This window comes from Eublepharis macularius, chromosome 4, assembly GCF_028583425.1.
Source record: "Eublepharis macularius isolate TG4126 chromosome 4, MPM_Emac_v1.0, whole genome shotgun sequence".
In the NCBI taxonomy this organism is placed as follows: domain Eukaryota; kingdom Metazoa; phylum Chordata; class Lepidosauria; order Squamata; family Eublepharidae; genus Eublepharis; species Eublepharis macularius.
In genome coordinates, this window is record NC_072793.1 from 88780044 (window position 1) to 88924222 (window position 144179).

At 40.1% G+C, this 144179-nt stretch overlaps 1 protein-coding gene across 2 annotated transcripts; it reads right to left on the reverse strand.

Moving 5' to 3' along the window:
* Positions 1-4566: 4566 nt before the first annotated feature.
* Positions 4567-100976, reverse strand: CLINT1 (clathrin interactor 1). 2 transcript variants are annotated; one of them, XM_054978352.1, is made up of 12 exons: positions 100767-100976; positions 52157-52261; positions 51450-51546; positions 49807-49915; positions 48810-48974; positions 44441-44618; positions 35483-35729; positions 28267-28339; positions 23315-23380; positions 8423-8703; positions 7395-7599; positions 4567-6309 (listed from the first exon to the last, which is right to left on the reverse strand). In XM_054978352.1, exons 1-12 carry the CDS (start codon positions 100805-100807, stop codon positions 5951-5953), a joined length of 1926 nt encoding a protein of 641 aa, XP_054834327.1. In that variant the 5' UTR covers positions 100808-100976; the 3' UTR covers positions 4567-5950. The 2 variants fall into 2 exon arrangements, with proteins under 2 accessions (XP_054834327.1, XP_054834328.1); XM_054978353.1 differs by lacking the exon at positions 23315-23380.
* Positions 100977-144179: the final 43203 nt, after the last annotated feature.

Sequence of the window (144179 nt, forward strand, 5' to 3'; positions counted from 1 at the left end):
AAGGTGATGCTCAAAATTTTACAGCAAAGACTCTGACCATATATGAAATGAGAAATGCCAGATGTTCAAGCTGGATTCAGAAAAGGAGGAGGCACTAGAGATTACATTGCAAATTTATGATGGCTAATGGAACATACCAGGGAATTTCAGAAGAACATCAGGCTGTGTTTTATAGATTATAGCCAAGCTTTTGACTGTTTGGATCATGAATAGCTATGGATAGTGTTAAAAGAAATAGGGATGCCACAACATCTGATTGTTTTGGCAAGGTGTCAGACAAGGATGCATATTATTTCCCTACTTGTTCAACCTCTATGCAAAGCATATTATAAGGAAAGCTAGGTTAGATTTAGAAGAAGGTGGAATGAAAATTGGTGGAAGGAACATTAACAATTTGAGATATGTAAATGATAACACGTTACTGGCAGAAAATAGTGAAGACCTGAAACGACTACTGATTAAGGTTAAAGGAGAAAGTGCCAAAGCAGGATTACAGCTGAACATCAAGAAGACAAAAGTAATGACTACTGAGGAATTACACAATTTTAAAGTTAACAATGAGGAAATTGAAATTGTTCAAGATTTTCTATTCCTTGGCTCAATCATCATTCCAAAGGGAGACTGTAACGAAGAAATCAGAAAAGAAACTTGGAAGAGAAACTATGAAAGAACTGTTAGGGAGTTTTTAATAAAGACCCCTACAATTTTAGTTTTGTGAGCAAGAAACTTTGCCTAGCATGTGAAAGTTATGGATAACACCTAAACAGCACATTCTGTGTTCCTTGTTGTGATTGTTGCTATACTGTGGGTTGGTATGACACTACACAACTTTGAAAATACATAACTATAAGCAATTTTTATCTAAATTAAGAGTTCCACATTCAGCCTTGGATACTTTATATTGCAGATTGTTTATGTTCCGGCCTTACCACAAGGAGTCAGAAAGTATTCTTATTTGCATTAAGTATTTTGATTGTATCTTGCCATTCAAAGTAAGGGTGCCATCATTCTTTGTAAGATGAAGTATAAGTGAACTGTGTGTAATAACCTTTTAGATCTTCTGATTCATTTTGTTCTGCAAACAATTTAGCATTGAAGTATTTAGGCATAAGGATAAGGTAGCTCAGTACACATCAGGCCCTAGGGAACCTCATGTGTCTGAGTTTTGTCTAAGAATAAAACTCTTATTTCTCTGTATCACTGTGGCTGATGTCTTGGATTATATTTGTGTAAGTGGTAGAAGGAAATTTATAATTGGCATCAGAGTACTATTAAAGAACTTTCCCTAACAGGAACCGGAAAATATTCTTAAATATAAAGATCTCTTTCTGGGGACCAAGCTCAAAATAATCCAAATGATAGTATTCTCCATTATTATGTATAGATGTGAAAGATGGACAACGAAGAAAGCTGACAAGAAAAAAAATCAATGCATTTGAAATGTGGTGCTGGAGGAAAGTTTTGCAGATACCATGGATGGCCAAAAAGAAAATCAAGCCTGAATTCTCCCTAGAAGCTAAAATAACAAAAAACTGAGGCTATTGTACTTTGGTCACATCAGGAGAAGACAAAATTCTCTTGAAATGTCAATAATGCTAGGAAAAGTGGAAGCCATGTCCTCCAGTTTACAAGATCTGAGCAAGTCTGTTAACAATAGGATGTTTTGGAGGTCTTTCATTCATAGAGTCATCATAGGTCGGAGGAAATTTGACAGCACATAACACACACAGTTCCAGCAAAGGAGGAAAACAGTGGAAACAAGTTAAAAGAAACAACACAGCCAATATCATATTTCATCCTTGTGTGGTGCAATCTCAGCTCCTGGTTATGTTTCCTTGATCCAAGATCAGTTGAACAATCACTATTCTTGATACCAGCATCTATAAATCTAGTCAACATCATCATTTGGGGCTGACTATAGCCCTTTACCAAACTTTTTGAAGCTGTTCTCCAGAAGATAATGTGACAAGTTACTATCTGTCCTGAGACTTGGAAGCCTATTTCAATTAGTTCGAGTTAGGTAACTTGCTAAAATGGTTTTATTTCATACATCACACTTGTTTCGAATTCACTGCTTTCAGTCTTGAGTAGACATTGGCATGAACGTGAAAAAATCCCGAACAGGCTGTTCGTGGTTTGTTGCCGTCAACGAACAACGAACATTGACAAACATGAACCGGTCACGAACATGTTCGTTGTTCGTGGGGGCCAGCCCCCCTCCCCTCCAACCCACTTACCTGGCCCTTTAAAGATCCCTTTAAACTATCAGGTGGCAGGCGGCAGGGTTCCCCCCTGCTGCCTGCCAGCTGATAGTTTAAAGGGCCCTCTCCTGCCAATTGCAAGCGGCAGGGCCCTTTAAACATCTCCAGCCCCCACCCCCACCCCCCTGCCCCACTCCAGTGCTTCCGGGCTTCTTCTACCCAGTGCAAGTGGGGCAGGGAGATTCTCCCCGTCCCTCTTGCACCGGGCAGAGGCTGCTCGATGCTCCTTGCACCGGGTAGAGCCAGCGCTGCCAGGCTACTTCTGCCTGGTGCCAACGGGGTGGTGAGATCCTCCCCATCCCGTTCGCACTCGACAGAGCTGGCGCCATGGGGCTGCTTCTACCCCATGAGAGTATGGGGCCTCACCCAGCAGAGCCAGCGCTGCGGGGCTGCTTCTACCCCGTGCGAGCAGGGTGGGGAGGTTCTCCCCATCCTTCTGACTCCAGGCAGAAGCAGCCTGGTGGTGCCAGCTCTCCCGGTGCTGAAAGGGACAGGAAGAATCTCCCCCCTCCCACCGGGAGAGCAAGCGCACCGGGCTCCTTCTGCCCTGTGTAAGAGGGACGAGGAGAATCTCATTTCTCTGACACGGGGCAGAAGCCCGGCAGTGCCGGCTCTCCCAGTGCTTAGAGGGACGGAGAGATTCTCTCCCGTCCCACCAGGAGAGTGAGTGTGCAGGGCTACCTCTGACATGGGGCAGAAGCCCAGCAGTGCCGGCTCTCCCAGTGCTGAAAGGGACGAGAAGAATCTCCCCCCTCCCACCGGGAGAGCAAGCGCGCTGGGCTGCTTCAGCCCCGTGTCAGAGGGATGAGGAGAATCTCCTCGTCCCTCTGTCACAGGGCAGAAGCCCAGCGCGCTGGTTCTCCTGGTACTTAGAGGGACAGAGAGATTCTCCCTGTCACACCAGGACAGCGAGCGCTCAGGGCTGCTTCAGCCACATGTGACACCAGGCAGAAGAAGCCCGGCGGCGCCAGCTCTCCCAGTGCGAGATGGGAAGATTCTCCTCACCCCTCTGGCACCAGGAGAGCCGGCACCACTGGGCTGCTGTGACCTGGTGCAAGAGAGGTGGGGAAATTCTCCCCATCCCTCTCGCACCAGGAGAGGGGCAGCCGGCACTCAGCTGCTTGTCGGGAAAGCCCCTGATGAGCACCTGATTCAGGGGTTTAAATGCCCCTTTCCGTGCAGCTGAGCAGCTGCACGGAAACGGGCATTTAAACTCCGAAGCTTCTTTGATTCGGGGTTTCCAGGGCAACAGCAGGAGTCCAGACAATCCCTGCCTGAGTTGCCATGGGAATTGATTGCAGGTGCCAGACTATCTGGCTTGACGAACAGCAATGAACAGCAATGAATGAGGCTTGCAAGGACCACCTGTTCGTTTAGAATGGGGCCTCACGAACAGCTTGTTCGCTAACAGACGAACAGGCTGTTCATGGGTTTTTTGCATTCGTAATGCTGTTCGTGCCCATGTCTAGTCCTGAGCCCTCTGGAAAGTACCAGGATTTTGAAGTAGAGAGATTAGCAGAAGAGCTGACAGGTCTCTCAGCATAGAAAGTTTCTTAATTCATTTTCTTTACTACTTGGCTCCAAATTTTGCTCTATAGAAACACATTCTAGCTTTTTACTGTACATACAAAATACATTTTTGGATTTGGCAGCACTAGTGTCACTGTAATAGAATGAGAATTTTTAAAAGCAGGTTTGACAGCTTCTATGCTGGCCCCTGAAAAACAGTTTGCTCTCATCTCCTGTGATTATATACATTCCTCTTTTTTGCATCTCAAAATCTGTCAGAAGCCAAAATTATGAAGACAATTCCTACAAAAGTTCAAGGGTTTCAAAATTGGAGGCTGAAGAGAAGGTGATCTGTCCTGCTCAGCCAGCAAAGCTTGTCTTGATTACTTTGATGTAACAACTCTTGAAAGCTCCTATTCTTTGAAACTAATTTAAACACATTGAATTGTTGAAAGATTAAAAACCGCAGTCAGCTAATTACACTCACTCTCATCTCTTATTCAGCAAATGAATCACTTTTCATTACCACTTAGCTGAAGTACATGAATTTCTGCCTAATTAGAAATGTTGTAGATGGAGCATTAGCAAGGCTGGAGTGGGTCAAGATATCTTGGCTGCTTCATTTTTAATTCCTAACAGTAGAGTCAGATAGAAAAGGCGGGAGATAAAAAGTCATTAAACAATTTTAAATTATTTATAAAAATTACTTTGCCCAAAATATAATTATTCCCCCCTCCACCAACCACTCTCATAAACGTCAAATGGAATGAAAAGAGAGGGAGCCCCAACATTGTTTTTAATGAACACTTTAATGTTATGTATAACAGAATATTATGAATACAATGGAAATAAAGTTTCATCAATTTAATAATAATAAAAAATCCAAGTAAGAAAGGGGAGGCAATAAAGTTTCATACCTAGAGTATAGTACTTATTCTCAATAGCAGCTCTGGCTTGTGAATATAAACCGAACCTCTGCATTCCAGACTAAAATCATGATTTGTGTGTGAACCTAAATGCAGAATTATAGCAGGAAAAGAAAAAAAAAGCTTTTAATTCATTCATTTCCTTTGTTTTCATTAAATCCATAAACTCTGACTGCTACAGGTTTCCTTTAATAATATATATATTTATATATTTATATATTTAATTCCTCTCTATTGGATTCCGCAATTGCTAAGGCCATATTTACATAAGAGAAATAAACCAAGCGTATAAATCTAAAATCCAATCGACAAGTGGTTTAGGGATGTTCATTATCTTAAAAGATGCAGTTAATGTCTTTCTTTTTTTAGTAAAGTTCCAAGGAAAAAAGTAACTATTTTTGCCTTTTGACTTTCAATGGTGTTAACAGTGGCCCCAAGAGTGACTGAAGTATGCCAGTTATCAATGAAGTAGGACTGCAGAAAAGAAACACCCCAAACAAATTCCAACCATGTTTTTTTTTTCTCTAGAGTTCTCTGAAAAGAAACCATATAGTACCTCTGGATGAAACTTCTATCAGTTCTGCACTGGATATGACAAGAGAAAGAGGCAGGAAACTCTCCACAAACCCTACCCATCCACAAATTGCTTAAAGAAGTCTATAATAAAAATTTGGATAGTATATCAGTGTGCTGGAAGAGTAGCAAAAGTATATATACATTCCAGGTCCCTTTGAATTAGCCTTAACCACATATGTAAGCCATTTTTGGACAAAAATATATATTCTTATAAAAAATTGATCAGCATATTTTGAATTCAAATTTGACTCAGTGGTAGGAAAGGAATGGCTCCAATTATGATAAACAGATTCCAAGAGGGGAAAAAACAAATCAAGTATAAAATTAGATTCACACATATTTATCCAGCCTCTGAATTCCAGACTTTCCACAAGTTTCAAAGTTAAAACTGGTTCTGCCATCTAGAAAGGCTTTTAATTGTCTTGTCACAAAGCAAGGCTTAGTCATTACAATATCAGCTATTTGACTCCTTTCATTAGAAGAACTTTTAATCTCACCAAAACTTGAACAATAGTACTTTTGGAATTTATAAAACAACTTTTGGGTTCTTTATGTGGGTTCCTTGAAAGGAAGTGATAAAAGCAAAAGGAAAAAAATGATCAGCATTTCCCACCCTTACCACAGCTTTTTTTTGTGCAGCTAAAATCCTTCATTCAATCTGACTGATTGGTTTACAATTTATTTGCTAAAATTGGCAAAGTTTGCAAAGGCATCTTGCTTAGGTTGCACAGTTCCAGGAGTCATGGCAGACGCCATAGTTATATTAGGAACACCCATTGTGCCTGCCAAGCCCATTCCAGAAGCAGGCATAGTCATGTTCACATTCATTCCCATCACTCCCTGGTTCATCATAGGTGTGCCTCCCATGGAAGCCATGCCCATTGTGCCAGTCATCGCAGTGGGCATTCCCATTCCCACAGGAACAGGTCCTCCCATCAATGGGGTTGCTGGAGGTCGAACAGGCATCATGCTGGGTGGTGAGCTGAGACTCAAGGCTGCAAAACTTTGACTCATCACATTCATAGGTTGTTGCATATCTACACAAAAACAAAGTGTAAATTAAAAGGCTGAACTGTTGAGCTATTTCTGCTACTGAAATTTTAAAAAATCAAGTATTTCTTAGTCTTTCCTCCAGATTCAAAGTTTTGAAGGAGTATTCAAAATAAAGCATAATTTTAAGTTTCTGAAGGAAAACCTCTTGCTTTTGCATCCTAACTAGCATTTGCACAAAATGGGCTATCAAACATGAAGAAGGCCACCGTATGTGGCTGGTGGTGGATCACGTGTGTTGCACGTGTTTCATAGTCTTTCTGGTATTAAAAACACAAGAAGCACCCATAAGGATACAATTACTCAAACAACACATTACAGATCAGGTGATGTAAGCTTACAAAATTCAAAAGTTGCTGCAGAATCATTGCAAAAAACATTGTTGTACCTGATCATTGAGCATTAGACTATCAGGCACATGCTGTGGTTTGGTAACCATTTCCTGACCAATATCTGGGCAGTCAAGTCAGCTTCACATTTCCTGTGAAGGATTTATTTTCCCCAACTGGAATGTTTCCTCAGTGCTTCTTACATATTGCCTACCCAACCCCCTATGAAAAATGATATTTCTGTAATCAGATTTGTGCAAGCTAAAAAATAAAAGTGAATGCTTGTACAGTTTTCTCAGATACTCTGGCCATAGAAGAGAGAGGTGCACAGAGAAAAAAAGAATAGCAAGGAGGTAGAGTAGAAAGGAGTAAACAAGGCAAGAATCACGTTCTGAAAAATAGAAGTGAAGAAAAGGAAGAAAAACAGTTGAAAGGCAAGGCAGCGCACAGATGAAGCTGCTCTCCCTGTCGAGGCAGAAATGAAACTGAAAGAAAGGGTGACTCCCACTAGGAAGACAGGAAGTAGAAAACTTGTTCCTGCCTCCCTGAATGGAGGGTGGGAATCACCCATCAAGATGTCCTCCATCTCAGAGGGAGAAAGTATTATTCTTTTATTCTATATTTAGAAGAATCAATAATGACTACAAAGATAGAGTACAAAAAAACACATCAGCAAACAAACTCTTTTAAAAAGGGCATTAGCCGAATGTAAATCAACAATAATGTTTACCCAAATTACTTACTTTGTTGTTGAATCATCGTATTCAATGATGGTTGCTGGGGCTTAGAAGGCTGCATACCAGGAACTAAATTGTCCAAACTGATATTTACACTAGGGTCCGACCAGGTGGATGGCAGAGTTTTACTTGCATTTTTCTGGACCATCTCTGTGCCCAGATTATAAAGTGGGTTAGGCTTCTGTATCATTGGGTTAACACTTTGCAAAGGCTAGAAGCATAATAACAAAAAATTAAGATGTATGCTATTCATTGCTAGCCATATTTTAGAGTAGTAATTTCTGAGAGTTCATTCAGTCTCCATAAAGAGAAGCAGATGGACAGTTATGCTTGCCTAAAAGAACTTAAGAGGCAAGGAAGCTGAAGTTCACGCTCATAAAATTCTCAAGATCACCTGTGAGTACTTCGTTGGTTGTTGTAACTGTGCCAATGGTAGTAATTCCCCAAAGTCTGAAGTGTACCAACTCTGCTGCCTCCCCCCACTTCCCAAAACGGACTACTCCAACTCTAATGTATCTTAGAACATTGTCTGTTATGTTTACCAATCAAAAAAGACTGTTTAATAGTCCATTATTTTCCAGCTGGGCAAAATCTCCTATGATACAGAACATCCAAAATTATTACTTTCCCTACAATGTACCACAAGTTTGAAGTTTACAATATATTCTATGGCCTCTTGGATAACTTAAGGATTTTTCTTTTTTTATTTAAAACATGTGTATGCTGCCTTTCAATCCAAATAGGGTAGAGCAACATTTTAAATGTTTTAAATCAACATTTAAAACAGTATAAAAATAATTCAATGGGTCAGTAATGACTCGGTGCTTGCACAGGGGACTATCTTTACCTATCTTTTTTTAAGCACACATGCATACACAAACATAACTAAATCCCATATAAAGAGTGGCAATAGAAGCAAAAAGACAAGAATGCACTCGAGAGCTACAAATGACAAGTTGCTTTAACTAGAAGTTTGTCAAAACCATTCAGGTACTTTTCATAATGTTTTGTTGAGAGACTGAAGAATATCATACCTGTGACCTTGACATGGGTAGATTGAGGCTGACAGTATTAGAACCCGTCATCGAGAAATTCATGCTTTGGGAGGAGGTCATGGTGGCTTGGGAGGAACCCATCAAATCAAAGAGGTCAGTAGAATTTGAAGCAGCTGGAGGCTGGCCAAGACTTGGCTGAGCAGGGCCACCAAACAGCTCAACAGCTGGCTGAGCAGGGCCACTGAAGAGCTCTCCAGTGGAAGAGGCTTGGTTGAAGGCACTCCAGTCACCAAACTCTCCATTCCCACTTGCAACTGTACCTGGGGAGGGAAAAGAAAAGGTAAGAGACTTCAGGAAGGGCACAGAACAAATGCCACACTCCATGAAGTGAATCAAATGAGAGCTGATTTGTGCCCATCCAGATTAACATCTGCAGGTAAAATCTCCATCTGGACATCAGTCTCCCTCGTGAATATTCCAACCGTTTTAACAGGTTAGCAAGGAAATAAGAAATGCCCACCCCAGCTCCAGAAAAATATGGTTAGATAATTCATCATCTATGGACTCTGCACGGAGGGAGAGATAGAGAGACAGATCTCTTAAGAGCAAACCTGCAACCTCTAAGTAAATCTCCAATAAAAACTGCTGTCGGTCGTGAACATAGAAGGCATCAAAGGCATAGCAGGAGTTCAGTCCTAAACTGCTAGCATCCAAAACCTGGAGGCTTAAGCAAAGCTGCTAACATCAACTCGTGGATTTTTTGAATCAATCACTGTGAACAAGGTTGGTCTCACAGCCATTAGAAGTCATAAAAATAGCAATTTGTTCAAACCCATCTGATTACATATAAATTACTCGCTGTACAACGAGTTATTAAACCAGTATTGCTAAGTAGGATACCAATAAAATCATGGGTTTTCAAATTCAGCTGCCTCAGGGTGTTTATCTCGCCTCTGTTGTGCTTGTTAACAGCATTATGTAGCATTTATCTACGGGTGCTTTGATAATATGGTAGGTAGTAGGTTTAATTGTATATGGCCAAAGGCCGTCACAATACAAAATTAAAACCAGTAAAAACAGAAATCTAGCTTACAAGCATAAAATACAGTTATTAAAATAATAAAAACAAAATACAACCAAAATGGGACCCCAATAAACACCAGATAGTTATGAGAAAAGTTAGGTCTCTGAGGAAACAATCTTGGCCCGAATCTTTTTTGCAGCTAAGGCAAACAGGGATACTCTGCTAGTGACAAATGAATCAGTATCAGATAACAAAAAAACTAATTTGTCAATATCAGAGGTAAAGTTACGCCCCACTAACAAGTTAGCAAGAAATTGAGCTCTAACCTCAGCATACATGGGACAAAATAAGGTGTAATGTAGAAGATCCTCAGGAACTGAGGCACCGCATATGCAGAGACGGAGAGCCATTGGGGTTTGATGGTATCTTCCTGTAAGTAAAGCTGTCGGCATTGTTTGAAAGCGCAGGGAGGTAAATGATTTTCTGAGATTTTAGGATGTGATATTCACTAAATAAAGAGCTTTAACATGATCTCTTTTGATCAGTTTAAACCAGGGGGAAGATCTAGACTGGGAAATTGTAAGACTGTCCAAAAGAGCATCACATCTGTAGACCCAATTTCATAAGTTGGGGCCACTTTGATAATGTGCATTCAAAGTTCACACAGGCTCTCAAATCTTCCTATAGCAAACATTTACTTTTCTTTTATACTAGAAGGGAGTCTTTAGTTCCCAATTTTAAAATATTTTACTTGAAGAATAAACTTAAGAGATGGATTTATAAGTTGTAAAGGTGAAGAAGGACTATGTTCTATTTTTAAGATACTGTAGCCTTGAGCACATTCGCTAGCCACTGAGTATTTCAGCTGTGAAATACTCATGTAATAAAAAGCACGTTGAATTGTTAAGATGATTTTACTACCACGGCCTGAAACAGACAAATCGGTGTATTTTGCTTGCTGCTCACATACAAATCCTGGAAGGAAGGTTCCAAATGCATGAAAGAAGTTTTCAGAAGTACACAAGATGCCATTCATGCTCTTCAAGTAGGAAAGAAATCACTTGTATATGGACAAAAGAAATACTTCAGGATTTTTAATCAGTGATTACATGAGCATTTGATGAGTTTTCCTACCCAAGTGCAAAATGACAGACTTGGGAGATGTAAGGTCAGAGAGAGGAGACCCTACTGTCTTCAGAATAATCTTGTCTATACAGCTGTCCAGAAATTAACTATCTACAACATGCCTGTTAGTTTACTTCCCTAATCTTAAAATGCTGCAATAATTTTCACCTCATGTCAATATTTCTTAATACTACCTGTGCAACTTGAGCATAAAAATCTTATTAATTTTACCTTCATGAAATTTAAGTAAGAAAGAGAAGGAAAAGAATATTAACAAATATATATGCTCTACCACCTGCTTAAATGCAAATAGACTGACATTCCTTAGCTTGGGGCTGTAATGAAACATTTTTGCTTTGATTTGCCCTACGAAAGGGACATTATTGGGAGTATTTCAATTAGTACTGCCTATTAAAAATTTAAGCACACTTTAAGTATTCCTGATGGATAAATAAATGCTGAATGTGCCAATTCTCCAGTTACTGGATGCTCACAACCAAACAGACATATAAAGGAAGTGGGGAGAACGGAGAGCAATTGGTTGACATTCTTTTGGGAACTTTACCAAAGATGATTAATCAACTAAGAGTTCTAGAGGGGTTTTATTGTTCAAGAATGATTAATCATTGTTGGCTCCTTGCATAATGGTGATCAGTATAGATTAATCATATTAATACTGATAAAGGAATATCTCATGTTAGACTGCATTATTTGCATAATAGGTTTCCAAAACTCCAAACCTTCATTTTCAGTACAATCAAGACAGAACAGCACAGCTTCATGACTGGATCCTGTTTCCAAGACAAGACATGTCTTTTAAAATGTCCTTTCTTCTAGACTAACTGCTTTGCAATAGAACAAATTTTCAGCCGCATTTCCAGAAATTAATCAATTAACTTCAACAGGAAAAAAAATCATTAGAGCTCTTTTTGGATGGGATTGTTTAGATACCACAGGTTTGGAACCTAAGTAAAACAAGTAGAGTTATGCTATATAAAATCCACCTCCCCCTTCTCATTGAAGCCTGCTGTGCCACTGAAGTTATGCTTCAAAAGAACAGTGTGTTGAGAGAGAATCAAGAGTCTGCAGCAGTAAGAGGGAAAGCAGCAAAAATCTCCCTCCCCTCCTCTGCAGGTAGAAAAGCCACTCTATCATAGGAGCCTGTTGCTGTGCCAATGGAATGGCATCTCAGGATCCAAGTCTGAATGATTATTATAAGTACTGCTGTAAGGAAAAAAATAGCGACATTTCAAGACAAACACAACAATTCAGGGCTAATCACAGCATTTACACAATCTCCTTCATTACAGCTGAAAGGTCTTAATATAAAGTCCCTACAGTCCCACTAGGAGCTTAAATCAATACAAACAAATTAGCAACACCACCCTTCTCTTCCTAGCTGGACATCTTGCCTAAAGCATCTATTAGTTAAGCATTGTACAAAAAATGCTATTAATTTCAGCCTTCTTCCAAGCTGCACCAGGTCTTGCAATGCTGAGAGCTGTGGCAATCTTGGAGGGTGCTGGCAATAGTGACACTTGGGTGGGGGAGGGCTGGTGCAGGAAGGGAAGATCCTATTCCCCCTTACCATAGCTTGCCCTCTACAAAAGACCCTACTCTGTCTCTTCCTCTCTTTTTCAAAGTTCCAACCCTCTTCCTGCCCCCCCAGATTCCTCCGTTATTTGATTTCCCACTACAAATAGTTCCCTATTCATTACCCCCAACACCCTTCTGTTTAGTTTCCTCCTCAACCTTCCTTCTCCCTCACCCTATCACAGTTTTCTCTTCCCCCCAACCCTATGTATTTTGTTGTTGTTTGTTTTTTGCATACCAGTCTTGCTGCCCCAGGCTAGTGCTGCCCCAGGCTAGCGGAGCCAGCCTCACCGCCCCAGGTCAGTGCTGTGGGCTGGGCAGGCTAGCACTGGCCAGCAGCACCAGGACCCTGGGACGCATCACTCCCATCAGCCTCATGGCCTGGGCTGGCTTGGAGCCGCACTGCTGCCAGCTGGGCCTCTACTGGATTGCCGTAGTGGTGCCTGGGCAAAGTGGCAGCCAATGACTGAGACAGGTCTTGCTTCTCCTGTGGCAGCAGCATGCCCGTCTCGACCCAGCCATCTTTTATACTGGCTTAGTTGTTAGAGTGCTTGGCGGCTGCTCGGTTCCTAAAGCCAATCCAGCAGCTTTTTAGAGTACCGTGCAGTGCAGAGGGCAGGTAACTCTGGGGGGAAGGATTTTAAATTCCTTTTATATATTTTTTTTGTTTTTAGATTTTTATGCAATCTTGAGGGGTACCAAAGATTTATTAGGACAGTGCAATTCTATGCAGCTGTACTCCAGTTTAAGCCAAATAATTTCAGACTGGAGTAACTCTGTATAGGATTACACATTTAAATGTTTATCAGTCCCAAAACTTCTCTTCCAATAAAACAGAGGTAGGACACTCAGGGCTGTTTCCACATGGATGTTTTGCTCCACATGGGCTTCCTTTTCACAGCGCTGTTTTCAGGAGCATGTCCCCAACATTATTCTTTGTTCACCCCATTTCCATGTTTTCTCTTGCTTTGCTGTAGTATTTCCCAAACCTGGTTAGGGACAATCCCCCACCCCTTCTTATTTTACACATGTAATTCATGCCCAGCAGAAAATTCAGTGAGAAAAGCATGCTAAAAATACAATGTTTCAACTCATAATTTAGTGAGACAAGCAATATACAAGTGATTGCATCAATTACTACCTCTAAGTATTTCATAGTTAACTTTAATCCTCACCAGGTGAACCAAGGTGACAATCTTTTTGGAAAGATTGCCGAAGTACATTTGGGTTCTTTGTGAATGTGAAAGTGACTGTTGCAGGTCTCACCCAACATTAGCACCATTTTTCTTATCTCAGCCCCTGCAGCCCCCAGCCCCCTCAAAAGCCTTTTCAAGCTTTTTCAAAGATCAGTAATAGATTGCTACAAGGACTTGCAGGGGCACCTTACTTTCCTCTATTATCTCCCTCCCCAATTTCCTCTTTCCCTTCTCTTGGCAGTTCCCATATCACTGACTTCCCCCACTTTCTTTTCTCCTTCCCACCCATTCATGAACCTACCTTTTATCTGCCCCCTATCTTCAGTTATATTTTTATTTATTTATACCTCACTTTTCACCCCAATGGGGATCCAAAGCAGCTTTCATCATTATCTTCTCTCCATTTTATCCTCACAATAACCCTTTGAGGTAGGTTACACGGAGAATGTTAATTGGTCCAAAGTTACCAACTGAGATTCCAAGAAAGAGCAGGTATTCAAACCCGGTTCTCCTAGTTCCTAGTCCGACACTCTTAACCTCTATACCTCTATGAGTTGCTAGATAACGGCCTCTGGCCTGAGTGAGTCATACAAGTAATGTGGTAAAGAGTTACCTGGTTGCTGTTTCCAGGCCTGGCACCAACAATTCCTTCCTCCGTGTGTGTGTGGGGGGGGGGGCGGTGGAGTGCGGCCCCCCCGCTAGTGAGCAGGTTTGGCCTGAAAGGCCAAAACAGCCTTGGAAAGGGCCCTACCCCGTGCCTTTTACTGACAAAAATTAAAAGGCTAGCAAGCAATACTGTTTTTGTTGCCTAGCAACTCCCACAATAACCAGTTAGAACTGCTAACTTCTTTCTGCAGCACCACCTGTTGAATGTTTTCTATGTTGCTTCATAGATCCTTCAACCAAGGTTTCTTGGATGTGGGCATGATGGCTATAAACTCAGTAGGGTAGCCATGCCATTCAATCTCTATGCAGAGAGCTGGACGCAGTCTGGATCAGGATGTAGGAGAGAAAAGGAACTGGTGGGAATGCATATAGCTGTCCCCAAAACGATCTAGTTATGTACTTGTTCTGTATTTCTGCTCCCTTGGTCCTATACCTAGAAAGGAATCTGGGTACCTTGTAATTGGTTGGAGAGGCAAAGAAGTCTGAGGATTGGGGTGCCCAGCAGTCCGGTCACTGCCTGAAACACTCTTGGGTTTAGGGTCCACTTGCTGGGGTTGATGTCTTGGCAGCTAAGCCAGTCCACTTTTAGGTAGCAGATCCCTTAGCTTACAGGAAGACCATGTGGGTCTGCCCAGCGAACAAGGAGAATAGCTTCCTTCTGCAGAGAGTGGGATCAGGTACCTCCTTGCTGAGTGACATGGGCCTTGGCTGTCACTTTGTTTGTGAGGGTTAGCAGGTGAGAGCACTCTATCTGGGCTGAAAGGCCAGGAGTGCCATTCAGATGGCTCTGAGAGCCGACCAGTTTATGCTCTGCCTGATTTTGGAGCAGTTCCACTTGCCCTGAACCTTTGACGTTGGCAGTGAGCTCCCCAGCCCTGTAGGCTGGCATCTGTGGCTATCTTTTGCCAGGGAGGATGAAGAGAGGGAGGCTTTTTTTTGTGCAGTTGTCCCTTTTTAACACCACAGGAAGGAAGTACAGACACTCTTTTGGAGGAGGATTTGTGTGGATGCAGTGCAGGATGCTGTCCTGGAGAGGGAAAAGCAGCTACTGTAGTGGGTGCGAGGGCAGCCTGGGACTCTTCTGCACCAAGGACATAACTCCTCACTTTCCCTGAAGTCAAGCCAAAAGGCATGGAATTGGCTTGTATGTGGCCGTTCATACCTCTCACATTTGGTTGGTGTGGAGCTGGGTTTTTTTAGTCTGCACTGTGCCAAAATGAGTCGAGATCATAAGTGCTTGTTGTTGTCACCAATGCTGTCATTTGTGGCATCACAGTGCTTGCCCTTTCTTTTTTATTTTGGTGCACGTGCTGAATCAATGCATTACTGGAGCGCTGGATCAACTTATTTCCTGGATTTCAGCCTCTCCACCCCTCCCTTGGTTAATCCTGATTTGCTGATTCAACTGTGCCCCATCCATCAGTGTAACACAGCATTTTTAATGCCTCACGTTTGCCTGGGGTTAATGTCTTAACAACATTTTCCTTTTAAGGAACTCCATATATGATTAGCTGTGAGAATTGCCTACTGGCCAGCCAAACAGTGGAAACAATAGAGGAAAGGGGGGCGGGATTTGAGCATGCGCTTGAATCATTCACACAAATAAGGAAATGTTCTTTCCTAGAAACAAATAGAAATAATATTTTTAAAGGAATTTTATTTATTTGTTTGTTATTTATAGCCAGCCTTTCTTGAAGTGATCATTTCATCAGAGCAGCGATGCATTGCTAGCAAAGCTCCATTCCTGCCCCTTTCTCTATTGCTCCCAAGCATCTGTTTCTCCACAATATTATTATTATTTTATTTCTGATACCCAGATATCTAGCCCCCTATACAATATTCCCACCTGTGGCAAAGCAAAAAGAATAGAAAGGGAACTTCCCCCTGCATGCTTTCAAACCAGTGATTCATCAATCCTGTGCTGGACTAAAAAAAAAAAAAAAATTAAAAAGAGGAAAGAGGGGTGGATGGAAAGGGCAGAGGGAGTAGCTGGACAGAGGAAAGTAACACAATCACAGTGCAGTGGGCTGGCAGGTGGCCAGGGGGAGGGGGGGAGTAGGTGGAACACCAAAAATGGAATAAAGAGCAGGGTGGATAAAAATCAATGATTATTTTAAAAAAATCAGATTTTTTTAATTTAAATTGGATTTTTTTATTTAAATCGGATTTTTTTAATTTAAATCGGATTTTTTAAAATAAAATGCTTTTTGAGGAAAATATATTACCATCCAAAGGTTATTCCATCATGAAATAAAGATTAGTTTTTAATTATGTAGAATAAGGCTATATATGTTTAAATTTTTTGGTAAATAAATTCCATTAATCCATTCACAAAGTCATGCTCTTCCAGAGGTTTTTGTAAGATTATTGGGCAGTTTCTCTGCCTACAAGATATTATCACAGATGCTTGGTTTTGCAGTTCTCAAAACTGAATTTGTGTCAGCTCAGCAGAGATCACATGCCTCTTCTTCACAGCAAAAATGTTATAACATGAACAGAGTTGAGAAAAAGACCTTAATCCTATTGTTCTACAAACCTATGAAGACAGAATCAACCCCTTCAGTGCTAAGTTTCAAGAAGTTCAGTGAATAGAAACAATATTTTTCTGATTGTTTGGAGTGGAATAGATCTGCACAAGAAGAAACTAAGTGTGAGGAGGGAGGGGCAAGCAGTACAAAATGAAAGTGAAACTTTTTGAGCACAATACTGCACAAGTCTTTGGATCTTTTGTGTGTATGACCTGAGGTTTATCACATTCTTTCCTTGGAGGAAAAAACCTATAATGGCAGCAGGCCGTAAAAGAGACCCAGTTTGGGAATACTTTAATGAAGTTCCTTTACCTATCGGTAAGGCAGGCATCTACTTGCATATTAAAGTTATACCAGCAAGAATTAGTCTTTATGTAGAAAACTATGATTTAAATCAAGCCTTACTGACTAGTGATTTAAATCGTGATTTAAATCAGTTTGATTTAAATCAAATCCACCCTGATAAAGAGTATGCATGGAGAAACAGCTGACTTCAAAGTGGATTTTTAAAAAACGTTGTGGTAAAAGCACACCCAGGAAGTGGTCTATGTTGATGCAGGAAATCAGGAGTCCTAGCAATTGTGCTACAGTCATTAAATTGGCCAAATTGGCTTGTGTGAGGGGAAAGAGAGCCTGCTGGATAGCCTCTCCTCTGGGAGGGAGATCCTGCAGATGCTTTTTTCTATCTGTGTGCCCAAATGGATGATAGATTATAATGGGTTTAGCGAGCTCTTTACATGCTTCATGTCTCCTACATTGTGTGAACATCCTTGGTCCCTCTGTCCTTGGATGGAGATGTGATCAGGAAATCATCCAGGTAGGAGTGTATTCCTTTCGTCCTAAGGTGGGCAACTAAGGTAATTGCAGAAAAAAATATCAACTAACAGACGCTGGTTCCTCCAGTAATTTGAGTTATTTGAGCTATCAGCTGCTGCAAAGTAAGGACAAAACTCGGTGGGCCTTCCTTAATGACACTGCATCTCAATACACCATCCCAGATGAATTACTTCAACCTTCGAGAAGCAATGTCGACTTAAGGGAATGGATTTATAAAGAAGATACTCTAACTGATCAATTTCTGATCAGTAAAACAAAATTTGCTCCATGGTATAAAACCATCAAAAAAGACCACACTAGAGCACGTTACTTGTCTGATATTACAGTTTATAAGCTATGGGTAGCATTTACGTCATTACGCTTCCAGTCTGTGCCAACTGAGAAGCTACTTGGGCAATTCTAAAAAAAAATCCATTGATCAGTGTATATGTATCTGTGGAGCTTCAATCGAGGACTTACCACACTATGTTTTAAACTGTCCCTTATACCAGGAACCAAGGGGAAAATTTCTCACCAATATTTTATCTGGTCTTTAGCTTCTGCCTGATTTTGATAAATTAAATTTTATACTCTCAGACACATATCCTTTTATTTCCAATAGGATGGTACTCTACGCCCTGGCTGCTAGGAAAATAAGGGAAAATGTGGCAACTAGGAAAGTAAACAACTGGTACAGATTGATACAGATTGTTGCCTTTTAACCTGCTAGTAACCATTTGATCTTAAAGTTGTTTATATTTTATATTTTAGGTAAAATGTATTTTACTGTAATTATATTTATATCCATGTAACTAAGATACTCATCAATATAGTAAGAAGACCAAAGGGGAGGACAACAGGCCAAATGGGAGTATCTAGTATTGGAAATGTGGACTGCAAGGCCAACCCTGCTTAGCTTCTAAGATCTGATTAAATCAAGCTCACCTGGGCTATTCAGGTCAGGTCAAGGTCATATGTTCCCAATATCTGCCCCCAACTAGCAGTCTAGCCAAAGCATTCTGCCCTAGTTGCAGGCAGCTTCCAAAACATCTTCAAGTGTAGCCCCAAGTAGATCATATTGCAACAGTCCTATTGAGAACCAAGGCATGGATCACTGGGGTTAGATGTGACTGAACCAGGAACAGATGCAGTTGATGCAGCAAATACACTGGGGAAATGCACTGATTGCTTTGCAATAGGCAAAGTAAAGGAACTTCCTGGAAAGTGGGTAGATGGGCGCATGTAGGTATGCCTTCTTGAGATCCGCTGACACTAAAAAGTCCCCCTGGTTGAAGAGCCTCTACCATGGAGTGCAAGGACCATGCAAAAATACCTCATGGACCCTTTTGCTGAGAAGTTTTCAGTCAAGAATGGCTCTCCATTCTCTCTTTTGTGGGCATGACAAACAAGATAAAGTATGTTTCAGAAAATCTGAAGTTCTAGAACAGGCTCTATCACTTGAATTTCAAAGAGGTGCTTTTCGGCTGGCACTAAGAGTGTATGTTTTTGGTTGTACTTGGATCTGGGGGAAGGAAGAAATCTGTCCTGTGGGGTGCATGTAAATTATATTGTGTAGCCATAGTTGATGGTATCATGCACCCACCTGTCTTGAGAGGATGCTCTCCAGGCTTGAGCAAAGGCTTGAGGCATCTGCTTATGATGGCGTTATTGAAGGAACTGTCTCTTCCCTTCCCTACTAGCCTGTTTCGGTTGGGAACCCTCAGCTGGCTTAATCTTTGTTCCAGGAACACTTAGAGTATCTGGAACTTCTGGTGTCATGTTGTTTGTAGGAATAATAATAGTAACATTTGATTTATATACTGCCCTTCAGAACAACTTAACACCCACTCAGAGCAGTTTACAAAGTGTGTTATTATTATCCTCACAACAATCACCCTGTGAGGTGGGTGGGGCTGAGAGAGCTCCGAGAAGCTGTGACTGACCCAAGGTCACCCAGCTGGTTTCAAGTGGAGAAGTGGGGAATCAAACCTGGTTCTCCAGATCAGAGTCCTGTCACTCTTAACCACTACACCAAACTGGCTCCAGTTTCACAGGAACTGTGAAAGGAGTTGTAATGATTTCAAGTAAATGTGTGCATGTATCTTTAAATGCTTGGTGTGAGATAGGTGAAGAGTGGGGGTAAGAGGGATATGATTGGTTGATGACTGAGTGTGGGTGGAGTGAATGCAGTTTAGACTGAGAGTGGAGAGCAAAAGTTTCAGTCAGAAGAAAGCAGGCAAGCTGTGTGCTGCCTGAGTATGTTGAAGTGTTTATGAGAGATATGTAACTTGTATGGAACCTGAACTGAGCATGTTTGTGAAAGGACACTCAGTCAGGGAAAGAGAGGCCAGCTGTGTGCTGCCTGAACAGGTTTAATATTTCTGTAAGAGAAATATTGAGGTAGAGGAAAGCAGGCAAGCTGTGTGCAGCCTGAGTAACTTTAAGCACGTCTGTGAGAGAAATATTGAGTCAGCGAAAGAGGCTAACTGTGTGTGAAGCCTTAGAAGAGATCTGTGTGAATGAGTTTAAATGAAGTAACTTTAAGAACCGAGAACTACTTTTATGAAACCAATACGCTTCTTGACAAAATAAAAGTTTATTTTGTTTTGTTATATCCCAGAGTAGCTGTCATTGCTTTATCCCATTCCAACCTCAGGGCCACATAGAACCACGAAGGAGCCTGATGCTTAGGCACGTTACAAAAGGGAAAACTTAAATAAAATATCTTGGAATAGAAAATTCCTGGCGGCAGCAAACTACCCAGAGGGTGTTAAAGGAAAGATAAAAGGCAAAATCTACCCAAGAGAAAGTAAAGGGTCATAAACAGGCGTGGTAGGAGGTCTGGGTAGGCCTGTTGGATTTATTTTCCTCTCTTTTGGAAGATAAGGGCATAACCTTTTTAGTCCAGACTAATACATTATCCAGGGCTCCATCCTCAAGTGATTTTCTCCTTGGAAAGGAAAGGAGGCAAGATCACTTTTGGACAAGTGATACATTTCTCAGTGTTTTCACCATAGATTACACTGAATCACAATGTTGGCTGTAAGGAATCTTCCAGAGAATTGCATGACATCCAAACTGGCATTGGCCATGAAGGCTGAGGTTCTCTTGATCTTCAGCAGCACTTGTGTGATGGTTAGTGCCTGGTTATATAATGTGACTGCATGGCTTTGGCTACCACTGATTTTATTTGTGGTACAGGCCTGATATGATGGGGGAAGGTGAAGGAGGGACAGCTGAGGAGACCTCTGAGGTAAACTTCTCTCTGAACTGAATGATGTTCAATTACCCATGCACTGTGGCCTCTCCTTTCCTTCTGTTTAAAGATTTAGTATGGAATGGCTAGCAAGAACAAATGTACAACCAACTGCTCCACTCCTCAGAGGTTATGATTTCCCCCCACTGGGATTTAAATGGTTGAACCTGAGCCTAAATTAACAACACAGATGCTGACGGGAGAAATTAATGCTCTTCCTCCAAAAAGGACTCCTGAGCTAGTAGGCGAGAGAAATCCTGGTGGAGGCTGGTGCTATACTTGAGGCGTCCTTGGCCAACCACTCCCCTTCCTCTATCAGACTGCAGAGTTTCAGTGATGAGAAAATATGAATGATCAGAGGGGACACTGTGGAGCTGCATGCAGGCCACAGAGGAAGGCAGCTCCTAGAATCTCTGCTCCTGGAAGTAGGCCAGGGTCTGTAGAATAGAAGTCAGCTTCATCAGAGGAATGCTTGTGATGAGCCCTACAGCTCTTCTTGAATCCTTTTGAGTAGGGATGGGAGGGAGGCAAATATGATAAGGGAGAACAGTCTCTATTTCTCCACTATTGTTTTCCCCTCCTGCTTTTTCAAAGCCCCTCTTGCACATACTTAATAATCTTGGTAGTGATCTAGGAGCAAATAGCAGGGTATAGGGACACCCTGTTGAAAATTCCTAGAGGGGAGGAAAAAGGGGAGCCAGATCCCTAGAAGAAGGAGATACTAAGTTCCTTTGCTGATTACTCACTGCATGAGAAGCCCTGTTGCCGCCAATAATTATGAGCTCTGAAGCCTTGGAAGTACTTCAGCCCGCTTGAGTCATGCTGGAGGGGATTGACACACTGGAATCAGAAGTAGCTCCCCTATGCTCCAACAGAGTCTTCTCTGCAATCACTATAGTAGAGGCAGTAGCAGCTTGAAAGGCTCCCACCCCAGCAGAAGCCTCAGTACTTTTTGGCACTTTTTGGCTATAAAGCTCTCCCAGCTTTGATGGGGTTATCCTTGGGGAGAGCACTGAAGGGGCACAGGAGTGGGCAGCTGCCACACCCAATGACTCCGAGTGTTTTGACATCTGATCATTCTCCTTGCTACACCTGGCCCTTTCTCTTTGTTTTTTTTAAAGACCTGGAAGCATTGCATACCCTGACTGCAGAGCAAGTATAACCCATTCAGGATACTTTCCTCCACTGAGAGAGAACATTATGTTATAGTGATGTAGTTATTATTGATTTTCGGAAAACCATAAAAAGCCCTCCAGTGGCACTAGGAGAACTGGCAGCCCCCAAGGAGGGCACTTAGGCAAGGAAAGTGCAGGGAAACTTCCATGTTGATCCCTGTGCATTCACAGTAGGAACAGGAACTGTACAGAGCAATGACTTACATCTCACACTGGTATCAATGGAAGCTAACTGGACCAACCCAATCCCTTTAGGATTAGGCTATGAAGGAATTCTACAATCAGAGTAGAATTTATTTATGTCCTATCTGTTCTATCAAAATGTATGTATAAAAACTTGTGCTCAGCTTTGTTTAAGAACTTTTTAAAAAACCCAACAATACATGCAAAGGTTAATAGTGGGTAACGTTTTTTGTAACTGCTTGCTAAATGTTGAGATGAATTAAAATGCACAAGATACATTCAAAACTTATTGAAACTTTTTTACTTGTCTAGGAAACAGGCCATTACAGAAAAAAAAATCGACTCCTAACTTCAACCAAGGAGTTGGGAACTGAGTAGTAATTTGTTTGAGAATTTATTCATCTTATATAGCAGTCAGAAAGCTGTTGTCTGGTAGCAGTTTTGACCTACCTAACAAAAGAGAACACTCAGGCATATAAGGGGGGGGAAATTGACTTGACTTAGTATATTAAATGTCATGCCAGGGCAAGCATGTCAGGGCAAGCATAGATTATGCTATCAAAAGAAATCAATGATTCCTCCTTGGAGATAAAAAGATTAAGACACATAACTTGTGTTCATGAAAATGATGGTTATGTGAAACACACGTACTATATAAACCCAGTTAGAGAAAGACTTTTCTAGGAATGAAATTATTTGATCCAGAGTAACATCAGGCCTCCAAGGGAAATAATCTCTAACATTTGTTTAACATTTCCAAATGGGCTAAGCGATACATAAAAATCCAGGACACGTAAGAATGGAAAGCAGCTAGATTAAAATTTATTAACTTGTTCATCCAAGTCTCTCTGCATACCTAACAGAATGGAAGTTATTTGATAGGAGAAGCAAAACAGTGGGCATGAATTAAGCAAAGGATAGTTGAGCCTGGATTTCACAACTTGCATATATGCTTTTATCCAAAATGACCACCCCTTTGCTATACAAAAAATACATTTTTCTCAGTGATGTACACAAATGTTTCTAAATAGGTTTTTTGCCATATACGACGTTGACTACAAAAAGTTTTTGTGAATTGTTGCTGTTATACTAATAGTTCACTGTTCTACAGTACGGAAGGCTAGATTAAAGAACAAATAAAGTATCTTATCCTAAATAACTACCTGGTAGTTAACTTGGTATCTAAACCCATAGCTGTTGTATCAAACCCCCAAAATAGCTCAACAGCTTATCTGGCATACCAACATGACAATCTGGCATTTAAAAAGTGTTCTGAGGAAAAGATCAATCACAATAAGAAAGATCAAAATGCCAAACAGCTTTTTATACCATCCTCTCAAAAGGAGTTTTGCCACTAATAGCCTTGTACCTTGTGATGGAGGACAACTTCCAGAGCTAAAGTCAGCAAACCCTCCAAAGGGGTCAGCGGATCCACCTAAAACCAGAAGCAATTAAAAGGCTGTTACTGGAACCGAAAGAACTACTTCGATACAGTTGACAGAAACAGTTTAGATAAGCTTGTAAACTACTCAACGTAGTATAACAACATTTTACATTTAAAATCTCTTGCATGTCAAGTGTCAGAATACCCAAAATATACGGTTTTGGTAAAGGGTATGACCCATGAAGCACTTCTGTGTGATTTCTGTTCTTTGCACAGCTTAGTGGATTGCATATTAAGCTATCATCTAGCTTAGAACTAATTGTATGTGTAACTAGCAACCAACTTGTACATGTGCCCTGAAAATTTCTCAGCATCTGTGTTGATGCAAAAGAAGCTACATTTCTGTGTTATTGTGCTGTCTGACAAAAGCCTGTGGAAATCCTGCAAACGGAGATACTTGTGCTGTTCTTTGACCAGTTTTTGCAGCGAGTTTTTTACATGTTAATACAGCACTGAAAAATTATCATGAAAATTAATAGTTAAGCCATATGGATGATATACTCTAAGGTATCCAATTATCTCAGCAGATGTATGAGAAAGAAAATGAGTATCTGATATGGAAGCGCAGGCGAGAGTACACGAAGTAAGGGGAACACTAAGCACCATCAAATCTAAAATTTCTGAGCCTGAGCCTGCTTTCTTAGTCGTTTCCTCCTTTTTAAAGAGGAATGTAGATGAACTGTTCCATCCAACGTATCACTTGCACACCAGTGCAAACAAGTGGTTTATGTACCCATTTCAGTAATAATTTATAAAGACGATGAAGCTTCATAGAACATAAAACTGCTATATGGCCAATGGAGGCTTGGCAAAAATACCACAGAGTAAAGATCAGACCAATTCCAAAAAGAACTAGCTTTAACATACAAAAGAGGTTTATACTGGAGGAATCCTTTCAACACCATGTACAATGAAAAATTTAAAAGGTCGTCTTATATATAACTCTTGCGCGACTTTAAGCATAAATGATGTGCCAATGATTTCAGATTCATAATTTCAAACTATAAAGCCTGTACTAGTGTTCAATTTTTATAAGTCTGCTTTCTTTCTAAAGCAGAACACAAAAGTCCCAATGTGCATTCGTATGCTACCAATAAATTATTTACATCAAAATACAGAATTTTAACTATCCTTCATTACAGCCTATTTTATAAATCACGACAGAAATGCCTGATATAATCCATTTTGGTCATAATTCTGATGAAAGAAATTTATCAGATTAAACTGAGTGCTGTTTCACACATGACATTCTTTCTTATAAAAGAGACCATTTCCATGTAGGAAGAACAGTAGGAACACTTTATTTAAAGTCTGTGAGTGTGTCTTATCTTTTATCAGGAAACCAAATGGCTCCTAGACCACAGTGTTCACAGAAAACATTTGTGCTGATTTAACACAACACAGTGTGTGCATTTCTTCTCACACAGAGAAATAGATTTTCCTACATGGAGAGAAATGTCTTGTGTGAAGCAGTTTCTCTTTAGTCTGGTTGTCTTCTAGCTGCAATGTACTGGTAAGTCATTCTTCTCCTGAAAGAATGAAAAAGAGTTTGCTTAGTTACCACAGTTTGTCCTTAAAAGATTTCACCTCCAAGTAGTCACATCCTTCCAAGGAGTAGCAGCAGCTCAATTATTCTGCTTTTAGTGTTTGCGTACATTATATGGGTTACATCACAGCTGCTTAGCCTGCAGTGCTTAGAAACTAGCCAGGTGGGACTGTAACATCTGTGTTGCACTCAAACACCACCAGGGACAGTTTCCAACATCTGGTGCCATTTCAGAATTGTCTTATCACTGCAAGACATTGTGCCCCATCTGCTGCTCTCAACTGGGTTAATTAAACTAGAACCATCTCCTTTTTTAATAAATGGCTAGTAGTAATAAAAGAAAGTTCCCTTCAACTACATGCATACTTTAATACCATTTTATTTCAGTCAATATTCAGAAAGCATGCTTAGATTTCAGATGCTGACATCAGCATCTACCTTCAGGATGCACTTAATAAGAAAACTGTAAAGATCTCTCACTTATTCTGTAAGGTGAATGCTTCTGTAAACCATGCATTAGAGACAGATTGGGCACTTACTAGAATTGATTTTAAATCATTATGGGAGTTGTGTTGAAGATTTATGAAAAAGCTCAGCTACACTTCATTTATCCAAATAACTTCAGGGCATTCAATACATTTTGCTAATCAGAAGATAAACGTTATTTTGTATGGCACACATAAGCATGCACACCTAATAACCAATTTAAGAGTACATTCTGAACGCATATCTGTGAACTGCATAGAGTAAGCACCACCTGCTTAACTCAAGTTTATGACACAGCTGTTTGATCAGCATAGCTGTACCTATATGGGGCATACCTACAGCTAAACAAAAGCAAATCTACAAAGCCGTGGAATTTTGAATGTGACACTACTAAAGTAGTGCCAACATAGCTACCGTCAGCCTAAAGTCATGCACTGGTGTGGGTCCACAGCTACCTTTCACAAACCTGTTGAGTGGCAGAGATCCTGAAGAGGACAGCAACACCTAAGTTTCGGTAGCTATCTTTGAGAACAGATTTTCACCTTACAGGTAAAGTAGTAGGACCAGCATACGGCATTGCTAAAGGCAGACAGTCACAGAACTTTTTACACATGTTGTCACAACTATGTGTCTTTGGGAATGTCAGAGAGCTGGTATACTGAAGTCAATAAAACTAATTCAACTTTTCAACAGTGTACACAGTGGTTAGTCAGCCTTAATTCTTAGATATACCTCTCCTGCATATCCATGGGATTAAAAAAAGGAATTCCTTTGGTTACATGCATTTTAAAAGGAAGCCTACATTTTTCTCCTGATCTCAACACTGTACCTCTTCTTCTCCCTATTACAGTTCAAGTATCTAATAACCATAGCAATCACATTAGTTGGAATAAATGTCCTATTGAATAATTATACTGGGCACTTTGAATATTGTCTAAATGGTGATCACCATTCTAATCTCCCCTCCTCAATTCTATAGTTTGCTTAAATCTATTCATCTGGTACTTTATTAAAAGAATACCATTTCTAAAAGAAAAAAAAGATGCTTCCTGTTTTCGTATAATAGATATGGACTAGCTGCTAGACAACTGCTTCCAAAGATTCTTGAGAACATGATATCCCTGCCAATATATTTCGCAAGGGAGATCAAATTCTGGTTTTGAATTTTTCACTGTTTTATGCATGTCACAAATAGTGTGTTTGCACAGCCTGTGCACTAAGTAGCAGGATGGTCAGTAAAAGCACCTGCTTATGAAGGACAGTGCTAATCTCCACAACATCAACTGGCCTCAAAGACTCCCAAGTGAGAACTGTCGTTATAAATCAACTCATTCCATCTGCCTCCTTAGGGCAGCAGAGACATTATTTGTGATGGCCAGCTGGTAGCATGTCTCATCTCTAGGAGATCTCCTAAAGGCTGATGTTAAAAAGAAGGGGTAACATTAATTTCCATTGTAGCAGGGAAAGAAAATTATGGACACCATTCAAACAGCAAATCCAGAAAAGGTTTCACAACAGCGAGAAAGGATCTTACATCTAAGGCCAGCCATCATGTTCTATTCTTGAAGCATTACACAAAATTCTTATTTTCCTTAACATAGCTCTAAAAGACCATTTATTCAACCTAATAGGAAAAGAAACTCCCTTAGTAAATGAACTGATTAGAGGATGGGATATAGTTTCTACATTGGATCCAAAGAGACCAGTGCACTAAATGAAAGTGATTCCATTCACTGTGTGTGTGTGATGGCAGTGGTAGTGGGGTTGCCAGATTTTCTTTGCAACTGCAGTTCTTTGAATCGCACCTTGGAGGGTCCCCCAATTTTTTTTGAGAGGAGGGGCATGCCAGCCCTGTGATATGAAATCTCTGGATTTTCAATCTCTATGTTTAACCAGCCGCATCCAATTCAAGTATGAGATAATTTGAGAGCAGGTGGTTCTCACTGGTAGATGACTAGAATCAGATCTAAATTTTACAAACGTATTTTTAAAATGTATTAGAGTCTATCTCACTCCTTCACCATAAGAGGCTTTTAAAAAATACTATGGTTTGAATCTAGCAATGTGCAAAAGGCCAAAAATTGGTTGCACAAGATCAAGCCTAATATTCTTCCCTTTCCTCCACCTGCCCCCCCCCCACCCGTTTCCAGTATTAGTCCCCTGATGCTTATCCATGGCTTCAGAACAGTAGCTGCTAGATGGGGCGCTTTCTAGCACCTTCTTTCCGGGGCTAAAGGTTATTTTGAGAGCGAAGAAGAATGAGCCAGGAAGATAATGAAGGGCTGGCACAAGAAGAAAACAGGTAATATTATCCAATTCCATTTCCTCATTGCTATGCTCCATGCTGCATGGCGTAAGGCTGCCCCAGTCCCAGCACCAGCCTGGGTTTATTTTTTTCAAAATTGGACACAGGTCCAGAAAAGAGGAAAGGGTGACATTCATAGTTCATAAGATCTATAAAACAGATTATAAGCATTGAGTTCATTTTCACCATATACATTAGATGTGACTTGTACATGGAAGTCATCCATTTCTAACACTGCCTCTCTCTTAACACGTAATATGAGAAGTGTTGAAACCTGACTGGATTACACCCTTTTAGAATTAATTATGAATAAGAATGCATTCTAGTCACTGCATTTCCTGACAGAGTGACTTAGCTGTGAATCTTTCTAAGGTGTTATAATTATTAATCTATATAAAGTGGTAATTTGCCTGTGATTCTATGAACATATCCACAGCTCAGTATTTAAATGACTCATATAATTTTCCTTAGCTTTATAACATTTTGATCTTTCAATCTGCTTGTGGCTAAAGCAGTTTCTCAGACTGAAATGTCATTTACCTGTTGAGACTGATTGATCGGCACCATCAAACAAAAGATCAACCAGGTCACTGGATGATTTGCTGCCAGGAACCTACAGACAAGCACAAGTGAGAGGGTTAAGAAATATAGTTATGAACGTTAAAGCATCTTAGAGCCCCCCAAAATTTTTTAAAAAAATTGAAAATCTATCTATGCAGGCAGTTTGGGGTGAGTGAAAATTTGAATTAGAACAGAGACAAATATGTCTATGAATCTACCTGGCATATATAAGACTTCAGCTATTCAGTATAGTTATAGCCTATGTGGAAATCAATTTACACTATCAATGTTAAAAATGAAAGAGGAAACATTTTCAAGAATATTTTTGTTTAAATTTATTTAATTAATATTGATTTAATTAATATTGATTTAATCAATATACTATAATATGTTTCTAACATGGAGGGCACTGCACTTTTAAATAATGTATTAAATTTTAATACCCAAAACATAGTGCTACCTATGACAGTATTTCTGCCCAAATAATACACTTTCTTTTGCTTTCTACAGAATTGTTTTCTACCTTCAACTTTTCATACCTCTGGCAAAAATTGTTATACATATTTATGATAGCATAGTGTGCAGCAGTTTGCAACTCTTTCTCAAGTACTGGGTATACTTACAATTTTTCTTATAGAAAATAAAGGCATTTTTACTTTAAAATTTGATAGTTAGACAAAATAGTGTAATTTTATATAAGGACATTATAAATGATGCATTTAATATTGTTATATTAGTAAAAGGTTTCCCTCAGAGTTGTTTTTCCCTCAGAAAGAAAATACCCTCTTTTCCCTTTAGTTTCAAAATTTCCAGAAATTTTACATTTCTTCCTAGAGGTTATATGAATGTGGAACATTCAACTTTAAATACACATATTTAAATAACTGAAAATAATTTTAATTGAAATAATTTTAATTCTGTACATACCACTTCTATTCTGCACTGATTATTTCTGAGGGCTGCCGAAAAGACTAATTTCTTTAAGGGGCCGTGGAACTTCATTTTTTTTTTTTTTAATTTTTATTGGGTTAGAATCCGTTATTTTTAACATTACATTCGATTTTCCCCAAATTTTTCATTTCTAACCCCCTCCCTTTCCCCCCCTTTTGTTGACTTCCAACAGCTTTCCCACCCTTTGTCCCTTTTCCCTTACTTCTATTAAATTCCTCTATCTAAAACAAATATACATTCTCCATTATACTAAGCAGTACATCCTTAACTACTTTTCTTGTTATATACCCAAACTGTAAGTCTTTGTTTCCATCTTGGATAAACAATTTATCCCATTTCCAGTTTTAAATATTTCTATATATCATAAACCTATATATCATAAACCATAAAAATCTTACATTTAAATCAAACAATTTGACTTATTCTCTATATATTACTCATTATATCTTTTTATGGTAATTCTATATAACTCATCACATAGTCAATCAATTTGACTCTTCTGTACATTCAGTTTGGTGCATTATACAAATCTTATCAAAGAAAGAAAATATTGTTGGTTACTCAATACTTATATTTAAACCTTATCATTAATTATTTTCTATCAATATTCTATCTATTAACCTATATATATCTATATATATATCAATCTATTAATCTAACTGCTTATAAATTCACATTTATCTCTTCCCCCCCCCGGTAAAGTCACCCCCCTCTACATTTTATTATACTTCAGTAGTTCTCAAACTGCCACAGTTTTCCTCCCACCTCCCATTTCTTCTCCAGATATTGTTTCAGCTTCTCCCAATCTGTGTTAAACTGCCCTGAGTCCAGATTTCTCAGTTTTCTTGTCATCTTGTCCATTTCTGCCATGTACAGCAATTTGTAAATCCAATCTTCAATAGTTGGCACTTCTTGTACTTTCCATTTTTGCGCATACAAAAGTCTAGCTGCTGCTGTCATATAAAATATCAACGTCCTATGATGGGCTGGAATTCCCTCCATTCCCAAGTTTAGTAGCAGGAGTTCTGGGTTCTTATTTATTTGAAATTGTAAAATTTCACTCATTTCTCTTATTATTTCCCCCCAGTACTGCCTGGCTACATCACACGACCACCACATGTGATAGAGGGAGCCCTCATGCTTCCTACATTTCCAGCATTTATTAGAAGTATTCAAGTTCCCTAGCGCAATCTTCTTTGGTGTCATGTACCAACGATAGATCATTTTGTAAATATTCTCTTTAATATTTGTACATGTCGTTGTCTTCATTGTAGTCTTCCACAAGTATTCCCATGCCTCCATTGTTATCTCTTTATTAAAATTTATAGCCCATTTCACCATTTGTGTTTTAACTGTCTCATCCTCAGTATACCATTTCAACAGTACTTGGTATACCTTGGATATTCTTTTCTTGTCCTCTTTAAAAAGGGTCTGCTCTAGTTCCGAATTCTCTATTCGTATACCTCCCTTTACAGAGTCCGAGTTATACAAATCTCTGATCTGTCTATACTGGAACCAATCGTAGTTCGGTGATAGTTCCTCTTGCGTCTTTATTCTAAGTTTAGATGCTTCTATTTTAGTTATTTCTTTGTATGTCAAACATTGTCGTTCGTTGTCAACAGCTCTCGGGTCTATCACCTCATATGGAACCACCCACCAAGGAGTTCCTTCTTGTAGGTAAATTCTGTACTTCTTCCAGATTATATATAGACTTCTCCGTACAAAATGGTGCAGGAACATCGAGTTGACCTTTACTTTGTCATGCCATAGGTATGCATGCCATCCAAATATTTTTTTATATCCCTCTAGGGCTAATAGTTTCTTGTTCTTTAATGTCATCCACTCTTTCAGCCAAACTAGGCAGATTGCATCGTGATAAAGTCTCAGATTGGGCAGTTGCATTCCGCCTCTTTCTTTTGCATCTTGTAAAACTTTCATTTTCACTCGAGGCTTCTTGCCTGCCCATACAAAATCTGATATTTTCCTCTGCCATTTTTCAAATTGTTTAGAGTCTCTGATGATTGGTATTGTCTGTAGCAAAAACATCACTCTTGGTAACACATTCATCTTAACCGCTGCAATCCTACCCAACCATGACAGGTTGAGCCTATTCCATTTAATCAAATCTCTCTCAATCTGAATCCACAATTTTTCATAATTATTCTTGAACAAATCTATATTCTTTGCAGTCAGTTCAATTCCCAAATATTTCACCTTACTTGTTACTTCACAATCCGTTGTTTCCATTAACAATTGTTGTTTCTGCTTAGTCATGTTTTTGCATAGTATCTTTGACTTCTTTTTGTTAATGAAGAAACCTGCCAAATCTCCAAACTCCTTGATCTTATCTATCACTTTTGGCATGTTCTCCAGTGGGTCCTCTACAATTAACATTATGTCATCCGCAAATGCTCTGACCTTGTATGAATAGTCCTTTATTTTTATTCCTCGAATTTCCTCGTCTTGTCGTATTTGTATCATCAGAATCTCCAATACTAAAATGAACAACAGTGGAGACAACGGGCAACCTTGTCTTGTTCCTTTGCTTATAGTCAATTTCTTGGAAATTTCTTGGCCGTGGAACTTCAGAGCCAACCTGAGATCTGAACTGAGCGTCCCAAATCTGAACATACGTACTTAAAAAACAAACAAACCCAGTTTCTCAATGCTTATGTATGGTTAAGGCTGAACCACAGTCCTGCCAGACTTGTATCCAATAATGGAGATAATGTGCATCTTATATTTAAAGCTGTTTTTCAGCTTTATGAAATGAGCAGAATTTAATTGTAAAACTAGAACTCAGATTGTAGAATGTAAACAATCTTTTCGATAAACTTAAAGGTACTCATTCCGCCCCCTATACGTCACAAGGAAGAGATGTGTTTACTAACATGATCCATGGATTCAGTCTCTCTCTATAGAATAATCAAAGAGAGAGAGAGAGATATGTCATCAATATGTCCCATATTGATGACATTAGAATGAATAAGTTAGAGTACAGGATATTGAGAATATTACCAGTATTATTACTATTGAATAACATGCCAGGAATGTATTAGTTAGCTGATAAGTGAAGGGAAATTGACTTAGCACTGTGTTATAATAGACTAGCTTAGAAGAGTGTGAAAGTATATGTTTAATTGACAAAATAAGTTGAAATGAGTAGGGGAAGAATAGACAAAGGGTTGGAAAACTGTTGGAAGTCAACAAACGGGGGGGGAAGGGAGGGGGTTAGAACTGGAATATTAAAGTAATTTGATTGTTATAAATGACAAAATATTTCTAATTCCAATAAAAATTAAAAAAAAAAAGATTCAGTCTCTCTCAAACACATGTACTCTCTCTTACACATACGCACAGTTCACCATACAGTAATGGCATCCTTCAATATCACTGACTAAACCTAGATTTTTGCATGAATTTACAAATGATGGCAACATATGTGAGAAGTACTTTTCCTGGAGCATAATGTCATTTTTAATATTCTATGAACCTTGGCACAATGTCAAGAGCATTTATGATAAACTCAATGCATCACCTGAGGGGTTTCCAGAAAACCTGCTTATTTACAACTTTATTGATTAAAACAAGTAATTTGTCTGCTTAATTTGCCTTTAAGGAAGAAGTTCTCTCCAGTGCACTTACTGAGGACTTTCACGCTTAGATGGACTAGCAAAATAATTGAGACCAATCAAAACAGAAAGAGTTGCAGAGAAAAATTGCAGAACACAAGTTGTGTGTATCTGGATTAAAGGAAATTTGGGAGCTGAGAAAACAAGGTTAGCATACCATCACAGCATCTGCACAGACTACAGATACCTATGAACCACACACAAGTGATGTGACCCAGCATAAACAAGTTACTGGGCATGTACAATCCCACACAGGCAAGTTTTTCTAGCTCAGCTGACATCACTTAAACCAGAACCAAAGCACCTTTCTAGGCATGACAGCCTGTTTTGCCTAAAATGCAAAAACTGGACCCTCAATTGGTGTCCTATGGAAAAAAAATGAGTCTGAGAAGAACTGCAGGGGAACAAGGAAGAGGAAATAAATGGAAGTTCCTCATGTGGCACATTAGTGCAATGCTGCCAAGCTGCTGGTCTAGATGCTCATCTGGTCTTGAACCATAGCAGTCTGCTACTATAGCTCAATCATCCCGACTTCTAAAACTTCAGGCTAGGTAAGCAGGAGGTTAATCATCTAGAGCTGAACCTCAACAGTACAGCACAGGAAGAGACAATCTTAGATCTCCCTTCCTGTGCTGTATGGACAAACTGGGAAGGAGAAGGTGATTGGGGCTGGTGAGTCCACAACACACATCTTCCAACTCAAACTTTACCTTCATTCCAGGATGCTATAAACAATTAGTGATTTAACATCTGAACAAGTCGGGGTGGTTTAGATTAATTAGGATTGGAAGAAACACTTTTTCCCTCTGATCCTGAAAATCCTCTTAACTAGGACCCTTTTAGGGGTCACAGCCTTTTTAAAAAGTTCAAAGCATCCAGAATGGGGTGGGGCTCTTTTAAACATAATCCCTGTACCTAATCTACTCCAAATTAGGCAAATCCCCTCACTCCCCCCATCCCCCCCACACACTTTAACTAAACACTACATTGCTCAGTATTCAGTGGCTCCTATGAGACAACAAGCACCTCAGTTTGCCCCCTCCCCTTTGCGTTTACAAATGAACACCTTTCTTCATAACTGTGAAGTTTCCCGAAGATATCAAAACCTGTACCCTATCCACAGACAATTCCATTTTGTTAGTGGGACTATCCAGTTTACTGGGAATAAGTGCTTAGAATATGCAGTTATAAAATAAAACAGGCAACAGGCCTGAGATCAAGGCCACTTGATCAACTTTCACACAAATACCCATTCATTAAATTGATCTGCAGCCTAATGGGCACTGATCCTCTGAAAATCCAATCTTGCATTCTTCTGGCAAAATCATTCAACTAAATAATTCAACATTCTATCACTTATGTGAATACAAGCAACCAAAGGACTTGAAGTAATACAGATATGCCCTTGAGTAATTCTGCTATAGGAGTTTCCTATACTCTAATACTACTGTGCTTATTTAAAATATTTGACTTCCTTCCCCAACTTGCAGTCACTTCAACAAAATCAAAAACAGAATGAAGAGAAAATTAAATAATCCGTAAAGAGAATGTGATCAGCAGCAGCAGCAGCACAAGGCTGAGATGCCCACTCCGCAGCCATGTATCTTTTGGAAAAGAAAGATTCTGCATCCTCTCAAAAAAAAAAATCACACAAAACTTCATTGAAAAAAAATCATTCCATGGTTCTGGAGCAATTGCAAAATAGTCCTCACCTCACATATTAAGGGAACTTAAGAGAAAGGAGTGCCCTGCACAAAACACACAGCAGCTGGCCTGATATGTTGATTGCAAGCTATGGAAGTCTTTGAAGACAATATCAGAAATCTTAAAATGAGCCTGGAAGGTAATTTGTAACCTGCATCAACTGAACTGAACAGGTCCAATATGTTCCTCCCTCCCATATTCACTAAAATGCAGACTGCAGAGCTCTGTACTAGCTAGAGCTTCTCGGATTACTTCAGGGCAGCTGCACATAAAAAGTTACTACTGTAATCAATTCTAGACATTGATCAGCACAGGTAGACAATCTTTTTCAGAAAGGTGTACGGTGCATTTAACAAATGCAGTTGTTAAAGATAAGCTCCTGGCATCCCTGACACTTGCCTACCCAGTAGTAAAGATGAGCAAGCAGCAATTGCACAAATCTCAATCAGATCACAGAATGTTTACTCCATGAATCGGAAGCAGAGAACCCCTTTATAGGTGTTTACTTGGCTATATCTGAGCCCAAAAATCAACCAGAAATTAGCTGTTTAGAGTTGGGTTCAGGGATATTTGAAATGACACAAAACATTCTCAGACTCTGGAAGAAACAAAAATGGATCTCTTGGAATTTTGGATGTGTTTTCCTCTCAGAAGTCGAGAGGGAGATGAAGCTGGCCCACCATATAGCTGTTTGGCAATGTCCCTCCCTCTAAATTTTAAACGGCCCATTATTTCCTATGGACGGTAGACCTGATCTCTCTACCATCCCTCAAAAATAATAGCTGCTGTCAGTGAATTATTCCTGTAAGACACTAAAAAAATCAACAGTACTTCTTTTAATGGCAACATCTTTAATCATGGTGAATGTGAATTTAATTGTACAGTCATGCTTTCTGCAGTGCTCCTACCTTTGCTGTAGATTGTGGTGTGTGAGCTGCAGCATTCTGGTCTGGACTTCCTTTGTCCCCTGTGTAATGTGCAGCTGCTCCCAGGTCAATGGTTTTGGAAGGATTTGCTGTGCGTTTGTGTCTGGTGGTGGTGGTCTCTGTAGCTTGTGTAATGTGAATGTGTTTTGTTGTCACTGTCTCCTCTTCATCTTTAAATTCGCCTTTGGGAGATTTGCCTCTTCTAGATTTCTTTTCATCATCGCTATCACTGCAAAAATAAAGAGTGGTGAAGGATTTAAAGAGCTTAACAGATGCCAGTGTTAAAAACAGTCATGTTGAACACTAGCTTCTAAAAAGGGAATTTTAACCAAGCACTGATTCAGGCTTTATGTTTTTAAAGAGTTATGCACGTAAATGAGCAGGAAAGCCTTATAACCATCAACCAAATGGAATAATTTCCTGAATTTATGACCAATTTGCTGCTGGAAAGAAGGCCTTCATGTTAGCCTGAAGAGTAGCTTCACCCTCTTCAGCTATGAAAGAAGGTTGTTGCTTAAAATGGCTGCTTACAGCTATTCCTTCTATGACTGTGATGAGCAACAGAAATTGTTTCATGGTTAAATTTCATTTTCATAAATTGTCAAGTTTCAATACATGGCAGTATTGCAAGGCTGGGTACATTCAGTTGGGTTAGATGTCAAAGACTGACCGGCACAGCTCAGTGAGATCAGGTTCCATTTCTACTTCACTGCTGACTAGTATGGCTGACTATATAAAACTATCTGAACAACAGCAAGAACGTCTCATCTAACTCAACAAGCAGTTGAGAAGAATCTAATTTTGGTATATCTTCATAATCTTTACTCTGATAGTAGTAACTGCTATCAGCTTCAACATTCCTGCCTCCTGACAGGAATTAGATTTCTCAGGAACTGGTTTTGTCTGCCAGGGTTTACATACTACTTCATCCCCTGTGCTTTATAGCAGCTCTGATAGTCTACTGATGGTGCCCTCTATGCAGTGAGTCCCCTTCCTGCTGCCCGTCTCTTCTCTGGCTGTGCTTGGTGACATTCCCCAGTTTTAGAATTTCTTTCCTATGAAGTTCACTAAACTTTTTGGAATTAATGAAGACATACTTTTATATAAGCAGGTTTTGATGACTTGGGGATTAAATGACACAAGAGATATGCACAAACATATTCAATATTCACACACATTTGTTCTGGTACAACCTCCACAATGACATCTTTCAAACTGTACCCTGCAAATCAGAAACCAGCCTCGGAATAGGTGCCTTCTTGCTCTCCTTTTCTCTTCTCTAGGGCACAAAGTCCTCCCTCTTTCCCTTATTGACCTTAGAATTATATACACACTGGTGACAACTATCATTACTGCTAATCCCATTTTAATCAGTGTCTGCAAGCCCTGACTAGGTGGGAAGTCTGGTTAGGTCTGGAACATATCTAACACAAATTCTGCTTAAGGCCAACAAAGGTAGGAGCAAGAGATGAAGAGCATGCATGTTTCCAACCCTGACTCCTGATTTGCAAACAGTAGCTTGCCAGGATCCAGCATTATGAGTTGATACAACAATCCATTAGTGGAAAACAACCTGCATATGGAAATCAAATTTCACAGAACCACAAAAAGTACTGTTGGAGGGAAGACAAGACAAAAATCAGTGACCCTTGTTCTCATAGGTTGCCAGATGTGAGCATATGTCCACAATGGACCCATGCAGGGGATATGTTTGAATTTATATATTGCTTTGAAAATGAAAATGTTATTTTCATTTGGTGTAGTGGTGTACAGCCAGTTTGGTGTAGTGGTTAAGAGCACGGGACTCTAATCTGGAGAGCCGGGTTTGATTCCCCACTCCTCCACAAAGCCAGCTGGGTGACCTTGGGCGAGTCACAGTTCTCTTGAGCTCTCTTAGCCCCACCCACCTCACAGGGTGATTGTTGTGGGGTAATAATAACACTTTGTAAACCGCTCTGAGTGGGCATTAAGTTGTCCTGAAGGGCGGTATATAAATCGAATGTTATTATTATTATTATTTGTCCTATGCTTCTAGAAAAAGGCAAGGTTAAAAGTAGTCAACAAAACTGTATTAACTTGCCCTGTATTTTATTTGAAAAGTAATTTCTGTAGGCCAACACAGAATGATAAAAAGGAACAGACTGAAAAATATTTTGAAAGATAACTACTCTCAAGCAGGAACTAGCTGCAGAAGGTTTCTATGTTTCAATAATGTAACAGAGCACTAAACCATCTGATTTAAGAAAGACTGTCTTCTTGTCAGCATGGATGCAACATAAACTGCAGTATGCTCTGCGGGATAGCCTTTGTTCTCCACTAACAATGGTTTAGGCTTTTCCCATTATTATTATTACTTAGTTATGCCTCCCACTGCATCTCTGTATATTATCTACTTGCCAGCAAAGGTCGTTTAATTCATTAAGATCAGTGAACATAAATACCCAGCATTTCACTTTCTATTCCAACAGAGATTACAGATGCAAACTAATAAAAGGCACTAACAGCACCAGCCAAGTGTAAGGGGAGTAAATCCAAACACTGCTGTTGAGCAGTCTCCCTCTGTTCCAAGAGGCTTTTCTGGAGAAATTCAAGTCCTACTAAAATGAAGGGAAATTATGTAGCAACAGCATTTGGGCGGATTGCTCCCATGCCGAGTTAAATGCAGTGCCAGATTCCCACATAATTCTTTTACAGCATTTTGTACAGAACCATCAACTGCAGAGACTGTGCTAAAAGGACCCCAAGAGGATATTAGTTTTGTCACAAGCAGAGGAATAAAATGAAGACATTAACCTTCTGTTTTGTGCCATATAATTTAGATTTTAATCCAAGTCTTAGAGGATAGGCCCATATTGCTGTGCCTATCTTCCCTGCCCCCCACCTCGCTCCTGACATTCCCTACCCAGAAGGCTGTGCTAGTGAAAATTCTTGGTTATATATATATATATATATATACACACATATATATATACACACATATGTATATAACAACAGAGAATCAAGATGCTCTTGCTTTAGATTATTCAAATAATGTTAACTTGATTTAAAACCAATCCAGGGTGTCCTATACAACCTCCCGCCTGCTGTGGGTTTAATTAGGATAGAGCTCATCATAAATGAATACAACTCTTTCTGTCAACAAACTTATCTGCCAGCAGTTTGAAGCAGAGGCACTATGCTCAGCATAATTAGATGCTGATGTGAATGAGTTGCTGCTTGCACATTAAAAAGTTGCATTTGCTGATATGCAGACAAGAGATTCAACAAGAAGGGGAAATATGAGTAAACAGACACCAAAATACAATCGCATTTTCAATGTTACTGTTCTGTTTCTTCAAACCATGAATTACAGCCAAAAGTCTCAGCACTTATTAATTTAGAAGCGTAAGGCAGAAGCATCTATGACTACACAGAAACCTGATTTTTTGGGGGGGAGGCTCACAAGGTTAACAAGTAAGTCTTCATTTCCATGGCTCCAGTTATGATTTTAAAATAGAAGAGCGGAGTTCGTATAACAGCCTGTATGCATTTGAAATCAGCTTGATTTTTAAAAAGTTTGTCATTTATGCAAGTAGAATATAATCTATACTACAAGAATATTTACAGTTTAGGAATGATTTGGTAAACTGATAGAAATACGATTAATGGAAATCCGCTTAGTCATAGTTACATCATATACTTTAAAATGGGATGGGAGCAAGAGGTAGATTGTAATCTGCTAGTAGGCCATATAGTGCATGCTGGTTGCCAGGATTCTTCTAAAGAAACCTGGGGTTGGTGGACTGTTTTTGAGCTGACCCAGATAGATAATTCATAAGATTTTATATTATCACAAACAGAACAGAGGTTCACAGAAATAATTTTGTCCTCTCACCAGAACAGGCTTCTAAGTTCCTCAACAAGATGTGCTCCGGAGGGCAAGAGGAGACTTAGGACAACATGGGCTGTAGCTAGGAGGAAGAGCTAGGAATTTGTGGCATGCATGGATTTATGCAGTTTCCACATTCTGGCTGTAGCTTCCTGCACCACATCGTATCAAGACTTCCCAATCCTCAAGAGCGGGTGTTTTTTGGTGGTGGTAGTAGTAAACGTAAGAAATTGCAGTATAAGGCAGCAAAACTAGCCTCTGTGGGTATGCAACCACATGATCTAAAGCTTGTGCTCACACTCAGATTGTGGGTTATATCCTGCACTGTCATCTTGTCCTGAAGCAAAGAAAACAGCTCAAGCAAAACCATGTCTAAAACTTAATGCAACATGTGGCCTTACTAATTTTGGCAGCATGAACAGCAGGACAAAGAAACAGCTGCATTGCTCCATAAATAGAAACTGTTTTCCTTTGCAATCATGAGTATAGCCCCATGCAAATAATTTCCTAGTGTATAGAGAGTTTGTAAGCTGGTCAGTCTTGATGCCCTCACCACCCATTTACAGAACAGCTTATGTACTTAAGAGCCCAATCTGCTGCTTGCCGCACTTCGATCTTGTGGTGCAATCCTGGCCAAGCCTGTGTGTGATGGGGGAAAGCCTATATAGGGCTTATACTGCATGACTACTGAAGGCAAGTTTTCTGAAAACTGTTTGTTGAGCACGTAAGAATGAAATCAGGCACTATCACACAAAGTATGGGCAGGATCTGTTCCAACAGCTTAATGCAGCTCAAAAGTTCCCAAAAGGAACAAGAATGTTTCTTGGGGATCTGCATATCTAGGACAGGATAAACAAAGCTAGAGTATGCAGCTCTATCCAGACTGGCTTTGCCGGCCAGCTTTTTACAGCCCTTTTGTTTTTTATGCCCTGGGGAGGAGTTTTTACAGAGGAGAAGCTAACATGACTGAAGTAGCTTTTACTGAGGCAGAGTCTAGGTCTGCCATGCGGCTAGTGTCAGTCAGAAACTGATGCAAACGCAGCTGCTCCATCTAGTGTGGCAGTTTGTCGAGGCCCTGGAGGACAGAACTTGGCATAAGGAAGAGACATCAGCTTTCTGGGCTCACTAAGGTACAAGCCACACTTGCTCACAGAGATCATTAAAAAAAGGAGAGGACTACTTCAATGCACAATAGATATAAAAATAAATGGAAAGAAAAATGATTATTATGTTTGCTGTAATGACAAGCTGATAAAAGAAAGGCCTTTTTTTTTCATTCTACCCTATTTGGAATACCCCGAAAGCAAGTTTTCATCATTATCTCTTCCAGTGTTGCTTGCATTTAATAATTCCCATTCTGAAAGTTTGAAGAATGAGAGAGGTGACATTTTGGGCACTTGAATGACATTTATAATTTGTATTCTCCATCCTTTCAAAACTGGTCCACTGCTCATGGAACATCCCTTAAAACACTATTTAAAGATCTCCCTAAATCATGATGAGGTATAAAAGTTGTGATGAAGATACTTAAAATTGGAGGGGAGGGGAAGAAAAAGGAAATTTGCAATATGTTGCTTTACCAAGCAAAAGTTTAAGCATCTATGGGGAGTGGGAATCATGCCCGATAGCCTTGACTATCAGTTTGAAAGGTGGGCTATAAATGAACTAAATAAATACTTAAGTTAACCAACTGTATGCCTTACTTCATAAAAGGTTAGCTGAAAAGTGAGCAGCAATTACTTAAAGCTCAAGTGGAAAGTGATAAAACATTTTACCTCCAAGTTACAAGCTTGGGCAACATTGAAAGAGTATCTTCCTCCATACTCTTTTGGCAATAAAATTAACAGGGCACTATGGACTTACTCTTTACTGTTAGAGGCACAAACTGGTTACTGCCGTGATTGAGATTAGTTAGGACCTTGCCTGCTCCTGATTTTAAAAGCACAGAACTTTAATATGGAAAGATTACAAAAGAATTTTTTGCTCCTTAAAAAAATGAGTTTGAAAGTTACTTTTAAAAATAAATGGTGATGGTATTCCTTTCTTCAGGACCATAGGTTGTCAACCTATGCTTTAGCTCAAATCCCTGCAGCTCTAGAGAGTAAACAGAAATGTAGGCAACATAAAACCCATGGAGCAGAAGTCCCACAGGAGCCTTCCAAACCTTATCTAGCTGTTGTATGCAGTGTTCATAAGGTTAATTGACAAGCAAGCAGCAAGGAATCAGGTGACCTCAACCGGTATGACAAGATAATGGTGTCAGAGGCAGAATAGAATCCAACCATAGCCTGTACTTCTGTGATAGAAAAGGCATCATGAACCACTTACTTTGAAACCAACAACAGTTGAATACAGAACTATTCTATACCTGTCCAAAATATCAGCTTTTACATAGAAAAGTCATCATGGACTATTCTGAAACCACAACAGCTGAAGACAGAGCTATTCTATAGCTGTCCAAAATATCAGCTTTTCATTACTCTGAATGCAGTTTCTTCTTGGCACTGGCTGTGCTAGCTACAATCCACTAAAATGGCCTATGAAAGGAAATTTAGAATTCCATGCTATAATTGTTGCTGGTTGTTGTTCTTCTGGGTGGTGTTTGCTGGAGAGCTTGATCCATGTGTTTCTGGAGTGGGAGTCAGCTTGGAGTTTTCCCCTCACAATAGGAACAAAAGGAGTGGCTGAGGGCATCTTGTTTAGGGGCTCACAGAAATTGATCCTGGGGTCCAATCTCCATGAAACTTGGGAGGGGGTCTTTAGAGGACAGTTAGGAGTAGGTTCCCTGCAAATTTGGAGAAATTCAGTTGCAAAATGACCCCCCCGCCAGGCCACCAGAAATTTCCAAATTGAGTTTCCTATAGGAAACAATGGCCAAATTTTACCAAATTTACTCTGAACAAACTGGAGATTGAATTCAGTATTCCTCGAATTCCAGATTTTTTTTCCAGTTCAGTATTATCAAACTGAATCAACCAATTTTTTCCTGTGTACACCCCTAATCCCAATGAAATATAACTGAATCAGAAATTAGTATGTATCACAGGATGCACTGTGCACCATCACCATGTCCTGTGGTGTGTTTGTATCCCAAATGAACATTCAGTAATCAGTGACAAGTGTATTTTTCATAAAATTATAAAAATAACAGTTCTACTGAAAGCAGAACAAGCAACTTTGGTTACATTATTAATTACTCTAAGCTGGAGTAACGTTGTACACCAATTCTTAATGTGGGCTGATGTACAAAGTTACTCCAGTGGGGAAATCCAATTTTTCAAGAGTAGGATAAAGAAAACAAACAAAAATTAATGTATGTTTAGGGATATCAAGCAACAGACAAAGTCCTCAAAGGGCAAAGTGATAGAACCACTAATTCACTCTTATGTTTTGGCAAAAAAAAGTGTACCTGGGTAAGCATATCCCTGGTGCCCAGGACAAAGTTTAAACGTCTAATGAAGTCTGCCCACACATTTTCAAGTTTTTTTTTAATTTTGCTGTTTATTTACATCATTTATAGTGCACCTTTCTCACTGAGACTCAAAGCAGTTAGTTTACACAGTGTAAGTCAAATACAATCAACAGGATGGGACAGTCAACAAACAGTGAAATAGGAGTTGGACTACAGAACGCGAGCTAAAATAAATCTGAAGCACAAGCATTTACATGAGACATGTTAAGCAATGTGGAAATTAACTAGTAGGACATACTTATAGTAACAGATAGAAGATAGTAGTATATTTCACAGTCCCTATCCCTTTACCAAACCATCTTTCTGAACCATTTCATTACAGTATAAGCATATTATTTGTGCAAAAAAGCCCTCCTGAATAATTCAGTTTTGCATAGTTTGCCAAAAGCCATGAGAGTGGGAGCTTTCCTGACCTCTTCAGGGAGGCCGTTCCATATGGTGAGGGGCTGTCAAGGATGGCTATATCCACAAGCTGCCCTGAGTAGGAGGTCCAGAGCAAAACACTCAAAACTGGGTCCTTCCAAGGTAACAAGATGCCACCAGCCTCTCTTGACTAAACTTTCAGCTGAGGAACAGAGAAGCAAGTTCCCAGCCCTACCAGGTTTTAAACAAGAAGTCAACTCTGCAAAGCAGACCACTTTGCAGATTGAGTTCCACTTAATAACTATTTGGGTAGCTGTGACCAAAGTGGATCAAAGATCTGGATTCAGATTGAAGCTTACAAATTCCCAAAGAGCACATAAGATTATACTCCAACATACTTCAACAGATTTTTCATTCTCTCAGCTCAAGGTTACTTTTCAGGCTAAACTAAAAAAGTCCAAACAAAATTTCAAAGTCTCAAAATCCAGAGAGAGAAATCCCAGGGGTGGGGGTGGGCCTTTTTTTTAAATATAAAACCGTAGCAACAGGCCTGATCCCAATTAGCCAATCAAGGACAATGCACATATTCTCACCAAAGGTCCTTTGCTAGAATGATGGAATGTAGGTGCAAGTCCTTGAAGCTATGACATCACTGCACCTGCACAGTTCAATCCCAGCTCTGAAACTGCAGAGTCGTGATGACTTTACCGGCTTCTATCAGACACGAAGCTTGAACTGAACCAATAGATAGACTAGAACAAGTCAGTTTCTTCACTGGGGCCACCAGAGAATGTGCGTATACAGGGAGACACTGATTTTGCCCATTTACAGGGTGACGCCTGCAGAAGGTGTCATATCATCCTATAGGATTGGATCCAGAATAACTTTTCCAAAGGCGGAACGGTACTTCCCTGCCTCCCTCCTTCCACAGCAGCCCACTGATTTCCATGAAATGCTGTGCCAGGGGGATAGGGGGCCCTGAGGAATGACATGAATGAGAGCTATAGCAGGAAAAGGGAACCAGTGGAAACTGCCAATTTAGCTGTATCTAACCCATAATCACAGCCATACAAATTCTTAGAAACACCAGTTGTTTACAAGTTAGGTCTAGAATGCTAAATTACCAGTAGTATGTTGTTTTTTTAAATAAAGGAGAACCAGTTAAAAGCTAAAAATCAGATGGAGCGAGGTTGAGAAAGAGAGACCCTATGCAAAAACAAGCAGTTTGAGGAAGTACCTGCATCTTTCAGGAGAATCCTCTCTGTCTTTCCTTCGGAACTTGCTGATGGTATCATCAATTGTGCTTCCAATTTTGTCACTCAGCTCTCCTAGTTTATCACTGAATGGAAACCCTGTTTTGCTTTTATCCCATTCTTCATCCCACTTTGACTTGGGCTCAGCGTCATATCTTTCACCTATATAATACACACATTGTAAAGTTTGGAGGAGACAGAGAAACAAGGATTAATACTGAACTACCATCAAATCTTATTAACACTTTTGCCCCTACTACATGCCTTCTATAGTTTTCAAGGTAAACTAGAAGGAACTTGGGGGGGGGGCTTAGTCAACATAATCATAATAAGGCTTTACATGGTGATACCAATCATTAATTGGCATTCAAAAGATATTGTTTTATGAAGATATTACTTTAATTAACAGCATTGTATATCAGAATATAGGTAGGCAGTGTTGTAAGAACAGTGCAATTCCAAGTAGCAAAGACATTAGTGACATGAGAAATAATTATATAATATGATATGCCACTCCTAGCCATAATGACAAGACTAGGAAGCCTTTCAGAAAACTGAATGTTTCAAAAACTCATGAATACCAGAGGAGGTCCTACCAACTGTGTAAGGCAAGTGTGAAAACAGACGGCAATATCTGTAGTCTCAATTACCAACTTAAGAAGCTCTTGAAAAACCATTAAAGAAAATGCAACAGTTTATCCCCTCATCAGCTAGTTAGGGCTCCTTAATTTCTCAACTTGCTATCATCACCCCAAATTAGCCATATAAACAAAAGTTGTTTCACAAATGCAGAGAACCAAGAACTACAAAAGGCTGAGGACTGCAAACAGAAGGTGTCAGCTTTAAATATCTTGTTAATTGCTTCAGCCTGAATTTTATAAAGTAACTCACATTAATTTAGGTCTCTAAGGTTATTTTTAAGCTATCACAAGAAATAATTTACATTTTAGATTTAAAACCATACAATAAGGATTTCAAGAGTTCCCAAAGAAAACTGTTTTTGCTTGTCAAAATCTATAAACCTAAGAAAATCTCGCAGATGCCCAAATACAAATTAAGCATCTCAATGCAATCTTTCATTTTTTGTGCTGAGGGTTGTTATCCGAACCACAGTATTTCACTACAGGACGGTACATTTCTCCATTGACACACAATTTCAAGGTGGCTGTGGAGATACAGATTGCTACCTGTGTGGTGGAAGAATGAGAGACAAATGGGAACTGTGAGGAACCAGGTGTCTACATAGGGGCAGATGTGATGCAACCTTTGCCATGCAGAGTGCATTTTTTGCTGTTTGTTCATATAAATTATATTTGTGCTTCTTTTCAAGCTACTTTGGATTACCAGTGAGGAGAAAAGAGGAATATTTAAATAGATAAATGAACTTCAAGACAACTTTTGGGGCAGCTGAGAGACTAAGGGCAAGCACTTTGCACTGGTAATAGGTATCTCCCACTATAAAACATAGAACACAATGTTGTAGAAATGTAGTGAGGCATCTCTGAAACAGAAGCAAAGCAAACCCAGAGTGTTAGATATGGGAAAGTCAGTAGTACTCATTTGTCCTCAACAGGTCTTGCCAGATCAAGCTCATCTCCTATGACCATGACAGGCTTACTGCATCGTGGAAATGCTGCTGATGCAATTTATCTGGATTTCAGTAAAACTTTTGACAAGGTTCCTCATGATGTTCTGATGGGCAAACTAGAGGGTTGTGGTCTGGACTCCAGGATGGTTAGATGGATAAGAAACTGGCTGGATAACCACACCCAAAGAGTAATTGTCAGTGGCATCACATCTGATCGGAGGCAGGTATCCAGTAAAGTGCCACAAGGCTCAATATTTTTATAAATGATCTAGATGAGGGTGTGACAGGATTACTATTAAATGTGCAGATGACACCAAACTGGAAGGAGTAGCAAACACCCTTGAATATAGAGACAGAATTCAATGAGATCTGAACACACTGGAAAAGTGGGCAGATTTGAGTAAGATGCGATTTAACCTGGGTAAGTGCCAGGTTCTCCTCCTGGGTAACAAAAATGCAAAGCCTGCATACTGGATGAAGGATACACTTCTGGGGAGCAGTGTGTGTGAACAAGATCTTGGGATACAGGTGGATGGGAAATGAAGTATGTGCACTGTGATGCAGTAGAAAAAAAAAGGCGAATGCAATATTGGGGTGTATCAAGAAAAACATAACATCCAAATCACTGGATATCCTTGTCCCACTATATATTGCATTGGTCAGGCCCCACCTGAAGCATTGTTCTGGAGGCCTCATTTCAAAAAGGATGTAGACAAATTGGAATGGAGAGCAACCAGGAATATCAGAGGCCTGGAGACCAAACCCTAGGAGGAAAGACTGAGAGACCTGGGAATGTTCAGTTTGGAGAAGAGGAGGTTGAGCGGAGACATGACTGCTCTCTTTAAGGATTTAAAAGACTATCACTTAGAGAAGGAAGGGGCTGTTTCTGTTGGTAAAGGAGGATAGGACAGGAAACAATGGGTTTAAACTACAGGAGAGAAGGTACTGCTGGACATTAGGAAAACCTTTTCACATTAAAAGTAATTCAACAGTGCCTAGAGATGTGGCGAGTTCCTCCTTCACTGGCTGTCTTCAAGGAGTGGCTCAACAAATACTTGTCGGGGATGCTTTAGGCTGTTCCTGCATTGGACAGAGTAGGACTAAGGCCCCTTCCAACTCTATGATACTATTAATTTCTGTGGTCAGATATATCTGTTGAACTCTATGACATAAGAATGAGACTAGGATGAAGACTTCCATCTTTGGAACAGAAGTACTGAGAGGAGAACCCTAGAGCCTTCTCCCTGCCTAGGTGAGTGGCAGGCAGGCTCTGCTGCCACCCCCCTTGCCTGCTGATCAGCTGGGCAGGGAGAAAGCAGCGGTTTGCCCACCTTCTCCCTGCCCAGCTGTATACCCCAGGAATGTGTGACCAAAGCATGTAACCAGGGTTTTGCTGACACAAGATGTCTGTATAGAAGTTTAGTAGGGAAGATTGTGTGAAAGTAGGAGAGAACCCCAAAATCAAAGCATCTTTAAAAAGGTGGACAAGTTAAGCTCCTATGCAAGTTCAGCATCAGTACGCTATACATTATCCTTCTCAGGACAAGAATTGCCATAGTTTCATGTAAGAACACTATCTTCAACCTTAAGAGTTTTAAATGACAAAGTCAGTCATGAAGTGGGGGTAAAAGCTATCCAGTGAGAGAGTTGATTGAAGCAGAAAATGTTGTAATAATGGGTGATTTCAACTACTCTCACACCAACGAAAAAGTATGCCCCAAATCATACCATAGAGATGAGATTTTTAGATATCATAAATGACTGTGTGATGGAACACTTGAGTCACAGAGCTGATTAGAGGATTAGCAACCGTCAACTTGGTTGAGAGTAGAATCTGAAACCTCATGTGAGATGCAGATATTCCAAGTGACCACAATGGCATTAAGTTCAGCACTGACACGAGTGGAAAGTTGCCTTAAAAGGCTAACATAATAATATTTGATTTAAAAAAGAAAAAAATATTCAAAAATAAGGGCACTAGTCAGAAGGAAGGTAAAAGGAAGAGGGTTCATAAAATTATGCCAAGATTTTGTCTCCTTCAGGCGGGCCTGTAAGATGGAGATGTTCCGCCAGGTGTATGATTGAGGCCATCAGGGTTTCCAACAAATGAGCCTCTGTCCCAGTCTCCTCTATATCTGTAGGGAGTATTGACCATCTACCCCCCCCAAATATGAGCAGCCACGCATGGTTAAGCTGCACCTCCACCTCCATCAGATGTTATAAGGTTTTTATACGGTGAGCAGGTGTTTTATTAGAAAGCTGTGTTAATTTATTGTGATTTTATTTTCTATATTTTATCTTCTGTTGTAACCCGCCCTGAGCCCGCTTGCGGGGAGGGCGTGATATTATTGTTATTATTATCATTATCATCATCATTAACAACAACAACAACAACAACATGCATGGGATGGGAAAAGTGGATAGTCTTTCTTTCTTCTCTTCCACAGTACTACAACTAAGGGTGTCCAATGAAGCTGATGGGTAATAAATTCAGAATAGACAGAAGGAAGTATTTCTTCTCAATGAATAATCAAATTGTAGTATTTACTGAAGTAATCCTTTTCTAATCCAGTGAATGTTTCTGAAGGTCACAGACTAAGTTCATTTCTCCACCTTGTTTGGATAAGTGAAGAGTTACTGTATTTAAGTTATAGCACTGAAAATATTTTAAAACATTTACATTTATTTCTTACAGCATACCCAGAGAACCAAGGTAACATAACAAGATACTAATTTTAATTCCCTTTCCATGGCACTGTACTTACTATATCTGAATCCTCCAACACTGTCTGAAGAAACCCCAATATATTTATCTTTGTTTTTCTTTGCCTTTTTCCTCTCTTCACGAAGCCTATCATCATCCTGGGCAAATTCTACCATTTCTTTCACCTTCTGACGAATATTTATACCTTGGTCTTTGCCATTCTCATCTGTATAAATGCACAGAAAAAGGAAGAAGTTTGGAAGTACCAGTTTTAAGCATTAGCATTAGGTGCTAACAAAAACTGAGATGCAAAAGAAATACAGATTTTATGGCATTCCAAAGCAACGATCTATAATGAAAGAATTTTTACAACCAAATTTCCATCTTAAGTTAAGTGACAACATTTGAGCATTTCAATTTAAGGTTTTATTTTAAAATTTCAATAAATGATCCTTACAAAACACACTTTCTACCAGTTCTAACTCATTTAAACAAGCTTTTTTGCTTTTAGTTTTCTAGGATCAGGGTTTTTTTTGTAAATGCTAGTTGTTAGATGACTGTGCTCCTTTAAATTTTTATTTGTATCCTGTCAGCTAGAGTGTACTGCAAACTAAAATTTGCTTCACTTCCCCAAGCCTCTTTCTTATTCAGAACACACACTGGCCCTGCTGCCTTTGCACTGTAAATATTATTTGGTGGGAGGAAAAAAATCCCCAGCTTCAAACAGATGTGTATGTTTTGGAGCTCTAACCTTTTCTTCCCATATGATTAAAGCTATTCCTTTACACACACCACAGGGGACCAGTCTCTAGTGCATATTTTAATATAAACCCGAACACTCATGTTGTGTTGGTTCTGTTGTTATTAGCCAGTCTTTTCTGCAAGTTCTTGTCTTCACTAATTAATACTCTAGGGCCCTACGTCTTGCATTCTGCACTCTTCACACAACCGGCAACAGTCACATTCTAATTAGAGCAGGGAAGCTTCTAAGCTGGTTCAGGTGACTGACAACTCCAACTACTGTTTTAATTTGCTTAAAAGATTTTTCTATCGCTCACCTACAAAGTGGTAATTTTCCAGGGATCGCAAATCATAAATGTGTTCTCTGGCACTTGTAACAACACGCTCTGATCCATTCCTTATGAGGTAAGATAGGAGCAGCAGAGACTATAAAAATACAAAGCACCTTATGATTGCATGAACAAAAGCCATCAGTATTTTTTTCCAACTGTAATAAAATTAGTAAATAGTTGCAGAATGCGTTCATACTAAGCAAGCCAACTATAAGCATGCAGTGTCTTACAGAAAGAACCTCTAATATTATAGTGCAAAAATGTAAAACTGTATTTTATCACAAAAACAAAAAAAGTAGAACATTAAATCATAAGTAATTTGCCTTAAGGATAACTGTTCTCCAGAAGGGGGAAAATTATGGTTAAGGCAATTTTAAAAAAAACTGAACTCTACAGAATGAAACAATTTTCTTTTGTGTCTCTCTTTTGGCAATTGCCTTATTCCCTAGTGTTTTTCCATTTAAAAGCAATTTTTATAGCAATTTATCTATGTAGCTTTCTGCAGGAAGTGTGTTGATGTACAAAATTCAGTATTTTCAGGTAAATTTGAGCAAACTTCAAAACAAAAATAAGTTGATAAATATTTTAATTTTATGAACTTCCTGAAACTTCCAGGATCCCCCCCACACACTGTTGTCATATCTGAAGCAATCATTCTGACATCAAGAGAAACATGTTTGTAAATTGCAACAAACTGAAAGTTGACAGATAATTCCAGGCATCCTCAAGAACATTACATAATATGCACAACAGCATTAAAAATAATTTACATTATGATTCAAGGAAAACAATCATTGTAACACAAAATCTAAATCAAATACCTAACAAAAGTGGTAACCTTGCCTTAGCAGTATTTTGTTGAGTAGACATTTTAAAACTAAAAACCATTTCAACGTTATAAGACATAGAAAAAGTATTGTGCTGCATATGCTTCATTTTACTGGGCGGGGGGGGGGGGGGGAGGGAGGAAACAGGAACAAAAGAAAACATTTTGTCCTAAATATATTATTCAAACACTCATGCATATCCATGTGTAAGGCAAGGAACTGATTGTCTACTTTCTCTCCATACATATCAGATATAGAATTAATAATAATGTGTGTAGTGAGAGGAAGAAAACAAAGCAGGAAATACTTCAGTGTTAATATATTTTCAGTTTCCAAATGGGTTCAAAATGGAATCTTTACTTTTTTAAAAGATGTTTTAAAAGGAAAATAAGAAATCGCTCAATGGTACACTAGTGCTAAGACTGCTTGCTTGTTTCAAAACGATCAAACTATTGATGATTGCCTCTTTGGCATTTTATGCTGCAATAAAATTGTTACTCAAAGGTATTCAATTAAGGGCATAACAAACAAACACTTCTTGATTTTTCAACACAGGCTTCTTTTCTTTAAAAGAGTACACAAAGAAATCAAGCCAGTATTAACTGCCTACAGAGGATCTGGAAATCTCCAACGTTTAGCATGGATTTTTTTTAGTTAAAGAAAGGACAAACTGAAATCAATTGTGATAAGACACGACAAAATAAACACCATTGTGTTTGTTCTTCAAAGTGCACCATCTAAAAGAAAATGAAACCTTTACAAAGCTCATAAAATCACTTATTCACAAATCTGCAAACACACCTTATATACTCTCCGCCAGTTTTTTTTGTTATCTTTTAGCATTCGTGTCCAAAGCATGTTCATAAGTTCAGGAAACTGTTCATACATAAAAGTAGCCCTAAAAATAAAGCACAGAAAAAGGAAAAATTATCTTCACAGAGATGTTTTCAGCAAAGGCCTGCTAGGACCTGCATTTGACAGCAGATGGCACACTCGCTCTAAATTAGAGTCATTATCCAATGAAGAGCTACTAACATTTGTACCAAATACTTTGTATACACAATTACTTACTGGATTAGCAATGCTGATAAATTTTATGCCCTAAACAATAAAATAATGAAAAAGGAGCCTCTTGTTATTTTAAGCCATTATGCCATTCACTGGGCCTTTCTGTGAAAGCCATTGTATTTAAGGAGCCCAAACTTCTTAATTTTCTATTTCTGAAAAATACTTTGCAAGAAACTGGCTCAAGGGAACCTTCTGTGCAAAAAATTATAATTCATCATGGAAACAGTTTTAATAAACAGTTCCTTGTGGCTATCAGTCATATGTGGCAGTGAGCCTTAGACAGTTACCACCCTTTTTTCTGCACCTCATCTATGTATCTTCTTCTGAGGTGATGAAGCAGGAAAAAATGTGTGTGTGTGTGAGTGAGTGAGTGAAGAAGAAATATATATTTCTGCATAAAGATGCACCTTTCTTCATTGCTGAGTCAAATTATCACTTACTTGGCAATCTCTCCCATGAGCTGCCCTGAAGGTCCCCATGGATCATCATTGGTTGCTTCTCGAACCTTAGACTCGATTTCTGAATAATTCATAACAACATTGGTGCTGCAAAAAACAGAATTAAATGCACGCACAAAGATTAGCATCAAAACTGAGAAACACATGAAAACTTAATAATGATGCTAGTGGATGCCTTAATGAGATACCTCTACAGGGTGGGAAAGAAAACATCTTTAGTGAAAAAGCTACCCTGAGGATACTCTTCAACACATTTAAGTATCTTTAAGAAGGTTTTACTATTCCATTAGCCTTCCAGAATACAGATCAGAGAGCAGGAATTACATTAGACCTGGAACCAGTCCAGTAAAAAATGGCTTTTGGTCAAATTAAAAGTGAAACTGAAGTTTTAAAGATGATAGCATTCCCAGCCACAACTACTTTGTTTTAAAATATACATGCTATACTTAAACAGAAACCTGGTGGCATTTTAAACAATAGCACACTTCTTCAAATGCAATGCTATATATACATATTGACCAGAGGATATAGAGCTTAATCACATGAAAGGTACATGAACTTTTTCAAACCATCCTATTATGAAAAATAAATTTCCCTCATGCAGCAGATAAGAAAATAATTGTGCAGATTGAAGAGAAGCTTAAGGTCACAAGCAAAATGGTTTTCAACAAGAGACCTATGGCCTTGTGCCTACTGATGCCCAATGAAAATATTAAAAGATCTATACATTTAAGATCACCTGCAATACAAGGGAAAAGGTTTTACCGTCAGCCATAATGAAGTATCAGACTGGCTACTTAATATGCCTATAATGTTGTCAAATACCCCTAGGGGAGGCAAATTCATCCCTAAAGTATGTAATGATGGTCTGGAAATGAATTCATATACTAAAAAATTGCTGGGCTGGCTCAAAACTGGAATATGCTTTTACATAAACTTGCTACCAAGGGGATAGCAATTCTCCACTCTTCAAATACACTGAATGTGTGCGTGTACATATGCATGTTCTGTATCCCTTACAAAAAGCTATGCAACATTGCATATTCAGGTCTTCGTACAGGCTCTGCAAACATGTACCTGTTACAGACATGTATTGGTTAGGAAAGGAGTTTCTATATAGCCAATATGCAGAACTATAGAAAAGGTTTCCCAATATGAAAGAACATGCTGAAGATGATATTTCCCAGCTGTTCCTATCCACAGCCCCCTTGCTTGCTGTAACACTTTTGTTGCATGATTGTAAATAAAGTCTCTTGCATTTGATCTGCTTTGGATGCCACAGAGATAATCCACACTTATGCTATCCTTAATCAATCCCTTGGTTTTCTTGGAGCAAAATCTAGTCTTTTTTGTCCAAGTATGTAAACAAGATGCTTGAAGGCATGCACTTCTGTTCCTAACCATTGTTCATCTTGGCCGACTGAATACTTCTGAAAGAGGCAGAATCCTCTCTTGTAAGATCAGAAAAGTAAAGCATTCATCTAATGCTGACTGGTCAGTCCAATAAAGAAACTTTTGCTATCAATTTTGAAACTACAACTAGTCTATCTTAAATTCAAAGAGGGAAAGCTGTTCAAAAACTCTAGGCAAAATTGCCAGACTCCAGATTTCCCCATTCTCCCCCTTATAAACACATAGGGGGCTGTGGCACCAGACATTTCTTGATTTCTGGATCCATCACAGTCATAATTCAGGCTATCCTTCACATACTCCTTGGTAGGCCGGGTATATTATCAGCATCTAGAAAATAAGGAACTTCCACACCTCTCAGCAACTTTTGATGTCTCTTAATTCAATTTCTATTTTGCTGCTTGGCATCTGTTAAGATATGGAGTGGTATATTTAATTTCCTTTTTAAATAATTTTCAGTGATTGAAAAAAAAGGCAAGGCAGAAAAAATGGTGGCATGGTCCCATAAATTTCTCAAAGTGAGTTCACGCCTGCTTTGGATGGGATCTCTCCCCCACCCCCCACTTCCATGGTGCTATTTCTGTAAGCAGCCCTAACTCGGAATGCCCGTGCGTGAGAGAACTGTAGAGGATTATGGCTTATATCTGGTACAACAGACTGAAAACAGGATTATCAAGAGTGATTCAATGATGCTGTGGGGGGAAGGGGATCCACAGACTTTAGAAAGTTTGTTGCCCATAAGTACTCCTGGGTCTTTTCTTAAAATCCCTATAAATATGAATTGACAAATTCCTGGGTGCCAGATCTCAATGGTGCTTAGAAATGTCATTGTGGTACCTGGTATTAGACAAGCGCAAATTCTTCACCTAGTTGTCTCCGTTTGGTTACAACTACTTGAGACAGCTCTTGGTCCCTTCATTTATACCTCACTGTTGTCCACAAAGTAAAAACAAAATGAAACATTTATACTGCATTGATACACTTGAAGTAATGAAACCTGGTGCCCTGAAGAGGTACATTTCTTGAGAATTCTTTCATTGGGATCCCATGCATATTTTTAAATTAACGCCTGGGCCTTCCTTGATTTTTTAAAAAATCATTTCTGGAGTACTTCGAAATGAGTAAGGTTGTTCAGAGAAAGTCTCTTAATTCTTTTTACTCAGTTTCTGCCTGAAAGCCAACAATCCTTTTCTTTTCCTCTTTTTAGGAATTTGGAGTCAGTTTCTAATCAATTCTTTTTTGATCAAAAAGAAATTTAAAGTGAGGCGGGGCAAGAAGGGAGGTTCTGCAAATTTTCAGAATTTCACTCTATAGATCAGTGATGGCGAACCTTTTTGAGCCTGAGTGCCCAAACTGCAACACAAAACCAACTTATTTATTTCAAAGTTCCAACACTGCAATTAAACCTGAATACTGAGGTTTTAAGAAAAAACAACTCATAGTTGTCCGAACTAATTAACATCTCTCTCTCTCTCTCTCTCTCTCTCTCTCAGGAGCCTCGAATGAAAGTAAAGCAAGTTAAATCAAAGCAGTTTGCCCTTCTTCACACCAGCAGCCCTACTTGCAAGCTCTCTCTCTCTCTCTCTCTCTCTCTCACTCACTCACTCACGAGCCACGACTGAAAGTAAAGACTGAAAGTAAAGCAAGTTAAATCAAAGCAGCTTACTCTTCTTTAGAAAGCCAGCCCCAGCAGCCCGGCTACTGCCTCTGCTTCCTGCTGCTAAAGAGACGGGCAGCAGGGAGGCAGCCTTGAGGAAAAGGAATCACGTGGGCAGGGCCAAAACCCATGTGATCTCTGCTCAGAGCTACTGGAACGCCGTTCCAAGCATTCCCCCTCCAAATGAGCCCTGGACCTAGCGATCGGCGACTTGGCTCGCGTGCCCACAGAGAGGGCTCTGCGTGCCAGCTGTGGCACGCGTGCCATAGGTTCGCCATCGCTGCTGTAGATGCTCTGAGGGGGAAGTGTCTTCTAAAGCCTTCCTATCTTCCTGCAAGAATACCACCTGGAGTGTATAATATAAAACAACTGCCAAGGCTGAAGTTACAAAAGGGCATCTTGATTTCTCTTCAAAGAGGAATACTGCTCTTAAAAGAGAAAAAGAAGAGTAAGAGGAATCAATGGCTATATTTTAAAAAGTGCATTTTGGAAAAGAAATTCCTCACCCCACAACTCGAAAAATGAGTTCAACTTTTTGTTGCAATCATGACAGGCAAGGTTAGACTATATTTATTAACATACCACATTAAAGCATTAAAAGACCACAAGAAACTAAAGAGGTTTATTTATTAACCTCTTTTATATGCTGCCTTTCTCCACAACGTGGCTTACATAATTCTCTTCTTCATTTTATTTTCGCAACAACGCTGTGAAGCAGGTTAGCTTGGCAATTTGTCTGACCCAAGATCAACAGCAAGTTTCCATGGCAGAGGGGGAATTCAAACCTGGGTCTCCTAGATCTTAGTCTCGTCTAACTGCTACAACACACTGGCTCTATACCTTGAATTGAACCTTGTAGCAAATTAGAAGCCACTTCTATGGTAATAATTAGTATTTTATTAACCTGATCCAGGCCAGGTGAAGGGGTGGGTGAGCATTGCCTCATGCTCTGCTCCTGATCCAGGCCGGGTGAAGGAGGCAGGCACTGTCACCTTCTCCTCACCTGATCCCGACCAGGTGAAGAGGTGGGCATTTCCTCCTGCTCTACTTCTGATCCCAGCTGGGTGAAGGGGGCAGACATTGCCACCAATGTTCCCTCTAAGCTGTGCCATGTTGTGAGCCAAAAATTTACTTCATGAGCTGAAACAATAACTTGGATTAAAGTTGTGAGCGCGCCTCCTTTTTTTAAAAAAATGTATTTCAGTCTACAAACAAACAAACAAACAAACAAACAAACAAACAAACAAACAAACAAACAAACAAATTTGTATTGCCTCTCACTTAAAACAACAGTCATTCATACATGGTTGTGTATTGTGTTCTCTCCCTCTTGCACCCAGTAATATTGTAGGTGACTAAGTTCAGTGGTGTAAATGCTGCAGAGGTTCAGGCCGCTGTCCTGTAGTTAGAGTGCACAGACCTTTGCCCACCCCAACAATTCTTTTCACAAACACCTTTGTTTCACCTGTGGTTACAATTCCAAATCACAACTTTGTAAGGTTGACATTCAAAGATACCATAGCTGATATATTCAAATATGTGTGTTTGTGAGAGAGCAAGAGAGCAAGAGATTCAATGCAGCTGAGTGAAACAGCTGAAGCCTATTCATACACTGCCACAATTTTGCTAAAGAGAAGCACTGCATGGCATAGGGACATGGCTGAAGATGATGGAACAATAATTAAAGGACTGAAATTGTCAATAATAACCACATTGGAAGCAAGCCATGTTGGTATGGAAGTTGTCATGACTTGGAATATTTCATGCTGTAGGTGGTAGTGAGCCAGATCTCAGAAGATAAGCAAGGCCAGCCTTGGTTATTAATTGGATGGGAGACCGCCAGTGAAGACCAGGGTGGCAGAAACAGGCAATGGCAAAACCATCTCTGTTAGTCTTTTGCCATGAAAACCCCACAAGGGGTTGCCATAAGTCAACTCTGACTTGAGGGCACTCTCCACCACTCCACCACCAGCACCAGGTTTTGTCTATAGGACATGCTTCTCTAAGTTGATACGCTTGACATCTGAACCACCAACAGGCTGCTGTTTCCATTGGTGGAAGGAGAAAACTAAATTTAAAATTGCATGTTGGTCTGATTTATCAAGGACAGTCATATATTCCTGACAACTGCAAGTTGTGCAAGGAAAACCCTTCAGTAAAATGCCCAGGATCTCCTTGGCTTAGGTTCTTTTGTATTTCAGCCCTGATAACTACCCTCACAGATACCATTAAATTTCCATTGTTTTAAATGGTATAATTTGCTTTTTAACTACAAATAGGAATGAAAATAATTGTAATAACATGTAACACTTAAATGTAATAACATTTACACCTAACATGTAAAATGTCTTTGGGGGAATGGTAACATTATAATGAAACACACTTACATTGACATAGCTTTGTCTCACTGCCCCTGCCTCCTCCAGCTCCCAGTACAGGGACAGAGAGGCTGCCTGGTGGGCTCCGCGAAGAGGCCACGTGGGTGCCCCGCCCCCGCAGCCTCCTCCAGTTCCCAGCATCAGGATGGAGGGCGCGGCAAAGAGGCCGCGCAAGCGCCCACTTGCCATCGCCTCCCCCACTAGAGCTCCCAAACGGACTGAGAGGCTGTTTCACAGGCAAGCAAAGAGGCCATATGGGCACTCGCCTGCCGCCGCCTCTTCCAGCTCCCAGTGCTGAGACGGAGGGCGGGCACGGCAAAGAGGCCAAGCGAGCGTCTGCTCGCCGCCTCCTCCTCCAGCTCCCAGCACCGGGATGGAGAGGCTGCTTGGCGGGCCGGCAAAGAGGCCATGTGGGCACCCGCCTGCAGCCGCCGCCTCCTCCAGCTCCCTGTGCTGGGATGGAGAGATCCTACAGTGGGTGCGGTGGAGAAGCTGCACGGGTGGTCGCCCATTGCTGCCTCCTCTAGCTCCTGGCACTGAGACAAAGGGACCCTGTGGCGGATGCGGCAAAGAGGCTGTGTGAGAGCGTAATCACCCCCACCGCCTCCTCCGCCTCCTCCAGCTCTCGGTGCTGGGATTGAAGAACAGCACAGTGGACTTGGAGGGGAGGTCATTTGGCTGCCCACCCACCATCACCTCCTTCTCTGGCTTCCAGCACAAGGACTGAGAGGCCAGAAAGGGAATTCCTCAGCGCCAGGGCCAGAGTCACACCAAGCTCTCGGGAAGGTGGGGCCCAGGGCAACCCTGCGTGCGCTGGGCTTCTTCTTCTCTGCGCTAAGTTATAAAAATTCATGCGCCATAGCGCACCAGCGCAGGTTAACGGGAACGGTGATTGCCACCTGCTCCGCACCTGATCCCACCTGGGTGATAGCGAGGTGTGGGCATTGCCACCTGCTCTTCTCCTGATCTCAGCCGTGTGAAGGGGGGAGTGGACACTGCCATCTGCTTTGCTCCTGATCCGAGCTGGGTGAAAAGAGGATGGGCATTTCCACCTGCTCTGCTCCAGATCCCAGCTGGGTGATGGTGGGGGGCGAGCATTGCCACCTACTCCACTCCATATCCCAGCTGAGTAAAGGCGGGCATTGCCACCTGCTCCGCGCCTCATCCCAGCTGGGTGAAGGCAGGGAGCAGGCACTGCCACCTGCTTCATTCTTGATCCCATTACCAAAATAGAAATCCAAGGTCCGGGGAAAGATATATAGCAACTATTGTATATAAATAATTTTTATAAGTGTAAAATGTTCAAGTGCAAAATACAATAATAAATAGTAATTTTCAACAATTAATAGGGAATATTCCAATACAAAAATATATTTCTATCTGAGAATCTTCTTTAGTGCAAGCAGCGGCCAGGAATTCCAAACACAATAGTCCATCCACACCCTAAATAAATACTTGTTTCTGTTCTCTTGTAGGTGCATGGACACAAGGTCCTCCCAGCTGGGTGAAGGTAGAGGGTGGGCATTGTCACCTGATCCACTCCTGATCCCAGATGAGTGAAGGTGGGGGATGGGTATTACTTAACAAAGACAAAGGAAGTATGCCAATATGTACAAATACAATTATATTACTTATACAGCACTAATGGCTACTCAATACATCAACAGTCAGTCCAGTACACATGTATGAAGAGAGAAGAAAGTCCCAATACAATATCCAGAATAAATCTCCCAGGCTTTGCTCACGACGCCAAACGATGACGGTGCCAGCCAATTCCAGGGTGAGCTGGATGGTGGCATCCAAGATTGCTGAAGGGAAAGGTGGCAACGAGCTACACCGGTTTTATTCCTTTCCGCTCATTTCAGAGGGGGTCCTTCGTCAGGCCACCAATATCCTACAATATTATAAGACATTGAGAACCAGCCCATTTGTGGTAGTCCCAATATTCCCATTTAACAATCCATACTCACAATTAATCAGGCAAATTCGTGTCAGTAGTCATATACAAAACAATTTTGTCAATTTCCATGTAAGGGTGAAGGGGAAAAAACGCCTATAGTCAGTTATATACCAAGGCTCATGGGTAATTACCATTTAACGATCAATTAAGGTCGTCTCGCACTAAAAGGGGTATGAATAATAAATATATTGCACTCTTATATAGCATTCTTATATACATTACACATGTTCAAATTCATCATTCATACCATCTCCAGGACGCTCAAGGAAAGGGGGGGGAATGGGGGGGAGAAGGGGGGGAAAAGGGGGGGGAGAAAAGGAAGGAGCCCCCGAAGGGGGGAGGAGTGGGGAGGAGGGGGAAGGAGGGGGAGGAGAAAGGAAGGGGGGGGAAGGGGGGGGAAGGGAGAGGAGGGAAGGGGAGAAGGGGAAAAGGGAGGGGAAAGGGGGAGTGCCGAAACTGTGTTTATTCCCGGCCAGAACGGAGAGAATTAATCTAGGCAATTTTCTTCAAGGCAGGGTATATGGAGGTCTGGCTGCTTCAACTGGGCTTCCCTCCACAGCAGTGCCCTCTGGTGGCGCACCATGGTAGGAAGTGAGGTCTTACATATGCTTAGCCTTTTATATAGTAGGATGAAGGCCTTTATAAGCCTGTAACATGTCTTTCCTGTAAAGTCCACCCAACAACCTCCATACTGAACACACACAATGCCAAATCTAACCCACTACTATTTGGCAGTAGTTGACAGGATCTCAGACAGAACCCTTCAACTTTACCAGCTACCTGATTCTTCTATTACAGATGCCAGGGATTGCAGCTAGAACCTCCCACTTTCAAAGCACGTGCTCTGCCACTAAGCTTGAGGAACAAACAGCTGAAAACAGTTTCCAGACAAAGGAACTTAATTTTGGCTATGACTTCAAGTCTGAGATATACATTCCACAAATGAAATCTGCCAATACCCTGCCTTTCCTGGTGAAGTATAGGAAGATGAGATAAGGCACTTTTATTCCAACAATCATTTTTGGATGCATTATGATTGATTTAAGGATGTTTATGACTATCTCAGGTCATATTTTATTTCTTGACTGCATTTTAGAAACTATTGTGTTGTTCTTTTAATATACTTTGTTAGCCACCTTGAGGGTAAAGTTTTAACAGATTTCTCTCTCTCTCTCTCTCTCTCTCTCAACTGCAAGAATCCTTGGAACCAGAAGTCTATATAGCAGCAATCAGAATTGTTTTATGGAAAGATCATCTCATCAAAACATAACTTGAAGTTAAGTTTGTATAATCCCTTTTTAAAATTCTACTTTTAAATTCTAATTCACATGGAACTAATTTTCAATACAGGCTTCAGAGGTTAAGTAGGTTTTCAGTGTGCTAGCTTTCTTTCTGAAATTTAAGTAATACTTGTTGATCAAACTGGGAAGGTTATTCTTTTACCACTTTTCCTCATGCTCTTGTTTAAGGGCTTAAGGAAATATTAAAAGATGCAGTAGTTCCTACATTTCTCCAGATTAAATACTCAAGACTGCAAGTTTTGTAGAGGAAAAAGCCACAAACATCCATTAATACATTCCCCACTGCTATCTGTTCAGTTAATAGCAATTAATTGTTCAGGAGTAAAATAATCCCTGAAGATGTTAAAGAAGAGATTGGAGAAAATTAATACAAAACACACATATTTTTGTTATGAACAGCATTCAGTAGAGCAACACACTCAAATCCTGAATCCATTCTGCTTATAAGAAAAATATTGTTCTCAGCACACAAGAGAAACGCTCATAAATTCCAAGAAAAGATCTAGCATTCCAGAACAAAATCCTTCAGCCACATTTAATTCAGCAACAAACGTAAACTTGCAAAAAGAGGTTGTGTAGCTTGGCTACATTCCAGGTCATTTAAAAATAACTATTTCTAAAAAGGTGGAAATAGAGTTTTATTCTTCCTTTCCCATGTTTTCTATGGCCCTTGTTCCATGCCCTACCCATGATGCCTATGACCTTTATAGCAGATTTTTTTTTTAATTCCAGATGTTAGGGGAAAAAGTGACTACTTTGACTGCCAAGATTTCCTGTGATTGATATAAATTTGATATCCAAGGACACTTTCAGACACCAGGGGGGGCTCTCTAGTTAGTTTATCCTGGGCCTCTTCCAAAGAATTCTGCTGAACCTGATGGACAAATTTCTTTGCAAATACACATGGACTACACAATAGCCAGATTGACAAATGGACTCTGAGCATTTTATACTTAAAAGCCTATTATAAACCAAGACATTATCTGGAAGTAACTAGCCTGCTTTTCCAAACCTCAGCAGTTAATATCTTTGCAAGTATTTTTAAAAAATGTCCAGATGAATAAAGCCAGACAAACCTTATTTCCAGCCATATTAATTTTTCAACAACAACGTGATCTTAAACAGAAGTAAAAAAACTGCAGCTATTACTATAAAAGAAGAAGACATTAAAACTATGTACAATTATAAATATTTTTCCATCTTTATAAAAGCAGCACTTTTTTGCAAAAAAAAACCAATATGGAAGCAAGATACCATAAAACTAAATTCACTGGTTAAGTTGCAACATGAGTGGCTTTCACATCATTTTTACATACCTCTAGATGACACACAAGCTCAGAAAGACCACAAAGAATAGGTGCTGAGTTTGTGGGCAGACCTCTTTGAACTAGGAATGTGCACCTAAATAAAATTTTGTATTTTCTGGATTCTGGTTTGGGGAATGGCACAAATACCACCATTCAGGTCCCCCAATACTCTTTTTGTATTCTGATTCCAGGGTTGTTGTTGTTGTTTTGAATCTCAAAATTTTGGGGGGTCCATCAATCCCTATGCAGAAATCTTTCCAGGAGGCTGGAGTGACTGTTTTTCAAGCAAATGACACCAAAATTGCAGGGAACCTAGTCCTGCCTTTCCACTATAGACTCCACAAGTTTCAAGCTGATTGGGTCATAGGTCTAATTCTACACACCCCTGAATAAGCTGCCCCCAGCCATCTTACTTGTTTCCATTTTTTCCTGTGGGAGAAAAATGCCAGACTTCCCAGGCCAAGAGCAACCATTGGCCAAAAGACTCCAAATGCAAACAGAACCAATAAGCACATCAAAATCAGCGTCAAAGCAAAGAATTTCAGCAGAACCTTGGGCCGATGAGGCAAACCCAGCATCATCAATATCAAGCCAGAGATTTCCAGCCAAACAACGTAAGTAAGGAACTCTGTTGCCAGCCCAACAGAACCAATTTCAAACTAGAGAATCCAAACCAAACCAACTTGACAAGCCAGTATCAAGACATGGTAAAAAGACTCTCACGCAAGCATGCCGTACAATGGAATGAAAACAGTCCTGGGAGCTTAAAATGCCAGACCCCATTATTCCCACAATTTTTCAGGATTTACTGTATCCAGAAAAATCCTGAATCTCATACAAATACTCAAATATATTGGTATTTTTGCATCAGAAATATTCAAACACACATCCATACTATTAACAAGAGTGCAGTTATATGACCCGTTTGGAACTTGCTTTGCTGCTTGCAGTATTAGTTGCAGTATTAGCAGGGTAGAACAGCCACTCTGGAGTAACCAACCTATTTCAAATATTACTAGGCAAAGAAAGACTATGGGGGAGAACATACAAGATACCACACTCAGATTTTCAACTAGTGCTCCTCATGGGCACCAATTTTTACCTAAATGTCTGGTTATTACTAGCAGACAAATTTATTTGACATTCAAAAGGTTCCTCGTTTTAGAAAGGATTACTATAGCTTGTCCAATAATCCAGCCTCAATTTGAAGTGGAAATGTTAAGAACTTTTTTCAAACCTCCCCCCCCCCCACCTCAGATTCTTTTTTCTAGAAAACACATTAGCATATGATAACCTCGAAAAGTATTCTTTAAAATCTATTTATTGTAGCTTGCTTAAATGTATCAGTTGCAACTGAGTCTCCCTTTTCTATTTTTAATATAATTTTGTGTAACCCCTGACCATGACACAAGCCATTGAAAGAAAATTGGTCCAAGCAACACCATGTCAACCCACCATGCCCAGCCCAGAACACCCTGGGTAATCATTTACTATCACTGAAATCATAAGTATAACTTGGAAAATAAAGGAGGAATCTACACACAGGAATCAATGTATATGGAAATAAAAACAAACAGGAGCCGTTTGGCACCTTAAGACTAAAATTTATTCTAGTATCAGCTTCTGTGAACTAGATCCCACATCTAGAGATAACAAAAGTTTTTTAGTATAAACGAATCAGAATATTCTCCAGCTTTAACAATGCTCAGCGTTGTTATGCGTACAAAAGAGAATTTTTAAAATCTCTTTGGACAATGATGGTTAACTGCTATATATGTATTATAGTGCATTCAGTGTTCAGTTCTATAGCACAAAGTCATACCAATGCTCAAGTTACCTTTAGTGACCATAGTCACTCCTGTACTTTTGAGAGGATACTATCATTGCAATCGAAAAGAGGCTTACATTCTCCAACACAACTGGATTGGAATTATGGTGTGTTAAAAAGTACTTCTAGACTTTTATAAACCAATCAGCTTGTCTTCAAAATCTTCTCATAAAGTACTCTTAAAACAAATGCTGAAGTAGAAGGTATCCTGCAGCTGAAAACAATCACATTAGTGCCATGGACAATTTTTAAAATAGTTTCCAGAGAGCAGAGTGGGGATGGGGAAGAGAATGATTTTAAATATTGTGAGGGGAAAGCTTGATAATGAAGCTTATGAATACTCATTGTTCTGGGTAACCGAGCCTTCCTCTGAAGATTCTTACACAAAACATATTTTCAAGTGTTTGCATATTGCAATTCCTAGTGTGGAACTCACAGCCCGTTCAAGATTTTGCAAAGAAAAGCGCACTACCAAAAACTCATCAATAGTAAGAAGTTGTGTTTCCAAAAAAGGCTATATGGAAGAGCTAATCTGTCAGACATCTACTGTGCAGTCTTCATATGTTGGAAAAAATACATTTTAAGCTTGGATTTAAATTGTATTTTTTGCTTCTCTAAAAACAATGAAATTATAATGCCTCTTAAAAATAATTTATTTTTAAATGCATTCTGAACACATTAAAGCCAATACTTTCAGTTTCTTAAATCATGACTATCCATCAAAGAGATTAAGTTTCTCTATGTAAAAATGAGCCATGTATCTATTTATTGTTGTGAGCATCCTGCTAAACACAGGTATCAGTAGCGAGCCATCCCAGCTCTTAAGATCTACGAGACTCTACACTGTATGACAGTAAGTCAATGAAAGAGTTCAAAGAAAGTAAAGAAAGGTAGCAATGAAAGCTGTCTCAGAACCTGTCATTTCATAATATAATAAAATCCATTCTTCAATCAATTCAGCTTGGAGATTAATACCATAAGACCAAATCCTGTTGAAGTATTCTTTGATGAAAGATGGTTCTGCACACTTTCAAAATGGAATAATGCTCATTTTGACAGATGTAAGTTCATCATGAATTCCAGATCGGCGTTATATACTGCATCAAAATATCCAAGAAAATAATGGTGGTATTAATGTTCAAGGCATATTCTGTAATTTCTTAAATTAGCTTTAAAAAGTATTTTTAAGTTCTCAGATGAAAAGGATTTAAACAAATCTGATCACTAAATACCCAGCAAGCATTTACACTCCATTTGACTAACAGCATCTGAACTTCGTACACACACCAAAACTGGTCATACCAGCCCAAAACAAATGTCATAAAAATCAAGAGAATTAAGCTGACATCTTCAACTTATCTCAATGCTCAAATTGAGATACACACACAGAATATAAAACTGGGCTATTGTTTTAAAATCAAGTTTGTCTGTGGCTTACTTTACTTTCACCCATCTTAATATGGCAATATATTACACGGCCAACAATACACACTGAGATCAGGAAAACAAGCTCTACCACACAGATTGCATTTATGGCAATGGTATTTTAAATAATAAATTATATTGTATCTCTCCACATTCACTTCTCAGTGCAATACATAGCTGTATATTTTTGGAACAGGAAAAAGGTTAATCTTGCAGTCCTTTTAACAGATTACTGTTTTTTTCCCCTTGCTATTGGGATAAGAAACTAACCCCAATTATAAATTTGTTTATCCTGCATTTAATATGTTCATAAGCAAGGATGGTATTGCTACCGTCTCCCCCAAGTTCTTGTGAACCAACTGAGTCTTTCCATATGCATTTATTATAAGCAGAATCACGAGAAACTTGGGCTCTCGAACCCTAACACTGTTCATGAGCCACTACAGGCCAGTAAAACATGCAAGAAACATAAACGTCTACAAAGAAGGAAACTTCTGTCATTCAGCTGTATTCCATCTACTATTAACCCAAGAGCCCATGACATCACTTGTTCCACAGACTCAGAATGAAATGATCAGTCATTCAGAAAAATTTATTTGACATTTACAGCCCCCTTTCCAGGATCATCAAGGCAGTTCGCATTCAAAAGATTAACAACAAAACACTAAAAATTGAATACAGGGCAAAGCCAAAAAAACAACAGTAGAACCAGCCCTAACAACCACAGCCACACAACAGCACAGAACCACAACCTGAAAAATTTTGCTGCACTATCCTTTCAAGAATGGGGAGCAAAAAGGTTTTTTACTAACAAACAAATTTTTAAAAGGTGATGCTTCTGAAACTGTAAGAGGGTCTAGTTCTGAAGAACTAGAAATAGAAGGCTTTGACAAAGAAGAAAGTCACATCAATCAAGTTTGGTCTCATAGTTCCTGAACCTGGTATGGAGGAATGAACACGAGATGACAAAAGAGGTATTCTAAAAACTCCCAGTCCCAGATATCAGCTGTGACAGATAACAGACATCTTACTTTAAAGAAACTGAGGAGGAGGCATCATAGCTCATTCACTGTGTGTGTGTGGGAGACACACACACACACACACACACACACACACACAGAGGGGTAATAGCAGCTAGGAACAACTAGACCAGCATCTGCTCACCCATCTCACTCAGGGTTAGGTTCCTGCTCTGGCAACCAGTACCCTGGAACAGCCCTTGGGGTACAGATAAATAAGCAGGCAGGAAGGCAAGCAGGAAGCCCACTTGATGATGTCAAAATAGAATCAGGCACAGCAAAAAGGCTGGAGCTGGCAGGGATAAATAAGCATAGAGCTAACCAAGTTCTTTTGTACACATTGGTATTTCAATCCATCATGCCCTGATGTAGCACATCCTAAGAAGATTCTCCTCTTATGGGGAGACAAGATTACAATGAAATTTATCCTTCCTTCAATTTATACCCTACTAAGTTTAAAACTGTCAATTAGCATAATATACATAACTAAGTTCCAGAGTGTATGGTAATGTGCTGTGATGAGAAGGCAACAATTGAGAGCCACTGTGATGCAGTGGCTAGAGCGACAGACTGGGATCTGGGCAACCCAAGTCTGATTCCCTGCCCTGCCAAGGGAGCTCACTGGCTGATCTTGGGCCAATCACATATACTCAGCCTAACCTACCTTGCAAGGTTTGTAGTGAGGGAAAAATGGAGGAGAGGGGAATGATGTAGGCTGCTCTGGGTCTCCAATGAGGAGAAAGACAGGGTATAAATGAAATAAAAAATAAATAAAAATTGAACTTCCGGCTGTTGGAACCAATTCTTGTGCAAGAAACTGTATGGGGAAAGTTTGCCTGTTCACACAGCCTGAAGTTATTTATGCAATTGTGGTTATATTTTCTCCAGATTGCTCAATTAACACAGAGTTTTCTTTTTGTGATTCTGCACACACATGGGGAAAAACCATAACCTGGTGCATGCATGAGGTGGCCTTCAGCAACATTGTGAAATCTCAAACCTGTATTTCAAAACCAGATTCTTCTTAACTGTACAAACTGCCTCCTAAATACTCCTCTTTTTGGCTAACACCTTGCTAAGAAATGCCGTCAATACCACAATTGCTCCAAAAATACCACAGCTATCTCTTCTGACCAACAATGCCACCTTCAGCATGCCACTATAAGACTTTTATTTCCATCTTTGGAAGAAAGTTTAATAATTTATGTGGCAGATGTGCAAGACAAACTGAACTCAAAGCGATAAGCCAAGAAAAACATCCTGATGTCTACATCTGAGTTATGACTTGGGGCAGGAAGGAACTATAAAAGCTATTTCCTGCTCCTCACAACTTTTGTGGTTAAAAAAGACCAAGAAAACAAGATAACCCATTAAGCAGACCCCCTTGTCCACGCTTTCAGAACAGCTGAAGACTGAGGACATAAGTTTTTTTCTGATTTGAGTATAACATGCTAGAAGTTAGCTGTTAAATTTAACTAAAGAGCTTCCCTTTCAAGCTGAATTTTCAGGTTATGAAGTCAATCTTTCAGTTCTTCCACATCTGTCAGAAAGGCCGAGAGAAGTCTGAAAGATTAAATATAACAGTGAGGTCCCTTTAATTAAAGCTGTTTTTTTTATCAGAGATCTTTTAAAAGGCCACAAAGGACTAGCTTCCTGTATTCCACGGGAGGAAGTTGCCTCCTGCTGGTGAAGTTTTAAAAGTTATTTGGTAGGGGGAAAAGTTTCAGATTGATCTTTCCTGTCCATTGTAACTCATTTTCACCAATGAATAGAGAATGAACACAGGACAAGAATATGAACTCTGTCCTTTTAACACTAACTCCTTTAATTCTTTTCCTTTCGAGCCTGTTTCTTCTCACTCACACTGTTTTTGCCAGTGTAACCTTTGTGCTGCATGAATTATAGTTCAAGGCACATCCATGTGAGCATTGTGCATTAGGTGAACCACTAACAAGTTTTTAAAGACAAGAAGCACAGGGACACCTCGGGGACTAACTGATTCATTGCAGCAGGACCTTTTCATAAGAAATGGCCTACAACGAGACCATGCTAACTTGCAAGAAAATGGGACAATGTTTTAAAGCGATGTGCACACTTCACTGTTGGCCTGGTGAAGGGGTTCTGATAAGAAAGGCCGTACCTTTGGCTAATTTTTAAGAGTCTATGCTAAAATAGCCTAATTTTGTGTCAAAAAGGCTTAATTCTTCAATTTATTTTATTAAAATTAATTCTGCAATTTGATTATATTATGCATTTTTCTTAATTTATCTAATCAATTTCAATCATTTAGTTTGCTTTGTATTATTTTGCATAATGTCTTTTTATGCTAATCATGACAGTGGCAGGAAACTATGCAGAACACTAAAACACTGCCCTTTGACTACTGGGGATCTTAATCAGGCATACTTTTGGCTTATTTTCAGCAGGCATCAACATTAGCACTTCCATACATACTTGCTAAAAGGAGAAACTCCAACTCTCTCTATTTTTATAAAGTTAGGACACTTAGGAAGCTGAATTCATACCCCCACTAAGGTTCTGTACAACGTTTCTTGCACAGACTGCAGAATAGATGCACAAGGATTTCATCACATCCACCTCTTTCTTGCACTTACTTGTTAGAACTGTCATCATGATCAGGTCATAATCAAAACACAAGCAACATACCCTAGTTTTCAGTATTAAAGTACAAGAAACAATAACTTTTGATATTTTAAAAGGAATTAAACACAAGACAATATGTGAAAATACCATGAAGAATGGATATCCATATGTGATAATCTAACATTTTTCTTCCCCAGAAAATCTTCAGGCATGGTGTTCCTCAAGGAATGGAGGGAACATGCTTTTTAAGATTGTACACTTTTAGCTAGATGTGTGGCATACAGGTAAAGGTAGTCCCCTGTGCAAGCACCAAGTCATTACTGACCCATGGGGGGACACTGCATCACGACGTTTTCTTGGCAGACTTTGTTACGGGTGGTTCGCAATTGCCTTCCCCAGTCATCTACACTTTACCCCCAGGAAACTGGGTACTCATTTTACCGACCTCAGAAGAATGGAAGGCTGAGTCAACCTTGAGCTGGCTACTTGAACCCAGCTTCCGCCAAGATCAATCTCAGGTCGTGAGCAGAGCTTGGGCTGCAGTACTGCAGCTTACCACTCTGCGCCATAGGGCTCTCTAGATGTGTGGCATATCTTAGCAAGAAAGGTAGACTATAAATAAATTAAGATGTGTGGCATCTTATAAGCTGCCTTTCTTGCTGAGGCTTGAGGCAGAAAAAGAAGACGTCCTCATATGGAACAAAGACTGCCTGTGGCCCAGTGCAAATGCAACAGTCTCAATCATGGCAAGCAAACTGGACCTACAGATACCTTTCCCCTTGGGCTCCAATTCCTCCACATTGCATTTGTCAAAGCTAACTATGGTGCAACATTATACCTGTATTAGCTAACAAGCTTGCAAATCACAGCTATGGTTACCAATGGTACTAAAGCACACAAACCTGATGAAGATGGGGAAGGAACTACACTGTGGTAATGTTCCAAACTCCCAATACAGTTAAGAGATCTGGAATATCATATTCTGCATCAAACCTGTACTGGAAAGCAATGCAAACAGCATGATCAAGATTCACCATCACAATCTGAGGAATTTGTCTTTTTAAAAACATTTAAAAGTTTTTGTAACATCCAGCTTGCTGAAGGCTCTATTCTAATAAACTCAAATTATGCATTATTTGGTAGGCTGTGTGTGTGTTGCGTAAAAGGCCATAAAGTCACATCTCATTTATGGCTACCCTGTAGGGTTCTCAGGCCAAAAAACATTGAGAGGAGGTTTGCCATAGCCTGTCTCAGGATGGTGACCATGGACTTTTCTTGGTAGTCTCCCATCCAAGTACTAACCAGGTCCAACCCTGCTTAGCTTCCAAAATCTGACAAGATCAGGCTAGCCCCAAAGATTGGGTTTGTCTTAATAAAAGCTATTATGGAAACTGTGTTCTGTTTTTACTATGAGACCACATGCTGCTAACAACTTCTGTCTTCCAGTTCAGATCATATCATGGAAACAGAAGACCCTCATCCTGCTGGCTGCTTCTCAGCAGAAAAGAGAAAGGCAAGATTATAGAAGCCCATATTAAAAATCAGTCTTAGGGAGGATTATACATATTCATGTTTTGGTCCTAGACTGTGGCCAGTACATGTACTACCACATCACATTTGGAGGAAGGGTTCTGTTCCAACAGGGATCTGTCAGACCTTTAGAAAATGATTCACGTTCTAATTTGGTGTTTTAGAAAAATAAAGATAAGCTTAGTTTTTGATTCAAATTCAACTGAACTTGCTTTATGTGTTTACTTTTAATTAACAGTCTGTGGGCATCCAGAACACAATATACAAAAAAACCCAGTGGGTTTTGCTTACAGATCATAATTAATAAAACATTCAAACTATTGTCACTTTTTACAAAAGTCTTGACTTTTGTGTGCAACATCTATCATATCCTGGAGCAATGTCAAGACTATTAATACTACAGCTCAGGAGCCACTGTTTGGTTTTATTGGGAGTAGAACAGCATTCGAGAACACCGTATTTGAACTCAGTTCAGCATTCCTTTTTCCTTTTGATTTTTGGCCTTTTGTAGAACATTCTATCACTACCTTTGTGTTGATGCTCTTTGCAACACACACATAAGCACTAGAACTTGATTATATGACCTGAGATGTATTTCTGGGGATGCACACTTCAGAACTAGGATACCAATACACACAGTATTTTAAAAGCAAAGTGTCCATCACAGAAGTCTGAAAAGTTCATAAAATTGGCATATATCCTATCTTTGGCTGGAGAGTCACTTAAGTTGGAGGAAGGCTTCAAACTTTGCCCGGTGGAGTGGTAGGATACACACCACTGTCTTGTTACACAGTGTTTATTTTATGTTAAGCCCCAAATTAAACCTCTCACAATTAGTATCAAACCACTACTTTAATCTAAAGCTGAGCAAGAATAGGATGCATCCAAAATACCAAACCATTCTGCTATAATAATTGTGACAGGTTATAAATAAATGTCTTGAATTTCATACAGCCCTAGAGAGAGTTGGCAGAACAAAGTGACTAAAAGAATGAGTTAAAACCAGGAATTCCCTGGATCAAATCTCATTTCTGCCATGAGTTTATAGGCAGTCTTAGGCAAGTCGCTCTCAGCCTCACATTTGCAATATGAATATAACAAGATAACATGAAGCACTTTGAAAACTGAAACCATCTCCAGTCTCATCAGACTCCAGTCTCATCAGTAACCAGGCTCAATTCAAGGTCACACGACTATCACATTCAAAGCCTATCATGCCTCGGGCCCTCATATTTGTGTTACCATCTCTTCCCCTATGTTCCACCACAGCAATGTCACTCACATGAAGAGGCCCTTCTGCAGTTACAACTCTGCAGTAGGGCAAAATCAATAGCTGCCTGCACACAAGCTTTCTTTGTGGTGGCCCCCACCTTATGAAATGGCCTGCCTGAGAAGGTCAGGAAAGCTCCCACTCTCCTGGCTTTCCACAAACTATGGGAAACTTAATTATTCAGGAGGGCTTTCTACCCAGATTATACAACTGTCATAAGAAATAGCTCAAAACGGTGCTCTGATAGGGACAGGGACTACATGCTATATTATTGGATACCATATGCTGATGCAGATAAGTGCCAGTGCCACTAGGGAGTTTTCCCATTGCTTAACATGCCATGTAAATTAGTTATGAGTAGTTTAAAAAAGATTTCATCTCTATGTTTGACTTTATGCCTGTTTTTAAATTCTACTACTGTAATTTCTGCTAATGTGCCCTTTTGCATATGAACTGTTGTTCATGATTGTGTTTGCTCAATGAGTATCCTACTTGTTGATTGTATTTCACTTGCACTGTGTAATCTGCCTTGGACCTCAGGGAGAAAGGGAACAATAAATATATAAATCTATTATCTGGGATGAAAAGACAAAGAAAATACTGTGATTATTGTAAGGAATATTTTGCCAATACTTCTCCAGAACGAATGTTTTTGCAAAGTTAAATGAATTTCACTGTTAAAAAGAAGAGTAGAGCACACAGCAAAGCAATTTTCAGATCCAAGCTCTTGACCCTCCTGTACAGCTAAGGCATTCTTAAAAGCTGGGCATTCTTAAATGTTGAGGATATTGGACTATTGATAGTATTTATTAATGGGCTCACTTGGGTACTTTTCCCATTAGAGATTACATCAAGTTTTTCTAAGATCAAGAACATGTGATACTACTGCCAATTTATCAATAAAAGAACTTGTATTTTAAGAACTGACAAGTATTTGAACAGTAAAAAACATCAGTTCAATAATTAAGAGTAGAGGAGACCTTACTTTGTTAACACTAGCAATTTCAATTACACAAGGGCGAAGAGTGCACACAAGTGAAAGAGAATCAAACAATGGATACTGAAGTAATTCAAACTTGGCAACTATGAATATCACGAAGAATTAACTCCAATAACTTCCTTCCATGAAGCCAGAGCATAAAGGATTTAGAACTATAATCCACAACACAATCCTGAACAGATTAAAACTCACTTTACTTCAACAACTCAACATTTTTTTTACCTAAAGCACTGGTATAGTTCTTCATAAACATGGTGCAATGCAACCCTCCCTACCCCTGCCCCCAGATTACATTACCCTCACACAGTATTAGTGTAGTTCACGTCCCTAGTGTACAACTATGTCAAACAGACAAAACTGATTGTTGCTGCAAATAAAAACAAAAAACACAAGGGAGTCAAACTAAACCCAAAACCAGTTCAGAGAGGTTCTCTCAGTGAACAAGAACTGAATTAGAATCTAAACTCTCCTGCCTTGAAGCTTAACTGGAACAAAATCCTTAAAGAAAAAATGGTCCGAAGTGCTTCGAGAGTTAGGCCCTCAGGAGATTTTTTAAAAGAGATGTTAAGTGCTCATCTCTGCTCCAGCTACGTTTGGAGAAACTGTATTTCAAAGGGAGCCATCTGAAAAAAAGAGAAGCAGGAACAGATTGATGATCCTTCTGTGCTGAAGCAAAGGCAAAAAGCATTCACGGTGTGAAAGATTCTTAATTTGGCTAGAAGATTTTTGTATTTCCTTGGCTCTGGAGTTCCTCCTTGCTGCTATTCTGAGTTCTGATCCAGTTACAAGTTGTGAAAATCAAACAGTCAGCTCTGAGAATTCAGTGTAAAATCGAATTATTCAGGATGGCGTTTTTTGTAAAGGAATTTGGCTATAGTACAACACTGTAACACAATTCTTATGTTTACTGGATTGTTTACCAAGTTCTGAATCCAGTTCTTGCATATCTTCCACCATGATTTGTACTGTTTTATTGCATTATTTTCTAATATTATCGCCAATTTGATTACAATGTTTATAATAATAATAATAACATTCAATTTGATGTATTGTCGAAGGCTTTCACGGCCGGAGAACGATGGTTGTTGTGGGTTTTCCGGGCTGTATTGCCGTGGTCTTGGCATTGTAGTTCCTGACGTTTCGCCAGCAGCTGTGGCTGGCATCTTCAGAGGTGTAGCACCAAAAGACTGAGAGATCTCTGTCTTTTGGTGCTACACCTCTGAAGATGCCAGCCACAGCTGCTGGCGAAACGTCAGGAACTACAATGCCAAGACCACGGCAATACAGCCCGGAAAACCCACAACAACCAACATTCAATTTATATACTGCCCTTCAGGACAACTTAAGAGTGGTTTACAAAGTATGTCATTATTATCCCCACAACAATCACCCTGTGAGGTGGGTGGGGCTGAGAGAGCTCTGGAGAGCTATGACTGACCCAAGGTCACCCAGCTGGCTTCAATCAGAGCAGTAGGGAATCAAACTCGGTTCTCCAGATTAGAGTCCCACCACTCTTAACCACTACACCAAACTGGCTTTTATATGTCTTTAAAAGCAGGGTGCCCACACAAATTGTGGGGGGAGGCTTCCAGGGAGCCATGCTGTGCTTCCTGCCTGCTTCCCTTGCAAATCTTTCTCCCTTTACTCCTCTCATTTCCAAACAACTTCCCCTTTGCACCCCCTCTCAAAGACTCTTCCTCTTGACCCTTTGCTTCAAAACAGCTTCCCCTTTGCACCCCCTCCAAAGACCCACCCCTTTGTCCCCTTGTTTCCAAGCACTTTCCCTTTGCACCTCATAGCCCTTTCTGGTTTGCCCACTCAAAAACACTCTTGTCCTTTGCCTCTCTCCCCCAGACTATTCCCACCCCCACCCCCCATGTTCCTTGCCTGTTTCCATCCTGGTAAGGATGTCTGGGCTCGACCTGGGTCACCTCGCCATGTTGCTACCTCACCGCCCCGGCCCCAGGGCACCTCACCACCACTGCACTAAACAGGCCTTGGGTGGTTATCTGCTGTGGACTGGTTGTTTGGAGCACCTGGAGGCTGCATGGTTCCTATGGGTCTATCTGGCAGCTTGCCAGAGGGCTGTGAAAGAATAGAGGGCAGGTAAGTGCTTTGAGAGGGAATTTAACACACACCCCCATTTGGTTTTTCCCCCGTTTTAAGGTTTTTCCATAACTCTGGGAGGTTCCCCAAGATTGTAGTAGCCTGTGGTGTGTTCTGAAGTAGCCCCAGTCATCAGATATAAGCATCCCCATAGAACAGGGCTACTAGAATTAGCTATATTATATTGTTCCTATTCCAATTTTGTGATCTGCATGGAATCTCAGCAAGAAATTCTGGGCCAAAAATGTTCCAGATTAACAGTGCAGGTTAGTTTTTTGCTATATGCAATAAAAATGTTAGAAAAATTCAAGGTTTAGGAAAGAAAAAGTAGCATGACAGTACAGCAGCTGTATTACATACAGTTCAGTAACTAGCTTACTCACCAGGAAATTGCAAATACAATTTACAAAAAAGAAAAACTAACCAACCAATATATAATGTTTGTATCCTGAGAGAAAGGTCTCTTCTGGCAGGCGAGGGGGGAAAGGAATGTAAGACCAACCACCCAGAGAGGTTTCCTGCAAAGTTACGAAGTGATTAATAAAATAATCAGGTTAAACATGCTAATCAGGATGCATTCTTTCTTCTTCACCCTATTTCAACCTGAGCTCCCTTTCCAGACTACAAGCAAACGGTGCAATATTATCCTTCATGAAATAGATCTAAACCAATTCAAAGCATCTAAAAAGTTGTTCAGTAACTGGTTCAAAGTTAGGGTCTGTACCAGAAATGAACAGAAGAGTTAAAGTTCTGAATCAAAACCAATTTTTATTGATTCAGCTCCATGCCCCCCCACAAAGGCTTGTGGCATCTTAAAGACTAACAGATTCTGGAAAAACTTCCATGGATCAGTGATAGCTCATGAGGAACAGAGAATACTCCAGCCTCCGCCACCGTAACCTGCTGAAAGGTGGGGGAGAAGAAAGCAGCACCCTGACGAGCAGGTATCAGAATTCTATGGACACATCTGCAGCACCATGGAGGCCCACAGCTTTGAACTGCTAGTGGAACTTGTTACCAGCAAGTAATATCATTCTGCCCCGGCAGTGGTTCCACTCAGTACCTGCATGCATGCATTGCTCAGTTAAAGTTGGGACATTCCATGCATCCCACAGCCTTTGAAATCTTAATCTGTAACTAATCCACCACAAGGTATCACAAGATTCCTTTTCATTTCCAACAGACTAAAGCATATGCTGACCAGAATTCACATTTTCAAAGAGTGTTTGAACATTTTAAAGTTATCCTTCATCTTTGTTATCTTTGGATAGCATTTCCTAATCTCATGTACATTTCTGTCCCAATTATTTTCACATTATTGCCTCCACAGTGATGGCACTGCTATCAAGCAGTATTGTGCAATCTCACATTCAGTCGGCACTCCTCTCAGTTATTGATATAGTTTCTCTTACTCTAGATCAGGATTCCCAACATTTTTCAGTCTGCAGTCACCTTTGAAATTCAGAGTGCTGGGCACAACCACAAAATGGCTGCCACAGGAGGTAGAGCTAACCATAGTCAGGGATCCAGAGGAGTTAGCCATGTTAGTCTGTAGTAGCAAAATCAAAAAGAGTCTAGTAGCACCTTTAAGACTAACCAATTTTATTGTAGCATAAGCTTTCAAGAATCACAGTTCTCTTCGTCAGATGCATGGAGGGCCAAAAGAAACTGGTCAGATATAGAGGAAGAGAGGGGAGGGCGAAGTAGATGCAAACAACTCCTTCTGATATGGAGATGCAAACAGCTCCTTCTGATATGGAGATTAGTTTGCTTCTGTAAAGGTTCAGAGGAGTTAGCCGTGTTAGTCTGTAGTAGCAAAATCAAAAAGAGTCCAGTAGCACCTCCAAGACCAACCAATTCCACTGCAGCACAAGCCTTCGAGAATTCCAGGCAATTATACGGAGGCTTTTGAAGAAGCGTGTGTATAGCGAAACGGGATATTCAGCCGGGCATACCCATTGCCATTCTCCCGTCGGGAGCGACCCCCAGGGGTTGTCACTCTCTGAACGGATGTCTGTCAACTACGTGTGATTGTGATGTTGCCTAAAGGAAAATATTAAAACGACATTGAATACAAGAATTGGTTGGTTTACAACGGTCTTTTTTGCTTAGACTTTGTCGTGCTTGTCAGTGACCGTTCCCCCCCTTCTGTTCTTTGATATTCCGGTGTTTGGGGACTATGGACTGTGCGGACACTTTCGCCTATTCAAGGGAAGAGAGAGAGAGGATTTTGTCCATTGCACGGGACATTCCTGCCAATGCTACAGCAGCTCCGAATGAAGATTGGGACTCTTTGGAGATATTACTATGTAAGAAGGCCAGGTTTAATGCGCATGCTACATCTCTGACTGAGTACTGTAAGGACAACATGATTCCGAGAGGGCTTCGACTTCACAAGCCCCCAGGCATGTTTAAAGATAACAATGCTTTCAAGAAACGATGGACTTCCATTTTAAATCATTGTTCCTTTGATTTAATGCTTTTGTTAATAGAAACATCATTCATGGAGGTGGATAACATAACCACGGATATTAACGGGTTAAAGGATAAGATTAAGGGCACGGCGACGGAGGAGGAATATCAGACTAGGACCAAGGATATAGAGAGACTGGTTAAGGATTGTGAAAATAAACTCAGGGACATTAAGAATAAAAAATTGACAAGGGACCGTAGGGATTATAGCAGCGGGAGGATTTATCTATGGGAGAACAGACAGGAATCTCAACGCAATAAAAAACGCGTTACTTGGGGCGGTGTCCAGGAAGCGGGTTCTGACTTTGAAACAACAGACCCGTCTGACACCGACCTATCTGGGGATGAACAACGATATGTGAGAACATTAAGGAATAGGGATATAGCATATGGGAATCAGCGGTCTGGTACTTTTTTAGGGAGGGGCAACAGGCCCAGACGCGGGAGGTTTCGAACCTAGTCTTTAATTTATCTGATAGGAGTTTAATGGAGACAGAGATCCAAGTGTTGAATAAAGGTTTGGGTTTTGTTCCCACTGGCGTTTATGACGGTTTCAAGACGAGAGTTGATTTATTTAAGTTATTCAGACAAGTTAAATTAAAAAAATTCTTTGGAGATCAAGTTGCCCCTAGTAGAATGGGGGGGATTAAACATCGTTCGACCTTCGTTCCCAGAATACATGATGGTCTTATTGAAACATTTGAGAGGTTAGTAAAAATGGATATAGAACGGTTAGAAAGCCGGCCCTTTAAAGTCCGGCAAAATTTGTCAATTGCAGAACGAAATGCACTCAGAGATCTTGACAATGACAGGTCTATTACTTTAAAGCCGGCCGACAAGGGCGGGGGAGTAGTGATACTGAATACGACTGATTACCTCAAGGAAATTGAATTGCAACTTGGTAATGTTGAAAATTACTTACCGGTGAGTCAGGACCCCTTACCCGACATTCAGAGGGTTATCAAAATTGTACTGGACGAAGCTACATTAACAGGAGAGTTGGATGACGTTTCAGCTAAGGACTTAATGAAAGATTCTCCACGTACCCCAGTTTTCTACGTTCTCCCTAAAATACATAAGAATAGAATTCCACCCCCAGGCCGCCCTATCGTGTCAGGGTCCAACTCTGTTTTGGAACCTTTGTCCTTCCTAATTGACCATGTGTTACAGCCTATTGTACAAAATACAGAGACGTACATCAAAGATACCACGGCTTTTATTAATTCTTTGGAACAACTGAGGGTCCCTCCACAATCCCTGCTAGTTACCATGGATGTGGAATCGTTATACACCTCGATCCCCCATGAGGGGGCAAGAGCAGTAGTGGAGAATGCTCTCCACTCGCGGCCCCTCAATGTCCCTCCCACCAGCCTGTTGTTACAGCTGGTGGATATTGTTTTGGAAAGAAACTATTTCCGCTTCAGAGATCAATTTTTTTATCAGCGCAAAGGGGTGGCTATGGGGTGCCCTGCTGCACCCAGCATAGCCATCTTATATATGGCAGACTTGGAAAGAAGGTATTTTCTTAATCCAGAGGAGAATCCCCTTTATGGGGAGATTCTTTATTACAGGAGGTACATTGATGATGTGGCCATGATCCTGAAGTCTAATAAACACATCAAGGAATTGGGGCAATGGATGAACTCGGTGGATAACAACATCAAACTTACCTGGCAGTCTGACCCCTATAGTATCAATTTCTTGGATGTGATAGTTTATAAGACTTTGGAAGGTAAATTAGGAGTAAAACCCTTTAGAAAGCCCACGGACAGATGGGCTTATTTGCGCTACTCTTCTTATCATAAAATGGATCTCAAGCATAATATTCCATTCGGACAATTTCTAAGAATCAAACGGAACTCCACCAGGATAGAGGATTATAAAAGGGAATCAGTTAAGATGCGGGATGCCTTTATTGCGAGAGGGTACCCGAACAGGGTGGTAGATAAGGCAAGGAAACGGGCGGATGCCACTGCTAGAAGCTCTTTGTTGTGTCCAGCCGAGAGGGGACAGAGCAACAGGATGGCATGGTCACTTGATTTTCCCCCCTTAGCTTTACCCATTGTGAATGTAATCCGAAGGAATTGGCACATAATAAGTAGCATCACGGGATGTGCACAGCCTCCCCTGGTGGGGTTTAGATGATCCAAGAACATTAAAGACTTAGTAGTGCATTCTGACTTCGGGAGGGAGGAAACAACTCGTACCTTACCAGTTGGCCACTTCCCTTGTGGCCACTGTAATGTCTGTTCCTTATCAGTGAACACGGACACCATAGTGAATCCTGTGACCAAGAAAAATTTATATTCGAGGGATTTCTCCACGTGCAGTACCCAAAATGTGGTTTATGTAATTAAATGTCTATGTGGTTTGTTGTATATAGGGAGCACAATTCGACCAGTGAAGCTCCGCATTCAGGAACACATGTCAAAAATCAGAAATAAAACCTTGGAAGCACCTCTTACTCAACATTTCATTCACCACCATACAAATGAACGGGAGCTACAATTTACTGTTCTCAGAGTTCTAAACAGTGGGGGAGGTATGAATACCAGGAGATCTTTATTAAGATTAGAAACAGAATGGATTTTCAAACTTCATACCTTGGCTCCCGGTGGTCTTAATCAAGAGGCAGACTTTACACCATTTCTGTAATGCACTGGGGGTATTTTGTAACTTTAATACTGGAGAACATGTTTGTATATGCGATGCTCCAGTTCATATGAATACAGTATAGCCGGTGTGGCTGTTAAAATAGGAAAGGTGATTTCCAGCGTATAAGAACACGGGTCACTTTAAATAGTGTAGCACCTGGCAGTAATGTTCATTAGGGGGCTGCGTATTTAAATCCCACCCAGGTTTGCAGCAGTACCTTACAGGGGATCGAGAGAGAGCAGAGGCTTTGAGCCCGATATTAAATAGATGAAATTTATGGTGGACGACTCCTGCTTTGTAATTCATCAGATTTATTGGTAAGCACACATGGGGGGTAGCTATTGATGTTTCATTGACAGTTTTAAATGATAATTCCTGTGTAGATGGTATAATTTATGTAGTTATTGCATGTATATGTATTGATTGTATATATATATAATTCCAGGCAATTATACGGAGGCTTTTGAAGAAGCGTGTGTATAGCGAAACGGGATATTCAGCCGGGCATACCCGTTGCCATTCTCCCGTCGGGAGCGACCCCCAGGGGTTGTCACTCTCTGAACGGATGTCTGTCAACTACGTGTGATTGTGATGTTGCCTAAAGGAAAATATTAAAACGACATTGAATACAAGAATTGGTTGGTTTACAACGGTCTTTTTTGCTTAGACTTTGTCGTGAAACGTCAGGAACTACAATGCCAAGACCACGGCAATACAGCCCGGAAAACCCACAACAACCATCGTTCTCTGGCCATGAAAGCCTTCGACAATACAAGCTGACATTTGTTGCTACAGCAGCAACTAGTCGACTCCTGCTGTATGCAACTGTTCTCCTGAAGAAGCTCTGCCCTGCCATCTCTCTGAATATGAAGAGTATCCTTCACTTTCAGAGATACCATTTGTTAAATAGGTTATACTAGTAGTTAATCGAATCAAATAAGTCCTTGAAAGACAATGGCCCCATATATAACGCGACTGTGTGTGTGTGTATTTGTTTAAGGCCAATGTATATAAAAGAGGGAATAGAAGCGAGTATGCTATATGCATTCACCTCATGTGGGGCATAGCACTTGTATGCTTAAAAATGTATGTGTATAACCGCTATTTCAGTGGTTTGGAACATTAGAAAAGCAGCATTCTGTTCACGGCAGTGGAGTACACAAACATAGACACTGTGCCCGTATGAGGCAGATAAGTGTAGAAAAGTGGTGGGTTCAGCATACTTGGTCACAAGTACGGTACAATGTCAGTGCATATGTCTTCCCACCAACCGTAAATACATGCTATGTATATAAGTCTAATGCAAGATACTTTAATTTGCATCAGTGATGACTTAAAATACATTCAAAGGGTAACAAAAATAATAATCAAGGGATTTTTGTAACTTTTGATGCCTTTGCATCACCCTAATGAAGCCCTATGTGATTTGTGTACTTTGTGATAATGTGGGCAGAGCCCCCATATTAGCAGGCTGCCCCTTTCACTTCAAATGAAAGTCTGCTGTTTTATAAATGTAATTCAAATATTTGAATATGAGTGGGTGGGTAAGTGTGAAATGTGGCAATCTCCAGAACCTGCACTGGCTGGTTATGTGTCTGAAGAGAAACTCTGGAAAGGATTTATCCTTGAGAGAAAGGTAGCTATTAGGGCTGTGCACGGGTGGGGATATTCGGTACTCCCGCTTCGGGTTTACTCGAAGCGGGAAACTGATTCGGAATACCCCCAAATCCGAAGTGGCAAGCCACTTCAGATTCGGGGTTCAGGAATCGCTTCGGTATGCTCCGTAAAGATTCGGAGCATACTGAAGCAAGGGGGAAACTCCTCCCCACCCTCCCTGGGGAGACCCCTCCAACCCCCACCGATTTACTTGGCGGCGGGAGGGTCATTAGCTGGGCAGTGGGCCACCGCCGCCACCATGGTGGTGGTGGCGGCGGCACAAGGCAGTGTGGCCTGGAGCCAGCCGGCTCATCTGCCACCACCATGCCGCCACCCGAGCCTGCGGGGTGGTGGGAAAAGCCGGAGATGCCTCCTCCGGCTCTTCCTGCCCCTGAAATGGCCACGGTGTGCTGGTGGCTGGCGCCCATTTGAGGGGCAGGAAGGGCTTTCTCCGCCTCCTCCGGCCCTTCCTGCCCATCAAATGGCCACATGGCGCGGCCATTTGAGGGGCAGGAAGAGCCGGAGGAGGCAGCTCCGGCCTTCCCCATCACCCCGCAGGCTCAGGCGGCGGTGCAACGGCGGCAGAGGAGCCGGCCTAGAGCCACAGCAAGGTAGGTGGGGGGGAGGTGGGGGGGCAGCTTTACCCGAAGCGAAACCCTAATAGCACAGCCCTAGTAGCTATTGTTACCATCTACCTCGTTAAGACGGAAAAGTAGCTGCAAGAGTATTTCAACATTTATTCCCTGAGCCAGCACGAGAGCTGGAGTTATTCTGGCTAGTAGCTTTGAAGGACTACTACAGCTAAAAAAATTCTTTGGTGTACTTTCTGACTTTAGGAGTGAATAACACTAAGCTATCAGGAATCCACAAACAAGATTTGCAAGCTTGGCAGCACTAAGTCCTTGCAGTTATACTATGTACTTACAAAGGACAATCATTCATATTTCCAGTCTAGGGGAAAAAATGATATAGCTGCTTGTTCAACATCAGGGCTGTGTTTCTCTAAAGAGTTGCTGTGAAGTACCCTACCTGCCATACTGACTGTTAGTGATGTTGGTTCTCTGGAAAAATTACAATCAGAAAGCTTGTCAATGCCCTAAACAGAACATGATCCAATTTAGCATGTTTATTCTGACATATATTTAGTAGACTTTTTAGAGTACCCCATGTTAATTTTATGTCCAAAAAGCAACAGATAGCTCAAGTGAAATGTGATAGAAGGGGGGAGGCTCTAGTCTGGTTTAAATATTATTTTATTTATTTATTTATTTATTTATTTAATTACAGCACTTAGCCAGTACATTTACCATAGAAATTTAAGTGCACATTTTACAACCATTTGAACATGGAACATATGAATATATACAGTTTAAAAACATAATTTCCTAATATCTATCAAAATTTGTAAAAGCCAGGAAGTCGGCATAGTTCTAAGCAAGCAACCAAAATGAAGGTCTACACTCTAATGGGCTTTAACAACCAGAGCACAAAATTTCACTATCTGGTGTAGTGCAGTAAAATCTGAGTTTGACAACAGTTTCTCTAATTTAAATATTATATTTAAACAAATTAAATGCTTTGTGAAAATTATTTTTATTGGACTAATGCTTATAAACATTTAAAGACAATGCAGCACACATTTCCCAGATATTGTTTAAACTTAAGGAGGGGAGGCCCTGAAAACTGCTGACACAAATTTGAGCACACTGGCTACTAATGGGATATAAGTGCTCAGGGATCTCCTTTCCTACTTATATCTGACAAAGGGAGCTTTGACTCTCAAAAGCTTATACCCTGGAAATCTTGTTGATCTTTATGGTATTATGAGACCTGAATCCTGCTCTTCTACAATAGACCAACATGGCTATCCACCTGAAACCAACTACAAATGCTTGATATGCTGTAGTTGCCCTCTCATATATTTCAATAGAAATCCACGTAGGTCACTGGGGGACTTCACCACCTATTATTCTATTTCAGACTGGCGATTCATCATGTGAGAGGAGATGTGTATCTGCACAGGCAACCAGCTGAATTCATACCTTGGTTTTTAATTTGGATTACTATATGTATTTGTAGTTAGACACACATACCCTTGCCTGATTTACAAATAAAACATATGCTCTGTCTCACATAATTCCTAGGAATAATAATCTGAAAAATATTAATTACAACTTTAAAATTGCCAGGCTTGTCTAATACTGTCTTGGTAATGGTATCCATTCACTATTATTTTTAGAAATCAATGAATCTTTAGAAAAAGGAAAATTGTCCATACCACATCTCTACTGACTATCTTGAAGAAAGTCTCTATGAAGCCTATTCATGGCATTAAAAAATGGCTAGAGGTACTTCTTTCATAGTAGTTACTTCTTAAGAAGCAAAAATATGAGTGCCCAAGAAAAATATATTTAAAAAAAAATTGTCTGAGGGCTTTTTTGCAACTTTTGCCAGTGGAAAAATTGGGTGAAATGTTGAGACTACAAAAAATACGATTTTTCTTTGAAATGAATTGAAATGCTTTTAAATATAAAGTTTTATATATTCACACAGTTCAGCTTAAGTCTGAAGAGCACTGAGCCACTTAGAACTCATAGCAGCCCTTCTGGAGGGTTGAGGTCACCTATTTTATTCAAGACTTCCTAGTCTCCGGGTTTTTCTGCGTGAATTTGCCCGCAAGTGGCCAGAAACTCAAGACAGGCTTAAATATAAATGTTGTTTATTAATTCAGAAGAGTGTATGCAGAGGTACAGGAACCACATTATAAGGCACAAGCAAAAGGCAATAAAATAACAACAGCCTGCCTAATTCTTAGCTAAAACTATCTGACTAGACATGAAGCTTACTAGCTTGCTTTTCTCTGAAGTAACTTAACAGTGCTCAAACTCACAAAGTTCCAAAACCATGTCAGGCAGCTCTGGTCATCATAAGGCCTGACATGTACCAAAGTCTCTCACACGCTTATCAAATAAATGTAGCAATAGAATGGTGAAACCAGGTCCAAGTGAGAGCATGTGTAGCATGTCTGAGTGCAGCGAGGAGCCATCTTTTCTAGAACCATCAGCCAATCAGAGCACAATTCAATATCAGCATTGCTAGGCCTGAGAAAGTGGGGAAGGCAACCGAAGATGAGACTCCCTTCCACCCAAGGGTATCTTGGTTTGCAACCACAGGCTGCAGGTACAATTAATTAAGGAGCCTGTTCATCCCATTTCCAGGGTGGCAAGCCAGATCTGGGCCTGTGAGAACTTACAAGCCTGAACCAAAGTGCTCAGACTAGGCATGTATATGTGGCTTGGTCTACGCACTCCTCCCATTTTGGATTAAAATGAGTACATTGTGTCATTAAAAAGAATTTTAAAACTAGTCATGCAAGGAAAATAACTTGGAGAAAGTCAAGGCAGCAGCATCAAGGGCTTGTCTTGGATACCTGGTAATTACTGTAACTCCACTTGGCCCATGCCTCTGCATGACAAATTACCCTCCAACAGATTTAAACCTATAAATTTCACCCAAAATGAAAGCAGATATCCTGAGTCAGCAAGAGAAATAGGACATTAAAAACGCTAATACAATCACCACCCAAGCCAGTCCTTTATCTTAATCAAGCTCCTGTACAGCCAGCCAGCCAGCCTCTACGCAGACCCTAGTAGAGCTACTAAAATGATTTATTCAGTCCAAATTCAAATCCCAATGGTCCACAGGACCAACAACATAAAAAGAGTTCCCCTGCCCAGGAAATGGGATTCAGATGCCCTTGAGAACCTAGAACAGATATTCTATCTTCCCCAAGGACCGTCTCTCCTTCACAATCTTCAAGGAACCTAAGACCACCCCTTTTCTTCTTGTTGGGACAGGCAAATTATATTTTATATTCTTCCTTTATTTCCCTTGAGCTAGCAACAGTCCCCTCTCAGGTTACCTTTGCATAAGACTAGATAGTACATTAGCCACTTCTGGGCGTATATGATACTCTACCGGAACAACTGTTTAGTTTTGATTTTATATGCATCCCCTCTCTCTGCTTTTCTTTAACTCTGTCCTTTTTATTCTAAAGAAAAGTTATTATTTATATGTCCTTTGCCTCCTTTCATTTCTGAAAAATATTGTATCAATCCTGACCCATATATACACAGGCTTAAAGGTCTCAAAAGACACAAATTGCTGTTAAGTACACAAAGGAAGACAGACCTAATGTACCAGGATCAGTTAATGTGTCAAAACTCTGGAAATATGAACCTTTGCTTTATGTGACTAAATAATTTTTGTAGTATATGAATAGTATGTTACACTGGAACTACATTTCTGTCACTGAAAACCAATGAGCATTGCTTCTTTAGTGCAAAAAAATCTGGACTACCTGGGATTTATACATTTGGTGAGGAAGAAGAGAAAATTTCTATGGCAAAGTTCACGATATGTATTACTTACAAAATACTCAGAATGGATAAATAGTAAAAATGTAACCTGAAAAACTTGTGAGAGTTTTACTGCCATGTTCTTTAAGTTTGCATAAGAAATGCCTCACTGGATTATACCAAGGCTTCATCTAGTATGGTGCAACTTCTCCATAGGCCAGATAACTTTGAAAAGTTCGTAAGAACAGCTCTATGGAATCAGACAAAGATCCAGAATTTTGTTTCCTACATCAATGAGCCAGATGCCTCTGTTCGCTCACATAGTGTGAAAGTCTTAGCCTTCCTGTCATTGCCTCTAGCATCTGGCACTGAGGTATACTGCACTTGAATATGTAAGTTCTCTTAAACTATCTCATCTAATTGGCACTGACAGACCTATCCTCCCTTACTTGACATAATCCTTTCTTACAGCCACCTAGACGAGAGGCCATCACCATATTTGTGGTCATGAATTCTATAAATCATTTACAGATTATATGAAAAGGCACATTCATTCATCAGTCATGAAACTTTGTTTCACTGGTTGATCCAAATTGAAATATTACAAGGGAAATGAAGAAGTTTCCTTCTATCCAGTTTTGACACTCCATTTGTGACTTCTCACACACACCTTCCCTTTACTCCTCCCTTAGTCAACAATGGCACATGTGATAAGTCACCACTGCATTTGGGGGGACAGGGGTGGTCACAAATGATTATGAGGATAATATAACTCATAGAATCTAAATTCTAGCATAACATTTTTCCCTACAGTGCGCAACAAGGGAGCAAGTTCCTCCTTACCCAGCTGTTATTTTAACTTGCACTTAACTTTAATGCTTTACTTTTAACTGCTCCCTTCCATTCATCAACGAATTCATTAGTCAAATGAAGAAACTCTTAGTAGTCAATATGTCCCATGGCTACAATGTGAAACATATTTTATGCTGTAAAATGGAGTATAAGAACATAGCCATAAGGTTGTAACATCCTCTGGGGCGCAGCAAGTTTTAGGACTGCTCAATATTTTTGCGAGTCCCAATATACAGAAGACTCCATGAACTAAGATGAGTGAAGAAACATAAGAATTTAGTGATACATCACACCAAGCCTAAAAAGGGAATGTGAGTGCTCTGCGTCAGTATAACTAAGTCCAGTATGAAATACACTAAACCGCTACAAAACAATGCAAGAGGAAAAGGCTACATTCTGATATTAAACGTAGAATATAAAAATGACTGTTCCATGTGAAATAAAATCAGACCGCATATTCAATAGTAGTATGTCCTGGCAGGATTCTATTTTATTAGTTTAGAAATCTCAAAGTGACTGAACTTAAAACTATTAAAAATGTATTGCTAAAATCCCTTTAGTCAAATTACTGCTGCTAGCAAATAGCATTTAGTGTTGCTTCACACAGGCTGTCACAGTAGTTTTATGGCATCCTGTAAGGCCATTACTATCACTGTCACCACTATTCTTACTCTCCCCTGTCAAATTAAATGCATGAAGTCCAGAGGCCTGGAACAGATGACCAGTTTCTTGCCCAGGCCCCAAGCAAAAATGGAGGAATTTATTCTCCCCTTGATGTGAGTAAGAGAAGTTAAAGCAGTATAAAGCAATTCAGAGGCATTCAGGATTGGCCACTCAAAACCATCTTCATGTCGTTACCAAAACTATACCAAACCCACAAAAATTGTAGTTTCTTACCTCAGTAACAGAGTTAACCCTCCAATAAAATGCTTTCCCTTTAACATCACAGAAAGTGAACAAGTTAAACTAAAATGTTGAGATTAATCTAAACTTAACAGCTGTTGCTTTTCAGTAATTCCATAACCCAAGGTGCACTTTTATTTCCGCTAACAGTCTTCATTTGGAACAAACTATTTTGCCAGATTAAGTCTTTGTATGAGGTATTCATTGAAAGAAGAGAAAGCTTGCTTATACTTTGGAAAGTTTGCTGCAAAATTAGACTAGTAATTCCTCAGGAAGTCATTATGGCAAAACACATTATTCATGTGCGCAACGCCTTGTAATGCACAGGAGAAGGCCACATGATCTGGCAGCATTAGTTGCCTGTCTCAAGAATGTTAAACTTTAGCTCTATGGCAAACTTTATGCCATGTAACAATTGAGTGACTTCAAATATCATTACTTCCTGAATGCTTACACCTAGGCACAATGTATAATCTACCAAGCCAAAGGTAGCCCAAAGGTAGCCCAATATATCCTTGACAGATCTCCTCTCCTTGTTGTCTGACTTCACGTACAGGAACAGAGGATTTTTCAAGTACTTGGCAAGTCCCAATACATAAGGGGGGGGGGGCCTTCAACTTAGTGGGTCATAGGATACATTTAGGTTCTAAATATGGCTGTGCTACTTTCTGAATACGAGTATTTTTAAAGTGACCTGCAGAGCACTTTACCAGCCAGAAGCATCCTGATGCTGGTAGAACAAATTTCATCTACTGATCATTTCTGATGCATTTCCATCTCCACAATGGTCACATACTGTTACACTGAACTTACAGTTTGTCTACATTAAGAAGCTAACTACGGTCACACAAACATTAAATATGATTTGACTTGTACACAGAACAAACATGGAGTTTGCCAGTTCTTTACTTGCCAAGAGGAGCAACTGTCATTGAGTCACAATTCAACAAATGCCAAAGTGTCAAGGCACCTAGAAATTTCACTGTGACATTATCTTCAGCACTCATTTACTGTAAGTGCCTCTTAGCAGAAGTACAAAGTGTCTTAGTAGAAGTACAAAGTTTATTTAGGTGAGGGAGCTCTGCCTTTCGTTGTGACGACAACCAGGGTTACCCATATTTATATATACACTACGACAATTTTGTTATAGCTTAAAAAAGACAAACAATTTTCAAGAGTTTAGGATCAGGTTCTGTGGTAGTGATAATTAGAATGTACATTTGGGAGCTCAAAAGGATTTGCAGGGGGCATCTCATTTTCCACTCCTCTTTCTCTTCCCTGGCTGTCCCATAGTCTCTTCCCTTTTCCTGCTTCCTTCTCTCCTTCCCACACATCTTTGTCTGCCCCCCCATCTTCAGATCCCCCCATAGCTTCTTCCATATGACCCACTTGTGTGGTGCCTGCTTAGCCAGGCCCATTTACATGATGAAGAACCTGCAAGAACTTGCAGGGGAACTTCACTTTTCTCTGTATCTTCTTCCCCATGCTATTTCTTATTTCCTTCTTCCTGGCAACCTCCATAAGCTCACTTTCCCCTACATCCTTCTCTCCTTCAAACCCACTAAACAACTCACCTTTTATCTGTCCCCCATCTTCACCTATATTTTTTAATTTACGTCATTTATATACTGCCTTGCTCCACAATGGGGATTCAAAGCAGCTTACATTATTCTCCTTGTCTCCGTATTATCCTCACTATCCCTGAGAAGTAGGTTAGGCTGAGAGTGAGTAACTAGATGAAAGTCACCCGGTGAGCTTCCATAGAAAAGTGATGATTCAAACCTGCATCTCCCAGATCCTACTCTACACTCTCACCACTGCACTATGCTGACTTGCCGGGGGGGGGGTGTTATTGAACAGTAGCAAGCAGCCAGGTCTGGGTGAGTTATACAAGTCATGTGGTATCAAATAATCTGGTGGAGGCTTCTAGGGCTTGCTCCAATGAGTCCTCCCTCAAAGGCCCTGCCCCCACACCTTTTACTGACAGAAACCAAGCCTCAAATATTGGTTAACTGTTATGGTTGCCTAGCAACAGCCACTGAGGGCATCTGGTTAAAGCTACAAGTGAACCTTTTATCATTTGTGTTTTTTTTAAATTCCCCAATGTATTTTTTTAAATTCAGATTTTTCTGCAAACCTAGGAGATTTTTCAGGTGCATAGGAAAATCTGTCTTATCTGTTCAAGCCTCCAACTTCCAGATTTAAGTATCCTCAGATCAGGGCCATTTGGATATTAGTGTATAAGATGGCCATTAAAACACAAAACCTTGAAGGCTGAAAAGTAAATCTGGCTCCTAAATTGTTGCAGTGGCTGCTAAAGGCAAAGAAAATTTGTCAAGGCCTGAATTAGGTAATCAAATGGGTGGCAAATTGCAACTTCCTCCTGCCATCTACTTGACACACCAAACTCTTGGTGCTCTTTCTTCCAACCTTTTAAAGCTTTGAAAAACAGCAGCTGATAGCTGTTCAGCAACATCCACACATCTTTCTTAAAGAACACGTGGATAATATCACTACAATATTCTGTCAACTGGTCCTTAAAGACTAAGAGAGCGGGCATATTCAGCTGTCACATGACTATTCCATTTCTGCTGCTGGAAAAAACAGCCTTTTGCAGGAGAGATAAGAGAGATTCAGGATTGTAACAGAAGTTGAATGAGAAGACACGGAGGTAGACACCTGACTGCATTTTAACTAATGGCATAGCTGATAAAAACGATTGATGTAACTCAAGCTCCTATTAAGCTTTCAGCATTGCCCCCAATATTGAATGATTTACCTGCATGATAGGGAGATTTTTTTTTTCTGTCACACGTTATGTAGCACCAGTCTATGTAGAAGACATATGCACGCAGCTTATTTAAACACTGCTTGTCCAAAAGACTCAGTCTGCCAAGATAGCACATTCTTTTCCTTGGAAGCCATTACCCTCTAATCCACATGCAAGTATCACTAGAAGGGGGTTTAGAGGTAAAGCAAAGATACTACACACACTTAAAGATATTTTCACCTCTATATCGATGACTTAAATCTTCACACTGAAATTAAGTTTCTGGGCTGAGCTATGGTGACTCTGAGTTTAATTTAACACCACTGATTGACAAAACACTCAATTAGGGACACACAAACTGGTGTAATCTTTGTATTTTGGTTATTGGAGGAAGTATAGAAGTTTCTGAAGAATTTAGGACATGCAGCAACAAGAAGTTGTTCCTTTTTCTAACTTCCTGAAGGGGAAAAGAGACTCAAGGGATTACTAGAGCATCTTGCATATTTCTAGAAGGTTGCACTGAAAAACTGAGAATGGAATGAGTCCACAAAAGTTGACAGGCAGATATACACAATGACTTTTTGGATTTGGTGATTTTTTGGTTAGATGATGGGAGGGGTAGCAATATACATTTTCTAAATAAATAATTTCAGAGGCACAGTTTAATGTAGCCTGAGAAAAACATATATTTACATACCAAAAAAAAAAACCAAATCACAATTTCAAGCTCTTATTTTATTGACAATTTCAAGTTGTGCTTGTTTTTACTTTTAGACATAAACTGCAAAAGCAACACTAGTGAGTGCCAAAGATGCAAAATAATTGCCACTAATTAAATTGCCTTACTAAACGTACTCCAATCATTATGGTTTGCTGTAACAACTTTGAACTACAGTTTCAAATATTTAATGTATAGGTATAGTCCCCTTGCTACAGAATATTTTGTTTATCTACCAGGAACAGGAACCATGGGAAAGATGACACTTGGAACAAAAATCTGATGGATATGTATTTAAATGTGTCATCGAGCTTTACTGTAAGTTTGCATATAGACATCACTATTTTCCTTCTTTTGCTTGCATCACAGGAGATGATCCTGTAAAAAGGACTTTAGGAAGTTAAACAGTAGGAGATAAATACTAGGCTGTAATTTTACCACTGCCTAAATGATGTCATCTGACACCTCTCTCACCATATCCTTGACACTGAAACAAAATTTCATTTCTCTTCACTTATGAGGACATAATAAAATTAGCCTCATAAAATCTTGTCTTTTTAATTTGCAAGCCTGTGTGCAGGGACTTTCTATCAATTGATGTAAGTTGCTTTGCAAGAAAATTGTCTGAAAAGTGGGATATAAATATCATAAAATATAAACAACAGATTCTTCTCATAGTTGTAGTTATTACAGTGTGCTTTTGAACAGCCATATACAATCATAACCACTACTACTATGTGAAGTCTGTTACATGGAAAAATTAGAAAAGAAGTAACAAATTGGAAAATCAAATGAACTACTCTTTTAGTATACTAGATACCATGTAATCCTATACAGAATTATTCTAGTCAAGGTGCACTGAAGTAATTTGCATAGGATTGCTTTTAGTGTTTCTCTTAGAATACTCTAGTTTCAAACATGCATGACTCTCTACTACTTCTCAATAGAAATTTAACAAGGTATTTCAATATCTTTAAGGTTGGAGTTCTAATTTTGTCAAAAAAAAAACAGATTTGGAGGAGACGGAATGAGAAATATGTAATACCTTATTTTGAAACCTACACAATTTTCTGCTTTAGGAAAATGAAACAGCTACATATACAAAGTGTATTATTGCTACATACTTGTATTACTGGTATATTTCTGAAAAAAAAATATGTTATAAATAAAAAATTATAATGACTATGCTCAGCGACAGAGATGGAGCTGCAAGCTATTACAACCTGAAACTCTAAGTATATCCTAATTATACATTATTTTTCTTAATTTATTAAAATAAAAAATCAGAGGAAAACACACCACAATAAACAAAATGAAACTTTGAATAACTGGATTTAGAAGCAGCATGTAAACCTCAACATCTGCACATGGAAAAAGAAGGTGGACATGTTTGGAGAAAACCTTAGAAAATAAATATCCCTGTAATGCAATTAAGAGAAGAAAATTTTAACAATTCTGTTCAACGTTATAACACTGAGTCTCAGTAGGGTATCATCATCCATAGCAAGTGTTATGGTAACTGTAGACAAAACAAGCAATCCTGAGCCCACGTTTATTTAGATCCTGCTTGATCTCTATAAATACATCCTTTGAAACACTAGCATAACTCAAGCTTATTTTGCTGATCAGAATTAGTGTCTAAGCTAGTTTTGGGTGGATAGCCATGTTGGTCTGCAGCGCAACAGCAGGATTTGAGTTCAGTGTCACCTCAGAGACCAACAAGATATTCAGGGAGTAAGCTTTTAAGACTCAGAGCTCCCTTCTTCGGGGAAAGCTCACACCCTGAATATCTTGTGGATCTCGAAGGTGCCACTGGACTCAATTGCAGTGTCTGAAACAGTCACTAGCTATACTGAACTCTCACACTCAGTTTCTTGGACTTCTGAGTACAAGCTCCTGAACTCTTTCACATGCTATTGTTAGTTCATGTATGTGCATTTTCAAATATCTATTAGTTTCTTGCAGGAATCTGAGGTACCTGAAGAGCAAGAAGGCTTAGAAACTGTACTGTACAAAGAGAAACTGTACAATAGAGTCTTTGCCCCGCATGTTACAGGAGGAATATGCTTGAAAGTCTCCATAATTGCACTCTTCCTCCAAATATTTTAAAATACACTGTATTCTGTGACATTAGAAAGCACTTTGTCAGCATCAAGTCTTAGAAGTGCATGTTGTATAGTCAAATACAGTAGCAATGCTCTCACTAACTCCCATAGAATTTGTACCTAGGAGATCTGCAACACTGCAAATTGTTGGGTAACATTCTAAAACACGGTTTTAATAAATATTTCACTTATTAAAGAACATGAAATTTTCTAGGATTTCCCCAGAAACTTCTCTATTTTTCCAACTCATGCCTTGGAATAAAACGGGGGGATGGGGGGGACGGGGACGGATTTCAAACTATTCTCAGATTTTTTTTTCTTATTTTTACATATGTTCTTCATAGTGGGCAAGTGTTTGTGCTTTGGAAGTTAAAATATTGGCAGAGTAGCTGTTTCCATCCTATTACACCTCTTCCATTTCAACCATGTCTCATCATCAGAGACAGGGCTTTTGACAACAACATGCTTTGAGAGAAAGTACAAAAAAAGGTCACTGGACACTTGATTCCCCATCACTGGACAACAGTCATAGCAGTTCCATTCTAAGCAGAGTTATACCCTCCTAAACCCATTGACTTAAGGATAGTGCAGCACTGCAAAATATCAAAACTATGTGCTAACCTCTGCCTTCCAATATCATGAAAAGTAGTTGCGTAATTGTTCTGGATCCTCCAGGTATACACATATAAGAATTTACACGGCAACCCCAGCATCTTGGACCCTTTGTATAGTTCCCTGCCACTACCTACCAACTTTAAGAATACAAATAGGCTGCTCGAGGCCACCCGATAATTCTCTTCTTGACCAGAGGCTGTGTGCATGTGGATTCCAACTTCCCCCTTTTCTTCTGCCTTAGTCTGGTAGAGTGAGCATAAAGCAGCCAGCATGTGAAGGCAGTAATTTAGAAAGTCTCTCGGAAATCAAAGTACAAATATTTAAAAAGTTTTATTCTACATGTAGACAAATAAGCTAATGGGGAAACAAAAGGATACGATTACATAATTTTTAAAAAATATTGTTTTTTCCCCAACTTAAAATTTAGAAGTTTCAGACATCTCCTTCCTTAGAGATGGATCATTTTCCCGCAGAAGGCAACAGATTTGGCAAAAATGAAAAAAGCTTCCTTCTTTCTGCCCTATAATTCAAGGGTTTTCTCAGGAGCAGGAAAATCTTTTTGGTCCAAATCAGAAAGTGGGGTGTTCATTCAAACTTCCCACCAAAGGAAGATTTGATGACTAAACCATTAGGACCATAGGGTTCTTTGCAAACAGCCACTGGTGACTGGGGTGCAGAGGGGAAGTAATGGGTGACAGGCCAGAAGTTCTGCACTGCTACCTGCTGGGTTGTCAGTTTTCCAGTCATTTGATCAACAGCCAGGTGAAACATCTGTATGCTGATACATATAGTAAGTTTTACTTTAGTTATTTATAGCTTGCTTTTCTCCCCAATGATTCAACGTGGCTTACATTGTTCTCTGTTTTTCCATTTTATCCTCACAACCACCAGATGAGGTAAGAAAGGCTAAGAGCAAGTGACTAGCCCAAGGTAACCCGCAAGCTTCCACGATAGTGTCAGAATCTGAACCAGGATTTCCCAGACACTAGCCACTACACCACGTTGACACAAAAAGGGAAGTAACGTGAGAGGTACAAATATTATACTCTTCTTAATACACTAACTCCTGCGTAGTTTAGTCAGGTGAAAATTACTGCATTAGACTTACTCCGTCAGCAACTGAAGCTACTTGCCAGACGTGACAGCATACAAAGAGGCTGGAGACAGATTATATATTGTGCAGAGAGATGAGGTAATATGATATTGCCATCAAAGTTCATAGTGTATTTCATCTTTTTTTCTGGCCTGCTATTTTGCAAGGGGTTGTAATACCTCAAAACTTGTTAGAACAGAGACATCAAGACAAAAGAAACAAATGCGTACATAGGTCATGATGCCTCCATCATATAACTTTCAACTTTCTAGAAAAACTAAAATGTCCAGCCACTTATACAATTAAGAATCAAGCACGAACCAGTCTTAATAAGGCAGAAATAGGGATGACCAGGGCTCATCATGAGGGGGAACGAGATGTTCCCCAAAGAGGCCCCGCCCACCTGACTCTCTGCCATTTTGGGCCCATTTCACCCTGGATTGGGGCCGAAACGGCCCGGATCGGGCCTCTGACGGGTGGTGGATCACTCTCCCACTCAGCAGTGGCCCGATCCTGACCATTTTGGGGCCCTTTTCGGCCATTTTCAGCCCCTTTTTGCCATTTTGGGCCCAATTTTGGCCCCGAATGGCCAGGTTTGGGTCCAAAACAGCCAGGATAAGTCATGTCAGGGGGTGTGATATATGCAAATCAGTTATGCCAATGACACACTTCTGCAATGTCAAGGGGCATGGCATATGCTAATGAGTTCCTCCTGCTCGTTTTCTATTAAATGACCCCTGGGGATGACTCATATAGAATCTTAAAGGGTTTTTTCAGGCAGTGGAATCAATTACTACAGTGCAATCCAATTTGATTAGTATGTATGTAGTGAAAAACAGACAAATGAACCTGTCTCATGAATCCGAAGGAAAAATAATGTACTGTTATGTGCAATTCTTACAGCATTGCCCTGTCCCTCCTTCACTCTTACACCACACACAATGTGAATCTCTAACTCCCTCAGACTGGATTAGATGTAATCATGTTTGAACATCTCACTTTTTGAGGAAACAATTCACAAAAGGCCAAATTCATGTAGTATACATCTCACTCCCTTTGATGGGGGGAGGGATATAAATATTTTAATAAGCAAACAGTAGTTAATTTGAACTACTCAATTCTCAGTGAGAAAGGCAGACTATAAATGAAATAATTTTTTCTGTCAGATACACATGTGTAAGGGGTTTCAGTGTAAAAGTTAAGAGAAAAACTTAAAAATCAGACTGACATAAGTGACAAACTAACTCATTGGCTCCCTTAATCATACTAGGTAACTCTCCAATACTGTATATTTTAAAGCTCATATTTATTAATTTATATGTATGTAGCCGAAATTTCTTCTCTGAAGTTTGAAAAACTATATAAATCAAGGAGAAACAATGTGGTCACAAACTATGGAAAATAATTTCCCCCCGTTTCTCCTCATTTTTGGTCCTCGTTTAATTTATATTTGACTATATTTCACAAACTGGATTTTGCACTCTCACTTCATTACATTATTAAAGTTACTGCAGAAACTGAATACCATCAACTTAACAAACCATCCGAGACAACTGAAATATAATTGAGTGGGAACTTACCAAAGGCAGTGAAGCAAACAATTTTATTTCTGTCAAATGAACCAAGGAAATTCATTTTAAAGAATGAATAGGTTAACAGGTTGGAATGGGTTTTCTGGTTTTTTTAAAAGTCTTTTTGCACAAAGAACATCAAATAAATAAATGATGAGATACCAAGGCAACTGGATACCCTGCTCAAAAACAGGAAATATTAGATACAAACATTACAAAATACTAAACAACACAACAAAAATCTACTGAATTACAGATCAGGTGGCAAGCCAATAGCCTCTCAGATGTAGTAGCACAAGAATTTACCAGGGCATCAGTACAGCAATCAATTCAGAGCCGAGGTGCCACGTGACACAACCATCTTCACAGTATGTGACACCTGGATATTTCTTGATGAGCTAGGATGGCAAGACTTAAGGTACCAACTGAACTAAAACTGTCAGGCTTGCAACATATGTTTTACGTGGTTAATTGCTGCTTTGAAATTTCACCTATTTAAGAACAATTCTAAGCTCAAGAAATCAAAGGTTATGCTTGTTCAAAAGTTGAAGTTTAAAATTAACTTAAAAAGACAAGTATGTTCAAATTACAGGGCTGCAAGTGGCAATTACATCTGTTGAGACAGTACCTCTTTCTAAATCTACACACTCGAGCAATTTTTGCTTAGCTCTTTTGGTATTTGGCACTATCACATGATGAATTATTTCTAAACTCCACTCCATGAAATCTAGTTCAGTAGAAACCACAGGGATAAAATGAAAGATGTAAAATCCTCTAAACTGTATATAGCAACAAAGCCCCACACTATTTTATACCACCCTGTGAAAGTTACAACATACAACTTTGTGAATTTTTTTTTACTGAAAAGTTTTATTCAGCTTAGTGGGAAACTGTATAGCCTTAGATGCAAGTATGCTGAAGTAAGTGTCACAGAATTTACTGAAACTCGCTACCAGTTTAGTATGAATAGGACTGCATCCTTGGGGAATTACCCTTTTTTACTCTGTATAATTATGCCCTGACCTGGTTAGCCCAGGTGAGCCTTATGTCATCAGATCTCAGAAGCTAAGCAGGGTCGGCCTTGGTTAGTAATTGGATAGGAGACCTCTAACAAAGACCATGGTTGCAGAGGCAGGCAATGGCAAACCACCTCTGTTAGTCTCTTGCCATGAAAACCCCACCAGGGGTTGCCATAAGTCAACTCTGACTTGCGGGCTCCCTCCACCACCACAATTATACAGAAATTACAAGAGGAAAAGCCATATTTAAAAATGAGGGAAATAATCAGGTAAAGTTATTTCCCAAATATAAAGAATAATAGAAATATTTTTCTAAAGCTACCACTTTGAAATAAAGTAGCTAGTAAACTAAAGGAAGCATCTGCTATTTCCTAATCTACATCTAGACCAAACTCTGCCAACCTAGGATGATCCTGGCTTTTGGTGGCAACAGCTATCGAGAAGCACTTTAAGTAATTACCAGGGCCTGCAAGTTAGTTGGGGTTAAGAATTCTTAAGTACATACAGTGTTGAATACAATCGGATGCTGACCAAGCACTGGACAAATAATGCAGCAAAACAATCTGTACTTGCTGTGAACTATCACACTGAACAAAGCATTTTAAATAACCACTTGTAGCACCATCTCAAAGCAAGTTCGCATAGCAGCATTCCTTTCACACTCTAAAACCTGATATTGTAAAGAGTATGCACCCATTAAAAAATCGTTTCCATGGTTTTACCACACTCAAGTCTCAATCAATATATTTTCAGCCTCTTGAATTTATGTAACAATCTAGCAGTATATAGCAGCAAATAGGACATAGGTGCTGTGCACAGATTCAAGGTCAGTGTAGGTCTAAAAACAAGCAAGCTTTTCAAGCCAAGATTTATGCATATGAATGCAAGTTTGCATTCATACACTTCAAACTGAAGAACGTGTACACTCTGTAAGTTATTCCTAGAGGGGCTTCTGTATACAACAGTGCCATTTTTGTTGTCCCAAACAGTGTAATAAACATTGTCATTAATTCTTCTGATGTGCAATGTAGATCTCAATGGTATTTCATTTGAAAACTCTCTTATGAAGTTTATGGCACACTATTTGTTGTTGGACGTTTGGTGTCCATGACAGACAAACAAGTGCACCTTATCACAATTTACAAAATATTTCTGAAACTGTATATACAAGTCATAAAAGGAGCATGTTATTGCTTGTGTTCAACCAAGCTTTACTTTCATAATATAATTTTTTCTCAGTTAGAAATTGTTGTTCTAATTAGAAGACAACCTTTTAAAAAGGAAACCATGAACCCTGACATAGTTGTGTGACCTCACTTTCATTGCTATTATTTAGTTGATGTGATATTCTACAGCTTCCCACTAACTTCTGCCTTGAGTATTAATGCAAAAGGCTGATGACAGATTAAAAACTCACTGCTCAAACACTACAAAATCAGGTTTTATTGTATTTCTTTCTCCAGCATAACAGCCTGGAATCATCAAGTAATCTTAGAAAACCTTAACCTAACCTAAGAAAAGCTTAGAAAACTTAAATTACTAAAACACTGTGGAATGTCAATGCACCAAAACACAGGATGATCTCTTTAAATCTTGACCCTTTAGTAGATTTTTATTGAGTGGTCACCACCCAACATTACAGTGTGAAGACAGTATTTAACTAACATCACTCTATTATGAGCAGTTTTCATTTTTCCCTTCCAAAGCCCAACTATCATAAACAAAAGGTAAATAGGCCTGCCCAAAACAAGCCTCACCCACAAAGGCCTTTAAATGTCAGTTCTTCTTTTTTTTGAAACTAAGTCATAGCAGAGAATGTCCTTGATAATGGAAAGTGCTGTTAGTAGGAGGAAGTCTTTTTTGCCATTTCTAGAACTGATGGCAAATGCAGATCTCTAGAAGTCAATGTTCTTAATCACAGGAAAATATCATGTTGTGAAAAACAAGCCTGACATTGCAAAAGAGCTATGGTTTCAGGTAAGGAAGGCTTTCTGCTTCTTCAGAAGCAAGGGCGGTACAAGATAAATGTTTGCCCATCCCACATTTTTTTTCTGAACAGATGTAAGAGTTGCTAGTAACAGAAAAGCTTATCTATAGGGATGCTATTGGCTCAAAACCGTATTACATACAGGTTTCCCTCCCAAGGTATCAAGTTCTACTTCCTGAATGAAGTTCCTTTTCCTCATGCACTCCAGCAAAGCAGGAAGACACTGTCATGATAAGGCAGACTTGGCTGTGGAGGCCTGAGATGTACAGTAGTGTATCCTAGGAATTTCCATCAAGATCATGTATTGTATCAAGGCAAACGGGTAAAGAGGGCCCAGAGATTGTGCCAACTCAGCAAGAGAACAATAAATTTCTAAACTACAACCAAGGGTTACGTATACATATCTGTGCAAAAGAGGAGGAAGAGAATGGCAAAAGTAAGTAAGGCAGGGAAAACTGAAAGTTGGAGGAAAGTTACAGTTCAATAGGAGGTGGCTACCAAGAAAGAGATAGGCTCACAAACGTATGTTACACGGGAGTTAAAAGTCCTGGTTGCAAAGATCAGTCAGTGTTTTATTGAAATGGGGTGGGGGTCGGTAAAGAATTAACTAAGCCAGAGGCTAAAGTCCACAAGAAATGAATCATCAGGTCATGAGAATGCTATACGTCTCAGTTACAGCAGGTGAAATCCAAGAAGTTTCAGCCAGGATCACGATCTGTAACAAGGGAAGTGGGACGAGGAGACTGCAAGGGAAAAGACTACCAAGTTTGTGTAGGGCAAGAAAAGAAACGACGGAGGTTTCTTAGAAGGGGGAAGCGGGGTGGAGGTGCAGCAAAGGAGGGAATCACAAAATGTGGCTACTAAGGCAGCAATTAGGAGGAGGATAATGGAGGGGGGCTTTTTTTTTAATAAAGTGGGACGTAGGATGAGGCAGGGTAGGAAGAAGGAAGGCTGTAGTAAGAGTTCAATGAAAGAGACGCCGGCCAGGCGTGCAGATTTACCCCATTACCCCATAATACTCACGCCTTGTCCACCAGTTCCCGGACTTTCCACATATTGAGCATCGCAGCCGTGGTGGCGGTGGAGGTGCCGAGAGGTTCCCTCTCGGTCTAGGCACCTAAGTGCTGCCCCAGTCTCCCCCTCCAGGAGCTCAACTAGGCACTCTTCAGCCACGGCACCGCCAGGCCAGGCCCCGTCTAGCCTCGCCACCTCCACAGCTTCCCCAACGGCACAGAAAGAGCGGCTCTGCCTCCGGAAACCGGCAGCTTGTAGCCGCAAAGCCTGCTGGGACATGAAGTCTATCCGCTACTCTTCCGGAACGAGCCTTGTTAGCGAGAAAGGCGTTCGATCGCAGAGTATACTGGGAGACGGAGTTTTCCCTAATTTGGCGGCGTGGCCGAAGCATACGGCTGAGGGCAATCTTCACCTTCCCTCTACTGGAGTTTGCTGGAGTTGAAGTTTGTAGAGGGGGATGCATGTTCTTAGACTGATCTTAATTGGATTTACTGGAGGCGTGCGAGCGGTGATACGGATGCGCAGGAAAACTAGACTAATAAAGAAAGGTTTAACGAGTTGCATGTTTGCCTTGTAGTAACCACAATGTAGGAAGAAGGGAGGTTGATCGTCCTGAAAAAATATTTTGGTTTCTAAGTTGTTTTAGAGGGTTATTGATTGGATCTGAAGCTTTCCCCTGCAAACACGAAAACCGGAATCTGAATTCTAAGAACAGATATGCTATCGTAATTGCCGCAGAAAAATGTTGATAAGGCATGCATTTAACACCCGCAACCAAACGTTTCCAAGTGTCGTAGCCACACACACCCTTTGTTTCTACATTTAATTTCTTTTCTAACATCACAGGAAAGAGAAGGCAGTATTTTGCCTGTGTTTCCCATTATTAACCAGTAGCAGATTTTCCGTTCATCAAGGTGCTGGAACAGTTGGTGGTTATAATGTTTTTCAGTCAGTGTGCAGAGAGAAAGTATTCATTCTAGTTAAGTCAGGCAAACTGTGGAAGCCTGAAAGGGGATTTATTCTGGCTAAATCAGGCAAACTTTGTGTGCGTCTGAGTCAGTCTGTATATCTGAGAGATTATTCTATTTAGGTCAGGCAAGCTGTGTGGAAAGGCCTGAGGAAAGGAGTGAACCCATGTCTGTGTGGATGAGAAGACAGTGTATTCTGTTAGTGAAGATCTGTTTGGAAAATTAGTCTGTGTGACTGAGTCTGTGAATATACCGTTAAGAAGAGATTATTTCTGAAATCACCAAGTGTAAAAACTATTCTGAATCCAATATGCGTATTAAAACTACAACCATCACACTTATATTTTTGGTTAAGAAAGAAGAATCCCTTTTTTACCTCACTGCCACCCCCACACCCTGACTGTCCTGTCAGACTACCATCCATAACAAAGCCTGCCTGTAGTACCAGTTAAACAGAAGAGATCTAAGGCAAAAGGCCTTCCCAAAAGCAGAGACCTTTTGGGAAACAGCAGTATATAGGTCACAAAAAAGGGAAGGTGTTCTTGAAGTATAAGCCTTGTTGTGTGGAAATATAAACAGTGATGGTTGTGACCTGGGTGCCCTGGGGGGTAAAAGTTTAAGTTAACATAAGGAGGAGCTGAATTAAGAGACCAACGGCAAAATTTTAAAAGAAAACAAGCAAGCAAACCATTACAGTGGTATTGAAGGGCAAGCAAAACATACCCTAACCAATACATGTCGGGTCACTGGTGCGCAACCAGATTCACAGTCAAATGTGTCCTTCTAGGCTAGGGTACATTGAACCAGAGAAATGGGGTAAAAAGTCTGTATTAATGGCTTAATTTTCTAAACAGATAACAGTAATGCGCATGAGGAGAGCTAAAGAAACCAAAACTCAGGGCCAAGCTACAAGTGACGAATGACACTTGAATGGCAAGTGGATTGAGTGGAGGGCAAGTGAACAGGGAGAAATACACTTGGTGTTCAAGTGTCATTCGTCACTTGTAGCTTGGCCCTCAGTCCAGACAAGACAGAGATTCTGATGGCAAGTGGTGGACTAGCCAATGAAAGTGTAGTTTCCCCTGTACTGAATAGGATTGTATTCCCCTTTAAAGATTATGTTTGCCACTTCAGGAATCTGCTAGTTTCACCATTGCAGTTGGGCGCACAGGTGGCAACTGTTGCATCTTTCACCGGCTTCTAGTGATACCCTAGCGATGTTCCCTTCTGAATAGAAATGATGTTACCCGTGATCTGATAGCAGCCATACTCAATTAGAGTAATGCATTGCGCGAGAGGCTGCCTTTCAAGAATGTTGGACCCTTTGTCAGTTCCAAGAATATTGCAGCTCAATGGGAGAGGCTCTTAGAAATACATTTCTAACAGTGGAAAGGATCACAGTTTTTCAGTTTGTTTCTGGGCACCATCCACAGTGGTAAAAATCAGCCCCTAACACTAGATTGGGGGAAGTAGTAGATGGTACTCCCATCTTGCCCCGCAACAACCTCGCTGTTCCCCAGTTTGAGCCCTGGGGGACCTGGCAACCCTATCATTTAGTCACAGGATTGCCAGTTCCAGACAAGGAAATTCCTGGAGATTTTGGGGGTGGAGCATAAAGGGGGTAGGGTTAGGAGAGGGGAGTTGTGATTGCTTATTTGGAAAAAAATGTTTACGGTGCTTTATTGATAGATATTATTGTTCTATATTGTTTTTTGTTCCTTCCCTTTTTAGCAGAAAATCCAGACCAAAATACCAAAATAAATACTACATTTTAATCCAAAATGAAGACTCCTGAGCTGGCCTAACCTTAATCTAGATATGTGCACATATGACCAGAAACAGTGATTTGGGGTGTGTGAATTCACATCCACATTGCAATGCAGATGTAAATTCATATCAGCCATTCTGGGTAATATGCCTGGGTGCTGCATCAGATGTCTCACTTCTGGATATACATCTACAAGGGCATATGGAAGTTGCTGGTGTTTGCTTTTAAAACTAAACTCTCTACTCCCTCTTCCTTGATGTTCCTTTGCATTTTTTTAAAAAGTCCCAGCATTCAGTTCCGCAAACCAAATAACCTGGACTTAACTGATGTTAAATATAAAAGCAAGAAAAAGCTCAACATTTTGTCCTGCCTTTTTAGTTTGCAGAGAAAACAGTAGAGAAGAAACAGTGATATGAAATAGCCACAGATTAATGAGCTGGTTCAACTTACTTGTCAGTTATTTCATGGAGATATGGGGAGAGCCTGAGGTATCATAAATAACATGTTAATTTATTATGTTAGAATTTTATTGTCAAATGCCCAGGAAGACATGGTCAGCACCTTTTAATATTTGTTTAGAAACTGCCCTCAGTCAACTTTCTTAAAGAATCAAGTAACGCTGCTATAAAGAAAAAGGACCCAGGTTTAAAGATTCAGAACTTCACACAAAAAAACAAAGGCCAAAGAATGTTGATGACTCATGACTGGATCTCACATTCTGTGTTTTTGCGTACAATTCTGTTTCATATACATTGTAGATAAATTCATAAAATTGATGCTTTCAGAAATTTATGTGGGGTTCCTCACTGCCTCGGATTTGCAGAGTCTCAGAAACTCAGAGTCAAAATCAAAAAGAGTCCAGTAACACCTTTAAGACTAACCAATTTTATTGTAGCATAAGCTTTCAAGAATCAAGTTCTCTTCGTCAGATGCATAGTACAGAAACAGTACAGAAACATAGTACAGTTTCTGTACTATGCATCTGACGAAGAGAACTTGATTCTCGAAAGCTTATGCTACAATAAAATTGGTTAGTCTTAAAGGTGCTACTGGACTCTTTTTGATTTTGCTACTACAGACTAACAGGGCTAACTCCTCAGAAACTCAGAGAGCATCCAATTTTACCAAAGCAATGGAACATGGCTTTAAGCCTTATATCTGTGGCTTCTATAGATCTTCAGCTATGACTTTTCCCGCAAAAAAATATGTTTCAGGTATATTGGATACCACAGCACCTTTTTAGTAAAGGATTAAGTACAGTGTCCAATTGCTGATGTACCTTACAACATGCGTCTCTTAAGCATAGGCTTTGAACATGTTCAGTTATTTGGTCCTTTTAGGAGGAAATCATTAGTCATATTAATTTTGTATTTGAATACTAATTTATTTTTGAGGATGTTTATGTACTTTTAAACTATTTGCCTGTCGCATGGAACATAACCACTTTCAACAGAAGTGGACACTCCATGCCCTTGCAGTTGTTTAAAGACATTGGAAAGACAAAAGCCCATTTCTCATAATTCATTGGATTGAAAACCTTATAAACTTATTAACATTTGAGTATATCACATATAGATGACAATTGCTTATGTACTTATTTTTAGATATCTGGAGACCTTTTATAGAAGTTTAGGTATTATGCTACCGTTTGTTTTTTGAATTTCTTTTTTTTGCTTTACACAAATAAATTTTAAAAATTGTCTTTTTTGACTCTTAAAAACAGGCTCGGGTGATGGCTGGATTTGGGTCATGGTGATGAGCAAGGTGGAGGGTTTCCCCTTGTGATATTTTTCCAATTAAAATCACCCCCCACCATCACCACCACTGCATTAGGGAATAAGAAAGGCAAAATCAGGGTGTTGGGTGGCAGAGGATGCCTTCTCCTCCTATATTTTTTTATCAATTAAATCAGAGTGGCCCTAGGAAGTCTTAAGAAGGCTTTAATGAAATGGAGGACCTCCTAATTAACTGTAGCTCCCCTCTCTCTTTCCAAGCAGATTTAGGATTCTTGGAGACTGATGAATCCAACTCAAAAAGATTTTACATTTCTTCCCCAAACCTACCAAAATGGTTTTCAATTAGGTTATTCCTTAGTAGCTGCACCTATATTGAAATGAATGCTATGTTCTGTATCAGGGTTTTTACCATAGAAACTAGGGTAAATTCCTTGAGTGTTACTATGTGGAGGCCATTTTTTCTCCCACTCCCCAATTGCTTGGGGTGGGAAATCTGGGCTTGGTAATTCAAACTCCGGGGGGTAAATGGAAGGCCTACCAACATGTTAGAAGTCAGACCCTCCCTTGCACTCAATGGGCAGTTTATGGATATGGCAATATCATAAACCTCTTCTCCTCATGTGCCCTGAGCACAAGACATGCTGCTTGGCTAGGCAACCCATAGAAACAAAACCACTTCCCTGATTGTAACCAGTTGTGTATTGTGTCTTGATCTTTCTGCTGGTGTCACTCCACAATATTCCCTCCACCCCAAGTGACAGACTGGCATTAAAAAATCCTCAAGTATCTGTGATATTGAAAAATGCACCTTGAAAGAGAATGTGAGAAGTTAAGCCTACTCCCAGCCATCCCACCCAATGCCATAAGGAAGATATTCAATGGTGGAGTTGTCCTTTCCCTAATATTGGCTGAAGGACACAAGCCAGGCCCAATCCAAATCCAAATCCAAATCCAATTTATTACAGCAAAAGCCAGCAATATAAAACAATACGATTACAAGCAATAAATCAATATTATTAATACAGGAAAACCACAGGCATAAAGGGATAAGAGTGAAAATGGAATAACAATAATGAAAATAGAAAAAAATTTATAATGTTTTTTCCACTAAGAGAAGTTTACGTTTTCTGATAGCTAAAGAGCAGAATTTGGCCACAGCATAGGTTACTGAGCTCTGAGAATCTTCTAAAAGAAATTTGCGCAGACCTTCTGGTCTAAATTCCAAATAGGATTGCAAAGGGATGAATTTAGACAAAAGAGGTAGTATGAGGCAAGACCGTTCTTCACAATAAAATTCACAGAATAAAAGTATGTGAGTAACCGATTCCACCATATTGTCCATGCATGGACATAAGCGCTCATGCATTGGTATCTGCCAGAATTTGCCGTACAATACAGCTGAAGGCAATGCCTCAAACCGGGCTCTAGAAAATGCCCATCTGTAGGACTCATGGGTAATACTGGATAAATATGGGGCAGCTGAAAAATTAGGCCAAGATTTTAAGCACCTGAAGTTCTTGGGAAGTGAAGCTTCTTCATTTTGAAGTTCAATATCAAGAAGCCTCTGAGTAATAGCTGTTTTTGCCATATTCAGGGTTCCATTAAAAAGATCTTCAGGATTTAGGCCAATTTGCTTGATCTTGTTAAAGATTTGTGTGAACCAAGGTGGATAAGGGTTCGCAGCTAGGAGATGAGTTATCATTCCCTTTGGATTATAATGAATTTTCAGCCAGAGGAATATTGCCTGTTCCCATACTTTTAATTCAACTCTGGGTAATCCTGCCTCTTGTCTAAGTATTACATTAGATGTACTCTTGGGAGCACCAAATAGAGATCTAAGAAATTTTGATTGGACTGTTTCAAGAATCTTAAGATTGGCAGAGAGTCCAATTTGTGAGCCATACAAAAGTTGGGCCAAAGATTTTGCCTGGTAAGTTTTTAAGGCCATAGGGAGAAAGCCAGCGCCTTTCCTTCTAAACAATTTAAGGATGGCATTTGCACTTCTCTCTGCTGAAGTGGCTGATGAGGTCAGATGTGCTGAGAATTTGGCATTATAGGAAAAAGTTATGCCTAAATACTGAAAGTTCTTAATTTGATCTATGACATTTCCTTTCATATTCCAGATATATTTCCTAAATGAGCTGCCAAAACGAACAATTTTGGTTTTAGAGAAATTAATTGTTAACAATTCAATGTTACATTGATCATTAAATTTTTCTAAAGCTCGCTTCAAGCCAACTTTGGTCTGAGATAAAAGAACAGCATCATCAGCATACATTAAAATTGGAACTTTTCTGCCACTAGAGAACACAGGGGCATGAGTGTCCGTTGTATGAAAGCATGTGATTAGAGAATTGACATAGATGTTAAATAGGAACGGGGCCAGTAGACAACCTTGTCTGACCCCTTTTTGGACTGGAATTCTTTTTGAGAGTCTGCCGTCCGGTGTAAGTCTTATCTGAAGGCTATTATTTTCATGTAACTTAATTAATAAAAATAATAGCCTTTTATTGATGCCCAAGTCAGCCAATTTAACCCAGAGCCTTCCCCTAGACACAGAATCAAAGGCTGCCTTGAGATCCACAAAGGCCCCATACAGTGTCTTCTTCCAGTGTTTCACATATTTATAAATAAAATAATCTAACACCAAGCAGTGGTCAATAGTGGAGCGACCAGGTGTAAAACCGGCCTGTTCAATCTCGAGTAGATTATTTTGGTCTAACCATTCACACAGTTTTAAACAGAGATGTTTCATGTATAACTTACAGATCACATTCAAAAGACTAATTGGCCTATAATTTGAGGGATCAGAGGGATTACCTTTTTTAAATATGGGAACAATTGTGGCCAAGCCCCAATCCTTAGGAAATTGAGCTGAGGCATCTATGTATGAGAACAGATTTGCTAAGACCGGAGCCCACCAGTTTATATGCGATTTCAGAAGCTCAGCAACAATAAAGTCACTTCCTGGGGCTTTACCAGATTTCATTTGTGAAATTAACAAGGAAATTTCAGATTCAGAGACTGGTGGCCACTGTGTAGAGTTATCTAATGAGATAGCAGGGGGAGCAGAGTGCCACTGATCCCTAAACAAAGCACTATAGTGCTTTTCCCATACATCTGCGGGGATAGTACTGGATACCTTGGGTGCTTTGGTTTGGAGATTAGAAATAATCTTCCAAAAACTAACATTGTCTTTTTCTTTGGTGGCTTTGATAAGAGACTGCCATAAAAGACGATCAGCATCTCTTTTTTTAGTTTTTAACAGCCAGGCCCAATGAACTTACCTTATTCTACGCCCAGCCATCAGCATTCAGCAGTAGACTGCTGCTAAACATGGAGGTTCTATTTAGTTATTATGGACCATAGATGGGCTTGTCCATAAGAACTTCTCTGCAGGATCAGATCACTTTTCCTTCTCCATGTCCATAGCCAGTATACCTCCTGAACACTGGACTTTGCACTCAGACTACATACACTGGAGTAGGAAACTTAGGCCTCTTTCATCCCTGCCAGGCTTGGGACAGCCTGAGTTTTATGTGGTGGGAAAGCAGGGGAGCAACATTGACAGGACTCTGTTCTACATCCATATTAACCTGAATGGGCTTAGACTGGAGCAACTCTGCTTAGGATTGCACTGTTAATATCCAAGCTGTTGATCATATTGCACTGTGTAACACGCCTTGAGTCCTGGTGAGAAAGGTGGACTATAAATAATATAAATAATAAATAATAAAATAAATAATAGCAGACCTTACTTGGAGCTGCCAATTGTAGTAGAAGCAATGGTTACCTAAACTGTGGAGTGAAAACAACCTGGATGAAAAAAATGAAAAAAAAATGGAATTCTAGTCTCAAATAACCCCACATGCTGCATATTTCTCAATCTTAACTATGTCAGAACTATTTTCTGTGATAAGAAAACTGAAATTAGCATATATGATGAAACTGACAAAATTCTATTTTCCTACAGTTTTCTCCCTAATATTTTTACTACTGCTTTGTTAAGTTTAAAGAGAAATGCTTAATAAGTGGTTGTTCTTTTTCTTGGACAATGTGACCCGTAAGCCTTTTTTTAAATTTCTATGATTTACATTTGGGGTCTATTCAACCCCCACACTAGATTAGTGAAGTAAACTTTTTGTTTGAGCAAGGGTTTTTAGTAACCTGCTGTGGTGCAAAGGGAATATTTACATTCTCACAGGTGCTCAAAAGCCATTAGTAGACCATATTCAGCAAATTATCAATGGTAAGATGACCTCTGAAAAAAGATTGGCAACTTCAAGTGGAGTATTTTTGTGTGTGTGCCTAGAGACCTCCTACTGAAGATCTGGCTAGATAGTTTAAATAATTATTTGAAACATTACCCCCTTCTCCTGTAATCTCCTCCTATATCTTTGGAAATGGAGTTGTGATAGGCCCTTGTTAATGTCTTTGCAGCTGTATTAACAGATGAATGATGCTTAGTGCAACACATTGAAGTGTCCCTTTTGTTGTGTATATAACACATTTTCAGAAGCTTTCTTTTTAAAAAAAAATATTAAGCACAGTGTAGGTTTGAAACATTTAATTTCTGTTACTATATCATTTCTCATGTCCTCCAAGGGTTTGTAGATTACTTCAATTGACTTCGCTGTCTGCTTCAACGTTCCATCTGTCTATGGTTTGATATTGAGAAAGAGAAGAATGAGAAAAACAACTGGAGGTAGTCACCAAGTTTGCAGGACAATGTTTTTCACAGCTGCACTTTGTATTAGAGAGCTGTGTTTGCATTTGCTGGAACACTGTGCTGCTGGTTCACTGGTGGGAATAACATTGAAAATGTCTTGGTCCCTTGATTTTTCAGTCAAATTTCATTATTGCCAGATGATCCAAATTTCAGAACAGCCTGTGTTAAAATATGAACACAGCATTTCTGAAATTCAGGACAACTTCTTATATGCTGTCAAACAGAAAGAGTTGGGCAGAATGTCTTTTTCCGCTGCAGCATCCTTCGCATTTCCTTTATCAATTTCCAAAGTATACATTTTGAACCGCTCTGGAATCCTATGGCCTTACAACACCAGCGGTCTGAGGACACACTATTCATTTCAGAAAATCATAATCAAGCAGAGTGCAGCTAAAGGGTAACTGTAAGAGGAAGTAGCTGGCATTCAAGAACTCTGGATCATTGTAATCAGGATTCATTTTGTCTGTTATTTTCCATGGCTCCTCACATCTAGGATAACTAGTGGCTAATATTGTCACAACAATAACCCAGACTATCAGACTACTTAACACTATTTCTTAATGTTAAGGAAGACTGAAACTTTTGAGCAAATATTCAGACAAGCAGGATGGCTCTAATCCTGGCCCATTCATATTCCCTAAGACTAGAACAAAGCAGTGCTGTCCTTTCCACCTGCCTTCTAGAAGGCTGGTGTGTCTGAGAGGTCTCAAATCCCTTGTGGGGAGCCTGCAAGCTTATGCTATTGGCTAAGACCCCTCCTGGATGAGGTTGCTGTGTCAGGAAAAAGGTCCCTGCCTTTTTATTGTCGGTTCTGCTCCTGAACCTGCTGCTGCTAACACATAGCAATTGAATCCTTTTAAAAAATAGCTGTGCGTGTATGCGCGCGCTGTCAAATTGCAATCAATTTATGGTAATCCACAAGGGGCTTTCAAGGCAACTGAAGCAGAGGTGGTTTGCCAGTGTCTTCCTCTGCAGAGTCTTCCTTGGTGGTCATCCATCCAAGTACTGACCCTGCTTAGCTTCCAAGATCTGACGAGATCGGGCTATATCATGTGTTACACTCCCCTGGTATCATGTGTTACACTCCCCTGGTTTCCCATACCCCCCCCTTCAAGTGTTCCTCTCCTCACCAGGTACAACCTGTTTCCTCTTTTCTAATCTGTCTCCTATTGTCATTTGTATGTTTGCATCCCTGGTGGGTGAGGGAAGCCCTGCATTTTTGCTTCCCGGGATAGTTATGAAGGAGTAGCAGAATTCTGGACTTAATGTAACTGAAATTGGACACTTGTTTTAAAGTAACTATGACTGAATGTGATTGACAGCTGTGGTTCTGCCTCTTGCTCAGAACAGCCATTGGGAGCTGTCAGAATGCTGATAGCTGTGAGGTGGAAAAAAGCAGTTGGTCAGAGAGAGAGAGAAAGAGAGAGAGAATGAGAGAGAGAGAGATGAGGGTAAGCTGTGTAGAACAGATGGAAGTTTTAAGCCAGAGAGACACACAGCAGCAGAGGCTGTCTCTAGTTTATTCTTAATAACAAAAAGACCTGAAAGTGTGAATAAACTGGAGGGTCAAAAGTTTGAATGTAAAACCATGTATAGATCTTTATGAACTACTTGTATGTTGTTCAACCTTTAATAAAAGTTCGCTCCTTATTTATAGTTAATCCCTACTGACTGAAAATGGTCTGTATTAGGGAAAAAGAAACATATACTCACTCTTACATACACACCTGTAAAGCCTCAGTTGCTCTACAACGTACAGACCTATGGAAATTGGTAGCAGTGGAAAAGTGTGGAGTTCCTAGACCCAGCCTTGGGTAGCAGCTTGGTGAAGGATGGTTAATATAGAGAACTGGCAGGACCATCTGGTGAAGTATCTGGGAAAAAGAGATGGGAACCCTGTGTGGAAAGGGTTTGGGGCTCTCTGCCTGATATACAGAGACTAGACAGGCGGCAAATTATGACTATCCTGAACTGCCAGTGAAGGCCAGAACATGTAAAGAGAAGGTTATGATGGGAGGAAGTATCTTGGACTATAGGATTTGCAAAATGAATCTTTTATTGGATTGCCAGATAAAATACACTGAACTGCCTATTTTTATCACTGAACTGCCTATTATTTGACTTTTCTTTGCCACTCTGTATATTGGATAGGAGTCAGACAATAACATTATTCTCTGTTTAAACATCTGCCACCCTCCCTCTTCCTTCTCCCTTGGGGATTTATCAGGTTCGAGATAAGAACTGTGTATACAACAAGCTTGAAGATCACCTAGAATCCCAATTCAGGTCCTACACCTGTGGAGATGTTCATATGTATACACCAGATATGGGTGTAACAGTCCTCAGTATACCAAAGCTTAAACTATTGATCTAAAGCAATGTGGTGAGGAGAAACAAAAAAGTGACACTGAAGTTGACATTTGTCAAAACATAGGTGGAAAAACTGGACAGAGATACTAAAACTGAAAATGCATGCGGATGTTCAAGAAACAATTTCAAGAAAAGCTAAATAAATGATTCCCCAAAGGGAAAAGCTGATATTAAACACAGGCACTGGAAATAATCTTGCAATGCTCGAAGAGTCCTTTCCCCCCCTTTTCTTTTTAGGAAATAGCAAACAAAACTGCAGAGTGGTAAAGAACTGGTGCATTAAAGGTACCTCAAGAGAATACTAACTCAACCTACTTGTCAACAACTTGTTGCAAGATTTGTCTTCTGCTATTTCTCATCTACTCAAGAGTACTGAGCAGTTAATAACTCTCTTACAGCATAATGAATATGCTGCAGTTAGGAGAGTAACTCCATAGCTTTAAACCCTTTTCCAGTATACTTTTCAATCCTACTCAAACTGCATGTTTCGCCTTCCTTTTTTCATCTTTGGTATTATGAATATACTTTGTTCAAAAGCCCCATGGCGCAGAGTGGTAAACTGCAGTACTGCAGCCCAAGCTCTGCTCACGACCTGAGTTCGATCCTGGCAGAAGCCTGGTTCAAGCAGCCGGCTCAAGGTTGACTCAGCCTTCCATCCTTCCGAGGTCGGTAAAATCAGTACCCAGTTTCCTGGGGGTAAAGTGTAGATGACTGGGGAAGGCAATGGCAAAACACCCCGTAACAAAAGTCTGCCCAGAAAATGTCATGATGTGATGTCCCCCCATGGGTCAGTAATGATTCAGTGCTTGCACCTTTACCTTTTTTTTTCAAAAGAGATCCATGGAGTCACCATGGATTCTGTAAAGCTGAAATCTTTATATATGTCCTGTTTTTATTTATTTATATTTATTTACAATTTTTATCTCACTTTTTTGCCTGTCAGGGAAGATGTATGTTGACCTGTTACAGTGGCATCGAGAATTGGTTCATCACCCTGCTAAATTGTAACTGATAATGAAACTCATTACCAGTGCTGATTTCTCCACTCCCACCACCTCTCTGCATACCTCAACCTATCCAATCACAGCTGCTATTGTAATTCACTGGCTTTTGTCATTCGGCATCTGAAATCACTCCACACAGAGATATAAGGACCGATGGACTCACATTCTAGCTGTATCTGAAGAAGTGAGCTGTAACTCACAAAAGCTCATACCCTACCACAAATTTTGTTAGTCTTATAAGTACTACTGGGCTCTTGCTCTTTGCTGCTGCTACAGACAGACTAAAACCCATCTTGTTTCTCTTCAGTTTTACAAGTTTTCTGGGCTTCAGGAGGAAGGGGGGGGGAGGCAGCTCTCCCAGGCAATGGAATCAGATGTTAGGGGGAGTACTTCTGTGCCCAAAAATAAATACAGTGGCAAGAACAATGATGTTCATCATAATGAAAAAGACCCGTAAATATCATTGGACCAAGAAATGTTAGGAAAGTAGATCAGTATTTCAATTTAAAACAAGCACAAGCAAATCCCACAAAAGCACCTAAAATGAAGCTCATGCTTGCTGTTTTGCTTTTGTGTTTCTTCTTTACAGGGGTGGGAGGGAACAGGAGCACCAGTGATGAAGGGCTGTTGGTTCTATTGGGCTTGCAACAGTGTCTCTTTGCTTAAGTTTGTTCTACTGGGCTTCTCTGCTTTAACATCGGTTGTCTTGGACTTGTTTGTTCTACTTACATTTGGAGGCTTTCAGCCAGTGGTTGCTCTTGTGTGTTTGGCTATTGGATTATTTGATCTCTCCCCCTGCCCCCACCACCAAGGAGGAAACTATAGAGACAAATAGGATGGCTGGGTGTCATTCCTTGGTCCAATTTTATTGAAACTTGAGAGTCTTTAGTGGATAGGCAGCAGCATTAAGTATCTGGCAATTTTGATGCCATTTAGTTGGAAAACAACTTCTCCAGCCATCCGCTCCCCCAATAGGCAATAACAGAATCCAAGATAATTCTGGAATCCTCCACTCTCCTCAAAAACAGAAACCAATTACTGACACAATAAAAGAGGACTTGAACACCCCTGAATATTGGTATATAAGCCCATCCTCACACTCAAGTCTGAAAAATATCTCTGTTTTTACGTAAACATCCCTAGACTCCCCTTAACCACTATGTTCTATGCTTCTTATATTCATACTGCGCACACTGAAGATTGGGAAATGCGTTGCAACGTTAGTGCAAGCTCTAGCTTGCGTGTCGGGCCTCTGATGCTTTGTAATAGAGGATGGGTGTGGTGGTGAAGAAGTTATTATTTTTCTCCTTTAGGTGGTTTGTACCTCTGCTTTAGCTATGTTAGGTATTGATTTGTTTCTTTATGGTGCAATCCTAAGCAGAGGTATAGCTTTCCAAACTCCTTGAAATTAGGGTTGCCAGATCCAAGTTGGGAAATTCCTGGAGATCTAGGGGATGAAACCTGGAGAAACCTGGAGAAAGTGGGGTTTGGGGAGGGAAAGGGCCTCGGCATGGCATAATTCCATAGAGTCCACCCCCCAAAGTAGCCATTTTCTCCAGGTGAACTGATCTCTGTGGCCTGTGGAGACCAGTTGTAATTCCGGGAGATCTCCAGCCACTACCTGGAGGCTAGCAATCCTACTTGAAATCAATGGGCAATTCGCCCATGTAATTCAAATATAAGAGCAGGAAAATTTATTGAACTAAGTGTATAATTTGCTAATTTCTGTGGGTAATGTGGTACCAGTCTAACATATTGCAGAGGCTCATACTCCAACTAAAATGTAGATCAGAAGGAGGGAAAGGAGACAGATTTCTAATTGTATGAGAGAAAATTATAGTGACTTTGGAAAACTGCAAAGCAGTAGAAATGAAATTTGAAAACATTTTGGCTGAAGTTATATTCAGAACCTACTTACTGTGCCTGGATATAGTAATGAGACCAAGGAAGAAGAGGACTTCCAACCACAAGATACAGCAAACAAAGCAAGTTCCTTCATGTGATACATTGCTATATAATTAATGATAATTCAGGCACAGCCATACTGTCAACTTTAATCGAATGAATGAGATGTATAATTTCTGTGTGGTGTAAAATGACTTTCATTGGCATAATAACTTCTTCAGAAGAAAAAGAGCAAGGCAGGCTAGTCTGAAGCAGAATAGCTATTTTAGACAGCAAAATTATACAGCATAGAAAGCAGTATTAGAGTTGTGTGTAAAGGAATGATACGTTGTTTTATGAAAATGAAGAAGGAAATACAGAAACAATAGTTTTACATCTGACTATGCTGTAGGTTAGTTGAGAATGCTAGGAAAACACGTTAGCACTAATCCCATTGATTTCACCCTCTTAGCATCAACTGCAAGCAAACTCACAATATATTCATATATAAGTATGAAAGTGCTAGGTATAAAAAAAAATCCTATGCAAGCAGAAATGCTCTAAGTCCATGCACATCACTTGACCCAAGCTATGGTTAGTAAAGCAGCTATATCCTGGGTTCAGTTCCTGGTTTTACTGTCCCAAACTAACCATAATGAATACAATGCTACTTGTTTGGATAATCGATTCACTATGGTTAGTTTAAATATATATTATGTCTGAACTAACCCAGAGAGAATTAGAAAGACACTGCTGTGAGTTGACTGAAGCACCTTGGAGTGCAGTCTCTCCTGTCCCCGCCCCCCACACACTGGGAATCTGATAGAGATTAGCTGATTTGCTGCTCTGTACGTGAGATCTTTTCTTGTATATTTCAAAACAATATCTCTAGTGCTTTCTTCTCCACAGAGAACCTTCCAAGAAAGTGATCTCCATGTAACTTTGCATTGTTCTAGGAAGTAGGGAATACAGCAGTATTTTGTATATTCAAGAGTCAAGACTGCATCCTTTGAGAGAAATACTGAATTAAACTTGACTATATGTTTTTAATGCAAAAGGTTTTGGTAATCAGAATACCATTTCAGCCAGCCTGTATTCTTACCAGAACACACTTGCTGTTTAATGGAGCAAAATGATGTACATTCTATCCTTTCATTTGGTGTAGTCACACTTTTAGCCATGCCAGATAACATAGCCAGTATAAGCAACATGAAATGAAGAAATGCCATGTCTTTTCTACTCACAAGCTACCAAAATCCCCCCAAATTTTATAAACTTGTAATACTTTAATTCCCTGGCTATTCCAATGGCATTGTATTTGTAATTTCTCTCTTAGGTATAAAGTTAATGCAAGCCTGCAGCTTCCAAGATTTGATTCCTTAGGGAGAAATGTTAATCTCTTAAGCTACTTGATGCTTGTTTGCAAGAGTTTCCTGATAAGGGTCTTATTTCTGTGCATTTCTTTCAGTAGACTGGGGCAACAAGGGGAGTATAAATGATGCTACCTGGTATGAAAGGCTTTGTTATCGAGAAGGAGAAATAAAAGAAGAGCAAGGTAAGAGCTCCATAGAGGCAGTAGTTGTCAAAAACCTTTCCCCATCAAACAGGCTTCAGAGAACCATAACAGACGGATTTTTAGTAACAGTCAAATGCAAGAGTGTAGGAAGTTGACATCCTGTCCCTCAGAGAGCTGAGGTATTGACAAAAGACATGCAAACTTGAAAAAATATGCATCTGTGGAAAAATCCATCATGACAAGGGACTGCACTTAAGTCGCCAAAATGAATGTCACTCCTGGGAGGAAACTCACTTCTGGTTGCATATCTACTAAAGCCATCCATGGGAAATGCACATAGCCAATAAAAGAGCAGCATTTGGCAATCAGGTCTTTCAAAAGTAATTTAGCTTTTTATCATTGAGGGTTGACATGTACTTTCCTGCAAAGCCTCCATAAAATCCTGTAAGTGCTGAGCCAGTCTGAGCTATTTCGAAGTACAAGCTCATCACTGAAGTGTTACTTGAATCACCCCGCAAACTGTCTTGTTAGAAGCCTGACAAAGACTTTTGGCTGCTGTTTGCATTAATTGCAAACTAGCTTATTTATTTTGGTGGTTGTTTTCTCCATGAAAACCTCACCACCTACTTGGTTAAGACTCAAGCTGCATCTTATGTAGGTGGGTTGGCAGAATTATTTTATTTATTATTTTCATTTACTTATACCCTGCTTTTCTCCTCAATCTCAAAGTGGCTTACAATATTACTTTATCTTCTCTGTTTCATTCTCACAACAACAGCCCTATGAAGTAGGTTAGACAGAGAGAGAGAGAGTTTGGTCCAAGGTAAAGTTGCCAGCTGAGGACTAGCCAAAGGCTGGCAACTCCCAGGAGCTTTTGGGGTGGGTGGAACCAGATGATGCATGATGCTGTTGTTCCACACAATCTGTGGTCCGAATGTCCATCAGCCAATCATAAGAAGAGACAGACGCAGAGTTTTGTGAATGAAGCAAGTCTATAATGTTTATTAAACATGGAGGATCGAAGGTTACAGAGAGTAAAGGGTTCCCTTGTGTCCAACGCTCATCAAAGCTACAATAACTGTGCAAAGCATTTTATACCTTTTGATTAATTACAATATTTGTTATTCTATTGGCTCAGATCTTGCTGTGGTCCCCGTTGGCTCAAGTGGGCTACCACCTCTAATGATACAATAGTCCAGGGGTATGCTTATTGGAACAAACATCTTTGGTCAACAGCATAATTACAATATTTCCCGATTGCCATTTCTTATTTTATCTGTCCTTGGTTTATCTCTAGGAGGAACATCTCTCTTCCTTTCCCACACATCTCTTTCATAGGCTTTTCACTTTACCCCCATCTCTAGCTTATGTAACATTTTACCAAGGGTGCCCTGATGTCGCTTCTGGCAACCTTGTATGCTGGTTTCAGTGGGGGGGGGGAAATCACTCTCCCTTCCTGAGGAATGTGCTTGCTGTTACATTTAGCACCCATTCCCCTTTCTCTGGGGCTTCTTCTCAGCCTTGAAAGGTACAGCTTAATCTAATTCACTTACTGCTAGCTTCCTTCTTTCAGCAACACATTTTCTGTCCCCTTTCTCTATTGCTACATTTAGCATAAAGCAGCTTTACTAAGAAGTTTCTGTATCAAGTCATGAGCAGGTGTCCTGCAGGTGCAACTACCTTATAGCAAGCTTCACAGTGACTGGTCTTTAGTTTTCACAGTGATTAACATACATAGCATACATTATGCTTTGATCATTCTGTTTCAAGTCTCATTTTCTTGCAAGTTACATTACAAGTACTACATTAGCTCCTGAGAATAATAATGCATAGCAGTATTAAAGGCACATAAAGGTATATGAAGTATTCTTCATTAAATCTACTTCCCACACTGTGATGCTCAAGCAGTCCCCTAAATGTTTATGGATTTACCATAGAGTTTGGGGGGATTACTGGAGAATCAGGTTGATGTGTGGTCACTTCTGGATAATCAATCAGAAGTGACGCCATGGCATTGCTGCAACACCACTCCCCCCCCTCCCATTTCTTCCACTATTGCACTCTGGCACCTTTCTGGCTGGGTGGGGAGAATGTGAGTAAGTTTTTCTCCATTGTTTGTATTTCAAATCAAAATTGCCTCAATCAAAATGTTTTTTCATCTGCAAGGGAAAGAGGGCCATTCCTCCCATCCAACTCAAGGGGCAAAAAAGCGGCACAGACAGGGTGATATTGAGCTGGAGTTCTCTTCCAAAGATCCACTGATTATGTCAGGGCCTTTGTGGGGAGGCATGAGGGTCTGCCACCAATAGAAACTTAAAAAGTCATTTTGTGAGAAGGAACCTCATGCAACTCAGGATTGAACATAATATAATTTCCCCAGCATATCGCTACCACCATCACCACCACCACCACCACCACCTGTAAATAAGAATCTACTTGAAGCAAAATGTCAAAGGAACCAGAGAAGGGAAAATGATTACAGGAGAGACACATTAAACATTCCAGAATGTGAAAAATGTGCCAGAAGAGAAAGCCAGGGTTGATTAAGTTTTGAATTTCTCTCATTACTGAAACTCAGAAAGAAATTTTCTGTGGAAATCCATTGTTCTGGCCAAGGTAAATTGTTGTTAAGGAAGAATTCTACCTAGGAGTTTCACATATCCTGAAGTATTTTAGGATGAGATAAGGCCTCTCTTTTGAACAGTGGTGTGTTAATTATGAGAATTCTCCTAAGGCTTGGGAGCTCTGAGATATTTTTGCCCATGCATTTTCAAATGCGTGCTCAGAATAAATGTGTATCATCACTTACGAGTGATTGTGTGTTGGCCCCACAATTACCTCTGTCTGTACAGTAGACCCTTGCTATTCATGGGAACCCATTCCTGGGATCACCACAAACGGTAAAATTCACAGACAGGAGGTCTCCTACCTCCCAGTAGCAAAACAACCTCATTTTGTACAAATTGCAACAATGTAATGACAGCAATGATGCTGTAGTGAGAATAAAAACAGGCTGGAGATAGTGTAGAAATACCTGTAAAGTACCAATTAACATTTTAATCCTGCTCATCACCTTTCCCCTCCTCTTTCCCCCCTTTTTATACTACAGTCTGCATCACTTGCTTTTCTTTTCTGCACCATAATTAAAGGTAGTAGGATTTGAGTCTAGTGGCGCCTAAGAGATCAACAAGCTTTCTTCAAGGGAGATTTGACTTTTGAGAGCTTGTACCCTGAAAGTCTTGTTGGTCTCTAAGGTGCCATTGGACTCAAATTCTGCTGTTCTAATGAAGATTAACATAGCTACCTACCTGAAAATAATTAAGGGTGTGTGAAAAAGTGACATATAGTATAATGTAGTTCGCAGACCAAAAATAAGTGAAATTGCAAGTCACACATTTATGAATTGTGAAGATCTACCGTAAAGTCATGAAGATGGACAGAAGACCCATGCCTATGGACCATGGGATCAATTCCCCCACACGATCAAGGAAAATAAGCACTGCCAAATATTTTTTTTTGAGAAGTAGACTCTAGTCCATGAAAGCTAATGCTGAAATAAAATCTTACTAGTCTTTAAGGTGCAACAATGTGCTTTCCCATTTACTACGAACACTTTGCAGGATACAAAGATAGTTAATACTAGTTTAGAAGAGAACGGTGAGGTGTGGGTGTATGTTACGATGCATTTTTGTACTGACACAATGCTGAATTGACAATATTACCACTTCGAAATTTTATCTGTCAGGGAGAGAGCGATGTCTACAAAGAAGAGTCTTGTGGCACTTTACAGCTTTATTATGGAATAAACTTCCATGGATTACTCCTCATATCATCACATTCATGAAGTGTATCGTCATTTGGCAGATACACACACTGGCATAAAAGCATACACAGTAAGTTCCAACTGTAATAAAACGCAAGGAGTATAATCTATGACATTTCTATGTAAAGCTCAAATGTATACAACAAGCAATAGTGACCATTCTCAACAGCATTTAATAGGTTATAATACAAGCCATGCAGCACAAGCTTAAAAATATTTTCTAAGTGTGTTTAGACCCTTGCTAAGCTAATTTAACTGCTGTAGTGTGAGATGAAACCATTTTTGCAATTGAGCCCTATGATGTTCCTTCATCCTTACACATCAGAAATGGCACCAGACGTGTTTTTAAAATTCCAAAAATAACTAATTTATTTACTTTAGAGGGAAAGGTCAGGTGAAATCAGGGGCTGAAAATTTCTGAGGTAATTCTACATCTCTCTCTCTCTGAGGTAACATCAGAACGTATGCAGACTTCAGTACTTATGCTCTTCACAGATACCTGAAGGCGTCGATTCCCTTGTTTTTCTCCAAGCACTTTAGCATACCTTCGTATAGTATTCTCCTTCTTTTCTGGAGTTAGGAAAGCTGGTACCCCCTTTCTAGTACCTCAAACTCCTTTTCTCCAAACACCAATGCTTTCCTTCAGTTGTTAACTGAATCTGAAGCTCTCCACAGGCAGTTTCCAACTACACCTGACCAGGGATCTCTTCACTCTCCAAAGCTACTTCCCTATTTGATTGGGTAGGGAAAATCTCCTCTCTTTAGAAGATCTATCCTCTTTCTTTGGCCCGTTTGGGGGTCTGCACCTACTTCTCAAACCTCTTTGCCAACTTTCTCTAGTTCTCCTGCTGGTGTTAAAACTGGTCTCCCTTAGGACTCCTGTCACCCCACGCTTCAACTTCATCTCTCTTTGCTAGGACTGACAAAAGACCCTCATCTTTCCAGCTCATGATACCCAATCAGATGCCTTGGAGGAGTCTGTCACTCAATGCTCTCTGATTCTGTATGGGATTAACCCTTAACAGTCCTGCAGCTGTATGTGTACACCACTTCCAGGCTTTTAAAAATGTGCAATCCATCACAAGCCCTAATCAAACTGATAAATTCTAATTCACAATTGTTCCCTTTGAAGTTTTTATTTTGAATAAAAGTGAGTTTCAGATCAACATCAGCCCTGTAAAACTAAAAGATTCCTCACTGCTTTCTGAATGTTGCCATTTTTGATGTCATTTTGTAGAGATTGACCTGTTTGTCTTAGGGGGCAAATAGTACTTTTGTTATTTTTCAGCTTGTATTTCCCTGGAGAATGAGCAGGTGAATGTGACCTTAATGGAATTGTGGGACATAATCCAGCTTCATTAAATGCCAGTCCCAAGTCTCATGAAGCACCCCAGAGATGAGCATATACTTATGGACTCATATATCCACACATTCATATACTCAAGTAGACATAGAGGAATAATTCTAGAATATAGATCATTCTTTGGTATAACTTTAATCACTGAATAGTATGATATCCTATATGTTCCTATAACTAATACTCATAGCCAGTGCCCTTTTGCTTATTTGCAGAAGTGAAACTAGCCAGAGTGCCAAAAGGAATGTAATTGCTCTGTGGCTGGAAACAGTAACGTCAACTGATTAGATACTAAGCAGACACAGGAACCTCAGACTAGCAAACTAACAAGCGGAATAGTGATAACAACCTTCAGCCTCAAGGCCTAGAGGTGATAGCCCATGCAAAATCATGTCAGGCGGGTGCCTCGGTTCTTAGCAAAATAAGAGCAAGACACCCCCACATTCAAGTAATGGCTAGAGAGTGTTACTCCCAACTCCTACATCAGTATGTGGATGGATTTACAATGAGGTCTTGTTGTGTTAACTGATACCAAGGAGTGGGAAATTGATAAACAATTGCCCTTGAAGATGGTACATCTCTGCTGAAAGTAACCTTATTGACACAGAGGTGCCAAGAGGAAGAATAGTGTGTTCTTTTGATATTCTAAACATTGTTAATTTGAGAATGGACAACCCAAAATTGTAATTATCCAATGGAACTTTGACAGGTCATTTGTGTGCCTTACCTGTTTGACCAGTTATTTGCCTTTTGTATAATTTTTGCTAATGAACCCAAAGGGATAAAGCCTTACGTCATGGCCTTGGAACCCCGGAGAGCTTGCTTGGTTCTGAAGGGCTTTTCACTCTCTGTATCCAACACTCTTCCTGATTATTAATAAACATAAGCTTTTGTACTCCTCACAGGACTTCTTCCGTCTTTTCCTTTTGAATTGGACTATGGGGCATTCTGGGCCACGAGGTTGCATGGTACAGAATGGCTGATATTAGGTACCTTAACAGTGCTGGCCGAGTAGATATGGGGACAGACTTGTCATCTGGGTTTGTTGTGGGGCTTATTTCCTGGGTTTTACAAAATTAATTTACCTCTTATATAATTCTTGTTTTTCATGTAGCAAATAAAACTGGAATGAAATGCCAACAGCACTCAAATGGTGTAGTTTGAGGTATACCTGCATGCATATTTATTTGCTAACTAAAATATGTTTATGAATCTGAACTCGCAGCAATAAAAAACAAAACGAGTAGATAGTTTTTACTGCAGTTTAGCTCTTTAGTTTAAAAAAATGTTTTAGTCAAACAATAATAATGATACATAACCATTATTCAGTTCGAACTGGATATTTTATCTTACCATTCTAGAAAACTATCTTTACATGAATGTAATAAATTATGTGCTGAATGGTCATGATTTAGCACAGAAGGTTGGATTCTGAAATTATTGGAGCATTATTTGCGGAAGGGATTTTTGCCACCTTTCTGTTCTGGCTGTGGCCCAGTATGCCCTTCTCCCAATGTTAATACTATGGGTCACAGGCCATTGAGTATGGTGTAGGATGCATGCAGTGTGTGTCAGATGGGCAGAAATTTTCTTCTGAGACACAGGTAGTGTATGGCTATCCACTTTTTGCAAATTCCACCTACTAGCAGCAGTTTCTGTGCTGCATCTTATGCCATTGTCGAATGTCTCCCAATCCTTAGGAACAGTTTTTCATAGGGCACAGTGGGAAGACGAAGGCAACAATCTTGTCCCCTCAATTTCTGTCTCTTTTTGTAGCTCTGTAGGATCAAATTTAGAGTTGGATCTAGGTGTATTTAACTCTGCAATGCACTGAGGTCTGTGATGGCTAATTTATGATGTTTCACCTTAAAGTTTAAAATTTTACTTCAGTGTTCTTTTTTGTAAAATGATTTTGCAGCTCATTGCTTGTCTGGTTAAAAGTTTTTTGTCAGTGGCTTCTTGAGAAACTTGATTTGCAAAATGTTTGATAAACTGCCAAGTCCAGTAAGCAGCCATGTTTAACATACTAAACAACAGGCAGCAATCTTTTCTCTGCCAATGAACACTAAGATATAGTGGAGAATCAAAGAAGTACCAGCCTTTGGAGAGTTTCTTTACAGATACTTTATCATGAATAAAGAAAGAATGCAAGACTACCTGTGAAAGTTGTTGACAATTAAGATCAAATCACAGGATTGTTTCAGTACTGAAAGAATGGTTTAAACTAGCAGGTTGTCAGGGTCAGGGCTGATCAGTCCTCCATGAAAGACATGGGGAATGTTGTGGCTGACCCTGTAAGATCAAGATCCCAGAAGATCCCACAGTTCCTCAGCCCTTAAACATCCAGTGCTCAGAATGGCCACTTGCTGAGACGACAGGACAAGAAAAGCAAAGGGCTCATGAACAGGAGCTGGACATGGGGGCCACCAAAGAACTAACCTGCCCTTCACAGGGATTCCACAGGCACCCCTAGAGCCCCTGGAGTGGAGGAGACAGAAAGCCCAGGTAGAGGCTTAGCTCTGGTGGTGGAGTGGTGGTGGTTGCTGTGCTTGGTGGTTGTCAGCTGCTCAGGATCTCCCCACTGCCGTGAGGGTTGTGACCCTCAAGAACCATCATGAGGTTTTGAAGGATGCTAGAACAAGTCCAGCTGTAAGTACCTGCAGGATTCCTGGCCCTGGTGACCACTGTATGCTCTCACTTTCAAAAATAGCCTCAGTGAGTGATTGTGGGATCAACAGTTGGGTAATTGTGAGATCAGCAGTTCCACTAGAACTCACTGTTGTCTGCCTGTGAAAAAGAGCAGAAACTAAAATGATGATGTCATACTGACCATACTTAGTTCATGTCAGTCCCTGGCAGGTAGATCCCTCAAGCCCATCTGTAGTGAACACATGCTGGTTCCATAAGAAGTAGCTTTATTAGAATCCATACAGTTCAGGTCTGCACTCCATCACAGAGTTCAAGGTTACAGCTAGCCGAGACTGGCATATTTCTGTAAAATAAGGAAGAGGCCCATGCTTGTGTCTTTAGTAACATCTGCACTATAGTTATGCAAGAAGAGAGAGACATAGAGACATGCATATTAATTAATACACATTAATACAGTAGCATGACTTTAGCATAATGTCAGCAGTAATAATAAATGTCAGCAACACAATCATGGCATGTATGTAGATAGACAGACATGACAGTTCATAAAAGTATTACAATTAAATTATGATTTTTCTTACTATATAAAGGCAACTACTCCTTAATAGTAATAATATAAAATATAATATATAAAAATATCATATAAAATAACTACAGCCTTAGAGAGTCTTAAGGTCTCTTATTTTTAGGGTTGCTTGCCAGGTCCCCCTAGGCAACCACTGGGAGGCTGGGATGATGGGGGGTGGGTACTCTTCCTGTTTTGCATGAGTGCATCAGCACATGCAGTGCAATGATGTCACTTCCAGTTATGCTGGAAATGATGGCACTGCACCAGGGCAGATTCTATAAGAAAATATATCATATGATGCTGTCATTGCACAGTGAACAACCACTTATCCTGGGCTGCCTGCTTATGGCAAGTGATCTCTTTGTGTCCTGCCTCCTCCCAGCAGTCATAAGCAATTGGCAGGCAGAGAGGAAAATTGCTGGAAGTTTGCCTACCACCAGTGAGCATCTGGCAAGCCTACATATTTTGAGTGCACCTAATATGATGCGCAGTGCAATCCTAAATAGGGTTATACCCTATGTGACATCACTCTGCTTAAAAGGATGTAACTCTGCTTACCAACCACTGCACTGTTAATTGTATACCTAAACTTTTAACAGATGACTGTGACCATCACATGCTTGTAAATACATGTACCATGCAGGTATGATTCTCAGAGTACCAGGATTGTCTGTGGCTCCCTGCTGAATATGCTATCGGTGGCAGTGATGGTAGGGGTGAGGGTGCCACTACTACATAATGTATGAAAATGGTTCGGAACAGCGAACAAGTCGTGTATGTGGTCCAGAGAACTGAAGATTCAAAATAAAGGGACAGATTTGTTAAGAATAACTTAAGCTTATTGTTTGAGTAATTACAAAAGGTAATTACAAAAGTAATTATTCTAATATACATTTCTAGTTAGTTTAAATCAAAGCAATTTCTCCTCTGACATAAAATAGGTTATCCACATCAAAACATGCATACAGAAGACCACCTAGAGAAATGATATATGTTGTGAACATGGTGCATTTTCTTTCATGTTGTAGGTAAGAGGGCATAGGAGGACCAGTGAGGCAGAAGAAGGTGTTAAATTGAGGTTGGCATGTGCCAAATTCAGGATTAGACCATTTGCAAAGTTTATAACAAGGAAGACATGTTTTGAAAAAAGATTAGGATTAAAAAATAGAAATCAGACAAATCAGCACAAAATTAGTACGCCTAGTTCAATACCATGCCTATTTTATAAGGATAGATGGTGTCCTCTGGCTTCAAAGGAACCTCCCTTGGAAATCCCTTAAATTAGAAATAAACTGAGAGTCAGAAAGCCATTTCCCCCTGCACCTTGAATTTTTTATGTTTTATTAAGAACATTTCCATATGTAGTAAGTGAGGGACTTAACTCTGGTTTGTGTGTCCAACTGTTGTCCAACATTTTAAACATCTCCTTTGATAATTTTTTTCTAAAAAAAGAAAACATGTATTGGAGACATTTCACAGTTTTATATATGCTGGTGAAATTGAAACTGCCATTTTGCTGAGATTATTAAAATATTTCTTTGTAGTACAAAGTATTGCTGAGTATTGCTTATTTGCAATGGTATTTATCTACCATTAGCCTAACTAATGGTAGGCTTGCTAGATAATAGATGGAACTGGAATTCTATGCTCTGTTTGTATAAAGCAAACAGTGAAACAGATGAGGTTTATAAAATACATATCACACACTGAAGTCAAATGTTGCCATGCCAGTTGAGATTGGTTTTAAAAGTAGAAGAATTTGCATAAGCTTTGCAAACCTACAGTAGTAAGAATATAGAGGAATAATGTTTAAGCTGCTTACATTCATGTAGGTGTAATAGGAGGCAGTGAATTTTTATAATTAAGGATTTCAGATGAACTCAGAGCACACTTAACAAACAGCATGTATCCTCTGTTGCATTCCTGTCATAGGTGTAAACTATGGGGCGGGGGGGGGGGCGGGGCTGAGGGGCTCAAGCCCCCTCTGGATTTCCATGATTCTTTGGGGGTTTGTTCCTGTTTGCTAGTATGTATTTGTGCATTTATTAAGAATTTATAATTTTAAAAAGTCACAGTTTATATAAATAACTTACAAATAAATGTTACAGAAGAATTAGGAGACTCTGAAGGAGGATATATGACTTTGAAAATCAGGCTCCCAGAAGGCAAGATTTACACACTCACAACAATATATGCCTCAAACAATGCAAGAGAAAAAAATTATGGAAGTGTATTCCAATCCATTTTAGATTTTAAGGAGAGACATGAATGGGGTAATGGATCTTTAAAAAGATGGGTTAAAAAACCCAAAGAAGACAAACTTTAATTAAATGGAAATGTTACAATTGGTAGATGCTTGGAGGATCAAAAATCTGACTACTAGAGACAATACTTTCTTTTCTGATAGACACCAAACATATGTGCTGGATATCAAAAACCTTAGTTATTAATCTAGAGAGTGCGAAGATACAACCAAAAACCTTTGCAGATCACAATCAGTTAGTAATAAGTTGGGAACAAAACAGGCAGAAGAGGAATATGGGGATTAAATGATAATTTTTTATTACAAGAAGACATAGTAAAATGGTTGCTATTATCATATAATTTTTACTGTTTACAGTATCATTATTTATTACATTATGTGTTTACTCTTTCTTTTCTTTTTTCTTTTGATGCAATTATAATTGCAATATCATTTTTATTTTATTTTTCTGTTCTGTTTATTTTTATAAAAAATATTTAAAAGAATTTATGCACTGCCTTATGCACTGTGGCTATGGTCCACACAAAGTAGCTTAGTCCTTAACCCTGACTGGCTCCATCCATTTCAATGTATCAACAGACTGCAAGGCCTATGTTGGGCCCAAACTTGGTTGGCTTCAGCTTACATTTGGGGAATGTTAGAAGAGAGGAGTTGACACTGTTCCTTTCCTCAGGTTTCAGAGGGGGACAAACCAGACAGTTAGAAAGACAGAAAGGTTAGGGAATCTGTTTACTGTTTACTCATTTACTGTCCTGAACTATCCTTTGATGTGTAGATTGCTAATCTCAGGACTTCTCCCTCATGACATTCTTCTCTTCCTCCCTTTGTCACATTTCTACCTTTTCTCTCCATCTTGCACCATGGATGCAGGACTTGTCCTTCCATCCATGCCAATCCTTAGACTAGATAGGTAGATAGGAATCTATCTCTCTACTTTCCTATCAAATTATGGAGTTCCTATAATAAAGAATTCTTACTTCTTTTCTAAACATAAGGCAAGTGTAAGTTTGTTACTTACTCTCTCACACTCACACCCGCCACCATGCTCTAACTGCCCATTAAATTTTCTTTGCAATCTGTGCTACTCTGTTAAATACCAGTTTCTGTTCCTTTCAATAGAGAAGAGAATCTCTATTTTATTTTACTTTTCAGTTACATTATCATTACATTGTATTTTGGAAATGGAACACTGGGGAAAGGTATGGCCTATGTTTTACTGTTAAAATAGTTTTTTGTTTGTTTGCTCGCTTGCTGCTGCTGCTGCAGTTTTTGCTGAATGTGAGATGGGTTTATATATCCTTGATGGAGAACAGTTAATTTTTTCATGGTAGTGTGTCTGGGGTGGGGGTGGGGAACCTGCTTCAGCTACTCCTAATCTCCTTTCAATTTCCATTCCATTTTTAAAAGGTGAGGTGGCATCTATTGAAGAAAAGGACAATTCCTAAAATGGCAGTGTGGGTGTTGTCTCTCTGAAGCAACGAGAAAGCCCATCTGCATGAACAAGACTTGGAGGGGGGGGGATATAAATCAGAGGCCTTTTTAAAATTTCCTTTTGCCCTGTATATAACTCAGAGAGAACATTGACAAGGAATGTGTACACAATCCATATTCAGTCTCTTCATTTTGCTGTTACCTAAAATGGTATGATACAGCTTCAAAGGGGCAACCAATTTACTAGTGCTGAGATGAAATTGAAAAAAAAAGTTGAGTAGCACTTTCAATACTACAGTAAATATATTGCTGTAGGATTTGAAGATTCTTTTGGTAGATAGATATTCTTCTTCAAGCCTGTGATTTTTTAAGTTTGCTGAAGTGGATGCTGAACCAGTTCCTTTTTAAAGTTAATTAATGGCCCAAGCAAGCCTGTTAAGCCTTCTTTTTAAAATGTCTATACTCTAAAAAGTTGGTCAAGAATACAATTAATACACATCAAGAAGATGTGTATTAATAATTGTTTACCACCTAGACAGCCACAGCAAACATGAACTAGTTTCAAGCATATAATACTGTTATTTCACTGTGTCTTACTTTGCCTGGTGTTTGTTTGGATTAAAAGCTATAAAACACTTTGGCAAATTTGAAATGCTATTAGATGCTCTAGCTAGACTTTTGAAATGCTGTTACAATGAGTTATATGCTCCCGTTAGACATTCACACGTACTTGCCAAGGACCAAAATATAACATCTAATGTGATATATAACATCTAACTAATATGATGTATGATTGATGTTACTTGAGGAGAATTTTTGTATGGAATTGTAACTGACATGTTATTTGTATATTGCACTTTGAGCACTTGCATCCTGCCTGCACAACCCAGGCAAGCCTGTCCCAGCAAACATTCACACATATTTGCCAAAATATAGCATCTAATGTATACAGGTCAGAATAGTCAGACAAGGAAAATGTCTGCATCAGCTACTACTAGAATTAGCTAAACTTATCAGAATAGACCTTACCATACCTGCATCCTCAAAACAGTGAACAAAGTCAGTGTTATTATTGTCCCCACAGTACAGCTAGTGAGCTGGAGCTTAGAGGAGTGGCTTATTCAAGGTGACCTACTGAGTTCATGGCAGTAGTGGAAGTCAAACCAGCACAGTGCTAGTTTTTAGGGATTAATGAGGGCTAATAAACTGAAACTTAATTCCCCCAAAAGGAGATGCTACTGGAGGACGGAATGATTGACCTAGGAATTGAGGTGTTTCCTGATGGACTTGCATTTCCCTGAAGGGAGCAGATTCATAGATTGAGGGGTGTTTCTAAACCTGGGCCTTCTGTTGGATGAGCAGGTGACAGGAGTGGTCAGAAGAGGTGCCTTTCACCAGCTGTAGACTGTGGCACATGCCCTGGTAGAATCTAGATCAGACTACTGCAATGTGCTCTATATGAGGCTGCCCTTGAAGTGTGTTTAGAAGCTACAGCTGGTACAGAATGTTCAGCCAGAATGATGACTGATTGTAGTGACCATATCTCTTTAGTCTTGCTCCGCCTACACAAGTTTCCAGGCCCAATTCAAGATGCTGGTATTGACTTTTAAAGCCCTATAAGGCTTGAGATCATCAAGCCTCAAGAACTGACTGCTGCTATAAAAAGTCACTAGTCTGCATAGCTATAAAAAGTCACTACAGTCAACACTTTCATGGGCTCTTTTTGGGTGCCCTTACCATCTGGTCAGAAAGGTGGCAACCTAAGAAAGGGTGGTCTCATTCATAGAACCAAAATTATAGACTTCCCTCCCCAGGAGATTAATTTGTCTCAGTCTAGCAGGTGAAGACATGTTTCATTTGGTATTCCTGCACTGACTCTCCTTCATATGCATGTATATGGTATGTTTATGTGTTTGTTTAATTGTTGTTTTTTATTGGTTTTATAATAATACGTATTTTTAAAGCTTGTTAAAATGGATTGCTTGCTGCCTTGGGGACCCTAAGCTGGATGGAAAGGTGGCAATAAAATGATTTGAATAAATAATAATGTCCTCTGCAGCAGGGGAAAGAATGTAGGTGCTTTCCTCAGGCTTTACAGGAAATTCTGCTAGCTGTGTTTCCTTCCCACTCTGCCACCGATGATACTCAGGAAAAAGACAAGCATATACATATTTTAAATAAATAAATGCCCTTAAGGAGCCAAGTAGGATCTAGGTCTTTCGACTTAAGAGTTCCCTTCAAAACTGTTAATGTGTGTGAAATTAGTTTAATTTTTTTGTTAACAGTTTAGAAGACTGATAGATAGAACAATGGTTAATGGCTGGGAATAGATAAACTGTGAAATGACCTTGTAGAAATAACTTTTTTACAAGTGCTAACAGACATAAAAGTAAAGAATGAGATTTATTTTGTGATATACTAATTATCAAATACAAAAAATACAAGCATAACAAAGAACTTAATATTTGCATTACGAAGATTTTGTACAAGCTGCTAGGAGTAGGTAATAATGCAAGTACATAAAAATGGTCTGTTCTGACACAGTCCTTTTGGAAGAAACTCTAGGAAAAATGATCCAAACTGTAGTTCATCTGTTATTGACATTCTGTTTACTCTCCATTAAAGACAGTCATTTCATAAATACATTTCTATACGCTGATTTACAGTGCAATCCTAAGCAGCGTTACTCAGTGTAAGCCTGTTGATTCCAATGGGCTTAGACCGGAGTAACTCTGTTTAGGACTGCACTGTTAGTGTCCTGTATGTTTGGAAGTGCACCTGTTCCTTTAAGAGGAGGAAGATCTCACATAGGAAATGAGGAGTTGAAGGGGAAGGGATTAACTACACAATTCATTGAATAAAATTGTTAGTGTTTGGAATAAAGAAAGGTGACTGACCACTTATTCACTAGTAATGATGTAGATGACATCTTAAATTGCATTAAATTCCTCTGAGCAGAAAGGCTGTCTCCAACATAACAGCTTGAAGCAGCTCTAATTTCTTCCTAATGTGAATAAAATTATTACAGGGGTGTAATGTATAAATAATCAGTTGACAAGAGAAAAGCCCTCAGTCTTTTTTTAAAAATGAATAATAAATCGTGTGGCATGAAACTAAACAATCCAGGTTGTTTGGGTTGCCTTGTTATGCAAAGCGCTGCTAGAAAACATATTACAGGTCTTTCTGTAAGGCTGGGTGCCAGCTGAAAGCAGGAGGGTTTGGCAGCCATGGAAGTACATGTGTTCTATGGTTCCATCCCTTTTGGACCCATAGAATTAGTTAGCAGGATTTCGGCAGCTTAACAAAGCGCTCTCTCCCATTCTTCTTTTATGTTCTTTGTTTAGACTAGAATTTTTTAAAAGTTAAAACAATAGGTGTCTGTGAGAATTGGAACATAGATTCTTTACAATTTCGCAGATGATCCGCATGCTCCGTCTTTAGGGACTTCTGTGCAAGATACCCAAGTGTCAAGTAGATGGAATTGTGTGTTATACCAGCAAACATGTTCTCTGCGTAATGGGGGTGAGTGAATAGGCAATTTTCAGAGAAGAATCAATGGGGATATTTAAGCCTTCTGTCAACTGATTCTGCTCTACAAGCAAAAATATTCTTTTCCCCATCTAGTCAGGCTGCTGGCTGGGCAAAAACCATCTCAGATCCTAATCTGATGCTCTAACCACTATTTATTTTATTTATTTCTGTCATTTATAGTCCACCATTCTCACTGAGACTCAATGCAGATTACACAGTATGAGATTAGTACAATCAGTAACAAGTACATTTCAATATACTATCAAGGACATTTCCATAAACAATGCCATAGGATAAATAGATACAGGTTTAAAAGACATAGTATTAGCAAGAATCCAATACAGAGTAGAAAAAAATACTGAAGCAGAACACAATTCTAGAACTAACATTAGACAACATGGAGTACTGGTGGTACATAGGAGTACATATTTAAAGCAGCAGATAATATGTAAGGCAATATAGTGATGAAGTCTATGGTCCCTAACTCGTTAGTGAAGCATCTGAGACCCCATCCCTACAATACAGCCCTCCTATTTGAGTAAAAAGCCTTTTTGAATAGTTTGGTTTTGCATCGTTTACAAAAAGCCAGGAGAGTGAGGGTTCTTCTGACTTCCTCAGGCAGGTTATTCCACAGCATAAGGGCCACCACAGACAAAGCCCTGCTGCTGACTTCACTCGTGTGTAGCCTGACACCTGCAGGAGACCCTGTTCAGATAGGAACATAGTGAGGAACATAGTGAGGGAGGTGGTCCCGTAGGCACGCCGAACCAAAGCTGTGAAGAACTTTGTATGTAATAATTAATACCTTGAACTGTGCACGGTAACTGATAGGTAACCAGTGGAGCGACTGTAGTGCCTGATAACAGTCGAGCTGCAGCATTTTGCACTAATTGGAGCCTTCTCGTTAACTTAGATGGGAGACCTATGTATAGAGCATTACAATAATCAAGCCTTGATGTTACCATAGCATGGATCCAAGGGGCCAGGTCAGTTGTGCCTGGATAAGAAGCCATCTTCCAGGCTAAAGTGAGGTTGTAGGAAGCATTTTTTGCCGTTTTATGCCACACTTGGTCTCTATTGACTTCTGAAGTCACATTGATTCTTTTTACTGGTAATTTCATCATTTCCTTACTTTGTCTAAGAACATTGTCACTGTATTTTTGTAAGGACCAAATTCACAGCTACTCCTCTAGTATTCTCAAAATACTTTCTTAGGATACAAGGAGCTGGTAAAAGTGCTCATTTCACTGTTCTGAGCATTACCTGCAGTCTGTTCATAATACTGAGCTGCTGGAATGCTGCTAACTCATTTTATGGATCCAAAAGGGACGGAACCACAGAACACTGACATCAGAGTTAAATAAAATTTAATATAGCACACTGTATTTTGCAAACTCAATATTGCAATTTGCATTATCTAATTCAGGCATTATACAATTTTATTGTAGTATTCGTATACACTTGCACAATTAGAAATATTTAGGTTGGCAGGGAACAAGGGGGAAGGGTTTAAGTACTGGAGATGCTCCGGGGCAAAAATATTCCTAGGATCAGTAGGGTACATGTTGAAGCGGATTGACTGACAAGATTTTGTGCTGTTCCTGTCACTGTTAACCATGTGCTTCATTTTCAGGAGTAGAGACATGCTTTCTCTCATGCTTTTATTTATTCATTCATTTATTTAATATCCTGCCTTTCCCCCCAATTGGGACCCAAAGTGGCTTACATTGTTCTCCCCATCTCCATTCCCCCCCCCCCACAACTCTATGAGGTAGTTGAGGTTGAGACTATATGACTCACCCCAGATCACCCAGTGAGTTTCCATGGCAGAAGGTGGATTTGAACCTGTGTTTTCCAGATCCTAGTTGAACACTAACTACTACACCACACTGGGTCTCCATATGCCTTGCATTTCAGAAAATCTCTTTATAGGCTCAGAATCTGTTATAGTTCTAAGTATATTTAAACCAGCAGCACATTGATGAAAGGATTCCTCTAGCTTGTTTGTTGGCATGGTGGACAACCCAAAATCTCTTCAATCAATGTATTGTCAAAGGCTTTCACGGCCGGAGAACAATGGTGGTTGTGGGTTTTCCGGGCTGTATTGCCGTGGTCTACAGCCCGGAAAACCCACAACCACCATCTCTTCACTCAGTTTTTTGGGGGGGCTGCTTGAGGTCTTTTAACTGGAGAAAGGATACAAATTTTTCTTTTCAACATTTTATTATTTCAGCTGATGGGCAAATTATTGAGATAGCATCCTTAAGATAGCACCTGCTTTATTCTATCACCAGATGGCTACTGTTAGTTAAATGCTTGCTATTCAGTGGCTCTAGGCATTTTCTTCAGCAACCTGTAAAAATCTGTAAGAATGTCTAGCTTCTGTGAAAATCCACAGGGTATTGCACACAGGTGGTCTTATAGCTGGCATTCTTTTTAACCTTTAAGCATTTGGGTTTATAACTGTAAGCAAACTTACTTTGCCCTTCTCATTCTGCCAGACTCTGGGGCACTGCGTCAAGGACATTGTGCGTGCGTGCGTGCGTGTGTGTATGTCGAAAGACTATATTCCATCAGAGCCAAAGGATGCTTCTCCTCCAGACTCCTTTGGGCTATTAGTAAATAAAGGATTAAAGGCTTTGTCTGGGTGACAGCTGGCTAGGGGACATGGTCAGACCCTTCCCCACAGGGATTCTGGACAAAGAGTCTTTTGGCTGTTAATGAAAAAAATTGTGTCCCTTGCCTTTAAGAATAGTAGGGAACTCACAAGGTTTGGTGCTGCAACTTTTGCTGTCAAACTCTTTGACTCCCCTCCCTCATAGCTCTCTCCCCTTCTTTCTCCTCTGTTTGGAATTGCTCAGCCGGTCAGGAATATACAGGGGGTGGTGTGGACAGTGGCTTTCTGGTCTGGAAAAAAGTGTTAAATCAGCAGGATCAGGCAGGCATTGTTGCTCTCTAAAACAGATTATTTTTACTTCAGCAGTTTCTACGTATAGCACTTACAACTCTCCCTGAACCAAGGTTTACAGATATTCATCCCTAAATTTAAAATGGGTCAGTTGGGGCAGTGTAATTTCACCTCTTGATTTCTAGCAGCAGATAATGATAATAATGAGCAAGTAAGATGTGTGGATATTGGATAGATTGTGTTTCTTTTAGGGTGTGCACCAAGAAAGTTTCAGTTTTGGTTCTAGGGGGTTCTGGAATAATCCTGTTTCATTACTGGTTTGTTCCAGCTGGGGTGGTGCCAGCTTGGAACTGATCCATTTGGTTTTTTCTTTTTCATTCTGGCCCATTGCGCACCTTGGCTGCACATGCGCAAATGCACACTCTTCATTTCAAGGGGAGCTGGGGAAACAAGGCTCTGGGGCAGCTGTTTTTGCACATAACAGCACCAAAATCACACAGAACACAGTCCTCCTTCTAAACTATCAACCCACAGAGTTTGAGAGCATGCAACAACAGAGTTCTGAGGAATGCTTGGGCAAGGTGTTCATACTTCAAGATGAGTGTTGAGCAGCTGCTCACGCATGCATGCACACACTGTTCTTGTCAAGGAGGAAGCTGGGGAAATGCAACTCTATTTGCACTTAACTTAAAACCACATTATCCAAAACCCCATTGATCCAATAAATTTCTCAAGGACATGAAAACTCACACAACAATGGACCTCAAAGAAGGCAAATGTCGGCAGCCACACACAATGGCAGAAAACTTACTGGCAAATCAGTGCAGGCATGGGATGCAAGCAGGATAGCACTCCATTGCCAACTGTCACAGCACAGTTTTTAAAAACCTGCTTTAGTGACAAACCAATATATTTTACCTTTGAGTTCTGCTATTATGCCATGTTACCCTGTGTCTTCTAGTGTCATTTCCACTATGAAGGACCATTTGGGTGAATCCTCCTCCCTAATCAGCTGCAGGAGCCAGAGCCAGGACTTTAAGTTGCTGCCCTGTCCTTGCAGTATGTGTAAAAGTGCACAGAAAGGTAGGGCTAGGGTTTCTCCTTCATGGTAAGGGAAGTAGAGGGAGTATGGCCCTCTTTTCCGCCTATTTTTTACTAGTAAAAGTGGAAAACTGGATAGGTTGCTGGCGGCCAGTCTCCCTTTCCAAATAAAACTGTTAACTCAGAGTTGAATCAAAAGAAAGAAGGAGGAATCACAAGAGAAACTGAACTAGAGAGTCCAGTTGTTATGCCCCAAAAGAAGAAATCAGACCAGATTGGTCCTCCTACGTGGAATCCTGATCTGGAAATACTTGAGGGTACATGTGTGTGTAAGCAGGCAATGCATACAACTGTTTACCCTCCCTCCCCATCCCCCCATATCATTTAAAGCTGGGTCAACAGTTTTATTCAAATAATGTTTTAGTTACAATCAATGAAAGCATAAAACCTATCCCAGCAAGAGCAGATGCATGTGAAAGTCCTTTAGATGAATCAAAATTCTGCTTAAACTGAAATATTGCAACATGCAGTCTAAGTCTGTTTGGGGTGAGTATGTTTAGAGTCTCTAGGGAAATAGTCCAACTGGTTGGGCTCAGGTTACAGAGCATGTGGGGGCCCCTCTCCTCTGGGATTAGGAGAGTGGGCCGGTTGTGGCTCCCCCCTCTGGGCGCTGGGGGGGGGCAAGCCGGCTCTTCATACTGGCAGTGTTCCAAGATGTGCTCCACGTAGATGTCTCGGGACCACCGTATGATGTCAGACACCATAAGCCTGCGCATCAGCTTGGCATAGCGGCTTCCAATGCCACAGGCTCACAGTATGGGTTTGTTTTTCGGATTGCAGCCACCTAGGGCCCCGACCAGGAGGGCGTGGACAGACACCTCATATCCCCTCCATCTTAGGGCATCCACCAGGGGAGCGTATTTTTGGTGCTTGTGCTCCCTAGCTTCATCCATGGCAGCCTTCCGGTTTTCGAAGGGGATGATGTTAACCATTGTGATCCTCCTCTTCATCTCATCACAGAGGATGATGTCTGGTCTTAACTGGCTTCCTGTCTCTGGGACCACTCAGTTCAGAGAGACAGTGCCGTAGGAGGTCGGGATGGCCTTGGCCAGTCGCTGCATTATGGTGTCGTGGTGGAGCTTCCAGGTGGTGGAGTGAGGGCGGCAGCCACAGAGCACATGGGGCAGCATTTCGTTGGGGTTCCTGCAGCGTCGGCAGCTCTTGTCCCTGATCCTGAACTTGACAGCTCTGTTGAGGGGGACAACATTCCGTCTGGTGCAGTGGAAGAAGCGCCAGTCGGCAAAATGGGTAAAGTCCCCCATGGGCCATGAAGTGGTTGCTGGTGTCCCAGTGGGAGGTGACCTCAAACACCTTACCCTGGTCTGGCTTCCTTCAGAGGTTGCTTGTGTATTTCTCATGGATTGTGTCAGAAATGTTTTTGGGGCAAGATTAAATTCCTCCTGGTGCTCCTCAACCCCCTGTCTTTCGAGAACTTCTTTAGTCACAGTGGGGTGGCCCTAGCACCATGGCACCTAAACAAAGGACAGCAGCAGCAGAAGGCCACTGAATCAGTTCCACAGGCCTCCTCAGTGCATTTTTCCTTTAGTAATTTCTTTTTCTTTCCAATTTTCCCCCTAGTCTGCATAGCATAGGCTTTTGAGGCAACCAGGGGCTCAGAGACTGCAGGAGGAGTTCTCTCCCTCCTCAAACTCATGTATGTGTGTGCACGCCCGCATAGATGCTGTCACCAGCCTTTTTTTGCACTGTATGTAAAAAATACACAGAAAGGGATGGCGACTGGTGATGGCAATGCCATGGCATCATGCCATCTGCTGCTCTCCTCTCTGGCACAAAGCAAACCTTTTGTGATTTGTGATTTGATCAATATCAATGCCATACTTGTATCCAGGAAGTGCTTAAAAATGCACTCATGTGTGCCACGCACAATCCCTTTGTCACCAATGGAGTTAAGGGCTCAATCTCTCCCCTTTGGATCCATGACTGTGCAGACAGGCTTCTTGTTGTTAAGGAAAATAAGATGCTGCTGGACAGCCCACCCCACTATATGGCCTGCCTGTGTGGCCTCTGCACAGTAAGTACCAAAACACACTTTTGGGTGTGGTTTGGTGGTGGTATGATGGACCCCCCCTTCACTCCCCCCCCCCCCGAGACAGATTTTCCTGCCAAAATCCAAGTTTGCCTGCCTTGGCTGAGCAGCCCCAAGTGGTTTTAAAGTTCTTTTTGTGTCCCACCCTGATAAGCAGTTTTAATTTTGGCTTTTCAGCCCTGTCCAGAAACTTGATAGGGGAAAAGCAGGAACCCTCTTCCTCTATTTGAAATGGCACTGGAGACTGTATAACATTCAAAAGAAACAACAACTTTATTGAACATGCAGGTATGGAATAAGGGCAGGCAGGGGATGAAAAAGCTGAGGTAAAATGTGTTGGTAGAACAGGATACTTTTTAAGTTTCAGGCAAAATAGTTTCCTTGAAACTTAGTTTCTATGTTCTTAATCCTTAACAGTGAGAGGTGTTTTGTTTAATACTTTGCCTACAGCAACAATGTTTCTTCACAGAGTTTCTTTTTTCAAGTCAGGTTTCCTGACGTTAGTTCACAACTCTTTCCCTGTTACAACAGGTCCATGGTAATCCTCAGAGTCAAACCTTCCTTAAACACTGAGCAGGAATCCTTCTTTTTCTTCCTTCTTCACTTGGCTTGAATGGGAGTCTCCACTTACTACTCAGTCATTCTTTGCCAAAAAACACACCCCCAGTTCTACTGTGGCATTGTAAATGGGTTTTAGCTTGTGCTGGCTTTTATATTTGGAATTCCTAACTAGAATTCCTCCTCAAGACAATGATGTTACAGTTAGGGCAAAAGATTTCTTTTTCCTCACTCCAGAAAGGAACCTGTCTGACCTTCTCTGTCAGACTCTCTCACACACACTCCCCAAAATCCTGTCAGCAACCGTCATCTGAGATGCCATGGCCAGGCCACACATTCTTAGCTTAACCTACTTTACAGGGTAGTTGTGAGGATAAAGTGATCAGCAGGAGAATGAAGTAAGCTGCTTCTGGTCCCCACTGGAGAGAAAACTGGGGTATAAATTAAATAAACAAATAAATGTCATAGCCCGCAAATGGTCCACTGTTCAGATTTCCACCTGTTTTTCTCCTGTCATTCCCATACCTAGCAAGACATGTTCTTTTGAGAAAGATCACAGTCTAATTGTGTTTGCCTACTGTATGGATGGGATGACACATACTTTTGCAGGTCCTGCACACATGGGCATGATTTTTTTTTGCCCCAGCTCCCTATGGCCACTATTCCTCGTCATGCCACTAGAAGGCTTTTTCTGACTTAAAAAATGCAATTATCATATCACTATAGCATTAGGTTACAGTGGCATGTGAATTAACAATTTTAAGGTATTGTGATATGTCAATCACCATTCTTTTTTTAAAAAGCCAGAAAGATACCTCTTGTGGCAAATAGCTGGGATTATAATGTTAGGCTACAGTGGTATGTAAACTGCAACAACTGGCCAATTACCAAATGCAATTGGCCTGTGGCAAGCTTAAAATATGTAATTGACATATTTTTGTAGGTTACTGATCTTGCAACATCCATCACCATTTTTTAAAAACCCTGAAAAAACCTTTGAAGGATGAGGAGGAGATGGCAGCTGTGAGAGGCTGGGACAAGCAAAGTGGGAGGAAAACAACAGGCTGGATGCTCAGTTGTCTCTGTGAGTGCCTCTGCATTTACAGCTATGAGAGTTGCATGGTGGAGTTGTTGCTGGGTAGAAGCAACAGGAAAGCAGCCATGATGTGAAAGCAAGTGTAAGAAGTGTAAAAGGAATTCTGCTAATGGAGACCGGGATGAGTTTTTAACAATAGCAAGAGTAGAAACTGGGTGAGAACTGACAGAAAATGATCAGTTTGTCTTCTCTCTTGCAGAATGCTAAAATTATGATGTGATTACAGTTTGCTCTTCTAGTGTTGATCACTAATGCATCAGTTCCACCATGGAATGGAAGAGAACTGTCCAGAATCTTTAAAAGGCATGCCCTTTCAATGACAGAGAAAGGCATAAAGGTACAACTAGCTAGATGGCACCAGTAGAATACTCGTTTTCTCATACCTTTGAGGCCTTTGAGCTTTGCATTCCCCTCAGTAAAAGGGATACCTTGCCGGAGGCAATGGCATTCCACTGCAAGGGGAATATATTATTACAGATACTAGAAGGGACACAGAAGTAGAACAGCTGTCTCATAGAGGGTTTCCCCCCCCCCCTTTGCCTGTAACTGATCTGAATGCTCAAACACTGTTAGCAAGGGCAGTGGATATGTAGATACTGGACAAACATTTTGATGCTCCACTTTTACCAATTTGCCATTGTCAGGACCTGCAGGACGGATTCGTGCTCATAGGCCAGTCTTGAGATTTAGCAATGAGAATATCTGGTCAGTTGAATTGCACCAATTAACAAAGGACTTTTAGGCTGAAAACAATAGTGCTTTTTGCACACCGTGTGCATTGCTTGTATTGTGAATTGGCACAGTAGAGTTTTGATCCTTGAGACAATTCTCCAAATGTATTATTTTAAAATGTGATAAAATTTTGAAAATTAAAATGATACATTTCCCCCAGTAATTGTTTTTGAGATTCTACTTTGAAGGATAAATTTTAAAAAAAACGTAAGTTGCAATTCTTGATGAGTTGATTAGAACAATGTTATACGTGCCTTTACACCTTGCCTTTTCCACGAACTCCTAAATTTAGCAATATCCATAATTGTGTGCACTAGATCCATCATGACTTCTTGTTTCAACTATGTCCTCTTTAGCACACAATGGATTTAGAATCTTTAGCAACATCTTTTTCTTCCCACTCTCTAATGAATGGCAATTAACATGGAAAGTAACTGGAAAATATGGAGATTGATTGGCTTGCTAGAGAATGTTTACAGATACCTTTATTAGAATATCCTTTGATACAAGCTTCTTTTTCAATCTATCACATACCCCCCCCCCTTTCTCTCTCTCTCTCTCTCTGTAAGGAGAAATGTGTGGCATTCTTGAGAGCTATATCTGTTCTCAGCTCTACTATTTGAACCACACATCACAGTCCAGCTACCATCCATGGAAAGGAGTGGGTTGGGGGAAGACCCAACATCGATTTTATATGCTCAATATCGTATTGTTTACCTGTATTGTTTTCCCGTACCTGTGCAGCTAGTTTTCTTGGGAAAGTTAGTACCTGAAGACTTTCACAGTTTAATAATTTTTCTTGCTTATACCAGGGAGGCTTCTATTCAGCCTATAAATGTTAGTTATAGAAGATCTACTACCCAATACCCAAGTGACTTGCTTGCACTCTGAAATGTATTTATCCTCTCAATACCACTGTAAGGGAATGAAGCATCTTTGCTCTTTTTAAAGATGAAGTGGGATGGCTCTGAAGTAAGTGCTTTGCTGTAGCATAATAACCCATATAAAGACAAGTTACATTCACATGTGAATGCTTCTATCAATAGCTGTACACCCACAGCCCCTCACAGTGTTTCATCAGCATAAACAATGTTGCTAAAGAAGTGAAGGACTTTTTTAAAAGAAAAAAAATCTAATTCTCCACCACCCCAGGTCTGTTTTTCAAATTTTCTAATGGAAATATTTGGGGGGGGGGGAGTCAGGGGGGGCATTTTTCTGTATTTTTTTCTGGGGGCATTTCTAGGCTTTCAGATCTCTAGAAGTTGTTGATGGATACATTAGCAATTCTTTCTGAGAATGGACCTCATATGCTTATTGCTTTCAATAAGGTCTGTGATTAAACACAGAACTCATTCATAAAGAAGCTACCCAGTATGCCAACAGAAATTAGTGATGAGCACACACCTAGAATGTGATTTGGAATTGGTGAAAAAGTCATTTTCTTGAAAAATTGGAAAATAATTCACTTTTCCCAAAGGGATTTACTGATCACTTGACCTCAACTTCCTCCAACCCCACCAAACCTCATAGTGGATTTTGTTATACTAGTGGCGATAGTAGTTGAGAAGGGGCATTAGCAGTCAGACCCCTCCCTCATGCTAAAAGGGCAATTTATGGATATGAAATATCATAAACCCCTTCTTCAATGTACCATAAGCACAAAACACTGCCTAGCAAGGCAGCACAGATGCCAGATGGCCTGGAGCATGGAAAACAACCAGAAGCTAAATCAGGTGGCTGACTAGCTGACACCCCATACCCCAGAGAGTGACTTATACCTAAGAACAATGAGATCTCCCAAGAAATCCTGGCTAATCCCATCAATGCCCTGCATCTTTTCCTCAACTTACCTTTTCCTCAACTCACCTCATAGCTATTCAGTGAACCTGGTAACTCTCCTCATCCAACAATTGCTGGGTTGTTAAGCCCTATTCAAACCTTTTATCTAACCCAGGTAGAGCCATTAAGCCTCTCCTAACTTGTACAAACCTCTGGACAAGCCATCATGCCATTATCTTTGAGGCAAGATGTCAGTTTTGCCTCAGGACAAGTTTTGCTCTATAATTGGGCTTCCCAGCCATGTGCTCAGTGTGTACAGCCCCGGCGCCAGGGTTTCTGATGCTGGAGGCCAGCCTCGCGCACCCTGCGCGCGCGTGTGCGCCCCAGACTCCGTGATGACATCATCATATGATGATGTCATCATGCAGTGCTGCCGGCGGGTAGCTGGGGTGGAGGTGAGGAGGCTGCCTGCACGCCACACACCACCCCAGCCACCTGTCGTCCCTGGCCCGTGGCTGCTGCGCCTGCCTGGGGGCGGGCGGCAGTGGCAGCGGCGGCACGGGGCTGGCTGGCGGTCGTGCGGGGCTGGCTGGCAGTGGTGCAGGACGTGCACCTCCACCCCCGGCACCCTCTCTGGCAACCCCTTTGGCCCCGCAGTGCTCGCGGCGCACGCCTCACTGGTGGCGCCAGCCCTGAGTGTGTATGTGTTCTGGATCCACTCCCCCACTCAAGTTTTCTTGAGTCCCCACTTCTCTCCATGAAATGTTGGTTATTTTGCTGCTACTATCACAGATCCCCCCCTCTTCAGAACTGATAAATATCACCTCATCCCAATTATTCTCTCCTACTTTCCTCCTTGTTTTCTAGCTAGCCTTGTATGTGTGCTGTGTGTGTTCTATGCTTGCTTGATTGCCTTTTAGTCCTCTTTAAATAAAGAAGCCTTTCCTGTTGTACATCCACCTATTTATTTGAGAGTCCTCTAAGAAAATAATTCTGGTATACATAGGTGGAGATTTCCCAGTTACCCCCTCTCACTGCATCTCCTTTAATGCTAATTCCCCCAACTCACAAGGAGACAGTGGGAGATGTCTTTCATCCTTTCCTTCCCTTCTCTCTCCTTAAGTGCTGGTTTTGGTATGTCCCAGGCACTAGAAATCTAGTTTGGTGTAGTGGTTAAGAGCATGGGACTCTAATCTGAAGAGCCGGGTTTGATTCCCCACTCCTCAACTTGAAGCCAGCTGAGTGACCTTCGGGTCTCTCAGCCCCACCCACCTCACAGGGTGTTTTGTTGTGGGGAATAATAATAACATGCTTTGCAAACTGCTCTGAGTGGGCATTAAGTTGTCCTGAAGGGCAGTATATTATATATCATCATCATCATCTTGGGAACTACATTTCCTAGTGCTCCTTGTGCCCTAGACAACATTCCCAGTACAGGAAAACAATCGGGGAAGGAAACAGAGGGAATTAAACTCTGTGCCAATTAGATTCTGAGCTCCTGTTGTGTTGTGATGATGTCTTGGATTGGAGATAAGGTTTATCAGTGGCCAAGTTTGATTTTGAGTTATGGACTTTGGAGGTATCTCAAGTTATGTTGCTGGAAT

Excerpts from the sequence above, each read along its gene's own strand:
- CLINT1 (XM_054978352.1), bottom strand. The coding sequence starts at position 100,807 with ATGCTCAATATGTGGAAAGTCCGGGAACTGGTGGACAAGGC. Across the intron at positions 8,704-23,314 it reads AAGTTGTCCTCCATCACAAG|GTACAGTTGCAAGTGGGAAT; the intron begins GTACAAGGCTAT and ends TTCCCTCCCCAG. Across the intron at positions 7,600-8,422 it reads TACCCATGTCAAGGTCACAG|CCTTTGCAAAGTGTTAACCC; the intron begins GTATGATATTCT and ends TTATGCTTCTAG.